This window comes from Haliotis cracherodii, unplaced genomic scaffold (assembly GCF_022045235.1).
Source record: "Haliotis cracherodii isolate W230 unplaced genomic scaffold, xgHalCrac1.p SCAF_18, whole genome shotgun sequence".
NCBI lineage: Eukaryota > Metazoa > Mollusca > Gastropoda > Lepetellida > Haliotidae > Haliotis > Haliotis cracherodii.
Window position 1 is genome coordinate 18201862 of NW_027266273.1, and position 123307 is coordinate 18325168.

The following is a 123307-nucleotide window of genomic DNA, read 5'->3' on the forward strand; positions in this document are numbered from 1 at the left end:
CTGAAATAGTTTTAAAAAGCAGAATTTACCCTACCTCACTCACAAGTTGTTTCTTTGTGAAAACACCAAATTCTACCCTTACCGTTATCAATGTTCTCGTGTGTGAACTAGATGTCAGGCGTTTCCCATATGTGTTAGAGGTCTAACTGTATATACGTTACAGTAACATGAGCTACGGTTTGAGCATTTAGGTCAACTTCAGGTACTACAAACAATTCTATCCCATTATCAGGAAACGTACATCACTTTCGTACTTGGGTACTATTCGCTGTTGGATTCTATACATTGCTACAGCAACATCGGGTTAGGTATGTTATGGTGTGTTCTGTGAGAAATGTTTTTCAATTGTTATGCTTCTTACCAACACAGAAAACGAATTTAGATGCGAACAGAATTAACCTTCGTAAGACTGGATATTCTGTTTGACCTCTTACTAGCTCTAGTGTGTTATTAAACGCATTGTTGTGTGCATAAGATCGAGAGAGTAATCTTCACACCAAAACATAACTGGAATACTAGTACTTGTTTGACATTGTTGACTTTATTCACGACAAATACAGACATTGTGTTTGGAAAGCTTAAGGTAGCCTCTGAACAGTGTTAAGGTGGTTGTTGTAAGTGTTTTGCACAATACTGAACATAATGGGTACAAGACTCGTTATCATGCTTTCTGTGCTATATAATATATCACTACCCTGTTTGTAGAAACAGAATTGTAACGCTCCATCTTCAGACATGGTTGGTAGTTCATATATTATATTCAATACATACATAATACATGAGCATCTATTTGCACCAAGGTGCATCGTCATTCACCTCAACGTCAATCTCACAGAGAGCATTTAACTTCCCATTTACGCCATAGGCACCCCATATGCCCAAAACAAACATTTTGCCATAAATCTGACCAGTTGCATTCTCCATTGTGGGGTTCCAGTTGCTGTAGGACCAAAGAGGCTGTCCGTTTGTCCAGCGCCATGCAACATCGATGTTAGCACGTTCCAGACCGATCCACACAGTTCTGTCTGTAGACATGAAAACAGTCGTGCTGTGAATTTGTGATTTAATGCCCATATTGTGTTGTAGATATAAAGGAACATGCATGAAATCCATGCCATGGTACCAGGTAACCATTGAATGAATTAATGCAAATCGCCCACCTTAGAAATCGTACACTCATACCACATAGAAAAATATTGTAAGATTTTGTTTTTCGCTACAGTCAGCAACATCATAACGAACAAGGTCTACTTGGTAATTACATTTGTGACACACGTGCACCTTGTAGATTAACATGACGTGACATAATAAGTCAAAACATGAGCACGTGTCACGAGGGTATTGACAACCATTCTCTGTGAAAGAAAACAACGTGCGTCAGGATTGTCCCATTGAGTTCCGTCTGTATATTAAATAACAGCGCACTGAGCACTTATGCACAGGGAATGCAGCACTATACACACTGCATATATTATCATCATCAAAACTTAAAGATTACATTTTTTTTAAATGAAGCAAAGAGGGTTTGTGTGATCCTGGCACGGTCAGGCAGGCTCGTCATCAGCTCAGGGCTGACAGCGATGGGACTTCTTCCAGCGTTGTGTTGTCAAACCCACCCAGAACTTTTCGGAGAATGTGAAGACTCCCCAACACTACAGCTTTCTGCATTACCCAGATTGTCAGAAGGGCTGTATTCATGGTAGCAAACCCGGGTACTCTCACAATGTCAGTCATGACAGATTGGGGGGTACCAAACCTAAGGCAATGAGAACAATGGGGAGTCGGGCAACGTGGTACTTGGGATGCAAGCGTGACATTTCGAAAGCAAGGTCCGCATATTTGCCATGTTTTTCCTCAATTTTGTCAATCACATTAGTGTCAAAGGGGACAGAATTCAAGTCAATGATATAAATGATTTCATTGGATATTTCAAGGACAAGAGCTGGTTTTTGACCTGGAGACGTCTAAGTCTGTAAATCGGACTATTCCAAAGAATTTTGTATTGATCATTTTCCATGACGCATTCTACATATTCTGGGTCGAACCATGGGTGGACCTCTGTGTCAAAACCACAAGCATGGCGAAGACGGTAATAAAATGATCGAGCAACTCTATCATGTCGTTTAAGATACTGTGTTTGTGCCAAAGCTGGGCATCCACCGAGAATGTGGCAGTCTCATTAAAATCATATCTTAATCTGCATTTCATATTTATATTTTGATGCAAAATCACACATTGACGGTTTCGAGTAGGAAGTGACTGGTCCTGAGCAGCAAACAGAAAGCCTTCTGTTTCACCTTTCAGGCTAGACGACTTCATCCAAGCAAAGGACTCTGCAGGATTGCTGATCTTCTCAACACAATGCACATTAACTCGATGCAGTGGTCTTGATAGCCTCTCCTTAAGTCTGGGCCGACTTGATATTGCACTTCGCTTAGTGGACAATCATTTCTGTACCGTCCAGCAGAACAGAACCATCAACAAAATCAACACCGATATAGAGATCAGGTATAATTTAGAGTTGCACTTACCGTTTGCAACAATCGAAGCTTGTTTGTTGTCCTCCTCAGATCTTATGAAGGCGAGATGTCCTGAGTTCTGCAGACACAATATCTTGGCGTCTGGAAAACGCATGCTTGAAGATGTATGCCCTCTGAGACACTGGTTTGTGAAACGACTGTAGATGTAGGTGGGGGGACAAGCACCTGGAAGAAGACAGTCGGCACTGACTGACTGTATATCGGTGAAACCCCATATAGTTTATAAACACTAGATTAATTAGTTTCATTCATTTAAGTAAGGCACATATTTGTATTTTAGACGCATTTTAGACACACAATGCATTGCTAATATATTGTTACGAATGGTATGTTTCATTTATTGAATGGCTGAACGGCAATACGAGTTAACAAAGTCCAGACATTTCATACTGATTATCATGGGTCTGTCATTTGCGTGTGCGCCAGATGCCTAAAATGATGAAAATCCTTTATTGGAACATAAATGTACGTTTTAACTTCGGGAGACATTAGAATTCGGTATGTTCTTTTAACAGTCCTTTTTAACAGTATGTCCTTGTTTTTAGTCTAGACTTGATAAACTATCTTAGAAAGTTTGCTGAATTGAAAAGTGCAGGTTCTGTTCATGAGAATCATGATCTAATAATCAGGATTACATCTGAACTCTTACAATCATTTTGATGAGCCTCTTTGTGTCTGAGGAGATAATGCTTAAAATTTTCCAAAATTGAAGAACACGTCTTCATTTTTTGCTAAAAATGATAGAATTGTTGTTTCTTATAATAAGACGATTCTCAAATATTTTCAGTGTTACATTATTCTTTTCACATTTTACTGGCATGAACAAATCTGAAACCAAAGTTGCTGCAGATCACCATATCAATGGCTAACATTCCTGGACCTTGCGGTTTCTTGGCAGGATATTTTCACAAAGTGTCGCTAATATTTCTTCAGCGGGAGTGCAAGTGAAGACGTTAACTAACGGACGGATTGAAGGAGAGAGGACGGATAACACACTTAAACCTTTTGCATATTTGATAGAACGCATCTGTGGGAGGTCACTTAAACTTGTCGTATATCTGATGAAGTGTTACTAAGTTGAATCATAAGCTACAATTTCTATAGAGAAATTAAATCAAGCGTGTTTATGTCTCGTATGCAGAAGGTAACAACAACCACCTGTCATCCTGTATCAACAGGGTGTTGCAAAGGCTACTTCGGGCATTCAGAAAACATGCTAGACTGTGTTTTTGATGAACGCGATGATGACAATAGAAGTTTAAAAAGTCATATTAAAGCTTCAGCCCATTTTCAATGGTTTAAAAAATACCCTCCATGTATCTTTCCCTTGTTGATTAAGACCAACATAGACCACAGGTGTTCATTCAGATACTGCGTTTCAAGGCCACGTGAAGAGGACAGGGAGAAATGAGAGGTAGAAATGAAATGAGTTATTAAAAAAGTACTTTCAGTGACGTAGTTTAGCTTCATCTTTTTTTCCAACAATTTGATGTGAACGTTTCAGTAGAAAATGTTAACAATTGTGAAGTAAAAGAATACAATTTGGAAGATAACACACTTACTGTTTCTCAGAGAATAGTATTGAACACCACTCCGACCCTGGAGCTGGTGACTTGCAACGTACACAAACTTCTCCAGGTAGCACTCATGAGTGTTGATGTCATAAAAGAATGAGGAGCAGTTTGGATGGTTTCCACAGGCGTGTGCGCATCCTTCTTTGAGGGTTACACCAGGCAAGATTGGGCCAATGTTAGCCACGATGTACCCAGTGAAGAACAAGGAGAATGTGAACATGGTGGCGTCATGTGCAGCAACGACTTAAGGTTCTCATATGCTGTGGCCTAAGTAGTAAAGTACACCACACAGCTTGATATTGACTATATTTGTGTTTACATTAACGAGATAAATGCCGTTTTCGCTGAGAGTCCATTTAACTTCATATCGGAAATAGGATGTTTGAAAGCAAACATCAGGCAAAGTGAAAAATAGATGTCTCAATTGATCAAGAGTTAAGTGTATTTTTTATTGTTATATATTACCCAGGCAACATGGCAACATCCATGTTTTTACCTTTTTATATCTACAAACCATATCAACTTTCAGCAATAGTTAATGAACTACTGGATCATTTGCTTTTTTTGTTGATAATGGAGATTGGTTATGCTCAGGCGTTGACGTTTTTTAAATTTACTGGGTCGATGTTTCTATATGGTGGTGTATATGTGGTTCCCACGAGGATGCCTACTTGTTGCCTATAATTCGTGCACCAAGATTTTACATAGATGTTATCAGCTTGTTTTCTCAGTAAACATAAGATGACATTAGTTTTTGGATAGGTTGTCCTGATCATTGAAGATAGATGGCGCAAATGCAAACAAATCCTTTGAGTGTTTAAGAATCAACATGGTCTTAATTACACTAACCTTCTGTGAATATTGACAGATCCGTTCCTTGATTGCAATATGGATTATTGTTAATGCAGGAGACACGGTTCTCTTTTTGTACAGACTTCTCTGGACTTTAGAAATCCAGGCCAACCGCTGATAGTACTGATGCGTGGTTTCAGCGATTTCCTTTCTCAGTTACATTCTGGCCATATATGTGACATTATCAGATTTGTCACTTTTACCAAGTTCTATGATCAAACAATAACGTTGTGTTGCCAACATGTAATGTTCTTGTTATTTGAAGCCTTGTTAGTAACTACACGCAGCTACAAACTTACATGTATCGTTAAGTTTATTCCAATTCTGTTTCCTATTTTTCAGTTTGTGTATTCTACCAATGAAAACAGCATGCACTGACACACTCAGAAAGACATTGGCCAACAGGCTGGTGGCACTTTAATGGGTCTTGGTAGCAATATATAATGGTAACACCATGAGAAGCCTCTGCACTGATAACATTGCTACGTATAGGGGTGTTGTCTCAATAGAAACACAGCTCAAGATCCACATTTTCCATGATTCTGAACACAGTATCAGTGAAGCAATCCACACCTAATATAGTTGGGTTCAGGCAGTCAGAGAGTTCCAGATGATATTAAGGCATCACAGGGGCACTAAGATATTATGTCAAGTCACACACACGTCAGGCAACGGGCATCCATGTTGTCCTAGGACCCTGTAGAAATTCTTGAGGCATGGCTTCTTGAGGCATGGTATCCGTTTCGCAATCTATTAAAGCAAGGGAATCCAGGGTCCACCTACACAGAACAATCTCAGCGCTACAATTATTGTAACTCCTTACGATCGCGATCTTAGGCTTCGGCTACAATCACCATCCTCTTGCCCAACGCAGTTGTAGGCTGAGGTCATTGTAAGCTACAATCGAAATTTACAATAACTATTGAGTCGATAGCTAAAAGTATCAATCTCAACTGACTCAATGCTGAAAGAAGTTTGAAACAACTACTCAAGAGATAAATAAAAACGTAAGTTGTCTGAAAGCGATTACTAACGCCCGTGTCTTTTTGGATAACTCAAGGGCGGGTTATCTTAGTTAATACTCTAGATGGGAGTGGTTTCCCTTTGTATACGCCGTATAAGTTGAAGAGCAAAACCATACATTTTATATCTAAAATCGAGTGGGACGAGGGGCGAACGGTTAATATATATTATTTTTTCAAAATATACTATTCACCAAATAAGAAATGCATTTGTTAAGGCAATTGAATCTTGTGTTAAATAACACAAAATAAGATAAATGTAATTATTACCCATATATATATTGGCTTCTCTCTCACAACTTCGGTCAGGAGGTTTCGAATTTACACTGAATTTATACTGAATGCCCAGAGTATTTCAGGGAGATGAAACAGCCTAGTGGAGTCACAAAGTGTGAAGTCTTTTCATTGGATCCACGAGATACGGCTGAAATAGTTTTAAAAAGCAGAATTTACCCTACCTCACTCACAAGTTGTTTCTTTGTGAAATTCTACCCTTACCGTTATCAATGTTCTCGTGTGTGAACTAGATGTCAGGCGTTTCCCATATGTGTTAGAGGTCTAACTGTATATACGTTACAGTAACATGAGCTACGGTTTGAGCATTTAGGTCAACTTCAGGTACTACAAACAATTCTATCCCATTATCAGGAAACGTACATCACTTTCGTACTTGGGTACTATTCGCTGTTGGATTCTATACATTGCTACAGCAACATCGGGTTAGGTATGTTATGGTGTGTTCTGTGAGAAATGTTTTTCAATTGTTATGCTTCTTACCAACACAGAAAACGAATTTAGATGCGAACAGAATTAACCTTCGTAAGACTGGATATTCTGTTTGACCTCTTACTAGCTCTAGTGTGTTATTAAACGCATTGTTGTGTGCATAAGATCGAGAGAGTAATCTTCACACCAAAACATAACTGGAATACTAGTACTTGTTTGACATTGTTGACTTTATTCACGACAAATACAGACATTGTGTTTGGAAAGCTTAAGGTAGCCTCTGAACAGTGTTAAGGTGGTTGTTGTAAGTGTTTTGCACAATACTGAACATAATGGGTACAAGACTCGTTATCATGCTTTCTGTGCTATATAATATATCACTACCCTGTTTGTAGAAACAGAATTGTAACGCTCCATCTTCAGACATGGTTGGTAGTTCATATATTATATTCAATACATACATAATACATGAGCATCTATTTGCACCAAGGTGCATCGTCATTCACCTCAACGTCAATCTCACAGAGAGCATTTAACTTCCCATTTACGCCATAGGCACCCCATATGCCCAAAACAAACATTTTGCCATAAATCTGACCAGTTGCATTCTCCATTGTGGGGTTCCAGTTGCTGTAGGACCAAAGAGGCTGTCCGTTTGTCCAGCGCCATGCAACATCGATGTTAGCACGTTCCAGACCGATCCACACAGTTCTGTCTGTAGACATGAAAACAGTCGTGCTGTGAATTTGTGATTTAATGCCCATATTGTGTTGTAGATATAAAGGAACATGCATGGAATCCATGCCATGGTACCAGGTAACCATTGAATGAATTAATGCAAATCGCCCACCTTAGAAATCGTACACTCATACCACATAGAAAAATTTTGTAAGATTTTGTTTTTCGCCACAGTCAGCAACATCATAACGAACAAGGTCTACTTGGTAATTACATTTGTGACACACGTGCACCTTGTAGATTAACATGACGTGACATAATAAGTCAAAACATGAGCACGTGTCACGAGGGTATTGACAACCATTCTCTGTGAAAGAAAACAACGTGCGTCAGGATTGTCCCATTGAGTTCCGTCTGTATATTAAATAACAGCGCACTGAGCACTTATGCACAGGGAATGCAGCACTATACAACTGCATATATTATCATCATCAAAACTTACAGATTAAATTTTTTTTAAATGAAGCAAAGAGGGTTTGGGTGATCCTGGCACGGCCAGGCAGGCTCGTCATCAGCTCAGGGCTGACAGCGATGGGACTTCTTCCAGCGTTGTGTTGTCAAACCCACCCAGAACTTTTCGGAGAATGTGAAGACTCCCCAACACTACAGCTTTCTGCATTACCCAGATTGTCAGAAGGGCTGTATTCATGGTAGCAAACCTGGGTACTCTCACAATGTCAGTCATGACAGATTGGGGGGTACCAAACCTAAGGCAACGAGAACAATGGGGAGTCGGGCAACGTGGTACTTTGGATGCAAGCGGGACATTTCGAAAGCAAGGTCCGCATATTTGCCATGTTTTTCCTCAATTTTGTCAATCACATCAGTGTCAAAGGGGACAGAATTCAAGTCAATGATATAAATGATTTCATTGGATATTTCAAGGACAAGAGCTGGTTTTTGACCTGGAGACGTCTAAGTCTGTAAATCGGACTATTCCAAAGAATTTTGTATTGATCATTTTCCATGACGCATTCTACATATTCTGGGTCGAACCATGGGTGGACCTCTGTGTCAAAACCACAAGCATGGCGAAGACGGTAATAAAATGATCGAGCAACTCCATCATGTCGTTTAAGATACTGTGTTTGTGCCAAAGCTGGGCATCCACCGAGAATGTGGCAGTCTCATTAAAATCATATCTTAATCTGCATTTCATATTTATATTTTGATGCAAAATCACACATTGACGGTTTCGAGTAGGAAGTGACTGGTCCTGAGCAGCAAACAGAAAGCCTTCTGTTTCACCTTTCAGGCTAGACGACTTCATCCAAGCAAAGGACTCTGCAGGATTGCTGATCTTCTCAACACAATGCACATTAACTCGATGCAGTGGTCTTGATAGCCTCTCCTTAAGTCTGGGCCGACTTGATATTGCACTTCGCTTAGTGGACAATCATTTCTGTACCGTCCAGCAGAACAGAACCATCAACAAAATCAACACCGATATAGAGATCAGGTATAATTTAGAGTTGCACTTACCGTTTGCAACAATCGAAGCTTGTTTGTTGTCCTCCTCAGATCTTAAGAAGGCGAGATGTCCTGAGTTCTGCAGACACAGTATCTTGGCGTCTGGAAAACGCATGCTTGAAGATGTATGCCCTCTGAGACACTGGTTTGTGAAACGACTGTAGATGTAGGTGGGGGGACAAGCACCTGGAAGAAGACAGTCGGCACTGACTGACTGTATATCGGTGAAACCCCATATAGTTTATAAACACTAGATTAATTAGTTTCATTCATTTAAGTAAGGCACATATTTGTATTTTAGACGCATTTTAGACACACAATGCATTGCTAATATATTGTTACGAATGGTATGTTTCATTTATTGAATGGCTGAACGGCAATACGAGTTAACAAAGTCCAGACATTTCATACTGATTATCATGGGTCTGTCATTTGCGTGTGCGCCAGATGCCTAAAATGATGAAAATCCTTTATTGGAACATAAATGTACGTTTTAACTTCGGGAGACATTAGAATTCGGTATGTTCTTTTAACAGTCCTTTTTAACAGTATGTCCTTGTTTTTAGTCTAGACTTGATAAACTATCTTAGAAAGTTTGCTGAATTGAAAAGTGCAGGTTCTGTTCATGAGAATCATGATCTAATAATCAGGATTACATCTGAACTCTTACAATCATTTTGATGAGCCTCTTTGTGTCTGAGGAGATAATGCTTAAAATTTTCCAAAATTAAAGAACACGTCTTCATTTTTTGCTAAAAATGATAGAATTGTTGTTTCTTATAATAAGACGATTCTCAAATATTTTCAATGTTACATTATTCTTTTCACATTTTACTGGCATGAACAAATCTGAAACCAAAGCTGCTGCAGATCACCATATCAATGGCAAACATTCCTGGACCTTGCGGTTTCTTGGCAGGATATTTTCACAAAGTGTCGCTAATATTTCTTCAGCGGGAGTGCAAGTGAAGACGTTAACTAACGGACGGATTGAAGGAGAGAGGACGGATAACACACTTAAATCTTTTGCATATTTGATAGAACACATCTGTGGGAGGTCACTTAAACTTGTCGTATATCTGATGAAGTGTTACTAAGTTGAATCATAAGCTACAATTTCTATAGAGAAATTAAATCAAGCGTGTTTATGTCTCGTATCCAGAAGGTAACAACAACCACCTGTCATCCTGTATCAACAGGGTGTTGCAAAGGCTACTTCGGGCATTCAGAAAACATGCTAGACTGTGTTTTTGATGAACGCGATAATGACAATAGAAGTTTAAAAAGTCATATTAAAGCTTCAGCCCATTTTCAATGGTTTAAAAAAATACCCTCCATGTATCTTTCCCTTGTTGATTAAGACCAACATAGACCACAGGTGTTCATTCAGATACTGCGTTTCAAGGCCACGTGAAGAGGACAGGGAGAAATGAGAGGTAGAAATGAAATGAGTTATTAAAAAAGTACTTTCAGTGACGTAGTTTAGCTTCATCTTTTTTTCCAACAATTTGATGTGAACGTTTCAGTAGAAAATGTTAACAATTGTGAAGTAAAAGAATACAATTTGGATGATAACACACTTACTGTTTCTCAGAGAATAGTATTGAACACCACTCCGACCCTGGAGCTGGTGACTTGCAACGTACACAAACTTCTCCAGGTAGCACTCATGAGTGTTGATGTCATAAAAGAATGAGGAGCAGTTTGGATGGTTTCCACAGGCGTGTGCGCATCCTTCTTTGAGGGTGACACCAGGCAAGATTGGGCCAACGTTAGCCACGATGTACCCAGTGAAGAACAAGGAGAATGTGAACATGGTGGCGTCATGTGCAGCAACGACTTAAGGTTCTCATATGCTGTGGCCTAAGTAGTAAAGTACATCACACAGCTTGATATTGACTATATTTGTGTTTACATTAACGAGATAAATGCCGTTTTCGCTGAGAGTCCATTTAACTTCATATCGGAAATAGAATGTTTGAAAGCAAACATCAGGCAAAGTGAAAAATAGACGTCTCAATTGATCAAGAGTTAAGTGTATTTTTTATTGTTATATATTACCCAGGGAACATGGCAACATCCATGTTTTTACCTTTTTATATCTACAAACCATATCAACTTTCAGCAATAGTTAATGAACTACTGGATCATTTGCTTTTTTTGTTGATAATGGAGATGGGTTATGCTCAGGCGTTGACGTTTTCTAAATTTACTGGGTTGATGTTTCTATATGGTGGTGTATATATGGTTCCCACGAGGATGCCTACTGCTTGCATTTTTGTCTTGCACCAAGATTTTACATAGATGTTATCAGCTTGTTTTCTCAGTAAACATAACCTGACATTAGTTTTTGGATAGGTTGTCCTGATCATTGAAGATAGATGGCGCAAATGCAACCAAATCCTTTGAGTGTTTAAGAATCAACATGGTATTCATTACACTTACCTTCTGTGAATATTGACAGAGCCGTTCCTTGATTGCAATATGGATTATTGTTAATGCGGGAGACACGGTTCTCTTTTTGTACAGACTTCTATGGACTTTAGAAATCCAGGCCAACCGCTGATAGTACTGATGCGTGGTTTCAGCGATTTCCTTTCTCAGTTACATTCTGGCCATATATGTGACATTATCAGATTTGTCACTTTTACCAAATTCTATGATCAAACAATAATGTTGTGTTGCCAACATGTAATGTTCTTGTTATTTGAAGTCTTGTTAGTAACTACACGCAGCTACAAACTTTCATGTATCGTTAAGTTTATTCCAATTCTGTTTCCTATTTTTCAGTTTGTGTATTCTACCAATGAAAACAGCATGCACTGACACACTCAGAAAGACATTGGCCAACAGGCTGGTGGCACTTTAATGGGTCTTGGTAGCAATATATAATGGTAACACCATGAGAAGCCTCTGCACTGATAACATTGCTACGTATAGGGGTGTTGTCTCAATAGAAACACAGCTCAAGATCCACATTTTCCATGATTCTGAACACAGTATCAGTGAAGCAATCCACACCTAATATAGTTGGGTTCAGGCAGTCAGAGAGTTCCAGATGATGTTAATGCATCACACGTGCACTAAGATGATAGTTCAGGCAACACACACGTCAGGCAACGGGCATCCATGTTGTCCTAGGACCCTGTAGAAATTCTTAAGGCATGGCTTCTTGAGGCATGGTATCAGTTTCGCAATCTATTAAAGCAAGGGAATCCGGGGCAATCTTAGCGCTACAACTATTGTAACTCCTTACGATCGCGATCTTAGGCTTCGGCTACAATCATCACCCTCTTGCACAACGCAGTTGTAGGCTGAGATCATTGTAAGCTACAATCGAAATTTACAATTGGTCAGGACCAATCTTTACTCACTAAGATCGTTGTCGTTCCTGAATAAACTTGACTAAATGGCGTGCAAGATATGGTCTGTTTCATACAAATGACCTTCTTTACGTTCAAATATTGCCTCATTATTTTGTTAAACTGTATGATTCGAATCGACACTTCAGCAAAACGAAGAATGCACCACAGATTTAACGAAAGAAATACCGTTAATTACGATAGTGAACCACATAACTATTGAGTCGATAGCTAAAAGTATCAATCTCAAGCAAGCAAATACTAACGCCTGTGACCTTTTGGATAACTCAAGGGCAGGTAATCTTAGTTAATACTCTATATGGGAGTGGTTTCCCTTTGTATACGCCGTATAAGTTGAAGAGCAAAACCATACATTTTTATATCTAAAATCGAGTGGGACGAGGGGCGAACGGTTATGATATATGATTTTTTTTAATTATACTATTCACCAAACAAGAAATGCATTTGTTAAGACATTTGAATCTTGCGTAAAATAACATTTAAGTAGCAAAATTATAATTCACAAAAAAAGATAAATGTTATTATCACCCATATAGTTTATATATATTGGCTACTCTCTCACAACTTCGGTCAGGAGGTTTCGAATTTACACTGAATTTATACTGAATGTATTTCAGGGAGATGAAACAGCCAAGTGGAGTCACAAAGTGTGAAGCCTTTTCATTGGATCCACGAGATACGGCTGAAATAGTTTTAAAAAGCAGAATTTACCCTACCTCACTCACAAGTTGTTTCTTTGTGGAAACACCAAATTCTACCCTTACCGTTATCAATGTTCCCGTGTGTGAACTAGATATCAGGCGTTTCCCATATGTGTTAGAGGTCTAACTGTATATAAGTTACCGTACAGTAACATGAGCTACGGTTTGAACATTTAGGTCAACTTCAGGTACTTCAAACAATTGTATCCCATTATCAGGGAACGTACATCACTTTCGCACTTGGGTTCTATTCGCTGTTGAATTCTATACATTGCTACAGTAACATCGGGTTAGGTACACTAAGGTGTGTTCTGTGAGAAATGTTTTTCAATTGTTATGCTTCTTACCAACACAGAAAACGTATTTAGATGTGTACAGAAGTAAACCTTCGTAAGACTAGATATTCTGTTTGACCTCTTACTAGCTCTAGTGTGTTATCAAACGCATTGTTGTGTGCATAAGATCGAGAGAGTAATCTTCACACCAAAACGTAACTGGAATACTAGTACTTGTTTGACATTGTTGACTTTATTCACGACAAATACAGACACTGTGTTTGGAAAGCACAAGGTAGCCTCTGAACAGTGTTAAGGTGGTTGTTGTAAGTGTTTTGCACAATACTGAACATAATGGGTACAAGACTCGTTATCACGCTTTCTGTGCTATATGATATATCACTACCCTGTTTGTAGAAACAGAATTGTAACGCTCCATCTTCAGACATGGTTGGTAGTTCATATATCATATTCAATACATACATAATACATGAACATCTATATATCTTAACATCAAAGTACATAGTCATTCACCTCAACGTCAATCTCACAGAGAGCATTTAACCTCCCATTTACGCCATAGGCACCCCATATGCCCAAAACAAACATTTTGCCATAAATCTGATCAGTTGCATTCTGCATTGTGGGATTCCAGTTGCTGTAGGACCAAAGAGCCTGTCCGTTTGTCCAGCGCCATGCAACATCGATGTTAGCACGTTCCAGACCGATCCATACAGTTCTGTCTGTAGACATAAAAACAATCGTGCTGTGAATTTGTGATTTAATGCCCATGTTGTGTTGTACATAGAAAGGAACATGCTTCTGAAATCCATGCTCTGATAACAGGTAACCATTGAATGATGTGAATTATGTGAATATTGGTAATTACATTAGTGACTCTCGTGCACCTTGTAGATTAACATGACGTGACATAATGAGTCAAAACATGAGCACGTGTCACGAGGGTATTGACAACCATTCTCTGTGAAAGAAAAACAACGTGCCTCAGGCTTGTCCCATTGAGTCTCGTCTGTATTCTAAATATCAGCGCACTGAGCACTTATGCACAGGGAATGCTGTACTATACACCTGCATATATTATTATCATCATAACTTACAGATTTTTTTTTTTTTAAATGAAGCAAAGAGGGTTTGGGTGATCCTGGCACAGTCACGCAGGTAAGGCTCATCAACAGCTCAGGGCCCTTGCCCCATCTACACGCAGCCCAGACAGCGAATGGGACTTCTTCCAGCGTTGTGTTGTCAAACCCACCCAGAACTTTTCGGAGAATGTGAAGACTCCCAAAAGCTGCAGCCTTCTGCATTACCCAGATTGTCAGAAGGGCTGTATTCATGGTATCAAACCCGGGTACTCTCCCAATGTCAGTCAACAGATTGGGAGGTACCAAACCTAAGGCACCGAGAACAATGGGGAGTCGGGCAACGTGGTACTTGAGATGCAAGCGTGACATTTTAAAAGCGGGGTCCGCATATTTGCCATGTTTTTCCTCAATCTTGTCAATCACATTAGTGTCAAAGGGGACAGAAAATTCAATGATATAAATAATTTCATAATTCCATTGGATTTATCAAATAGAACAAGAGCAGGTTCTTGGCATGGATACGTCTGATGCTGTAAATGGACCTATTCCAAAGAATTTTGTATTGATCATTTTCCATGACGCACTCTACATATTCCGGGTCGTACCATGGGTGGACCTCTTTGTCAAAACCACAAGCATGGCGAAGACGGTAATAAAGTGATCGAGCCACACCATCATGTCGTATAATATACTGATTGTGCCAAAGCTGGGCATCCACTGACAATGTGTTGGACAGTCTCATTAAAATCATTACTTAATCTTACTAGGAAGTGACTGGTCCTGAAAAGCAAACAGAAAGCCGTCTGTTTCACTTTTCAGGCCAGATGACTTCATCTAAGCAAAGGACTCTGCAGGATTGCTGATCTTCGCAACACACTGCACATAAACTCGATGCAGTGGTCGTGATAGCCTCTCCTTTAAAAAAATGAGTCTGGGCCGACTTGATATGGCACTTCGCTTAGTGGACAATCATTTCTGTACCGTCCAGCAGAACAGAACCATCAACAAAATCAACACCGATATTGAGATCAGGTAATATTAAGAGTTGCACTTACCGGTTGCAACAATGGAAGCTTGTTTGTTGTCCTCCTCAGATCTTATGAAGGCGAGATGTCCTGAGTTCTCCATACACAGTATCTTGGCGTCTGGAAAACGCATGCTTGAAGATGTATGTCCTCTGAGACACTGGTTTGTGAAACGACTGTAGATGTAGGTGGCGGAACAAGCACCTGGAAGAAGACAGTTGGCACTGGCTCACTGTATATCGAAGAACCCCCAAATGTTTTGGACGCACTTTCTTTATGCGTATGAATCAGAATTTCTGCTAAGATTGGCAAAGTAAAAAGAAGGTAATTTGGCCAAGACGTTTTACGTAAGCTTCAGGTATATCAATGATCTGATATCGTTCAATAACCACCAAATAGCCAATTTTCTTCCACTGATTTACCCACCTGCACTAGACATAAAAGAGACCAGTGAGACTGCCTCATCTGTTTCATATTTAGATCTATTCATAAAGATTCAGAGTGACAAGATGACGTCAACTTTCCAACAGCCAATTTTCCCTTCATATCCAGCAATATTCCAGCAGCTCCAACCTTTGGTGTTTACACAACTTTTGAGATACAATCGAGTATGCTCTTTCTTCCAAGATTTCAAGGGGCGTCATAAGACTCATGCTCAGAAGTTATTTGATCAAGGTTTCAACATTCAACGCCTCAGTGAAACTTTCATAAAGTTTTGTGGTAGACATGTGGAGGACATTTACAAATTTGACGCATCAGTGACAAAAATGATGTCCGATGTAATTCCACATTTTGACTTGTACCATATGTCCCCTGTTTTTTTGTAAAAAAAATTCGGGTGAACAATTGACTTGCCTTTGCATGCGTTTTTGATGGGCGCAACCGGTGGGACAGGATGTGCTCACCTTTTCACGAACAGCTGGTATCATCACTATATGATAGTGATTCATGAACAAATGCTCATTATTTATTCGGAATCGAACAATGCTTTTAGGATGTCTATTGAATATGGGAAGGGTTTTGTTGCTTTTATTTTCATAAGTTTAGCTAAGCGACAATTCATTTAAAGAAAGCACATGACAAATAGTAGTTTAGACGCCGACACAATGAATGGTATGTTAAATATTTTTGAATGCCTGGAAAGGGCCAATACGATATAGGTTGAGAAGCCCGGGCGCGTTTACAAGTCCAGTCATTCAATAAGGATTTATATGCCATTTACGTATGCCCCAGATGCCCTCAACGATGAAAACCATTTCCTGGGACATACATTTTAAATTCGTGCAGTATTCGGTGCATTCTAAAACTTGTTTTAGTTTGGGCTGGCTTTATACCTCGTTTACATGCACAACATTCACTCATGTAAGTCGTTCTGCACCTGTGTAACTATACATTTGAGGGTATATGTAAATTTACTATGCGTTCACATGAAAATTAACTACGAATTAATATTAGAGTGTGTAAATAAAGTATGTAAAAAGTGTTGGGATTTCATGTTCACCAGCTTGTTCACGACGTTCAACATAAAAAGGTTGTTTTCCAATCAACGTTGAATGGGGAGAAACTGACCTTACAGCAATCTTTGCATGAAGCAACATTTTTTTACTCCTTCAAACCCAAACAGTCCGCCCAAATCTGGATGTCTACATAAAGGTTGATTCTGCTATATACTGAATAGCGCCAACTTCAGAATACAGAACGCCAAGGCTCGCTAAATACAATGTTTATTCCTGGATCACAAGAATCTGTCTACACAATAATAACGTTGATGTTCTCCCCTGGCCCTCCAGATCCCCGGATTTGGACCCGATAGAGTGAGTGAGTGAGTTGGGTTTAACGCCGCTTTTAACAGTATTCCAGTTATATCGCGGCGTGTCAGCTTAATGTGGTAGGAAAGCCCGAAGTGATGCAGGTCTCAGACGTTTACCACTTCGGTGAAACCCACGAGCACGGGTATGGTGCTGACAAACCTAGAAACATAATTGTGGCGAACCGGGATTCGAACCCACAATCATAGGTTTCTGGCGTGCCCAAGGGACGCAACTCTGCACAGCGAATCGCGGCGCCCTAGACGACTGGGCCACCCGTGCCCCGGACCCGATAGAACACCTGTGTGATGAATTGGATAAACGGCTACGCCGACGTCAACCACAACCCCAGATATTGCAGCATTTGCCTTTTGCGTTGCAGGCCGAGTGTTCTACCATTCACCAGGATGTGATTCGCATGTTCGTCTCTTCCATGAGCAGTGGATGTCAGGCCGCTATCGATTTCAAAGGGGGATATACGCGTTATTGATGGTAGCTAACCTTAACCATGGCCATTTCCTATGTACCGATAATTGAGAAGACTACAATCACCAACTGTTCTCTCCAAAACATTTTGTGTCAATATCTCGTACGGTTCCTCGTATTAATGTATTTTCCTACCTCACACAAATCTGGTTTTGCGTTTCTTTTTTAGAAGAATATATATATCTAATATATATATATATATATGTGTGTGTGTGTGTGTGTGTGTACATACATACATACATACATACATACATACATACATACATACATACATACATACATACATACATACATACATACATACATACATACATACATACATACATACATACATACATACATACATACATACATGTACTCTTAAAAAAAGAAACGCAAAGACAGATAATACTATTAATTAATTTTATTAGCCGCCCATGCATTTTTGAAATCCCCCGTTTTTCTGTGTTTTGTTATATATAGTCTATATCGATATTGACAGCCAATTAGTTTAACTAGATAAATGTCTGCGACCATGTTTTCACTGAGCGTTCATTTGACTTTATTTCCGACAAACAACGTTTGCAAAGATTTGGGAAATGTAAAATTAGTCAAAGTGAAACAGATGATGTATCAATTGATCAAGATCTCCGTGTATTTTATTATTGCTCCACATTATCCAGGCAACATGACACCCTTCATGTTTTCACATTTTTAATGGCAACAAACCATCTCTATTTCCATCAGTAGATAAAGAGCTTTCATGTTTTGGGTACAATAAACGTTTCACCAAGATTCAACATTGCAGTGTTGCCATATGATATTCATATAGCGCTTCGAATGGGGTTTATGCTAGATTAATGATTATTCTCTGCCGTTAATGTTTTACAGTTACATTATCCATAAATCACTGCTTAAGTATGTTGTATTCTGCGCGAACCGATAACGTTAGTACACATTTCTTTATTTCTTTAACGACTCAATTCAACTTGGGCGTAGAAGCTAAATAGAGACCACAATGAGCACTTCATTTGTTTAAACTTGAAGACCTAAATCGCCATCCATAGCATTATATTATTTTGACATTTATGTCCGGAACGACAGGCACAGGTGGTCTATATGTTTTGATTAGCAAAATATGCTGTGATGTTAATGCGAATGAATGTTTCAATTTATAATAATTTGAAGATAATGAAAATGTGACTTTCATTACAAAAGTGAGTGAGTGCGTGAATAAAAACTTAAAGTCACATCGGCAGTATTTAAGCCATAACAAACTGAGCTATCACAGTTATACATTGAAAACTAGCTTCGAAACTTAAACAAAATATCACTATCCATAACTATAATTTATAAAAACGTACTGTAGATCATCAGGGACCATGGGACCTACAATGCCTCTGCTACAGGATGATTTACACCATTCCTCAAGATGCCATCGATTGTTGCTAGAATATTGCTTAAAGCGGCGTAAAATCATACTTACTCCCTATTCTATCTTGAAATCTTAGAGATATCGATGTTATTCATTTCAAGTATCGATCTTCAGCATATGTTTGTCTCTCCGATCAATGTTCTTGGTTGAACATTCATCAATCTTTCACGTTTTATTCCTAGCTTATTCCTGGTTCTGAAAACTCAGTTGAGAGATTGTTTCCTTTTGTAGGACAAAAGTTCTGTGCAATCCGCCATAGTACCGGGTGGCAGATTGTTTGTGGTGGAGACTTGGCCAACTTGACAGTTGACAACATGTCTCCGGCATAAAATTACAAGACTTTATATTTGAATACAAGAAATTGATGGCCTTTAGACCTTTACCCGCTAACGCATCTTGGCATATAGAGAAGTACAAAAATCATTTACCACTTCTAACTTATTACTACTTACACACTACGTTTCCCATTACGCAAGAGACATCTTTTACAAGAAACCATTACTATTTGCTTATAATCCCACATGTAGTGTATGTAGGGTTTCCATAGAAGTACTCGTGTAAACTGCAGTCTCCCTCATCAGCACCCCAACCTCTTCATATTTGTGGTACTGGTACAAGGGATTGAGAAGTTAGAGGGAGCAAGACTGACAGTGCTGTTCCCCCACCCACGAAGAAGGTATACATAAAGTCTGAGGGAGACTGATGCGTCTGAAGGAGAAGTTGTGACATTCGGCTGAAGACTTCTTGAATTTTTGGATGCAATTTCACATATTGATAAAACTGGGTTGAGCAATAATACGTATTTTGGTTCTGTCATTTGGGTAGGAATGTAAAAACAGGTATACAGGTAAAAATTACGAGTGCACTCAACCTTACCTAATCCCGATATTAGCCGTCTGACAATAATGAGGTTACCGTTCAAGTGGGTGAATTATTGTATTTTATCTAGTTCTAATAATCAAAAAATATTTGATATCATAATTCCTAAACAGTGAAGTGAGCGATAAAAATAGAAGCGACAATTTTTTTAACGATTCCGACTATACCGTGAGCATGTGCTTGTTGGACATTTCCAAATTTAACGCATCACTGACAAAAATTATGTTCGATGCAATTCCGGATTCTCGTCTCAGCCTGTGTTTCGCGGTTACGTGGTAGTTCTAGTTGATCTAATATAGCCTCATGTTCAAATTCTGGTGCCATTTCTTCAATTCCCATATTCATATCCTCTAACAAAACAGCAGTACTCACAAGATTACTTGTGCCAGCATTAAAATCATCCACCAGGATTACATTTTCTGTGTCTGATAGTGATAGCACTGATACTTCTATGTTGGTAAACATATCATTGTGAGCATATCTAGAGCCTACTGTGGGAGATAAACGATACCTAACATGATATCCTCAACGACACGAAACACGATCTTTTGATAGCTGAAACCACATCATTCAGACGTTTGGGAGGTTTGTGAGATTAATGTATGAAGTGGACTTATCCTTCACTGTCAAACCAACTCCACCTGAACGTCTACTCGCTCCTATTTTGGATAAACAATTTATGACCATTAATTTCGAAAACGTCAAATTTGTCCGTTTTCGTTTCCTGGAATCCTATGATGTTATGAATTTTAAGTAGTACGCCTTCTAAGTCTACATACATTTATACTTAATCAGCTCAGTGGGTTACTCTTACAGTCTTCCTTTGTACTTGGATGATGAATGTTTCTATTTTCATCCGGGTATCAAAAAGGTAGATACATGATACAGTATCATAGTTACCTTTCATAATATCTACAGTATTTCCTTGTAAAGTGTCATTATTACGAGATGGATCTGCAGGGGAGGCAGAAGTAAAACTAGTTGAAATTACACTCTCTGGAAATGTAGTTTACTCACAGGTATATTATCTACGGGTGGCCTTCATTTTCCATAAGCATACACGATACCATATTTACCTGAATGTCAGTCAACGTCACGATGATTCTCAATTGCGGGAAATGTCCTTCAGGGTAGGTCATTGACTTTATCGAGACAAAACTGCAACTGCCTGGTGAGTTTTCTATGACTTGCCTATTTTACTCAACAACGTTACGGACGCTACCTTGTGGGACACTTTGAGCATAACTATACCACTTTGAGCATAACTATACCACTTTGAGCATAACTATACCACTTTGAGCATAACTATACCACTTTGAGCATAACTATACCACTTTGAGCATGAATAAACCACTAAGTGGAACCAAAATGCATCTCCAAACATGGTACAGATTGTAATTTAAACACAACATTAAGCAAATTTCCCCTCCATCACACCTCGTGAAGATGCTATGTTTCCAGGTATTATCATACTCTTTAAGTATTCGAAATGAATATGAAACTGAATGTAATGCAATCCAATTTACTAAAATGGCTAACATTACTTCTATCGTGTTCTCAAAGCGTACATTGAATATTTGTTGTATTGTTACTTGTTTGAGAGTTCTATGTTAATTTGTTGTACTGAAATTCACAAAGGTACAATCATTAACAAATATATTGAGTGTTTCTGAACATGAATCAGGTAAATCTTCAAGGACGTGATAATTAATATATTTACCTATCGTACCACTGTCGTGCACACAACCTGGAGCAGCATGTATTTCCTGAATGGTATGAATTCAATATAAACAATAATCTTCTTTTGCCTACTTTTAATCTAATTTCTGAACATTCACGACTTTGGTGTTGAATGTGACCTCCACTGGCAAAAATCACACTTTGATAACGGAGCGGAAAGCTTACAAACTCATTCGGAAACAAATTCCCTTTGTAATGATTGATTTATTTGTTCACCTCTTATATCGAATAATTCCCTTTTCAAGGGAAACTCAGACTAAAACTTATTCTAGTTCTTCCCTAAAGTGTGGCAAAGTTGAAATGGTGACAACGTTGAGGCTGCGACGTTCCCAGTTAAGCTACCGGTCTAGTTGCCACTTTAGCTGTTGAGTGTCTTCTAAACGTCATTTAAACAGCAAACTGCCGCTACAGCTCACATAAGCTTTTTGTGGAAAGTTACTTTACATCAGGAAGGCCTTGCACTTGAAAGGAAGAATAAGCAAAAGAAATCAGAGGGTTACATAACGACTTATATAACTAGTTATGAAGAGAGCCACAATTGCGTGTTCGGTGTGACTACCTCGATACGACTGGCCGTCACAGCAGTGTTTAACGTGTGTACGCGCGCTTGCGTGCCTGCCTGTCTGCTCGCTTTTGTGTGTGAGGTGGACCTTTTGGACCTTTTGGCTACTCTTTCACAACTTCGGTCAAGAGGTCTCGAATTTACACTGAATTTATACGGTATGCCGAGAATGTTTCAGGGAGAAACACCCTAGTCGAGTCACTTCCACGGCCCTGATTTGATTCCCCACGTTGGCACAAAGTGAGTAGCCTTATTTTGGGTCCCCCCGAGATACTGCGGAAATAGTTCAAAAAGTGGAATTTACCCTATCTCACTCACAAGCAAAGTTGTTACTGTGTAGAAGTACCACATTCTACCCTTCCGTAACCAATGTTCTCTGTGAACTAGATGTCAGGCGCTCCCCATATGTGTTAGTTGTTGTATATAAGTTACAGTAACATGAGTTACGGTGTGAACATTTTGGTAAAATAAAGGTTCGACAAACAGTTCTATCCCATTATCATGAAACGTACATCACTTTCGTACTTTGAAGGCTGTTGGGTTCTATACATTGCTACGGAAACATCGGGTTAGGTACGCTGTGGTGTGTTCTGTGAGAAATATATTTATCAATATTTATGCTTTCAACCAACATACAAACCGTATTTAGATGTGTACAGAATTAACCCTCGTAAAACTGAATATTCTCCCTGGCCCCTTACTTGCTCTAGTGTGTTATAGAATTAAGCATATCTGTTATGAGCATTAGATCTAGAGATTAATGTTTCCATCAAAACATAACTGGAATACTAGTAGTTGTTTATCATTGTTAACTTTATTATGTTTGGGAACTTTCAGGTAACCTCTGAGCAGTGTTAACAAACTGAGTGATTGTGATCCCTGGGGTCGTCCGGCCAGTGCAGATGGAAAGTTCGAGACTTGTGATCATGCCTCCTGTACTATATGTGTACTCCTGTACACTGCTTCTTTGTTTGTAGATACAGAATTGTAACGTTCCATCTTCAGTCATGGTAAGTAGTTCATACATTATAATCAATGAATACATGAACATCTATTCATCTTAACACCAAAGATCATAGTCATTCACCTCAATGTCAATCTCACAGAGAGCATTTAACTTCTTGTGTACGCCATAGGCACCCCATTTGCCAGAAACAAACATCCTGCCATAAACCTGTTCAGTTGCATTCTGCATTGCGGGATACCAGTTGGTGTGGGATCCAAGAGTCTGTCCGTTTGTCCAGCGCCAAGCAACATCGATGTTAGCACGTTCGAGGCCGATCCATACAGTCCTGTCTGTAGGTAGGAAAACAGTCGTTCTGTTTATTTGTGATATCATACCCGTACTTGATTGTACATAGGAAGGAACATGCTTATGAAATCCAGGTGATGAGAACAAGTAACAATTGGATAATCAAAACGACTTTCTACCCATAGCTTGTCCATATGTGTAACACCTAAACATGTTCTTATACGATGTGACTTATGACTATACTTGCTGCAAAATGTAATTGTGCTTCATATAAAGTGGTGTAAATGTTATTTTATTGAAAATAACAAGATAACATGGCAGTACAGCAATGTTATGTTACAAAGCGTGCAACACGTGGGTGGACATTATCATGCTGCAGCAAGACGGTCAAGCCCTGCATTTTCACAAAGGGAAGAACATGATCACGAACGATGTCGTTCCTGTAGGGTGCGCGATTCAAATTGCCACCAACACTGGTGAGTTGTGTTCTCACATGAGTTGTGATTACACCTAATACCACTACACTTTCAACCAGAACTGACGACGTTGAGTAAAGCAAGCGTTGCTATAACGTTCACCATGCACGACCATCTTCGCTCCTGAAACTTCTGATGATATCTGCACCAAGCTCGGGCTGCTGACGTGGAAGCAAAATTGGGTGTATCTTTGGACGTCGGGGCTGCATGTGCTCCCTCAACCGGTTGCGTACAGTTCAGACACTGATTGGTCTCAAGCCAGGAATTGTCCGAGCTGTTAATGTGTCAGTTTGGTATCAATTCCGTAGTTGCAACAACCGCATATGGTTGCCTTTTTCACGTGACTTTTCACGTGGACGACAAGCCCATGGCAAGTAGTCATGCCCTGCTGTAGATGACGTCACCAAAGAGACGATATTGTGTTTCAATAAACATTACATTGTCAGGCAACTTCTTGTTGTGCCATTCCTGTTTGCAGCATACCAACGTCGCATAGACGTTGATTTTCAGCATGGCATGGCATTGTGTAAGCGTCATTTACAGTTAAACAAAAGTGTATTATGATCATCTGACATCTAAACAATCATCATTGTGTGTGTATAATGCTCCAAACATACACACAAACATCCAAATTGTGCGTCCTGCATGAACATGCACCTGCATATTGTGAATTTCGACCTTAAACGTCGAGGAGATGTCTTCATGAATATGAATTGAAATTTGCATTACTTAATTTCGGAATACATGTATTTTTCAGGGTACTTTATATGAAGCACAGTTACTCTTTCCTTAAGTATATATTTTAGCCATTCCCTCTTTAAATACGGACACTAAGTAGTGCTACACTTGTGATAACTCCTCTGTTTGCCAAAATTGTAATTTTTGACATTGTTTCTGTGAAGGGGCAGGGATAGAGGGGTGGATGGATAGTAGTGGATAGCATGAGGAAGAGAGAGAGATGGAAGAAAGGGATGGAGATGGGGTGAGTGACAGAGAAAGCGATGCCGAAGATTGAACCACGTATGTATATCACATATATCAGGTGGTATTAAGAGTTCCACTTACCATTTGCAACAATGGAAGCTTGTTTGTTGTCCTCCTTAGATCTTATAAAGGCGAGATGTCCTGAGTTCTCCATACACAGTATCTTGGCGTCTGGAAAACTCATGCTTGAAGATGTATGCTCCCTGAGACACTGATTTGTGAAACGAGTGTAGATGTATGTGGCAGGACAAGCACCTGGAAGAAGACAGTTGGCACTGGCTGACTGTATATCGGTGAAACCCCATATGCTTTGGGAACACTTATCATTAGTTTAGCTAAGCGATAATTCATTTAAAGAAAGCACATGAGAAATAATATTTTAGACACATTAGGCACACCATGAAATACGAGAATACTGTGATGAATAGTATGTTACATTTATTGAATGGTTGGAGGAGGGCAAAACAGAATACTTACGTTGAGGAGCGGAGACGAGTTAAAAAGCCAATTCAATAAGGATTTATATCGTGGGTCTGCCATTAACGTGTACGCAAGATGCCCTCAACGATAAAAACCCTTTCCTGGGATATAAGTTTTAACTTTGCGAGATAAAGAAGAATTTGGTACATACTAAGACTTGATTTTATTTTTTACTGAGTAAAACAATCTTATACCTCGTTCACATGCACAATATTTACTCATGTAAGACTATACTTATGTGTAATAATGTGTCTTCACTCTGCGTTCACTTGAATATTAACTAATGTGTGTAAATAGTTTATATAATAGTGTAAGGCACACATATTCAGCAGTCTGTTTACGACTTTCAACATGAAAATGTTGTTTTCCAATAAAAGTCGTGTTGATTGACCTTACATATATCTCTTCATGAAGCAACATGTGTTTGATTTAATCTGTTCACAAATCCTTTACTCCTTGAAACCCAAACAATGTCCGCCCAACTCTGGATGTCTACATAAAGGTTGATTCGGCTTTATACTGAATAGCGCCAGACTTCAGTAACTTCAGAATACAGAACTGTCCACAATTTGTTTAGTGTTTAGTGTCAACAGATATAATAATAAGACCATCTTCTGACGTTGGCATAAACGTTCACATTACAATATATACATACATACAGTGCAAATTTACATTTACATTTCCACCTGCTCCAGACATGAATGGCATTCAATGGCAGTATAAAATGTGAGAGCAGTTGAAATGACAATAACAAGAATAATAATCACCTCGCAGCCTCCGAGATAGCTTTGGCAGGACCCCAGTACGAAAAGGGATCTTCACACGAAAGCTGGTCTTGACTGGATTTCGAACAGCTTGTTTAGGAAAAAGTCGAATGGATCCTTAAGAGTATGTATTGACCCGAGTCAAACAATAAACAAGTCAGTCGAAGTTTACCCAATACCAACTGTTGAATAGCTTCTCCAAAAGTTGAATAAAGCACGGTTTTTTTCAAATGTGGATGTTCACAAAGGATTCACCAACATTGTGCTGGACGAACAGTCATCGTTCTCAACAACCATGCACACACCATTAGGCATATACAGGCGGTTGCGGATGCCTATTGGCATGTCCAACGGGCCTGAATAGTACCAGAGGCGACAACATGAAATTTTGGAGGGGTTGGAGGGTGTCATAAACAAGCCAGATGACATTCTTATATACGGATCAGGAGACAAAGAAAAAGAAGCACCGCCGTCATACAGCTGAAATATTGCTGAATGCGGCGTTAACCACTAAAAAACAAGATAAAAAGGCTGAAGCCAACACTGTCAAGAATCTTTCGCGGTTCATGCTCAGGTGCCGTGAAGTCAATTTGAAGCTTAACCCAAAACAGTTTACATTCAAAGTGAAGCAGGTTGTGTGGATGGGACATTCGATAAACAGCAAGGGTATTACCCAACATCCTGATAGGGCGAAGGCCATTGCGAGTATGACGACGTGGACAGAATGAAAGGGGTACAACGTTTCTAAGGAATGTGCAACTATCTACCATGATGACCAGTCAGTTGCATTGACAAGCTCAACACTATCCTAGTCAAGGGTCAACTGGGCTCCCATCAAAAAGGAGTGTCTCGCAATCAAAGCTGCAAGTTCTACCAGTATATTTATGGAAAGAATTATCTCAGAATTCACAGTGACCATCAGCCGCTAGAAAATATGTTAAGCAACCAAAAACAAAGTGTCCCGGCTTTTGCAGTGAATGATGCTTCATCCGCAACCATATAACTTCACTGTTGTCTTATAAGAAAGGAAAATACACATACTTGGCGGATACATTGTCGAGGGCAGTGTTGGGAAATCCACAAGATGTTTGAACCAGAGCACATATTCGGGGTTGAAATTCTGCCTGAAGTTAGATCAGAGCTACAAACAACTTTATTGGAATCTCCAGAAATGCTACCGGAAACCCGTGAGAAAATTTGCATTGCATCAAGGACGGATCCACTGATGGACTCGTTATGCGATATGTTGTCCAACGAGTGCCCTTGTGACAAGTCACATGTACCGACACGTTTTCATCACTACTTTGGTTTTCGGGATGAGCTGTCGCTGTACAACGGTTAGTATAGAAGGGACACAAAGTTGTCATCCCTTGAGGCATACAAAAGGAGATGTATTGGCCCAGGATTCAAAGAGCCATTGAGGACTTGTGTAGAAGCAGTTCAGTGTGTGCCTCTTTCAACTCGACACTGCCAAAAGAGCAAATGTTGTCACAAGAAATACCTGATGTGGTGTGGCAGATAGTATCACAAGATCTGTTCAAACATGATGGGACCCGTGAACATCCGGGGTAGAATACGTTTCAGCAACCCTTGTTTGCCGTGAAAGGCGACTATGCTTGTCGTAGGAGGCGACTAACGTGATCGGGAGGTCAGGCTCGCTGACTTGGTTGATGCATGTCATCGATCCCAATTGCGTGGATCGATGCTCATGATATTAATTACTGGATTATCTGGTCCAGACTCGATTATTTACAGGCCGCCGTCATATAGCTGGAATACTGCTGAGTGCGGCGTTAAACAACAAACCAACCAACCAGCCGAATCAAACATGATGGACGTCGGTATGCTGTGACTGTGGGCCATTAGAGTGACTGGTTTGAAGATGATCTCACAGATCAGGACACCTCAGCAAAACACATTATATCAATAACAAAAGCCCATATCGCCCGATACAGCATTCCTTGGTGTGTGAATTCGAACTAGTCACCTCACCCTGTATAAGCCACCGGAAAAGCTGAAGCCTGGCCTAAGAAATATTAATACAGTGTAGCCTGTTTGAGGGCTTACTGAAACACTCATGACACAATACGTCCCTCCAGTGCCGGAAGAACTGGCCAGCAGACGTCTGAAGGCAAAGATGCAGATCACAAAACCACCACTTAAGAACAACACCTTTGAAGCAAGGGGACTGTGTGTACACGAAGCTAAATGAAATGCAAGGAGCTATAGGCAGATATTGAACAAGTGTACACCTAGGTCGTATGTGGTGGATTCAGGAGGCAAACACATACGATGCGTATCAAATACTCACTAGACCGGTGGCCCACCTACGTATGGTTCACCAGCGTATGATGAACATCATCAGAGTGACACGATGGTCAGGCGTAGTTGGCATCGTGTGAGCAGCCAGCCGTTTCAGATACGTTGCCACTGCCTGTGGAGATGACAAGGACACATGTTGTCTCTCCACATGCCGAGCCTATTGTGGTGTAGCACCAGCTGACCACCACGTCAGGCTGTGTTGTCAAGAAACCAGAAAGACTGGACTGCTGATTGAGACGGTGAGTGATCTCATAAATGAGATTACCTCAATTTGGAAATTTGGTTTAATTAACCATTTAGCTAAAACACGTTTTTTTCTTTAATCTAGGCCAAAGCATCACCATCAAAAATTTTGCTTCAACCAGGTAAATTATCAAAATTTTATTGACATCGGCCTTTGTTTGTAATATTTGGCGAATTCGACAAGTTCAGACTTTTTTAGTTCAGCGACTTGTTCCATAAAAGGTTGGCTAACACACTCCTCTACACTAAACAGCAAAGTGATTGTTGGCTTCACACAATATCAAACAATGATATGTTTATTCAAAAATTTAGTGTGAAAGCAACAGCCTACTGGGTTTACAAATCAATTTAAATTACTGAACAGCAATTACATGGACAGTATACACTAGGTAGGTAGTACAATTTTTAATGGCAGCATTTATATGTGAGTTTAGGGAAAAGGACAATGAGAAAAATAGAAACAGTACCGAAGCTTCCGAGATAGGCCTAGGCTGGACACCAGGGTGAAGATTTATCTTCAGACAACAACTGGTCTTGATGTAATGTGAGATGAAATGTGAGATGACTTGCACGCGCATGCTCCTCTTATATAGTCTTGACCAGTCTAGTGTCACTTGAACATCACAGAATATTCCACATGTTTCTCTGACGCTTGACATCCATCCATGCTTTTCCGGAAGTTTTATTATAATTCGAGCATCGAAATATAATAACTTCCTCACCACTGCTTGCATTTAATAGTCCTCCATTCCTGACAACTAACCATTGTCTAAATACAATGCAAGAAATTTCTGCTGAATCGCAACAGAAACAATGTAATACAGATACAATTATTGCTTAACAATAGATTATACTGCCACGTGACAATATGCATATGCGTTCACTTGACACTCATGTATGTATAGTTACACAAGTATGCAGATATACACACATATGTATAGGGTTAAAATTAGAAAGCTTTGTGTGTGCTGAATTGAAAGTGCAGGTGTTGTTCATGAAATTCATGATCTGATATACAAGAATACATCGCGAGTGGCACACCTCCTTCCAAAACATAGATTTCTGAGTGTGTTTGTACCTAAGGAGATAACGTTTTAATAAACTGAACCGCAAAAGAAACGTCAACCCAAGTAACATTTCATGGGAAGTTGTCATTAAAATATCTGGGTACCACATGCAAAGATTGGCAAGAAATCAGCGACACAGAGCCCTTGTACGATTGCAAGCTAGACAAACCGCCGGGCAAGTAGCCAATGCATTTCAAGTCCACGTAAGGACCACATACAGGCTCCAGCAACGGTACTAGATCACCAATACTACAGATGACCGACCACGTAGTGGAAGACCAAGGGTCACCACCATTCAGATGCTGCGTTTCAAGAGACAAGGGAGAAATCATAGGTAGATATGAGAAGCCTTATCAAGAAAGAATTTTCAGCCCTGGCAATAATGACAATAGTGTGGCTTCAAATTCCTGAGACGTTATAAAAGAAAATTATAATAATTATGAATTAAAAGAAAAAATATCTTGGAAGGTAAATCACTTACTGTTCTTCAGAGCATAGTATTGAACACCACTCCGACCCTGGAGCTGGTGACTGGCAACATACACATACTTCTCCAGGTAGCACTCATGAGTGATGACGTCATAGAAGAATGAGGAGCAGTTTGCACAGTTCAAACATGCTTGTGCACATTCTGGTTTGTTGGTGAACCCAGGCAGGAACGGGCCCAGATTGGCTGCAATGTACCCAGTGAAGAACAAGGAGAATGTGAACATGGTGGTGTCCTGTGTTGCAACGACTCAACGTCCTTTTATACTGATAGTCTAAGTGATAAAGTACGTCACACAGCTTGATATCGACTAATTTGTTTATCCATTCTGTGACCGTCCATTTAAATGTATATACGAAATACGAAGTTGACAAAGATTTTGGAAAGCCAGAGTAAAACAGAGATGATGTTTCAGTTGATCACGATTTCTGTGCATGTATTATTGTTATATATTATCCAAGCAACATAACAACGTTCATGTTTTCACTTTTTACAGCTGCATTAATGGCTTACATGATCAATAAACCAATGCTTAATTATACTGAATTCTCAAACTAGATACAATAAAAACACATTAAATTGCCTTTTAACGACTACTTTGAACCTCAAATTGGAACACAAATAGAAACCAAAATGAATACTTCGATTACTTAAATTTGAGGACTTAAAGCATTATATTATTCTGTCACTTATGTCAACCACAGACACATATGGTTAGTTGGTGCAGATGATGCTATATCTGTTGTGATGGCAGGGGTGATGTGTGTCTATCTATTATTACAGTCAGTTTATTACAATGTCAGGATATAAAAGGAAACTATTTTCATCACAAAAGAGCCAGGATGCACTTCAACAGCACATCATCAGTCGACTGCACAAATGAGTCACACACAAGGTGATACCTTCTACATTATATGTCATGTATGTTGTTTTATGTTGAAATCTTTTAGGCATTATTCACTTCAATTATCGATCATTCAGTATGTTTTTCTAACCAAATGATAATATTTGTTGAAAATTCATATATCTCTCATGGTTCATACCTGGTTCTCGGTGTTGTTGTAAAGAAAAACCATGCTGTGCAATCCGTCCTAAACTGCTGGTGGCAGATTTCGTATGATAAAGACCGGGCCAACGTTGTGAACAACTGATAATCCAAGCCATGGATTTGGACATAGTTTGATATACCTACATGTACAGTTACATATCCTTCGATATCCTTCTTCCTGTCCACAAACAATTCATTAATTCAATAGTGTGTTTTTAAGTAATGTGGATGCCTTATTCATATATGGTTCTTAGGTAAAAGAGGTTATAAAATATCGAGACATAATAATATGTACAAGTAATTCTAGTAGACCATTTGCAAATATATGACAATTTCAACTGATGTTACTGTTTTTGTTGAAAGGTAAATTCTAAAATAAGATATAATCATCAGCATCCCTCATCAAATTGTATGGATGTCTAACAGAATGGGGGACACGGGTGGCCCAGTCGTCTAAGGCGCCACAATTCGCTGTGCAGTGTTTTTTTGCATCCCTTGGGAACGCCAGATACCTAAGATCATGTGTAGGAATCCCAGTTCGCCTCGATTATGTTTCAAGGTTTGACAGCACCATATTTGTGCTCTTGGGTTTCACGAAAGTGGTGAACGTCTGTATCTTGTATCACTCACTCTGATGGATAATATAAAATGTCAAAACTTCGCAACAGAACATGAACTGAAACAGATTGCTAATCAGATGAGGGGCGCGTGCAAATACATGAGGGAAAATTTGGGACATATGTGGTGTGGACATGAAACGATATGCACTAAGTAAATGGTAATATCGGAATCACAATCTTGCACACCATTTTAAACAATTGTGTTTCAAATAGACAGTTATTGTAGAAATTTACCACGTTGGTGAATCACGGATATGGTCAAACTAAGGATGATCATCAGGAAATATGAACACCTTTCCATAATCATAAGAACTCTCTGCTCATCGTCTTATTGCCCATGTCTATGAATCCCTATAATTTGGTGTTAATACCAGGTGTTCGCGAAGAGGTGTCGACCATAAAACGTTTTGGAAGCTTTATGAAGGCCTTGAATGTTGTAACAATGTTTAAGCCACTTTTGAGCAAGAGTCGTATGGCGCTCTTTGAAATTTCCGTAGAAAGAGTTTGTTCGATCGTACCTAAAATTGTGAAATGTAGACACCAAAGGCTAAAGTTGATGAAACATTGTTCGGCATTAAGGGACAGTCTTGTGGGAAGTTTTTTGTCACTGTAAATATGTATACATAGATCTAAATATGCCTCGCCCAAGCTCAACAATATTTCAATCTGGAAATAAACTTGATTTTGAATGGAAGCTTGAGTAATATCCTATAATTATTTCCCATCATTGATGAAACAAGACCAGGAAATATCCTTTTTTGAAATTCAATAGAGATTTGAATGCTGTAACGATGAAACCCCTATTGAGCGAGAGCAAGAAATGTAAACACCAAAGACTGGAGCCGCTAAAATATTATTCGAAATATAGGGACAGTTGACTACTGTCAAGTTGAAGTCATCCTTCTTGTCATACAGTTTTCTTGAGATTTTGTTGTCACTGGAACTTTATGCATAAATATAAATATGAAATTGGCTTCTTTCATTTCTAGTTCAGGTAGGTCAAATCTGTTGACGGGAAATGTCAATTTGACCGTTATTGAACGATATCAGGTCATCGAAATAGCTGTACGTGAAGCTGAAGTTCTTGTCAAAATTGCCCTTCGAATCATATGCATAAGGTGAGGTGAGGTGAAAGGGAGTTTAACGTCGCGTCAAAGATCATTGCACTTATATAACGACGTGCGTGCACGTGTGTGTGTGTGCTCTCCGGGCGGACGCTCTACCACTAAACTACGGAGGCGGTCCACAGGTAAGTAAGAATAAGCAAAAAAAATCACAAAATATCTACAGTCACATAACGATATATGCATACTTAGCTATGAAGATAGCCCCAAATGCATGTTCATTGTGACTACAACGGCACAACCGGCAGCCACGGCAGCATTTAGCAAGTCATTTACACCTAATTTATACCGAGAATATTTCAAGGAGATAAAACACCCAAGTAGAGGCATACCGAAGGTCGTTATTTGATTCACCACATTGGCACAAAGTGTAAAACCTATAAATGGGGTCCCCGAGATACGGCTGGAATAGTACAAAAAGCGGAATTAATCTACCTCTCTCGCTAGAATAAGCACCAGACTGATTCTACGCTTACCGTAAGCAACCGTCCCCGCTGTGAACTAGATGTCAGGCATTCCCGATATGTTTTGGAGGTCTAACTGCATTTAACATGAGTTAGGCTAGAACATTTTGGTATTTCAGGTACTACAAAGAGTTCCACCCCATTATCATGATACACACATCACTTCAGTTCTCTGCAGGTTGTTGGATTCTATACATTGGTAACCGCCTCCGTGGTCTAGAGGTAGAGCGGAAGGTCCGGAGTCTGATCCCCGGCCCCGTCATACCAAAAGACGTTAAAAGATGCTACTTGTTGTTACCCTGTCTGGCGCTCGGCATTAAGGGGCTAAAACAAGGACTGGTCGGCTGGGAGTCAGTATACTGTGTCTGAGTGGGATATTCATGTTAAACTGCGGCCTGGTATCTCAGTGGGCTAGCACTATAAATCGGCATCAGTCCGGACTAGTACAAGCAGCCACACACACACACACGTACATGCACGTCGCTATATACGTGCAATAATCTTGGAAGCGACGTTAAACCCCATTTCACCTCACCTCACCTCACCTCACCACACCTCACCTATACATTGGTACAGCAACATCGGAGTAGGTACGCTGTAGTGTATTTTGAAGAAATATGGTCTTCATTTGTTATGCTTTTAACCAACATAAAAACGTATTTAGATGTTTACAGAATTAACTGTCGTAAGTCTGAATGTTCCGCTGGCCTCATACCAACTCTTGTGTGTCATGTAATGACAAAATGTATCTGTTGTGTATATTTGGCTTTCATATGAAGTCGACCCGTGAAGATTCCGGGGTAGAATAGGTCTTCAGCAACCTTTTCTTGCCGTAAAAGGTGACTATGCTTGTCGTAAAAGGCGACTAACGGGGTCGGGAGGTCAGGCTCACTGACTTGGTTGCTGCATGTCATCGATCCCAATTGCGTGGATCGATGCTCATGATGTTAATCACTGGATTATCTGGTCCAGACTCGATTATTTGCAGGCCGCCGTCATATAGCTGGAATATTGCTGAGTGCGGTGTTAAACAACAAACCAACCAACCAACCAATCATATGAAATCATAACTGGAACAGGTGTTGTTTTTCGTAACATTGTCGACTTTATTTACCACAAATACAGATACAATATTTGGAATGTCTTAGGTAGCGTCTGAACAGTGTTAAAGTCTTCTGTATCATATGTATCACTGTCGTGTCTGTAGAAACAGAATTGTAACGCTCCATCTTCAGTGAGGGTAAGTAGTTCAATACATATATTTATAAAATACATGAACATCTATATATCCTAACACCAAAGAGTGAGTGAGTTGGGTTTAACGCCGCTTTTAACAGTATTCCAGTTATATCACGGCGTGCCAGCTAAATGTTGGAGGAAAGCCCGAATGATGCAGGTCTCAGACGTTTACCATTTCGATGAAACCCACGAGCACGGTTATGGTGCTGACAAACACAATTGCGGCGAACCGGGATTCGAACCCACAATCACGCAGTTCTGCACAACGAATCGCGGCGACTTAGACGACTGGGCCACCCGTGCCCCCTAACACCAAAGACCTTAGTCCTTCTTCTCAATGTCAAGCTCACAGAGAGAACGTAGTTTCAACCCGATGGCCGACGAACCCCACCTGCGACTGGGAAACAACCTTACATAATTCCGACCACTTGAATTTCTGAGGTTCGGATTCCAGTTGCTGTAGGGCCCAAGGGGCTGTCCGTTTGTCCAGTGCCAGCCACCACTGCTGTCGTCACGTTTGAGGCCGATCCATACAGGATTGTCTGTAAATATGAAAATAGTTGTGCTATTAATGTGTGATGTCACAACTGTATTTTATTCTACACAGAAAGAATACAAAACGACCTCCCGTGTCACACCAATCTTATTAAAGAAATAAATAGTTCTGGTTCCTGACAAGCGAAAACGAATCCGATACCAGAACTAGTTACAATTTTTTCAGAAAATTGGTATTACAAGGAAGCGAGTGGTGCACTTTATTTATTACTTGCCGTTTACAACTTTTGAAAACCTCATTTGATCAAACTATGGCAATTGCCGTCATAAGCTAGTCAAGCGCGTTAATATTTAACTTTCGTATGCAAATAGGCAGATATCTGCACGATCCTTTATTCATTATCAAATTGAGGTTAACATTATACTGAAACTTCAAACACATTAACAATTGGCCCGTATTATTGTAATACCATGAGAAGGCATTATATACCTTAAAAATTCAGCGCTGCAGATTTGTAAACACGTCACAAAACATTATGATGTAATTTGTGACATTTCCTGCCACCTACGTCGGCGAAACAATGTCTTCTGACGTCAGTCAAGCAACAGTTTATCGAGTGTGCATATGAGCTCCACTTAGTGATTCGTCATCTCTACACGTAATGTCATTAAATACGCCCAGTTGAGAGTTTTCAATATTTGTCTGTGAAAACAAGTTCCGGCAGTACATTAGCCCGCGCTTTGGTATAAAACAATGTGTCATACAGCTGTATGTTTAATCAACGGGTGATCACTTCACGGATGAGTAATTCATGAAAGAAATATGCAAGTGAACTCCATAAAATGACAACTGGTAACCATTGGATTGGGTTAGTTAGGGGTAGAGTGAGTTGGATTTTAACAATATTCCATCAATATCACGTCGGGGGACGCCAGAAATGGGTTTCTAACATTATACCCATTACACCCTTATAATCGAACACGTGCCTTCAGCATGACTATCGAACGCTTTAACCACTAGGCTACCCCTCCGCTCCAAAACGTGGTAGAGGTAAGAAGAGATAAACAAGGCTTACTTTGGACTTAACTTGCGAAAACCCCTCTGGGATTACGAAATTGTAAAGTTTGACATTGTTGCTGAGATGGAAAGAGAGAAGGGTCAGGATGTGAGGGAGTGATGGACGGAGGGTAGACGGACTGGTTGGGAGAGCAATGGAAAATAGAGACGGGGAGAAAGATGAAAAAGGAGGGGCAGAGGGACTGAGTGAGAGAGATGGCAACAGATGGAAAGAGAGTGAGGCAGACATGACACAAAGGGAGTGCGGGATAGATGGAAGAAAGTAATGGACAGAGAGGGAGGGTGATGGCGGAGTGTGATCGAGAAAGAGTGAGGAGAGATTAAAATAACAGATAGAGAGAGTGAGATAGAAAAAAGTGGGTGAGTGAGTGAGAAGAAAGATGGTGAGAGTTTGAAGATGGATGGATGGATAGAGTGAGAGAGATGGGAACAATAGAAATAGTGAGTGGGAGAAAGAGTGATTAATCGAGAGAGTGTTCCGGGAGATAGAAGAAAGAGGTGGTGAGAGAGAGAGAGAGAGAGAGAGAGAGAGAGAGAGAGAGAGCAATGAGATGAGAGTGAGAGAAGCAAAAGATTGATGGAAGAAAGAGGTGGATAGTGAGTGAGGGATGAAAGGGATGGAAGAAAGAGATAGAGGGAAAGTGGTTGGGATTGAGAGACGGAAGAAAAAGATGGACATGGAGAGAGATAGGGGGTGAGTGAGAGATATGGAAGAAAGAGATGAGTGGACGAGAGATGCACGTTTTGACATTGTATCAGGTAGTATATCACGATTTGCACTTACTGTTTGCAACAATGGATGCTTGTTTGTTCTTCTTCTCAGACATGATGAAGGCGAGATGCCCCGAGTCATCCACACACAGAGTTCTGGCATCTGGGAAAGGGAGTGTCGAGTTACACAGTCTGAGACACTGGTTTGTGAAACGACAGTAGATGTAGGCGTCGGGACAAGCACCTGGAATAAGACAAATGGCACTGTCTGACTGTATATTGGTGAAAGAAAACATATGATTTTGACAATTCTTTCAATGTTTCATTGTCTTATATAAGCGATTCTTTATTTATTAAAGAAATCACTTGACAAATCGTGTTTTAGACACATTAGACACACACTGTAATACGAAAATATGCTTCTGAATGGCATGTTACACTTATTTATAGGCTGGACGAGGGCAATATGATATATGTTGAAGGGCGGGGATTTAGTTTCATATATATTCAGTACAATGTGTCAAAATTGAAAGCAAATGCCATCTGAAGAAAACACTATGTGAAATGTTGGACTTACTCATTGATAACATCTATGTAAAATGTGGGGGTAAGATATCTAGGCATCCCCATGGACACCAAAGTCAAAACAAAGTATTTTGGCTTGGTTTATCTCAAGTTAAGTTTCAGGTATATGGATGATCTGATATCGTTCAAAAACCATCAAATAGCCAATGTCGACTCATATTCCACTGCATACTTATACTTATTCAACCTTATACTTATTACTAAGTATCGTTATTATCATTTTTATAAATAACTTACAGGATAAGAGACACGGGCATGTGGAAGGTAATGCTTTCTACATTATCAGCTGGGTATGTGATTCTATGTTACATCTTAGAGATGTTATAAATTCATTTCAAATATCGATCTTCAGCATATGTTTGTCTCTCCTATCAATGTTCTTGGTTGAACATTCATCAATCTTTCACGGTTTATTCCTAGCTTATTCCTGGTTCTGAAAACTCAGTTGAGAGATTGTTGCCTTTTGTAGGACAATAATGTTTTGCAATCCACCATAAGCACCGGGTGGCAGATTATTTGTGGTGGAGACTTGGTCAACTTTGTGACAGTTCATGACAACTTAACAAGCCATGGATTTTGACATTTACCTAATCTTCACGTCAGTCTATTTTCCCGTATATGTCCTTGTTCCTGTCAACCAACAATCATCCATTCATTCACTTCAGCGTACTTGTATGTAAGATTGATGTGATATTTATATACTTGTTTGGTAGGTAAAGAATTGCGTACGAGATTATCAAATTTCGAAATTAAACACTGTGTCAACAAAGTACATTTAACTTTAATTGACCATTTACAAATATATGACAATAATTATCACAACTGATGGATGGGAAATGCAGAACCGGATAAAACTGTTCAATGAGGAGTATATTTCTTTTTTATTTAGTTCTAATAATTTTAAAAATATAGGATATGTTAATTCCTCAACAGAGAATGAACTGAAACAGTTTACCAAGTCCTAACGGACCATTGCTCTTTGAGTACGAAATCAACGTCTTTAAATATATCCCTTATGATGTACGCAAAATGGCAGCATTGTATGGTTACTGCATGCTGCATCAGCTGTAAAGTGAGCGATTGAAATGAACGACAAAACGTTTGAACGATTCCGACTATATCCTGAGTATGTGTTTTGATGGACATTTCCAAACTTGATGCATCACTGACAAAAATGATGTCCGATGCAATTCCGTATTTTGACTTGTACCATATGTTCTCGTGTTTTGGAGGGGAAAGATTGACTTTTGTTTGTGTTTTTGACGGGTGCCAAGGGTGGAGCAGGATACGATCAATATATAATTTTTTAATTTAAAGTTTACACAATATACGGCTTTTCAATTGGACGAGAGGTCAGTCACATGACCGCGAAACTGACGTTCATAATTGTATAAACGATATAATTTGGCGTTCATAAGTTTTTCACGAGACCGTGTTCTTGAAATGACATAAACACTGACGGACTACTTCCCCATTCCTGGGGAAACCCCTCGGAATTCATTAGCACGAATACATACAGAAGCGTTCTTTCTAATCATTTAGCCCCATTGATCTTAAACTCAGCGTTTCAGTATACATTGAGCAACGTCAGAGTGTTTGACTGCATGATCGTTTACGAATATCCTCGCTAAGACCGAACCTATAGTGAAGAAAACGAAGAAATGCACATCCAAACTATCGAAGTATCGACTCGATCCGTATCTAGGCCGACAGTGACAGTCTACAGCAATCCATGAATTTACCTCAGTGTCAAATTAACACATGTTTTATCCCCTTTCAATGATCGACCAGTTGATCAATGATGACTAAAACATGTAACCGCGACAGGTTCTTTAACAACTTCCGAAATCTCTTCCGACATGTTTATCATGTCGGCCATTTTGACGTCTTGTACTTGATGTAAATGTATTACGACGCGCTGTCATTGTGATAACATTGTTCTTAACATACATTTCTCATCTAATGAGGATATTATTTGAATACATTTGTTGTAAAGAAACTACTAAAGTTGTTCCTGTAGAGCATGTTGAGCATACATACGTTCGTGTCACCTCTCGTTTTGAGGAACTATTTTATTCCGAACTGGACAACTGAAATGTACATGGGCCTATGACCCCCCATACATGAGTAAAACATTCAACTCAACAATAACCACTTTGTTTGATTTGCAATAAACATTATATTAATAAAAACGACAAAACCATCTCCAAAATGATTCGATATATATCAACACCCCTACTCAACAATATCATTAAAATCAGATCTTAGTTTTCGCTACCTCTAAACAAAGATCTGAGGACATCCCATTGCCTGTCATGTCAGAACGTCCTTTCATCTGACCAATCAGAGCATCGTTTAGCAGATCATAAAAGTGACAGTTGGAATGTGATTTTTTTATTGGCAATATAGACCATCTATTAGCCATTCCAGAATGTTCTTTTGTTCAGTCTTTAATCTTTTAATTGAGTATATGTCGAAATATGATTCGAAGCGTAGTCGCCAGTTTGAAACTCGTGCCGTAAAGCTCGATTAAGCTGCTTCTGAATGGATATTGCTGACTTCCTGTTAGTTATTCCATTGGTCGGTCAAAGTTCGCGAAAGTTCGGTCTGACGTGACCCGTAATGGGATGTCCTCAGATCTTTGTTTAGCGGTAGCGTGAACTAAGATCTGATTTTAATGAGATTGTCCTACTCAACATCTCAGACAGCCTTCGTGCTTGCTGTGGACGCATGGTCGTCCCACATACCATTGCGTGACATGAACATATATATTTGTCTTTCACCATCAAGCTTCCCCGAATCCAGTTGGTGGACATCCTAAGAGGCTCCCCATTTAACCAGTGCCAACCAGAAGCGTTGACACTGCGTAGGAGGCAGACCCATACAGGAGTGTCTGTTGACATCAAAACAGATATTAATTTGCTTATAAAAACGGAGATCATGTTGATGCGTCTCAGCTATGTACCACTGTACAACAACGATGTCTGATGCAGACTTGGAGAATCATACGCCTGGTGACTATGACTTTGCGTTTAGAAATGCCATATAAATTTGCTTAGTCGACATAATTGCTTGAATGCCCTCTGTCTTGTCAGCCAGAATTCTGGGTAATGAATTATTCTTAGCGTAGAATTATTAAACTCGTCTTAACTGTAGTTAGTTTATTGTGTAATCCATCATAATTGTGCGAGTGGTTTATAGGTATAACCCTTTGCTTCACCATCACTCGTAACAATATATGAAAGGAACTGGGATCTGTACCGTTATATCAATGAAGTTTCACATCATTTAGCAGTTGGACACCCCCATCACTGAGTTGGATGAGTTTGGTTCAGCTCCACTTTAAACAGTAATTCAGTCTTATCCCATGAAATCAGGGAGGACATCATAAAGTAATGCAAGTCTTATATTATTTTCACTAATATTTTACCTTTTATGCCTAATGAAATCTGTTTGGGCGGATAATCGAGATTGGTTATTCTCTGACGCTGACGTTTTATTATTATATTTATTACTTTAGCGAAACTCACGAGCACAGTATTGTGCTGACAAATATAGACATATTATCAGGGCGAATCTTGGATGAGAACCCCCGATCATAGGTTTCTGGTACGCCAAAGGGACGCATTCTCTAGAACGAATAGCGGCGCCTTAGGCGACTGTCTCTGTTGATCCTAAATAAGAAGTTTGCAATGTGTGATGTTCAAAAGTTGCATTGTTGAGCCATTACGATCATTGCCCAACACCGTTACCAATTATATCATAAAATCTAATTCCATAATAACTTAACCATTGTGATTTAAAACATTATTTGTGAAATAAATTAGTTCAGCGTTTTTATCACAATTTCTTTGACCTATAACCCCTACAATGTTGGTTGTCATACTGATTTCCAAGAAATGACTTGGTTAAGTCTAAGCCTAGGAAATATGCCACCGGTTGCGATGAAGGGTAATTACATCAATTAGAAGACAAACCTACTGTGGATTGAAATTTGATGTAGTCCCATTGTGGAGTAGATACATTTTATTTCAATTTGGAACCGAGCGCTTTCTTCGTGTTCTCATGAATAAAGTTTTTTTAAAAACAATTTTGATAGTGTTTGGTGGTTATTGTTTTGGGGCCAATATTTTACTTTCATTATCGTTTGTTTCAATGAGGAAAATGCCCCGAACTGTTTCATAAACGGTATCATTTGTCTGCAAAAAATATGCCTTCGTTAAGTCTTGTAATCTCATCGAAGCAGTCAGGGTTGCGGCCTACATCTAGAACGTCAAAATCGTCGCCAAGAACATCCGATTTCAACCAAATTTCCTCCATTGGACGCTCAGCTTCTGTAAGAAACCCAGCGTCTAACAGTGGAAATATCGATACGGTATACAATTCTTATCGGTGATCGCCGGTCATTATTTTATAGATCGATATGTAGGCTCTCGATGTATTCATACGCACGTATTTTGTGTGAAAAAGCTTAATATATTTTGTTATGTGACAGTGTATTTTATTGTTAAACAAAGGTTGTAAACGTTTTTCATTATTTCTGTTGAGATTCCGTAAACGTTCATTGCATTGTGTGTGGACAATGATTAGTTGTAAGGAATGTAGTACTATGTATTGTAAGCAGTTGTGAGGAAGTTATTATTTTCAGATGCTCGAATTATCTGTAAACTTCCGGTATAGCATGGATGGATATCAAGCGTAAAAGAAGCACGTGGAATATTTTGTAATATTTAAAATAAGTATTATGACTTATAATTGGATTAGAATGTACAAATGGGATGACAATACAGCAGAACTCACTTCTACGAACATCGCCAAACTAGGTCGTGGGGTCATTAATATTCTTTTATAGAACAAATTCTCGGAAAGTTTGAGGCTTGTATCATGTCCGAGATTAATTTAAGCGTAGACATATTTTCAGGCTTATATCGCCACCAAAACTTATGATTATATTGATGTGTTTTACTGTAAAATGTAGAATGAGTGGTATTGCCTCTGTAAATTTAATTTGAAGTAGATCTAAGTTTCTTGCTTTGTAAATATTTTTGCAAAACTAGTGTGGTCAGCGATGATGACGTTATTCAAACTTCAAAGACTTTGGGTGCCTTTCGTGGAATTAACGTCACACTAAATAATTTATAAAGATATTTCCCAACAATATTACAAAATGAGAATAATATATAATGTCACATACCCATGCAAAGTAATGACAAATGTGAGCCCACTAGCCCAAATGACAAGTCAACCCAATGAAGCCCAGCGATTTACAAATCTGGGCCCATCTGTTTCGATCACTATAAGACGGGAACAATGTGATTCCAAATTTTAGAAAAAAGGTTATAAGTAAGCCAAGCTAATGAAGCTTAGCAATTTATAAATGTGGTCCCTCCTGTTGCAATCATTATGGCGGAAGAACGTCTTCTCACTAGGCGATATACAAATGTGGGCCCACTTGTTTCGATCACCATATATGACGGGAACAATGTGGGCCCACATTTGAGAAAATGATTATCAATATTTAAGTAGAATTTCGCGATTAATAAATGTGGTGCCTCCTGATGCAATCAGTTTGACGGAAGAACGTCTACCCACATTTAGGAATTGATTATCAGAACTAATTAAACAACATAACGAAGCTAGGCGATATACAAAGGTGGGCCCACTTGTTTCGATCACCATATATGACAGGAAAAATGTGGGCCCACATTTTAGAAAATGGTTATCAGCACTAAACCTATCTAAGAAAATGTACGGATGGAACCATAAATATATAATGCATTCAAACATTTAATTAAGAATACGTTTTACTTTAGGGATAAGCTGGCCATTTAATAGCTGGACCAACAACGTACAACGTGACTGACGCCACTTCTCGAAAATACGAAAACAACGGAGATAGCTCCCGTTTGAAACTAGAGTGACCTCCCTTTCCCAATATGAACCATTGATAATGCGGTTTCGCCATAAATTTAAAAAAACGTGGCTACTCGCATTAATTCATGATGCATTTTGGGCAAGGGGTAGGCAATAATTTGGCTCTCCATTTCAAGATATACAGCATTTGAGAATAATGCCAAGAGGACGGATCTCTTCATGTATGTGCGTCTTCATACACGGTTTTATAAATCTTATGAGCGATTTCTAATGACAGGAATACATAATGACAAAATACCCCCAATGTCTTTGAAACCCATTGAAGAACGATTTAGTCTGGGTATCACTAATAGTCGCATACCTGGTCAGAATGTATCATCTTAAGGACAAGCTGCAGGCCATGTTAATGTTATGAATACTAATGTTCACACCAATTTGTCTTTCTAATATCAGTTGTCAAAGAGCAAGGTTTTCAGAAGCGTTCACATTATGGAAAGGTTCCATCAGACTAAGAAAAAACTTGATTAGGATAAGTGATACGTTGATAAGGTTATTAGTTTGTCTAAGTAAGGAAGAGATTTTTGGAAGAACAACTTCTTTCTTACAATTAAGTGCAACGTTTCGGTCTAGTGGTAGAGCGTCCGCCGGGAGAGCGGAAGGTCCGGGGTTCGATCCCCGGCCGCGTCATACCAAAAGACGTTAAAAGATGGTACTTGTCGTGGAACCTGCACCGAAACATCGCTCTTAATTGCAATAAAGAAGTTGTTCATCCATGAATCATAGCCTTACTTAGTACTCCAACTTCTAAATGCCTATGAAAGAAGTTATTCTAGTTTGTCAGTCTTAATTTAATCCAATGCCATCTATCTTTTCAGATATAGAATATTCTCCTCCATATCAAAACAAGAAAATAATTTGATGAGAGATAAACCTACCGCTGGTCAGTATGTAGTAATGAACACCGGTCCGATCTTGAAGCTGATCACTGGAAACATACACATACTTTTCCAGGTAGCACCCTTGAGTGTCGATGTCATAGAAGAATGACGAGCAGTTTGGGTGGTCCACACAGGCTACAGCGCATTCTGTTCTGAGGGTGACACCAAAAAGGAACGGACCAATGTTGGCTGCTATGTACCCAGTAAGGAGCAAGGAGAATGTGAACATTTTGTCCTTAATAATGACACATCAACGCCGATGATTGAATTCTTGGAGGTATGTACATAAACTGCCAGGTAGTTCTGATTCTTCTAGCGTATATATCATATTTCAGAACATGCTTTTATTGTGCTCAGACCTACCAGGTATTTCATTTTCTTTATAGATCAGAGATGCTTTATACCAACGTCTTTGTTTGGTCTCCGGGCAACAATCAAACCAGTAGGTTTATTTCAAGTTTTAAACAACAAAAACACATATTTAAGATTATCCTGTATGCCTTGTATGTGATATCCCTTAAACGATTACACAAAGGGCGCCACAGTGGCGTCGCAGACTAATTTGAATGGAGTGGCAGCAAGGATAGAGAACTCGCTGATAAAAATAACATCGTTTAGTGCAAAGGTTAGATGAGAAAATGATAAGGGCCCCATTCAACGCGATCGTATCGCAAGGACAGTCATAAGTCTATACTAAACTATATGAGTTTAGCACTGCGACAGCATTGTGGAACGGACCATTCTTCTATAATCACAATTGTCTTCCTTCGGTATACTGTATCTGAGACAAGTATATGAGTAAATGAGGTCAATTGTATATTAAGTGCTGACAAGTTACTATTTGGTGTTGCTAACATGTGACTATTCGCCTGTTAGACTTATCTCACGTTGTGTGAGTTCAACTAACTTGTATCTGCCTACATAAAGCTTTACTGCTGTCGCTTGGTTTATTGCTCAGTGTTAATATATCCTTATACTTCAGTTTGGTTTATCATGGCATGAGCCTTAATGCAATAGGTCTGACTACATTAAACTACGTTTATTACGTTTATTATAGCGAACTGACGGATATAACGAACTGTTGTTTTGTCCCATCCATTTCCTGCATATAGGCTGTATTTGTACCTGTAACGAACTACGGTTATAACGAACTAAAATTAATAGTCCCTTTTAGTTCGTTATAACCGTAGTTTACTATATATATTTTTCGACTTCCAACGTGTGAATATCGCGTCTCCTCGCTGTACATTCACAAACAATCACTCTGATCTCATCGGAAGATAAAGATAAAGGAGCGGTTCTTATCGAGTGAGTAAATCCACAATCTGCTTTGTTATATTGTCCGTCACATTCTTTTTTGTGATATGGAGCGTCAAATTGAAGAGATTTTTACATTGGAAACTTTGAAACTGATAGTGCAAGTTTTGTTGAAACTGCCATGGCTGACTGCAATCTCATTCAAATTGGAGAAACTACACCAGTGAGAAATAAAAGATCGCTTTCACCCTCGATTGGTCCACGAGAGGTAAAGACATTAAGACAGTCACACACATCTCTCGCGGAGCAGACGGACAGACAACTTTATACTGCGGGTTCTTCAGACCATTGAAAGTTCATTTGACAACAGACTGGGGGACATGGAAGCAAAGTTGACGGAAAATGTGAAAGCTGAAATACGCACAAATACCTCCCTCGAAGACGTGAATTAATGCATGAAAACCGAAGTAAGCGAACTTTCTGACCGCGTAAGAAGCTGGAAATTGGGCGCCAGCGCTCAGACACACGTAATGACGAGACCTCACATTCACGCAACTTGAACATTGTTAATGACATCATTAGAGACGGTGACGTTTGTGTTGAAGATGCTGTGAGAAACGAACCTACGAATCCTTGTTTCCCGGTTGTTATACCTGCCTCTTGTAAGCAAGTAGACGATAAACAGTGTATTCTGTGATCCAAACAACAAAATTAGGGGAACAACAAGGTTGTTCATTTCTCAAGTGATAAACCAAAACAGCAGCGTATGTATGAAGCCAATCTGTGAGCCGTAGTTGGTTGGTTGGTTTGTTGTTTAACGCCGCACTCAGCAATATTCCAGCTATATGACGGCGGTCTGTAAATAATCGAGTCTGGACCAGACAATCCAGTGATTAATGTCATGATCATCGATCCACGCAATTGGGATCGATGACATGCATCAACCAAGTCAGCGAGCCTGACCACCCGATCCCGTAGGTCGCCTCTTACGACAAGCATAGTTGCCTTTTACGGCAAGCATGGGTTGCTGAAAACCTTTTCTACCCCGGATCTTCACGGGTCGCGAGCCGTAGTACAATCGCGTAGTAAAATGCCACGTGGATATTCAGCAGACCGTGTTTGTAGGGAGCCAGGGCAGTCGGGAAGCCGAAGATGAACCAATAACGGTAGATGGCAAGAAATAGAAGCCAATCAGGAGCCGCTACGTCCCCATCAGGTAGTCGGCGGGTGCTTGAATGTGAAAGGTTCGGCGCAGGATATCACTACGTTACTACGACAGTTGTGAACGAAGAACAGCGAAAGTGACCTAATCGGCATTACGGAAACGATGTGGTGGTGATGTAAAAGAAATCGATGGTTACAAATGATCTGGACACAATCGGACAAACTCGCACGTACGTGCACCCCATTGGTCTGGGGGTCTGATTACGAATGAAGTTGTTGACTTTTGTGACATATCCGTCAAAGATAAGTGTAACGAAGATGCTTTATGGCTTAAGTTAGAAAAAAAGATAGGGTGTCAACGGTACTAAGACTTTTTAATTAGTGCAAATATGTGTATTCAACTATGCTTAATGGCCGTAGAACGAGTGTTTATGAATTTACATATGTATCAAATGTTATTAACTGTGGCAGATTATTGTACAGTATCACGTGGTCATTTTTTTACAGTAATGATATTAAGGCGATGCGCTCAAGTATTTTATTTCAACACCCAGGCTGTGTAAGGAGGATTGATAGAGCAGACATTTTAAAAGTGGATCATTCTGTGCTATCATGGTCTTTGAACCATGATGAAGTCAAGAGATAAGACCTGAAGAGGAACAAGTATTCACCGAAACTGTTTTAACACGAAACACCCAGTCGATTTAATGAAATCGTAAAAAAATATATATAGCAATATTGAAAAAACACTTCCAGTTCAAACCGTTGATAATGTTATGTACGACAGCGAAAAGGAAACCTGGCAAAATCACCTGTTGCAAGATATGTCGGCGAGTGGTACAGGAGAAAACAAGCTACGGACATAAACATTATTGAGAGTTGTAATGTCAGAGAACATATATTACACGTCCTATACCACGACGTCATTGAACAGCTCTTTTTAAGTTCAGTTGTGGCTTAGCACCCTTATGCATTCAAACTGGCGGATATGAGAATGTCCCAGCCCAACTTAGAACCTGATTTAATTGTATTAAGGAAATTTAGGATGAAATGCATGTTTTAACGGAATGTCCCGTGTATAATGCTGCTAGAGAAGTGCTTTTTAATGTATGCTCTGTTAAGATACCGGGTTTTGAAAATATGACAAACCAAGAAAAAAATGTGTTCCTTCTTGACAAGCCTATTCGTAACGTTTCGCATTGCCTGGACCTGCGATGACATATTAAATAAACGAGACATATGTCATACAAATAATTTACGATGTGCTATGTATTATGTGTAATGTGTTTTAGCATAGTCAAATGAACATTGTGACCGTCTCTCATAAATACCTGAGCGATTGGTCATGGGTATTTTGCAATATGTTCAAAACATGTATATTTTATTGTATATTATAATATATCTGCTTTATACAGTAAAGTACGGTTATAACGAACACGCTTATAACGAACTGACGGATAAAACGAACTTACTTTTTTGTCCCGACTATTTGCTGTAGTTATGCTGAATATATGCATATAACGAACCACGGTTACAACGAACTAAAATTAGTGGTCCCTTTGAGTTCGTTATAACCGTAGTTTACTGTATGTCTGTCTGTCTATCTGTCTGTCTACTGGGGAGTGTGGAAAGAGTATGCTGTACGTGAAGCATGTCCGTTTATGTGTAGCCATTATAAAACCACATTATATGCTCGGAGCTAAGGAGTGACAAACCTTTTGTTTTCTGTTTGAATTACAATAGGTACATATTATACATCTGCAGTGTATGGTGTTGCCTGAAGGGCCGTTATATCACTGGCAGTTTGCACAAACGTGTGTTTCCATATTAACTGGGGATTTTATCTTATGATATTACTTTTGTGGTGTATATGTTAGTGTTGATGTTTAATAAAGAGTTCATGCATTACACATACATACAGCCAGTCCCATACCTTATTGTCAATTACGAGTCTTTTGGTGAAGCGTTAATGAAGCGTTGCCGGCGCAATCGTAAGTTTATGACTGTTACATGGGTCAACCGATTGCGCCTAATTTCGAACAATAGTAAATTCCTCTCTTGTTGTGAGACTTCATTGGATAAGGAGTATACAATTACATATGTTTTTTTCCACTAGCTTAATTCAATTTTATCTGCTTGACAGACTGTTACTGACTGTTGTAAAGTACAATTCTATCAGTGATCCGCTTGTCGTAAGAGGTTACTAACGGGATTGGGTGGTCAGATTCGCTGACTGGATTAATGCATGTAATCGTATCCAATTTGTGTGGATCGATGCTCATGATGTCAATCACTGGATTGTAGGGTCCAGACTCGATTATTTACAAACCGCCGTCACATATCTGGAATAGTGCTGAAACGAACAAAACATTCCCCCACTCTCTCATTCAAATATCCTTGTTTCACTTTGGCTACACGCATTATTTAAGATATAGTTTGCCCTTCTATATAGTTATGCTTATGCTTACATTCACATGGATGTGTGTTGTTTTCGACATACAACGTATTGGAAGCAATGTTTTTCGTATGTTTCCTGGGAAACATCAATACCAACAGCAATTAAGCATTGACCAAGCACTTCAAAATAGCTTCTTTAAAAGAAGCAGCAAGGCAGAGTACACTGCAGAATAATAGTCATTTTCCTTGTGTTACTAAGTGGTCCATCCCATCATGTCGGCTACAATAGATTAATTGGAATACATGTGTACACAGACTAAACATGATGTAAAGCAAACAAAGGCAGGAAGAAGTCCACCAAGGTTGCAGCACGTGTCCACTTACAATGTTACCTGAATAATGTATTTGTTTACGATGGGGGAAAATATTACAGATTAAAATGGTAAAATGATGATATAAGACTATGAAAGTGGGTATGCTAAATAACAGGATATAAGCAGCGGTGTGCATCATAGAGACATGCAGTAGAAAAAGTTTGAAAACAATTAAAAAAACAGAATTGAAAATGTCTTCGGTTTTCTTTCTTTAATGATAAATGAAAACATCCACAACGTCCAGTCCTATGGACATGAATAAATGCTGTTTATCGTTGGTCATATGGTGGCTTGTATTTTCGCTAGTATTCATGCATGATGTCGGGCGCTTTTTTTTGTCGCTTTGACAGAAACAACTTATACTGTGCGAAATGCGAGAACAGTTTGTGTAAAAAGTTGTTGCAATTGAGAGAAAGTGTCCTGAAAGTAGACAACGATATTGGACAAAATACAGAATTTATGATGAAGATGCGACAGAACAAGATATATAGAAATCGCGAGGGGGGGTCAACTCCTATTGAGCTTGGCACCGAAAACCATGTGTACTCCGAGCTCATAGCCATGCGGTTCCATAAGATAGGTATCTCAGGGCAGCACTCGCAAGTATCAATGTTATTATTTCTCACACAAATACAAGAAAAACTGAAAAAGCATCAATCCCAACTCTCAAATGTAGTAACATGCGACTATTCTTGTTGTAACGGGATCGGGTGGTCAGGCTCGCTGACTTGGTTGATGCATGTCATCGCATACCAATTGCTCCTGATATCAGTCACTGGATTGTCTGGTCCAGACTCCATTATTTACAGACCGAAAATTGCCGAGTGCGGCGTTAAACAAACCAACAAACAAACAGTCAATGTAATGATGCTACCAATGCCAAAGCGTTGAAAGTGTTCTCTGGACATATATGAATGTGGAGAAAATGAACGAATGAAATAATCGGTAATCACAGGAAATCACAGGTCTCTGCTGACAGACATGAACATCGCGAGTGCTCAGAGACTTAGAAAGCCAGGATTCCCAAGACACATGGTAAAACCAAAGCCTGGGTGGGTTAGCGTTCCCGGACGGCAGTGATCAGTGAATTAGAGATACCATGAAAGTCAAATCAAAGCCCGTAAAGAAGCAATATGGAGTATGTGAGGATTATCCGATTGTTTTTCCACAAGGAGATGGAACATGTTTTCCGAGATACGATAATGGTGGGAAAGGGAAAGAAGGCCAAGTCTGGCCACCATATTCTTGTATTGAAAATATTTTGTTATTATGATTTGCAAACATTAGAAATATATATATTTCTCGTGAATTTAGAAAATGTAAAGTTTGTAACGTAAACCATATCGAAAATGAATATCACTTTTTGTTAATTTGACCAGCTTATAGCCATCTTAGGCAAAGTTATGCCAATGCTGTAAGAACACAAATACTCCAAAATGTATAATGTGCAAATTTGTTAAAACTGCTCTTGTTAGAAAGCAAAGAAATTTGTATTATATCTTATACTGTTTGAATCTCAATTGCATTTCGTCTGTACAAAAAGGCTCGTGGCCTACAAGTACTGAAATAAAAGTGAAAACAGTCAAAATACGGCCCGCGACTGCTTGCTCTGAACTAGGGATTTTACCTTGTTAGACGCTTCGGTTGCAGACGACCTCTTTTCCGGCAGCGCTCGGCCACTTGCATCTCGTATTCGTCAACACTCGCCCCTTTCCGTAACCTGCAAGAAGACGCTATTCGGCTTGTCCCGGGATAACACGAGTTGGTCACGAATGTTGCATCTCGGCCACGGCTGCCCGAACACACTTCCAACGGAAACCTAATGTCTCCGGTGGAAGTTGAGATCGTCTCACAATAGAGCTACTAAACTGTAGCTGTGTGTTAAAGGGGCACGGGTGGCCCAGTCGTCTTAGGAGCCGCCATTTGCTGTGCAGAGTTGCGTCCCTTCGGACACGCCGGAAACATATGATTGTGGGTTCGTATCCCGATTCGCCCCGATTAGGTTTCTAGGTTTGTCAGCACCATACCCGTGCTCATGGGTTTCACCGAAGTGGTAAACGTCTGATACCTGCATCACTTTGGGCTTTCCTCCCACATTAAGCTGACACGCCGCGATATAACTGTGTTAAAGCCAACTCACTAACTCACTCACACTGTGAGCATACAGAATACATTCATAGACACATCTGTGAGACACGTGTATAAAACGTGGATGCAATTGGAGATATTTTCAGTGAGTGAGAGAGTTGGTTTCAACAGAAGAAGAAACTGCAGCAGAATACGTATAAGTATGAGGTGAAGATTGAATAGGAACTAATTTTTTTGCTTCCAAAAGAGAGATATTGTTGGTGTACATAATTTTGAGGATTTGCCACTGATGTTCAAATTTTGGGCAGGATTTTGATTATGCCAAATGTGGTCCATCACAATTGGATTTTATTTGTGTACTCGGGGCTCTCATGAGCACCACTGCGAAGAATACAGACAGGACTGTGAGTGCAGGTCTTGGCACCATGGCCAAACTGTTGACATTTAAAACATCGGAATGGGTTAGGTATATATACCTCCACACCGATGTTACAGTACCCTGCTTTAATTGGTTTGGGGAGAGTAGAGAGTCTGAAAGTAAACAGGTAGGTATTTGTTTTGATAATATTGTTGTCTTGTTTTCAACGCCTTGATTTGTTAATGCTGCTGTAATATCTCCTTCTGTCATGTCAGACAGACGCTTTGCTCGATCTCGAACAAATCCTCGACAGGGGTTCAGAGATTTGTGCACTGAAACAACAACCTTGGTGTTGCACATTCCACAAGAAGTGAACCATTTTCTAACTTCTCCCCATGCACTCTGAATGCCCTTGGAGACAGCAAAAGGATTGAGTTTGAGAAGGTTTCTATCAGTAGATGAGATAACTATGAACCTAGGCCAAGAATTAGCAACATCTGGAGAGACATGTTCATCAGACGACAAAGAGTCCACATGACGACGTATATTTGTTTTCAGTGAACAGAAGTTTGGTTTTGAGACATAGTGTGTTAATAGAATTCGAGGTCACTGAGCGAAATTTCAACGTTTTCATCGACGGCATTGCCAGGTGATGCCATGGCGAACACTAGTAACATATCAAAACCTATACAGATACGGTGTTCGTCTGCAAGTCAACTCTCTACTCTGACGTCACGTCACTGCTCATTAACTCTCGGTAGTTTCCGGAATACAAGTAGGATATAAAGTCCATGTCACAAATATTGGCTATAGGCCTTTCCCCTTTAAAAGACGGGTTTTTATAAGCTTAAAAATGATTTAATCCAATATTTATAGTAACAGCTGTTGAAATTATTGTTCACGAGGAATGTCCATGTATTGATGTTAATGATATTGATCATTTTGAAACTCAAACTCAATTTTGTATTGAAAAAAATCAATATGGCAAAGAAGCTCGGGTGGTCCAATCGTCTATGAGACCGACCAATCGATTTTATCTAAACAAATACTTTGCCTCAGATATATCTTGAAAAAAATAATTATGCTTCAGACTGTTAAAAAATACAGAAATCGTCTGCCAAATAAATTACACTGTGGCAAGGTGTCTCACAAATATTCGCAGAGTTGCATCCCCTTGGCACGCCAGAAACATCGCGCATGCTCATGTTTCTAGGTTTTTAAGCAACATGTGCGTGCTCGTGGGTTTCACCAAGGAGGGAAAGGTCTGAGACTTGCATCACTTGGGGCTTTCCTCCCACTTTAAGCTGACACACCTTGATATTACTGGAATACTATTCAAAATGGCGTTAAACCCCACTCACTCACTCAATCATTCATACCAGTCTAGCCAATTATGAGAAGAGTCAGTGCATGAATGCCAGTTTTGGACCAGTTGATGGCCACCTGCGCAATGGTCGCACTGGCACGGTTTAGTTGCTGCTTAATCTGACCACATCATGCAGACTTTGAGTAGACCAATAAGTAGACTGTTCGGTACATCACAGTTCACAACCGAAAATGTGTTTATTACATGGGTCATTTTTTTTATTTCAGGCAGCCAGGTGACCTTGAATTATGACCATGCAGAGATTTTCTGAGGTATCGTATCATAATGCCTTTCGATTTTCTGTATATAGCTACACGTACCTGTTGAAATCGTGATGCTCTTATTAACGTTATGAACTGACATATCATTTCGCTCTTGGGAGAGGACCCTGGGATCGATAATTAATTAAGTTCTCCAGATGTTTCACTTTGTACATATAAATACATCAACTCAGGAGGTTCTCCACACTGAAGACCTATATTTCAGTTATATTGTGACACGTAAAAATCAGATTTAATTATTTTAGTTATGGTGGTATTTAGACAAGTTCCTGAATGTATTATTCTTTTAATGCATTTAATGTATTGCATAAATAGCATAGATTTTTACAATTTAGCTTTTGAAGATCCATTCCACGGAACGGATAACCAGGCGTTTGTTAGGTATTTAGAATTTATTCTTAAGTGAAAATACTGTAAATTCACATCGCCACAGAGGTTAATGTTGTACGAGATCTCATTTACCGTTTCTGATTGTCGTGCTAACAAGGTCGCAAAAGGTTTAGTAATCCTTAGTTGGTGTGTAATCTATCTGTAACTTGTAACTTTGTGTATGCTTGACAGTAATGCATGGGCTACATGTAGGTTATCGCTCTAACATCACATAAAGTCACATACATCACACTAAGTCACATACATCACACTAAGTCACGTATATCACATTACGTCACATTCATCACATTTAGTCACACAAAGCCACATTAAGTCACACTAAGTCACATACATCACACTAAGTCACGTATATCACATTACGTCACATTCATCACATTTAGTCACACAAAGCCACATTAAGTCAAACTAAGTCACGTACATCACATTACGTCACATTCATCACATTTAGTCACACAGAGTAACATTAAGTCATTCTAAGTCACATTTAGTCATATAAAAACATAAAGTCATATACATCACATATACAAATTAAGTCAGATTAAGTCACATTAAGCCAAATCCAGTACAATTAGGTCACAAACAGCACACAAAGTCACATACAGCACTTTTAGTCACACTCAGTCACATTAAGTCACCTTAAGTCACACAAGTTCCTGAATGTATTATTCTTTTAATGCATTTAATGTATTGCATAAATAGCATAGATTTTTACAATTTAGCTTTTGAAGATCCATTCCACGGAACGGATAACCAGGCGTTTGTTAGGTATTTAGAATTTATTCTTAAGTGAAAATACTGTAAATTCACATCGCCACAGAGGTTAATGTTGTACGAGATCTCATTTACCGTTTCTGATTGTCGTGCTAACAAGGTCGCAAAAGGTTTAGTAATCCTTAGTTGGTGTGTAATCTATCTGTAACTTGTAACTTTGTGTATGCTTGACAGTAATGCATGGGCTACATGTAGGTTATCGCTCTAACATCACATAAAGTCACATACATCACACTAAGTCACGTATATCCCATTACGTCACATACATCACATTAAGTCACATTGATGTTGACTTGTTGTTTACTGTTATTTTAGCCAGCATTGCTTCGAATTCCATATATATAGATATATCATATCTGTGAAGCAGTACAGAGCGAGTATCGGATGTTTTTTTTCTTCTCATCCACCTTGGACACAGATACTCAATGACGTGATTTGTGGAATTTTGTTGCAAGATCCACCGGCGAAACAATGCATGGGACGTCAGCCTGCCAACGGGGTTGCTGGGGTCATTGAGTATGCATAAGCTGCTCTCAGTGATCTATCATCTCCTCGCGCAATGTCGTTGAATAAGCCAATTGATGTTGAGAGTTTTCAATGTTTGTTAGTGTAACTTAAGCACGCGCTTTGGTATTACACAATGTGTAATACAGCTGTATGTTTATTAAACAGGTGATCACTTCACGGGCATGTAATAAATTTGATTTTACTTTATTTAAGTTGTAATAACAGTAATAATTCTTGGATTTACGACAATTCTTTTGAATAAAAGATTATATATGAATTCAAATTTGTGTTGTATATTTTAATAATGCAAATTAATTTATGTAAAGTACGGCAGACCCTCTTTTCTGATAATTTTGCCATCACAGTATTCCCTTTTCTGGAATATGGATCCGTGCTCATTCTATCTTGGATCCTGTCAATAGTTTCTCCTGCTATCACATACCTAAATACTGGCAGTTACATGAAGTCCAATATTCTGGAAGTGTGAATTTAGAAATTTAGAATTCCAAACTAAGTGACCTTGGCAAACAGATTAGGATAAACCTTATATCATTAACTAATAATTTCATTAAATTCTGAGTTAATTTAGGATGGCATAGATATGTTAAAACTTTTGCAGAGAGAAAGCTTACAGACATTTGCTGCAGATTTGGGGCGGAGCAGTTCTAGATCTATCCCTGTTGACCAAAGGTTCCAGACGCCCAAATGAAATATATGTTACGAATCATTTATCATATAATAAAATATGTAGCAGTGAGGGGAAAGATCTACTGCTTTGATTTTATCAACTATTCTTTTTTTTTTAATTCATTAAAAAGACCCACTGACTCTATGCCTTTCAGGTTATATTGGTTTTACTTTGAGCACCAGATGTACAACATGGGCAATGTGACTGTTGACAATCTATTTATAGATATCCACATGATTTGCAACTTGTGCTTATGGTTTTCACACAATTACGATGGAAAGTAAGTTTCCCCGCCCTCGGATTGTTGAGTAGTAGTGTTGAATTCCCTTTTGTGTTTTCAGTTGGTGAAACAAGTTAAAAGGTAACAATGGGTATTCTTTTGGAAACTGTTTATCCCCACTGCACGGCAGAATTGTTTTACACAGATCAGTAAACTCATGTATGTTAGAAAGTGTGTTTTTATTAAAGGTCTCTTTGAATTTTTCAAACGAAAGAAAAAGTCCAGTTTGATCTGTTTGGCCATTGATAGTTTACCGCTTTTTCTTTCCAATACTTATACAAGATATATTTATTATCTATTTGATTGTTATCGTTTTACCAAATTCCCTGTGAAAGAATACCAAAATCGCAATTTTCTTTCACTTTCATGGGTTTCTTAAAAAAATATTTGCGGGCATTTTATGCCTCCATTTTTATTTTTACATACAATTAAACTTCATTTATTTCATCTGGTTTATTTCCCCAAATGAACTTGAAGTATCGCTTTTGAAACTGAACTATAACACAGTCAGGTGGGTATTGCTGAAAACAATTGATTGAGTTCTGGTAGAATGAAAGATTTTAATATTTTCCTTTGCTCAAAACTTAATTCAACTAATATGTAGCGTTATAAAAATATTTCGCCTAAGGGTGAGAATATTTTCTTCAGCTCAAAACTCATGTTTTTCTTTTGCAAAAAAATAAAGGTGTGTGCATCATGACACAATTGATCTAATTTGTGGCGTTATTGAAATATTAAGCCCAAAGGCGAGAATATTTTTCTTTGCTTAAATCTCATGTTTTTCTTTTACAAATACATAAAGGTCCGCTACAAGCATCATGACACATGATTCAACTAATTTTAAGTTAATTCAACTAATTTGTGGCGTTATTGAAATAGTACGCCCATGTTTTGGTCGAGGCCACAGAACGAATGAACCCGGCCTGCCGCATCTTTGGTCTTGTGTATTGTAGTAAAATTTTAACGGCCTACGCTTTCAGTTAATTTTACGTACCATATACCTTCCATTGATCACACTGGGTAATTAAGTGACACTGGGTGTGCAATATATAGGTACACATGTGCGTATTTTAAAGTAAAAGACCGATTCGTTTTTCATTGCATAACGTCTGGCTGAATATCTCACATTCTAACGAAATCTCGAAATAATTACTAGTATTTCTTATATGGGGTATCGAACTGACCAATGGGAAATATGTTTGAAGCCGATGGAGGAAAACTTGAGTGAATATTGTGACACGAAAGCAACTTTTAAATGCATTGCCACTTTTGGTATTAATAAGAGAAACAGTCCATAAAAAACAACAGCCTTCTTATGTTAATTCCAATATTCTCACTAGTACGTTGCATCTAATTACAGCGTCGGCCTTATTTACAGATAAGTCCACAATACACCACGTGTGAATAAACAGCTATGCGGGTGGTGGTGTGGGCAAATACCTAGCCTGTACATATATTTTTGTAGATACATGTATTACATATTTTCGTTAATTGTGGATATATTAAGCACAAAGAAACAAAATGTTTATGAAAGATGCCTTGATAAATTCAACAAGAACGAATCTTGTATTTTCTCCGCGATCTTGAAGTGTATCATCGTTTAATGGGTAATTCAATAAAAGTAAAACCGGTAGTATGTAGTTAATTGAACCAGACTACACAAAAAATCCGGTATAAAAAATTGGATATATGTTATTGGAAAATGTTGGTGGCCTGATATTCGACAAAGGGTGCGTCAAAACGCAGCCATTGTCGATTTGCCATGCTTTGAACAGCATTGTTTTCACACTTGTTCACAAATGTCAGTAAAGCAAAATGCACATGCAAGTTTTGGCATTCGTAAGTCTTGGTAGTGGCTATAAAAAGGCAAGCATAAGCCAATAATATGTCGCTCAATTGTCAATATTTTTCAAGTTCGAAAATGCCGAAACTCAGCGCTGCCTATCAGAATATCGCAATAGGACGTATCCAAAGAGGGGAATTCGAATCTTCTGTTGCACGCCTCTTCAACGTCCACCACAGCACCAGTTGCCGCCTTTAGGTACATACAGTTCAATTCTACTGCAGACCGTCCGAGAACCGGCCAAACAAGAGTTCAGTCGACTGTTCCACCTACGTCACCGTAATGCCACAGCTACGGAGACCGCAGGACGCATCCCTGATTTGAGGAGGATATCAGACCAGACTGTCAGGAACCATCTTCGCGAGGCTGGAATCCGACCCAGAAGACCAGTTATCGTCCCTGTTTGGCAACAGATCCATCGACATCGACACTTGCGTTGGTTCCATACCTTACAACCTTGGAATTTGAGAAACAGGAGACTAGTGTGGTTTATCGATGAATCACGATTTCTTCTTCACCGGCGAGATGCGTTTTGCCTTACATTGTGTACGTGAATTTGACAATTTCGGTGGCGGTACTATCATGGTGAACGGGGCCATATCCTACACCACGAGATCTGACTTGGTTGTGGTTCAAGGAAATTTGCAGCAAATCGCGACATGAATCAAATTCTTCAACCTCACCTTCGCCAATTATTGACCGCCAGATGAAGCTGTTTCAACAGAACAACGCTCCACCGCATACAGCTCGTGTCAAGGTAGCCTACCTCCACAATGCCGACATCAACGGCTTGCCCTGGCCGTCGAGATCTCCAGATCTCAACCCAATCGAACACCTCTGGGATGAACGCTCTCAGAAGACGCCGCAGACACCCCTACAACTGACCAACACGTTACAAGCAAAATGGCGCAGAATTCCGCAGGACAGAATTCGTACACTTATCCAGTCAGCGCCGAGCAGATGCAGAGCCGGGTCTGACACCGGGGCGGTCGCACGAGATACTGAGTTCAGCGTAACCTTGTGGCCTTATGTGACATGACGATGAATAGTTTTCAATGCCTTTGTACACCGACAACATGTGACTATCGAGCACCAAAATTGCATATTTGTATCTTTTATATTAAATTAAATATATCGACTTTATTAGGTACAATGAATTTACTGAACATCTACCTATGCGTTTCTATTTTTTTAAACTGTGTATGTTTGGAGGCGATATCAAAGGAGCCGCCCAACAGACAGTTTTGTCCGCTTCACGTGAGCTATCATCCCACTCTCTTGCTTTCGTGTCACAATATTCACTCAAATTTTCCTCAGTCGGCTTCAAAAATATTTCCCATTGGTCAATTCGACACCTCATATAAGAAATCATTATTTCGAGATTTCATTAGAATGTGAGATATTCAGCCAGACGTTGTGAAATGAAAGACGAATCGGTTTCTTTCTTTAAAATACGCGCATGTGTACCTGTATATCGCATACCATAATTAATTAATCACTGAATTACCCAGTGTGATCAATGGAAGGTACATGGAACGTAAAATCCACTTAAACCAAACCAAAGATGCTGCAGACCGGGTTCTTCCGTTCTGCGGCCTCGTCTTTGTATGTCATAAACAATGTAACGAATAGAAATGTAACAACGAGACATAAAATAGGAAATGAACCAAGTAAACTTAAATGTTGTGGATGATAATGCCAATGAATTGGAGTACACTCGCATGAATTCGGATGATAAACTATAAATATATGTTTTGAGGTGAGGCTGGGTTCATAAAAGATCGTGACGATATGTACAAAAGGTAAAACTTTTTAAATAGTAATGTAATGACATAATTGAAAGTATGTTTCACATGATACAATATACTTTGCACACAAGTAGTTAATGTTTCAAAGAGACCGACCACAACATGGGCGAAATAGTTTAATAACGCCACAAAATAGTTGAATTACGTGAAAATTAGTTGAATCATGTGTCATGATGCTTGTAGACATACCTTGATGAATTTGCAAATGAAAAACATGAGTTTTGAGCAAAGGAAAATATTCTCGCCCATTGGCCAATCCTTTTCACCCATGGGCGAAATATTTTGACAACGCCACAAATTAGTTGAATTAAGTTAAAATGAGTTGAATCATGTGTCATGATGCTTGTAGACACAACTTTATGCATTTGCAAAAGAAAAAACATGGGTTTTGAGCAAAGGTAACTATTCTCGTCCATGGGCCACATAATTTAAATTTTGAGTTTTCGAAAGATTTTGTTTTACATTTTTTATTCCCTTTTCTTTAATGTACCCATGGGAAGAGCATGTTCAGTGTTCGAAGTACCTTTGGCAGAGACTGGCCACAGCATGGAGAGTTTCTGGACAAATGGGTTTCCAAAATTTAAATGGGTCGTGTTATATTCTTTTTGCATGTAAAGAATATAACGTTTTAGGGGCAAATGATATTTTGTGCATCGATCTACATAATTGGGATACAATAACATTCATCAACCAGGTCAGCAATCTTGACTAACCGATCTCGTTGGTCGGCTCTTACGACTAGCATCGGATGCTGAAGACCAATTCTAAATCGGATCTTCACGATTTTTGAACATAAGTACTGAGGTTCACTGTAGTTTCTGTAGACCTAAGGAAAAAGAAATTGTGCAGTACAGTTACATTGGCAGTCACTTTTTATTCAAACGTGAACAATATTAGATTGGAATTCTTTTTTGATACTTGGAAACATTCCATTAAATATTCTGGGTTTAGCTTGGGTGTCTTGTTAAAGACAAGATATGTTTTCGATCATTGCTTCAAAACAGCCGATATTGTTCTGTGAAAGGAAACGAAAAATAAGAAAAGCCTTGGAATAGCGAGAAAATATTCCGTTAAGCAAACTATCCGCCGAGTCAATTTGTACCAACCAATGAGTACCATACACTCTTCAAAAAAAGAAACGCACAGGTAGATTATTAGTAAATTCATTGTACCTAATAAAGTCGATATATTTGATTTAATATCATACATACAAATATGAAATTTTGGAGCTCGATTTATATACCGGATGTTTTGCGTCGTCAGGTTCAATGAACAACATACTATCTGTGCGTTTCTTTTTTTGAAAAGTGTAAATAATACAATTATGCGTGATGCCCGGACAATGCTGATACTATCAATCATTCGATGGATATCAGGCCATATAGCTTTACGGTGTTAAGAAAACAACTACTCTACTGAGATTAGACAAACATGATTTCACGCCATATTAACTTTGAAAAATAAATTGAAATAACATTGGAAAAAGAAAAGTGAGCCTCGGGTTTTATAAGAACAAATGTTCACTGGGCATGATGGATGTAGTAAAGAATGAGCTGTGAAAACAATACACACAATTATCATCTGTAACGTATTCTTTGTAATACATAAATGTGAATATGAAAACATGATTTTGCCAAGATAGATCAAAGTAATACTATAACATCTTTTACATACATGTTTCCCCTGTGAAAAAAATGAAAACACATCTTTTACAGCTGGCATTTATTTTTGTGATTTACAATTACATTTCATGATTTGATAGGCAACACATACTTGAGTTCGCTATCATCACATAAGAACAATCTAATCAACGCCCTGCTCATACTGATTTATTGATGTGTCACACATTCAGCGAATGAAGCACACAAGATAATTACTGAAGTTGATTTTTCATATAATTTCGTACTTGGCTATTGTAACATTAATATTAATCTATGCATTTGATTTGTATAATATCATGAGGTAAGGTATTTAGTGAAATAAACTAAGGGTGAAGTTCGTGCCACCAATCCTTTCTTAAAACAATGTGTATGACTTAACACAGTCACATCAATTTAATTCTGTTGAATACCATCTTATAAGGTGCCTCCACACACTAGTTTGCTCATGTCAAGCACCATATCCGTCAGCATGCGTGGGGGTACGTGCACAGAGGTAGCAAACTTGTTGTTACTATACCAACTGCTGTATAGTTTACCACCCCAAACAGCCAACTGTTTCATGTGACTATTTCTGTGTTGTTTATACTTGTGAGGGAAGAGTTCAATCAACCCTGTTCCAGGAACCTGGAACAACGTGAGTGCTAACCCCGCACCGTGTACACCGATCAAAATATCCGTTTCCGTGATCAGTTGTATTTGTTCTCTGATGGTCAAAGTCTCCAACGCTACGGCTTGTACAGGAGTTTCAGGAAATGTGTTTTTCAGCGCCTGAATGAGTTCATCAGAATTATTAAACTGTCTCTCTATTATGCCCCTGACGTTTCGTGGATGGGCTATGTAGTTTTTTCTCAACACAACAGTTATCCTAATCCTGTCACAAGCTAGTTTCCTGCCCAGAAAGCCTCCTGCACGATCAGAGACATCATAACGGAAATCGTCGATGTAAGGAATAGATTTGGCTTTGCGCAAAATGGGCACCCGTTTCAACCCGGGAACAAGGACAAACTGCTCCAGGAGCGTTGTTTTCTTCAACCATCCCACTCTGACGACCTTCTTGAACAGCAGTTCCCACAATCCGTCTAGGGCAGTAGCTGGATGGGCGTCAAGGATGAGAATTGTGGTCTCGGCAGCAGTTCTGTTCATTTCCCGGGTATTCAGATATGCGTTGTACAACTCTATCACGGTCCAGTACATATTTGCATAGTCGATACGAACAATTCCAACAGTTAGTCCCTCTAAACTCTCCATATATTCCATCTCTGTTTTATTGGACACTGTGATTACGTTTGTCACATCATTCACAGATGCCTGATGAGGACGGTTTTCCATGTGTCTCATCAGATCAGGCGTTCCTCTGCATAGTGTTCTCAAAACGCCAAGTTCAAAGTTTAAAAATTCCGTACTTTCATCTTGATATTCAACTTCAGTGATGTTCTCGCCTCCTCTTCTGGTTCCAAAAGCTCTGGAAGGATCTAAAACCATGTCCTCTAACTTCATACCACCAGACGGCAAATGCCCAATGCTCTTTGAACATTCTCGTTCATGCCCATTTCTGTTCAACAACAATCGTTTAGTGCCAAAGAAAACCCGGCTTCCTGCGTTTGTTATTGCTACGAGGAGATAGGATAGCGCAATGATATAAATGATGATTTTCAATCGCGACCTTAGTTTTCTTGTACGCCTGAATGACATATTATAATACATATCAGCTATATTTTAAACAAAAAACGCCAATAACGGATTGCGTCCTAAAAAGTACTCTTAACCAGCTTGAAACAGATTAAGATTTAAATAATCATTTTCTAATGTCTACAATGATTGCTGATTAAACATATACATGTACATGATGATGATTAATGTCGTATGATTTTTAGTTGAGTACCTGTGAGTATACTTTCGAAACCAACCACTACTCAATAACAAATAATATCACACGTAGGTTGTTGTTGATGAGCGACGTGAAACGTGAATGCAACTGCAAGTTTTGTTCACAAATCTAGAACTTCGACACAGTACAAAAGGACGTTAAGTGTGTTCCCTCACATGAGATCTGTATCAACATTTGTGATGAGAGTGAAGGTGCAGCAAATTCAGGGCCTTTGTTCTCTGTAACAAATTTCACAAATCTGTTTAGAAAGAAAGGAGGTTATCCTAATTTATTCAAACAATTATTTTGCAGTTATATCAGCATCAGTTTGGTCTATACTGGTGTACTATTTCGCATACTGAGATAACATCAAATGACAAATCATGGTTATCGGTCCTTCACCTCGATCTGAGTTTAATGAAAATTTTGTACCTGTTTTTACAATTTCTGCCCAATCGAACTAAATGTAAATGATGCACATGGAAATTATTCAAGCACCCCCTATGTGTGTGTGTGTGTGTGTGTGTGTGTGTGTGTGTGTGTGTGTGTGTGTGTGTGTGTGTGTGTGTGTGTGTGTGGTTTGTCAAATTGCTTTAAATATGAACATTGTTAAGGTAACATACAGCTACACATTATGCTACATATTACTAATACCGTTTTGTGATGCTGTAGTTTGGAACGACAATTGGACGTCCCCAAATGAAACGATGCGTGTTTGAGCATCGCTGGCGACACATATTTACGGACAATTTGTTGAAAACATTCACCTGAATATTTGAAACATTGGTTCAAGGTAATGTATAATTGACAAACAACTGCCCATTCCTGAAGAATAATGGAGCGTTTAAACAATAAGACGACGTCGCAGGTGTGTGTTAATTTCATTGCGCGAATAGCAGTTTCTACAGTGTTGTATTTGAGTCAAAATGGGAACCATAATAACGACGGATCTGGGAAGTTGTAAGATCGGGTATAAATGACCATTGTTATGCGAAAACGCTCATTGTAATCTCATAAAGACAAATGAAATTCCTTGAACTCAGCAGCGAGTGTAACCGCCACGTGTTATTGACGGGCGGTTGCTTAATTAATTTCTAAATGGATACAAATTTGAAACGTGTTTAATTGTTTTGCTTTGCTCCATGGTTATAAGAATTTAGATACTGAATATTACAGCCGAAATTATAGCATACGTTGGGTGACTTGGATACCAAATTTACCAATGAAATCCTCCGGAATAACATATTTAAAGATTAACGTTCGGTGTTTTACAATGAATGTAGACGCCTCTTGCAAAATGTCTATGGAAAATTGAGTTTTAAAATCTATTTGATATATCAACTCACCTTTTGTATTTCAACATATACAATGCAGATTTAGTCGTCTGACATAACACCTCTTCATTGTCCCTTTTACCATCATGCGTAAACGTACATGTCTTTCTTTACAGATCAACCAATGTTTAAAACGCGTGGTGTGAACCACTGTCATGATAAAAGGCTGATCAATGAATAATTATGCATTTATACATAAAAGGACAACACATACCTGTAAAATGTAAAAATGATAACACAGTGGACAGAATGGCAGAGGTAGATTGCGACGACTGTTCTCGGCTGCTGTTAAATGCGTCGACACATGCGGAACCGCGACATATGGTGTCATCCGTAGCTGTACATCATGGTTGTTCAGTATTTCGTTTCAGCAAAAGATCAATACTACATATACATGCGATATCACTGTATGATAATTATCTTTATATTGTCTGAGCTCTTTTAACCAGGATAGATATTTTTACAGCGTTACCTCTGATTATATTTCTGTATTTGTAGGATTGTACTACGACGTGTCTTGATGGAAGTATTACAGTGCATATTTTTCATTATACTTTTTTATATGTTTCACAAAATAACTTAACCTGGGAAATTTGACCATCATCTAAAACTGTAAATAAAATCAACACTTGTTAGGCAATACGGAAACTGTTCTGTTACCACCTGTTTGTGTAGTCAACTTTGATAGCATATGGCAGATAACATAGACGGAAATTACAACATCAAAGTAATTGTTAATGTGATACGAGTAGAGTTGTTGGGGTATATAACTCCTTGGGTGTTGGCCCTCGGCACACTTGCTTGAATGAACTCAAAAAACCTCACAGCTCTCTCCTCTCTTGTTTAGGCAAGAAAATATTTAAATATTCCTATTTTATGACTAAAGTTCTCATTTCATTGATATTATTATCTGGAAAATGTTAGAGTTGAATCAGTACTGCCGTATTGTAACGCTCAGTCTACTATGTACACGTTCTAAATGACTGCCCATTATATATTATTTATCGTTTAACACTCAGACACTGTCCAGTGAAGTGTAATGCGTCGTGGGCTCCTCCAGTTTATGTGTCATTAATACGCGACAACAATAGTTCCCTCCTGTATTTCGACATCCATGATTAAATACCCCATCAATGTATATCATCATCTGTTCAACGTGGCAGTTGCATATACAATCTATAGTTTCGTGTAGTAGCGTAACGAACATGTAGCTTAGTCACAAAACGGTTCCTATACTATATGATATATGTATGTGTGTTTGAATCATGGGTAATTAGTTGTTTTATATTGGTCACATTTATTTTTACCAGCATTGTTTCGAATTCTACATTTTCCATCAGTTGCGTGATCTTTTAGCACAGCAGATTTACCACTCAGCATATGGCAATGATGTTTTGCGGTAAAGCATCGATAGTTATGTACTCTGACTATGGAATATATGTATTTTATGAAAACAAAACAAATCCAGATTAATATAAAAGCAAAACTCTGACCCGTGAAGATCCGGGTACGAATTGGTCAAATGTCATGAACTTATATTCTCCCAAATAACATCGAGTTGATTTAAATAATGCAAAAAAGTCTTAATCAACGATATATCGATTGAGTTATAAGTGATGACCTTTATATATTTTAGGGGATCGATTTGTCGGAACTATCAGAAGACACAAACAAATACCCACTTAAACACTTTATAGTTACAATATACATAACTTGTTCAACAAGCTTGGCAGTTGACCAATTCTGTCAAAATAAAGACAACATATTCTGTGCTATATCTGTGTTATGTATATGAAAAACAAGACAAATATGCAATAATGTACTCACTACACGGGAAAATGTTTTTTTTATTTTGGTGAGCATACATGAAAGCAATTACATCTTCTGCATATGTATCATGTTAAACAATAAATGAAATCGTATCGTCTGATGTTAGTGTTTAGTTTTGCAATATATCATTACACTTCCTTGTGAACAACCTACACCTTTGGAGAGTACTGATTAACTATCACACTTCCAATCAATGCAGCACACAGAACACACATGTCGATGTTGACCGACCTATTTGTTTCTTTAATTTCACGTCTGTTGAGATTTATTGCTCTCTAGAACATTTATTTTTCGTACAGTTATTTTAACTGGTAGATTATTTTCGAATGTAGCGAATGAGCAAAATATTGACTGGGGTGATGTTCATACCAGTAAACCTGTATAGAAAATAAACTGTGCGACACAAAGGGAACATCACAGCTTTGATTCTTTCAAATATCATATGTAATAGAGTTTTTCACAGATTCTTAACCCCATGCCAAACACCATATCCGTCAAGACTCGTGGGGGTACGTGCACAGAGGTGGTAAACTTTTTGTTGCTATACCAACTACTGTATAGTTTACCACCCCAAACAGCCAACTGTTCCATGTGACTATTTCTGTGTTGTTTATACTTGTGAGGGAAGAGTTCAATTAACCCTGTTCCAGGAACCTGGAACAACGTGAGTGCTAACCCTGCACCGTGTACACCGATCAAAATATCCGTTTCCGTGATCAGTTGTATTTGTTCTCTGATGGTCAAAGTCTCCAACGCTACGGCTTGTACAGGAGTTTCAGGAAATGTGTTTTTCAGCGCCTGAATGAGTTCATCAGAATTATTAAACTGTCTCTCTATTATGCCCCTGACGTTTCGTGGATGGGCTATGTAGTTTTTTCTCAACACAACAGTTATCCTAATCCTGTCACAAGCTAGTTTCCTGCCCAGAAAGCCTCCTGCACGATCAGAGACATCATAACGGAAATCGTCGATGTAAGGAATAGATTTGGCTTTGCGCAAAATGGGCACCCGTTTCAACTCGGGAACAAGGACAAACTGCTCAAGGAGCGTTGTTTTCTTCAACCATCCCACTCTGGCGACCTTCTTGAACAGCAGTTCCCACAATCCGTCTAGGGCAGTAGCTGGATGGGCGTCAAGGATGAGAATGGTGGTCTCGGCAGCAGTTCTGTTCATTTCCCGGGTATTCAGATATGCGTTGTACAGCTCTATCACGGTCCAGTACATATTTGCATAGTCGATACGAACAATTCCAACAGTTAGTCCCTCTAAACTCTCCATATATTCCATCTCTGTTTTATTGGACACTGTGATTACGTTTGTCACATCATTCACAGATGCCTGATGAGGACGGTTTTCCAAGTGTCTCATCAGACCAGGCGTTCCTCTGCATAGTGTTCTCAAAACGCCAAGTTCAAAATTGAAAAATTCCGTACTTTCATCTTGATATTCAACTTCAGTGATGTTCTCGCCTCCTCTTCTTGTTCCAAAAGCTCTGGAAGGATCTAAAACCATGTCCTCTAACTTCATACCACCAGATGGCAAATACCCCATGATCTTTGAACATGCTCGTTCATGCCCATTTCTGTTCAACAACAATCGTTTAGTGCCAAAGAAAACCCGGCTTCCTGCGTTTGTTATTGCTTCGAGGAGATAGGATATCGCAATGATATAAATGATGATATCCAACGGCGACCGAAGTCTGGGTAACTGGAATGTTAACATATTTATCAACTGTATTGAACTGAAACGCCACTAACTGATTGTCTACTAAACTCTAGCCTTACCGAGTTTGAAATAGATTGTTCATGACAGATAATACTATTCTGTGTATAGCTATTGTAACTGAAATGAAGATATTGTGAAGGCGATCAGTAAAATATTGATAACACTGCATGTCAGTATGCTGAAGACGTATGGATGTGTTGTATACAAGGGTTTGGTAAGCCTGTTCCTTTCCCGACAGGAGGCACGTAACCACGTTTGTGAGAGGAGGTGTCGATTTAACTTGGGAGACTCTCTTTTCTGTAAAAAAAACATAATCCAATAGTCCTATTAGTTCCTAGTTTTATTCAAATAATTAAAATACATTAGATGACTAATTATCATATGACATTACGTTGTGGTGATGAATCAGAAAAGCTTCTGATGACCCCTTTATCTAGATATTACATTTTCTGCCCAAGATGATAGAATACTCTCTATTAATGACACTCAATGTAAACGATTATGCAATATATCCAAATCTGAAACTTGTTATTATTTTATGGTTCTTTGCTCAATGGTTAATTGTCCTGGGATTAGATAGGGCAATCCACTATTGTCATCCAATATACAGTATATATCCGGTGCTATATAACGTTTACATGGAGTTCCACATCAACTGGCATTTACGTTTTTAATGAAAATTGTTTGAGTTGTACAGCAGGACATGTTTAGCCTTTTTGAGAAAAAACCTGTTGCCTTCACTGAATCAGCGATCCTTTGATTCATTTTTTAACTATTTCATCTGTTATTCCCCTAGGAATCTGCTTCAGGAAACATTCGAGACTCGTTATTCTCTGGCGTTCACTCAAAACTACAGGCTATATAAACTAACTTTCTTTGTATTTGGGCACAGACATGGTCATCTAAGATAAATCCTCTTGAATGACTCCTCATACCATTGTAAGTAAAGGAAAGAGGAGCGATTTGTACATAAATGGAAAAATCTTACCTGTTATCTGTAAACTGTGAAGTGAAAACACACGAACGGAAGAGGAAATCGTCATATTTTGGTGAGACAATTGTTCCCTATACAACGGTAGAGGGTTAAAACTGATACGTTCGCAACCACGAAATATGTTGTCATCTGCAGCTGTGCCCAATGGCTGATAAAATATTGTTTTAACATTGTACAGATTGTTCTAGCCTTGATGGAGCAAACGAAATATGTGCTGACATACTTATTTTAATGTATTAATGTACGTTCTGATATGTTTGTGTGTCAATGGTTAGATTTATTTGAGGTACATGTGATCGGTGACGTGGGATGCGTTTGTTGCTGGAATGACACATGTGTACAGTCGGAATTGAACAATGAACTCTGCATACAGTCGAGAATTCTTATGATTATAGGAATGTTCTGTCGTTTATATGAAGAAATTGTATATTTTTGAACAAGTTATGTTCTCATTTGGGTTTTAATGTTTATAGATTATATTAGTACGATACATTCATTGTATCATTGTACGATACATGGTACATTTCCTAGCGTGTATATGTAGGGTTGATGATAGGTGGTAAAAGTGCATGTTTCCTTCAAACAAACAGGCAAACTTTAAAAAGATTACAGGGGCAGTACCAGGTTATGGTATATATATATAATCAACAATTGATCAATCAGCTACAATCTGTTGAGGTAAGAACAATGTCACATGAACATTTGATAGCTTTGGACCTAAGACTGAACAGGAGAAGTAGAATAATGTTAATAATGTTAACATGTGGGGAATACATTTGAACCGAACGGGGAGTGATCTGAGCCTTGAGTGAGTGTTCTGGCCTCGGTGTCCCCGTGCTTTAACTATACTACTCAAAATTTGATAAGGATCACTAGGTGATATGTGTGTAAGTTACCACAAACATAACAAAAGACATGACTCTGACTCAGAAACGTGTTTAATCATGTTATGAATGAAAATTCATGAGCGGCATGAACTTGTATCAATATGGAATGTTTGAAATCTGCAAACACCAAAAGGCATTTCATTAAAAAATGTTAACAGCAAACAAGAGAAAGAATTACATAGTTATGAGGGATAGTCCATCATTACACTTAGTCGATGAAGTGTCAATATCGAGTATGACCTCCCCTTGCATCAATGACGGCCTGACAACGTCGAGATATGCTGTCAATAGGCACCCGGATGTTCCCAATGGGAAGGTTGTTCCACTCTTCCACGAGGGCATGTCCGAGCTCTGCCAAAGTCGTGGGTTGTGCTCTACGGCGTGAAAGGGCAACCTGCAGCATGTTCCAGACATGTTCAATCGGGTTCAAGTCCGGCGAGCGCGCTGGCCAATCCATGCGGACAATTGTCTCCTGCTCAAGGTACTGCTCAACCACCCTGGCGCGATGAGGACGGGCGTTATCATCCATCAGGATGACCTCAGGGCCAACAGCCCCAGCATAGGGTCTGACGTACACATCGAGGATCTCATCCCGGTACCTCACCCCCGTCATTGTTCCTCTCTCCAGGACATGAAGATCTGTCCTTCCATCTCTGTTGATTCCACCCCAGACCATGATGGAACCACCACCATAACGGTCATGTTCACTGATGTTGGCATCATGGAAATGTTCACGTTGTCGTCGCCACACCCGCTGCCTCCTGCCTGGACTCATCGGTGAACAGAACTGGAACCCAATCGTTCCGTGTCCAAGTGACATGATCTTCAGCCCGTTCCAATCGCTCCCGCCGGTGTCGAACAGTCAGGGGGATTCAGACACATGCCCTTCTCGAGTAGAGACCTGCATTGTGAAGACGATTCCGTATCGTCTGAGTGGACACATTCACCCCCGAGGCGTTCAGGAGGTCGTTACGTAGGCTGGTTGCTGTCCAGAAGGGATGACATCGTGCCTGAAGAGCCACAAAATGATCTTGGCGTTGGGTTGTCGACCTCTGACGACCACCCCCATGTCGGTGTGCTGCTGTACCAAAATTTTGCTGTCGGGACCAGGCCCTGCTTACAACGCTCTGGCTGACGTTTAGTGCATTGGCGACGTCGCGTTGAGAATAGCCAGCATCAAGCATTCCAATACATCTGCCCAGTTGTTCTGTCGTCAGGCGACGCCTTACACGTTGAGGGGGCATTGCGTAGATAAACGTAGTGTAAACACTCATTTGAGTTTACAGTTTCAGAATGAATCAGACACCGTTGCCTGATTGGAAATCGTGCAATGGTAGCAAAAGCATGAACTGTTATGTGAAACGCATTTCCCATGGCATGAAATGCACGTGCACGTGTGTTGGAGACGTTTTTGATTTCACCTGAACACAATATTGCCAGTTATGCAGTTATTTTGTTTTTTATTAAGAAACATATATACGATCCTTATCAAATTTTGAGTAGTATATAATAGCTCAGGGCAAAACTATACTTTATTACACTACACAGTGGGTGGAGCCAACATCATTTCTGATCTAGACTGTATGCATGCATTTCAGTAAAGAGGCTAGATGATAGGTGAAGTGAAGATCTTCTCCAGTATGTGAAGTTCGTTAGTAAATATTGTCATTGTGATATATGTAGTTTAATGCAATATGTTAAGTATTGATTTCATTTTGCGATGTCATGTGGATACAAACACACATGCAGGGATGTAAAGCTGTTTCTTTGATATAGTTGCTAAATTGAATAACTAATATATATATATATTGAAGTCACCCCTGTCATACAGTCCTGTGGAGAGTATTTTGTCACTCTGAATCTCTATGCATAGGACTTGAAACAGATGAGGCGGTCTCACTGTTCTCCTTTATTTTTAGTTCAGATGGGTAAGTCAGTGGAAGGGAATTGGCTATTTGATTGTTATTGAACGATATCTGATCATCGATACACCTGAAGCTTAAGTTAAACTACCTGGCCACATTACCTTGGTTTGACTTTGCCAACCCGAGCAGAAATTATAACACATCATGACGATGTGGTCTGACTCATACACTGAATAAACAGAAACTAGACTTGTTAAGTAGGTTTGTAAATTTCACTTTCAAATATATCCGTCAACTTCTAAGTACTGCCTATCAAACAAATCACTATATTGTGGTTCATAACGTTTTAGAAGGTTATATCGATTTTGAAAGAATATTTATCTAGGTATCCTGTTTATATTTGCTTCAAATATTAATTAACGCATTATCGTGCTCTTTGCCGAAATAAAGCATAAGATGTCAGTTTAACTCCTTTAGTAAAATCCCAAGTTAGTAAATAAGGATATGGATAAACAGCTTCTATATTACAATTCGGAACGCGTTTCGGTCTAGGTTCTGACACCTTTATCAAGCAAGTGATGTTCAGAGTATGATTGACAAGCATATACACAGGTATGAGGCAGTATTTTTACATTTGAGTAGATTGGTATGTAGTTACAATGGATTGGGGAAGCCTGTTATGTACACAAGACGGGTAATACGAGGTAAACATCTTGACAGGTAGTATCAACAAAAGAATTATGACTGATTGGAGTTTTTGATGAGCTGATGGTGCCGAGGAGGTATGTAATCTATACACGTACACGGATAATCCAAAATTAGTACTTTATGAACACTTAATTTGTTCTAATTGGCAAACGTTTCTAAGGCATCCAACAAAACAAGGCCAAACAATACGGCATTTATGGAAAAAAACCGCATATGCAATGACGATGTTTGGCATGTTGCCTGGTTATTGTGTACCCACAACATGAAGCTGGAATTAAAAACAAGTACTCGGAAATAGCATGTATATAAGGATATACCTTCCTGCCAGATCTACTTTTGAGACAATCATTTACTAAAGCAACTCAGGATAATACTACAAACGCGCGGTAGCACTTTCAAACCTTATAACAGTCTGTGTACCTCATTATTCGCCTAAATTAATTAATATATTAATTAATTTATTACAGAGACGTTAAACAGATATTACAACGCACACCATGTTCACATTCTCCTTGCTCTTCACTGGGTACATTGCAGCCAATTTGAATCCGTTCCTGTCTGGGGTCACCCTCAGACCAGGATGTGCACACGCCTGTCTGGACCATGCAAACTGCTCCTCGTTCTTCTACGACAGCAACAGTGGGGATTGCTACCTTGAGAAGTATGTGTATGTGGCCAGTGACCAGCTCCTGGGTCGGGAAGGTATTCAATACTATTCCCAGCTGAACAGTAAGTTGGTAATCTTTCAAAAATTGTTTATGATTGTTCGGTTTACAGTAGCCGTACGTTTCAAGTCTGTGACGACATTGACCCTGTAAATACCGCGGCAAGAAAACACTTATTGGCCTCAACTACAATCAGAAGTGAAATTTTGCTCTTCGATGATGCTGTCAGTGTTTTAATTATTAATTACGCGCGTCTCTCAAAATCTGAAAGCCAAAGTATTCTTCATCAGTTGATAATTACAATACTGATATACTTCCACAGAGTCGCCACAGGAATCCGCGATCACAACTGTTACACTGTTGCTTTGATCATAATACATAGAACTGTTTTTAGCACATACGCAAAATATTTTATAACTGTCTTCTCATCTCATGAACTGCTACATTTCCCAACATTGCACTGTCTGAGATCTGTGTCCTTTTTCTCCAGATGTCTCTTAGGACGTAACTATTTATTGAAAACTATTCTGTATGGTTATGTGTCTTGTCCCAGGTGCTTGCCCCGCCACCTACATCTACAGTCGTTATACCAACCAGTGTCTCCGGCTATATAGGTCGCCACTCATGCGTTTCCGAGACGCCCAGCCAAAGTGTGGAGAGGACTCGGGACACATCGCCTTCATCAAGTCTGAGGATGACAACATCCAAGCATCAATTGTTGCAAACGGTATGAGAAACCTATCATATCACCTCGGATATATGATTGATATCGATATCATTTGATGATCTTGCTGACTGAGTGTCACCATGGTCCGTCAGTATGAATATTTGCCCATGTTATCAAATCACTCGTACAAGTACTAAAAGAAATTATCATATACCTATCAATGATAAGAGGCATTTTGCATGAGCGGTAGCGACAACATTGTGACGGTCATATCACACCAACTAAAAAAAGTTAATTGTCTCTCGTAGTAATCAGATATACTTTGAAAGTCAGCTTCCTGTAGGAGAGAAATACTATTAGTTATACAGCATCAACAGAGGTTTATAAACACAGAGAGTTTTAATCGTCGACAGAATAGGAACCTGCAACCACTTTTTTGTAGTTACGTTGACAACTGTGCTATGGAGCCTATTGTCGTCACAAGTGTAAATTTTCATAGTCACAATTAACCGAGTTTGGTTAAATTGCACATTTTATGTTAATATTGTTCCAAGTTCCTTGTAAGTCCTGGTGGTATATGTGTTATGCAAGTGCATGTGTATCTTATTTGCACATCTAATTTCAACATACATAACACATTTTACCCATTGTTGACCCATTGCCTTATGATTTGTGCTATATTTAAACATGCTTAAATTGTAAACATGTATTAACTTTTAGCATGTTTTAAATTCGAAACATGTTTAAATGTGTTATTTTCTGAACATGTTTCGATTATGCGGATGATGTGTTTAGGTTGTGTTGGGCTGTGAGGCGATAGCTCACTTCATGTGGTTATGCCTAAATGCCTTTAGAGAGAACACACCAAATGTGTATTCCGTTTAGGATTTAAACACATTCCTAATCATGTTTAGATCGAAACATGTTTTGTCTGTATTTATATTTTGAACACACTTTTACAGTAAACATTTTACAACTTTAGGTTATGGTATATGATGAAAGGTTATTATTTATGTCAGTTTTCATATCGTACCCCACATCAACTGGGCGATATGGGGGTCAAGGGTTGATTTGGGGTATGATATGAAAACTGGCATTTAGCATTTAACTAAAACATTTATCCATGACATAAGCTTATGACATAAAAACATGTATGTCATACCCCAATGACATAAGTATGCAAATTAGATAACCGGAAGTGGATTTTTTTTCGCCGGTGCACGTGAGTAAGCGTTTACAAACAACATGGATACCTTTGATGTTGAAGACAATGTTTAAATAGATCAAAGGGGAAGTGCTACAGTGATATCCGTGTTGACAAATGGATATTACAGGTTACAGGTTGATGGTACCGAATTTGAATTTGACTGTCATGAAGGCAGATTATCAAAACTTCCCTGTGGCCAAAGTTTCATCATCGAAACGCCATCGTCGAGCACGGCTAAGCAGACGACGAACACAAAGCCGAAAGATGCCCAAGGAAGATTTGTGGCTGTTGAGGATGGCATGGTCGATGGTGTGATCCTAGACAATCAAAACAAAAACACAGCCAAGAAAACTTTGTACGATTTGAAACTGTTCGATAACTGTCCAAAATGAATTTCGCCAAATGCACGAAATCCCCGCCAAACGAACTAGACACACTTCTCCGCAAGTTTTTCATTAGTGTTCGAAAAACAAATGGGGAAAATTATGAACCAAACAGACTCACGGGTTTTCAGAGCAGCATCGAGAGATCATTAAAACGAAGAGGGTATGGCTATTCACTCACGTCATCTTTAGAATTTTCACGATCATGGGAAGTATTAAAGGGGAGAAAAAATGCTATAAAGAAAGAAGGGCAACTTACCTAGGAGAGCCGACCCGATTGGTGATGAAGAGATCGATTCCCTGTGGCAGTCCGAATCCATTGGAATCAGTAATCCAATGAACATAATATACTGTCTTTGGCTCTACAACACAATCCATTTCGGGTTAAGAGGTGTCAATGATCACTACAACATGTGTTGGGGGGACATCACATTGCATGTTGATGGAGATGATCACGAATATCTTGAACTGTCCATGAGACAAGAAAAGAATAGGTCCGGTGATGTGGGCTAATGTTGCTGATCCCTCTCGGTGCCCTGTGCAGGTGTATAAGCTGTATGCCTCCACGCGTCCACTCGACTTCTGTCGAGATGGCGATCCCTTTTACATCGGCACACACACTTTAGGTATGCCTAAACTTGGCGATCAGTGGTTTATCCGCTATCATATTGGGAAAAACAAACTTTCCTCTCTCATGTAAAACATGTGCGATGCCGCAAGTCTCCAAACATCGAAACGACTCACAAATCACTCTGCGCGCAAACACCTTGTGCAAAAGTTGAATGACAATAATGTTCCGCCAATCAAATAATGCAGATAACTGGCCACAAAAACATCCATTCTGTGAACAAGTACTGTCATATTAATCCTGACCAGCACAAGCAAATATCCAACATCATTTCACAAAATACTCCATCCAACACCGTGACATCCCAGCTTGTTGATGAAACTCCCGTCATGCAGAGCGGCCCCTCGCGTAATGTCCAAATCGACAGTAGACAACACAGTCAGCGGTCTCAAATAATAAATGTTTCTGGTGTTGTCAACGCTATGTTTGCTGGCAACATTACTGGTGGAAACATAACGATTAATCTTGTTAAACCTCCAAGCCCGGTCCCACTCAAAAGACGCCGGATTGTCATCGAAAGTGATAGTGACACCGACTAATGCATCTACTCTGACCTCTCAGCCGCGAGACATTCTTCAAGTGAGAGAGCGGTTTGATTTGAAACTATATATTATAAGTAAAGTTACACCAGAGATATAATCAGATTACACAGAATCGTTGTTGTTACCGTTATTAAAGTTACAATTATTCTGCAAAAGTCTGTTCAAGTATTTTGTTTAAAATAATCCGAGGAACTTTTTTTCTCAGCGAAGGAATATGCCATAAAGGAGTTAAGAGGTTGTTTATTTTGGTTTACACGGCTATGGTAAACATGTATCACTACGCACAATCTATACGTAAGTTTTCGACAAGTTGCTGATGTTAATTATTCCTTTAAAGGGAAGCAAAAATGTGAAAATGATAAATAGAATTCATCACTCGTGTTTTTTAATATGGGTAATATCAACCTCGTCCCGTTAATCGGTATTTGCCTCGCCAAAGGCTCGGCAAATACCGATTAACTAAGACTCGGTTGATATTTCCCATATCAAAAAACACTCGTGATGAATCTTCTATATAATAACCTTTAGTCGTTGCCTGTAGGTAACAACAACATCTATCTACATTTTTTCTCTGTCTGTGATATTGATGTACGATTCCTGTGGCTATTTATTACCTATAAGGGCAAACATATCGGGGTTCATAAAAATCACGTGTGGGCTCGCGTTATATCACGTCATGGGACAACAGCGTATTGTTTCCGTCATCCGGACGGCATTGTTAACATCATTTGAATCTTATTAAAACGTGAGGTCGGAGTGGCGTCACACAAGAAACGACGTCATAGCTGAAGATTGTGGACGTGTGGTTCCACTGGTGTTGCGACTTGCTGTCCTAAATGGTAAACACTAAAATTCGTCTCTGTATGTAGATTTCTTCTTCGGTAATAAATAGAACATTATATGAGTGTTCATATCATACCATGTTTTCGACACAGGTGTCGTATACATAGTATGACATGAACACTCATATAATATCCTCTATATATGGAGACCCTCTTTCATTCACACCATCCACTGGCTACCAGTTGCCATATCATGGCAGTCATCAGCATGTTTCTTTCCTATGTGCAGTGCAGTTGTACAGTCATCATATCACACAAAAGTAACACAGCTATTTTCATATCAACAGACAATCATGTATGGATCGGCCTCGGACGTGAAGACATCAATGCTGGTTGGCGCTGGACAAACGGGCATTCTCTTGGGCCATACAACAACTGGAGCCCGGGACTAGAAAATTCAAGTGACCAGATTTATGCCAGGATGTTTTCTGATGGAATGTGGGGTGGTTCAGGCATCGCTATGGAGTTAAGTGCTCTCTGTGAGATTGACGTTGAGGTGGAGGACACTGCTCTTTGGTGTGAGGATAAATAGATTTGCATGTATTATATACCCAGCAAATATCATGACAAGATGTATTATTGTGGATCAGAACTTTTTTTATGTTATATACACATAACGTTCCAGGAACTCTTTGTGACCCTTCAAAAACATGAACATGAACTGCTAACCCTAGTAGAAGATGGAGTGTTACAATTTCGTTTGAACGGGCATGTCAGGAGATTTAAAATACAGAAGGCGTGGTAAGAAGTCTCGTACTCAACACCTGCGCTGGCTTGGCGATCCTAGGGATACTTAACAGAACCTGCATTCTTTCGTGCTTTAATTACGCACACACCTAAACACTTCTGTGTTGAAGAACTGCATAATCACTGAACAACACATTTCTTACAAACCACAGCACCTACAGGGGTTATCCTGATGTTGTTGGAGCAATGTATAAAGACGTCCGCTAGCAGGTTACACTCAACTGACTCTTTTGACTTTTGTGGGAAAAGGGTACAAAAGCCATTATTTTGTCAAGAGCTAGGATTTATAATTTGTCAATAAACTGCCAGCCCAAGCTATTCGACGCTATAGTAACGCCAATCTTAACATACGGATCAGAAATATGAGGATTTGAAAACTTAAACATTATTGAAAACATCCACTTAACGTTCATAAGAAAAATATTATCTCTTAGGAAAAGAACCCCATATATATGCTATGCAGTAAAATAGGAAGAAAGTCTATATATATATATATATATATATATATATATATAGAGAGAGAGAGAGAGAGAGAGAGAGAGAGAGAGAGAGAGAGAGAGAGAGAACTCTGACCGATGACTCTCATCGATTAAAAGCAGATTCTACAAGACAATTAAGGAAAATACTTTGAGGTTTATTTACAATATTTATCTAACAAATGTAAACCTTGTTTAGTTCAATTAAGACTTTCTTGTCACCGTCTACAGGTAGATGGTAGATGGTAGCACATTCCTCTCGAGGAAAGAAAATGTACATTCTGTCCATCAAATGATACTGCAGATGAATACAATCATTTGTTTAACTGTGTGTATTTTAATGATTCAATAAGTTTTTTCTGTCCTTATTACGTTAATCAACAATCAGTTTTGAAAATGACCAAGTTATTTCAATGTAAAAACATATCTACTCTGATGATACTTTCTCATTTGTCGCCACATTTACATTTAAATTGAACTATTGTATATTGTGCTGCCATGTAATACATTTATTTTCCGACCTGATTATGCTATATTCATAGCCTTGGGTGAATAAAGGTCTGCTCTGTTCTGACATGTGTTCGATATTTTCATGACCAACACAATTGCAATAGAACAGTTGCGCAAACGTCCTTTTCACGTCACAAGCATCCTTCCGAGGCAAGTGAGGTAGCTGACTGTAAAAAAACAGTTTCCACCCTTGCCGAACTGGGTTGGATTTTCTGGGCTCGATCGTAGTGCCACCGATGGCTATTACGAGTCATGTCCCTTCTATGTCCCTCCTCAGACCAATCATACTCCACCTCTCATGGCACTTGCTTCGAGACGAGTCACGATGATGTGGTCGATAATCAAAATCTGTGAGTGAGTTTGGTTTTACGCCGCTTTTAGCAATATTCCCGCAATAGCACGGCGGGGTACACCAGAAATGGGCTTGTAATATAAAGGCACCTTGATTAAAAACATGAAATGATTTGGAAAATATCTGTTGACACCGAGTTGGCGGTACACATGCTTTGCAAAGCCTGCATTCGATCGAAATCTACACGGCAGTTTACGAACCGGATGTCGATTTCGCAATTTTCGCGATTTTGATTTTGATTGGACTATATATTATATTCGCTTGTTTGAACTGTTTGAACTGTTCAGCTATCCTGCCTTTGACACATGACTTCAAAGAAAATTATATTTAGTAATCGATGTTTCTTACATCATTATGTAGCCAGGATGATGTACAATACTATGGCCGAGAAAAAAGTGTGAAAATGTAGACCTAGCGCTGTTGCGCTAAATTAAAAGTATGCATTTTGAGGTTTGTATAAGTAACAGCGCTAAGGAGGAGGCGTGGCTTAATTACAGGTGCAGAATATACCTGATCGTTACATGAGTTGTTGGGAGAACTTAGTTGTATACCCACTCTTCAAAAACGAAACGCACAGGTAGATTTTTAGTAAATTTATTGTACCTAATAAAGTCGATATATTTAATTCAATATCATAGATACAAATATGAAATTTTGGAGTTTTTGTCCATGTTCATTGTCTTGTCACACAAGGCCACAAGGTTGCGCGGAACTCAGTATCTCGTGTGACCACCCCGGGCAGCAATCACGGCTCTCCCCGGCACTGACTTTCTATGGTATCTGACCGAGTGAAAGCGAGGTCAGATGCGATAGAAAGTTCACGAGTTTCGTAAAAATGACATCTAACGAGAATGAGTGTGGTATTTTATTTATTACCCATGTCAAAATATGTATTTAAATGTAAATATATAAAAACTTTCTTTCGTTGACAGATGAAACTGAAACCGGTTGCAAATCTGGTTGCGCATGAATATTGAAACGATTATACGAATTGAATCAACAAGACATTAACTATCACATAGTTTGATAAGACCGGTGCTTCAATGAGATTTATGGCATATTTAGATTTAACAAACAGAAATTAGTGAATTTTTAGATTTAAACATATCAATATGATTGTGTGTTGTCACAGCTCTGTGACTAGTTATCTGGGTATATATTCTGTTCATATTTGATTCAAATATTGTCTAGATTTGTCTAATCATGCTCTATAGTGAAGAACGAATCAGTGAATTGAAGTAAATATCACCCCTCAATTAGTTCTATTTGACAAAATTTTCTAACAAAAACACAACGCTCAGGGACACGACATTTATAAATACACCAATATTCACGAAAGTGTCAATTCTGTATGAAAGTGGAACCACGATGTTTGCTTGGTTGCCTGGTTACTGAGTTGACAAAACATGAAGCTAGCGTAAAGTAGAGGTCTCCGAAAAAGCATGTAAATAATGACACGCCTTCCTCTACGTGTGAGCAAATCATTCACTAAGCTAACCCAGGATAATACACACATATGTTAGGTAGTACTAACAAACCTTAGTAATAGACTGTGTACTTTGATCATCAGCGTATATAGGGACGTTGAATAGTTATTACAAAGTACACAATGTTCACATTGTCCTTGTTCGTCACTGGATATATCGCACTCAACCTTGGTCCGTTTATGTCTGGGGTCACCCACAAACCAGAATGCACAGTAGCCTGTGTGTACTATGCAAACTGCCCCTCATTCTTTTACGACATCAACACACAGGAGTGCTACCTGGAGAAGTATGTGTATGTCATCAGTAGCCAGCTCCAGGGCCGGATAGGTACTCAGTCCTATTCACTGTTGAACAGTAAGACGATGTTCTTTCTAAATCGTTATGCATTTCACTTCGGGAGAGGGAATTATATTTTTCATTATGGAAATTGTTATGTCGCTTTTATATACATTGCTTTCAATTGATCAAACGTCAGCTGGAAGTATTGAAGACGGATAGTAAATAACACGAGAATAAACTCATATTTACTAGTATTGCACCCATAACTATTCATGTTATCTAACAAGTTTGCAAGTCTTTTTCTCTACAATATGTAAGAGAGTATTTCAAATAGTTTCATCATTATTGACCAAAAGACGTCAAAAGATGGTACAAGTACTTGTCGGCTCGGGGTCAGTATACTGTGTCTGAGTGGGGTGTTCATGTTAAACTGCGGCATGGTATCTCAGTGGGCTAGCACTGTAAATCGGCATCAGTCCGGACTAGTACAAGCAGCTTTACACACGTGCATGCAGGTCGCTATATAAGACATTAGTGCAATAATCTTGAACGCGACTTTAAACCCCATTTCATCATTATTATTGAAACTGCATATCAACCAAGTGTTAATTTGACAATCACATCTTTCCATGGCTTATGTAACATCGGAACGTCGATAAGATGCGTGTATATTACCGAAACTGTGTTGTCAATTGCCCGAACAAGGCTATCAAAACTATGGTCTATCGTTTACTTTAGGCGTCCAAGTCTACATTGACCCTGTAAATACGGCGGAAAGAAAATACTTACTGGCCTCCCAAAACATCAAAAGTGAAACTTTGCTATCAGATTCATTTTTTTCATGCAATCTTTATCTGTTCATTAAAATAATGAACGAAATATCTTCGTTCAGTGTCGTCATTGGATACTTTTTTTCTCACCGCCTCCGTGGTTTTGTTGTAGAGCGTCCGCCCGGAGAGCGGAAGTTCCGGGGTTCGATCCCTGGCCGCGTCATACCAAAAGACGTTAAAAGATGGTACTTGTTGTTACCCTGTCTTGCGCTCGGCATTAAGGGGCTAAAACAAGGACTGGTCGGCTCGGAGTCAGTATACTGTGTCTGAGCGGGGTATTCATGTTAAACTGCGGCATGGTATCTCATTGAGCTAGTACTATAAATCGGCATCAGTCCGGACTAGTACAAGCAGCCAACACACACACACACACACACACACACACACACATACATGCACGTCGCTATATAAGTGCAATTATCTTGGAAGCGACGTTAAACCCCATTTCACCTGACCTCACCTCTCTCTTAGGACGTAACTATTTATTGAAAAACAATCTGTGTGGTTGTGTGTCTTGTCTCTCCTCATGAACTGCTACATGTCCCAACATTGCACTGTCTGAGATCTGTGTCCTTTTTCTCCAGATGTCTCTTAGGATGTAACTATTTATTGAAAAAAACAATCTGTATTGTTATGTGTCTTGTCCTAGGTGTTTGCCCCGCCACCTACATCTACAGTCATTATACCAACCAGAGGGCTCGGGACACATCCCTTCACCAGGCATCAATTGTTGCAAACGGTAAGATAAACTCGTCATATCACCTCGGATACATATATGAGACTCAAAACGGAAACGATGTCAAATGTGCATCTCTCTCTCACTCATTCACCCTACATCACTTTCTTCTATCTTAAGCTTTCCTTCATCCCATCTGCCTTCGGAGGGTGCAAGTACTATCCTTGTATGTCGACCGACCTTAATGAAGTGGGTATCGATGCCAGTTGGATGATCATGCTCATTAAGTGTATCCTGACAGTATGGATCTTTGCCCATGTTATTAAATCACTCGAACCTGAAGATATTGTTGACTGCATGGAACAACAAAATATACTTACATCATTCGTCACTGTGATATGGGTGTATAATTGCTATTGCTCCATGTAGAGCCTCTCGTTCATGTACATTTCTATGTTCAATCCAGTCCTGAAAACGTAGGTGACGGTTTTCTACAGACACTGGTGTTTTCATCGACCTTGAACGTGATGATGTCGGTATTGGTTGGCACTGGACAGATGGACAGTCCCTTGGTCCCGACAGCAACTGGAATGATTGGTGTCAACTTCAACAGATTGAATTTATGGCAGGCTGTTAACTACAGGCATATGGGGTAGTGGAAGCATCGGTACCAAGAGATTTGATGTTGAGGTTTAAGATAATGTTCTTTGGTGTAAGAATTTGTAAATTGACATGCATTGCATCTATTGAATAAAACGTATAAACTGTGTGATGTGGCATTAAATGTTATAATGTATACGTTGAAACTGTATTTATTATGAATGAGGCAAATTGATTGAAGCGCCTGTAGAATATTTTGAATCTCTGTCTTCACTCCCGCAACTGTGAGTAGCTCCTGTGTCTTTGACACAGAGTTACCTCCCTTTAGAAGTCGTTGTTGACGCTGGGACAATCTGGAAACGTCACTGGACACATTGTTCCAGACACGTCATCAATGTTCGAGGCATAGGCCTCTGGAAGGCTGTACCCGAAGGCTGTACCTGTACCAAAGGCGATTCGATGGCTGTCAACTCAATTGCTCATCACAAACACCGACATTTCTGTTTCCATAACACTGAGTCCTGGACTCAAGTCGGACCTCGTGCTTCGTTGAAACTATTCAACACTGACTTTAGGGCCCGTACACTGACTTTAGGGCATGTACACTGGCGTCAGGATATGTAACTAATATTGTTCACTACTGCTGCCACACATTGTTTACCATTGTACCATACATTTGATCCATTATGTTGTCCTATTTTATTTTAAACCCCCTCTTGTGTATTTCAATATAATTGTTACTTGTGCATTGTTCTTGTGTGGTTATTTACTGATTTCCCAATCTACTACTGTAGTTACGGATTTCTGGGTTGACCTTTGACACATTTGTGCAGTGTTCCATCAGGAATGACAACGTCAAACAGACGGTCTCTTGCGTTTCAGTTTGGGAGTGGGACTGTCATGGTATGGGGCGGCGTCACAACTCATGTTCTACCCTCTGTGCAACTCACTCACCCGCCCACCCACTCACTCACTCACTGATATGAAGCACAGTTTCTTTTGTCCGCTAGCATGATGCATTATGAGTCATAATATTTTAGAGGCGCTTCGTTTTCTACTCCGTAAGACAGCAAATTGGGTTTAACAGCACACTCGGCAATAGTCCAGCTGTATGAAGACGGTCTGTAAAGAAGTCAGGACCAGAAAATCAAGTGATTGAAATCATCAGTATCGATCTACGAATTTGGGATGCTGCATCAAGCTGTGTAAGCTTGTTGTGGAATGAAATCCGAACATGACACACGCCACATGTTACCACTTGGTGGAATCAAGAACGTTTGTGATATTGACTAACCAAAGAGCATAAGCAGGGATAATCTCGGACTCGAACCCACAATCAGCGAATCCTGCGAAGCAGTTGTACAAAAACATTGCGGTCCCTGAGGCAACTGGGCTACCTATACCACAATTTCTAGACTCGATGATATGCATGCCGCCGGAATACTGGTTTGATATTGTTGAATGCGACCATGAAATGCCAACATATTGTTATGGCTGCAGCCTCATTGTATGTTGATGTGTGATGTATGGCATATTGTAGACGAATCTGTGCCTCAGGATTACGAACGAACACAACCTCCGTCCCCTCACATTTCACTGTCTACATATAAAACGTCAATACCAGAGAAAAACCAGTCTCGATTATCCGCCGAAACAGATACCATTGGGCGTTTTATGGCAAAATAGTGGTGAAAAGTATCCTCACAAACACATGATTGGCTGGAGTTGAATGTGGAGTCGGACATGTGCACATTTAGTGGTTTACAAAGTGTTTCAATTTATTATTGAAAATTATCGCAGCATGAAAGCCTTTTTATGGAACTGATGTAAATAAAATCTGAACTAAAAATATGGTATGAACAATCGATACGTTATCCACTGACGTTATACACGTTTAGCCTGTGGAAAGTATGGCATCAGTGTCTGTTGATTGGTTGGTTGGTTTGTTGTTTTTAACGCCGCACTCAGCACTATGCTAGCCATATGACGGTGGTCTGTAAATAATCGAGTGTGGACGAGACAATCCAGTGATTAATATCCTGCCGACTGGACTCCATTTCCGTAACTCATCGAGATTCCTGGTGAGATTAGGTGAGGCGGTGGATTAGTCGAGTGGTTAAAGCGTTCGCTCGTTAGGCCGAAGACTAGGGTTCGATTCTCCACATGAGTACAATGTGTGATGCCCATTTCTGGTGTCCGCCGCCGTGATATTGCTGGGATATTGCGTAAAACCATGCTCACTCACTCACTCACTCACTCAATCATTTACTCACTCACTCACTCACTCACTCAAGGCCGGATCCACCATTTTTAAAAGGGAAGGGTCCAAAATAACAAAAGCCTCGCTCAAATAAGTTCACTGCCAACAACATGCCACAAGGTGTATGCTTTATCTGGTCATCTTTCCTGTTGGGATTCCTGGTTACAACATGTCCCCAGTAACCTATGCGGGTCGCATGACGCGACCAAATGAATCGGCGTAAAACAACACGTTGACGCTGGCATACTCTTACACAAGTAGATAACTTGTATTTAATAACATGGTTAAATTTGAAGCTTGAATGCTTTGTCCAGGAGTAAATTGCTCAAATAGACAGGGATGTGGGTACGGATGGGGACATTTGTTTCCATCCAGTAACAGATTTTGACCGAAGACATCTGCCTCGCATGCAGTTATGATAGCCCGAAGCGAGAGACATCCGCACCCTTGCAGTGTGCGCCCTGGTTTTGAAAGTTATCTCCCTTTGACTGTAGGCCAGACATGAACATCACCACGAAATGCCCAGGGGGTCGGGGGTCATGATAAATACGAGGTATGGAATGCTCCGACGTAAGGGAAATATAGACCAAATAGTTTCAGCTAATGTTCTTGTGCATTTGATAAAACTTTTCCAATGACTTTATTGATAAAACACATATTACAAATGGTTTTAAACGCCCTGCAAATGGAGTGCAGCAAAGTGGACATATTGTAAGGTTACACAAGGAGGGAGGGAAAGAGAGAGAGAGAGAGATAGATAGAGACAGGGAGAGAGAGAGAGAGAGAGTAATGTGTATTTTTGTGTGACATGTATTAACATATAATATGTAACATATCATCATACATTTTTTGCCTATTTTACAGTAGCTCAGGCACGTGTCAGTGAAACCGTATGATGTTTCTAAAAAATATATTAGGCGCTTGAGTGATTTGGGATGTTCGGAAATTAAAATTAATGCCCCATCACAGATTACGTCAATTGATGTCTTGAAGCATCTTCCTCACGTGCACATGATGCGTATGCACGGAAGCACCTGCATGCGCTTACTTCGTGACCCGACAAAAACTGACTCCCATGGAGGCAAGGGAAGTTAGCGAACATGCTGGTTCGACGGGCCATCGTCACATCCAGGGCTACATTCCTTCAAGCAGTATTTCATTTGCGGCGCGTGTGATTGTTAAAACAATCGGGCCATTGTTTTCTTGTGATAACTCTATCCAAGGCACTGCGACCGATGCCAAACGTGGATGAGTTTTTATCTAAATCGACTTTAGCGACAGATCTCACGACAAAAACACGCCAGCATTGTTCACCACATGCGATATTGTGAAGATCTACAAACTGTTTCTTTCAATTCTTGACATTTCCAGGTGCTATCTTGATTAATACATTAACCATCAATACACACAACCTTCCACGAAACCCGTGAAGATCCGGGTTGGAATAGGGCTTCAGCAAACCATGCTTGCCGTAACATGCGATAATGTTTGTCGTGAGAGGTGACTAAAGAGTGCGGCGTTAAACAACAAAGAAACAAAACAAAACCTTCCTTCGTTAAAATGTTTGCATGCTTTGTCAGAATCGTTTTGTGTTAATTGAAAGACAAAACTGTATGATATCCTTGTAAAACGAAAGCAATAAAATGTCAATATAGGTTATGTATTGCTGAATGGCTTTTCTGTCGGTACGTTTGTTGTTTAACTTCCTGCGATTACCAGAAAATCAGGGCCAGACAACCCATTGGTTGACATCTTGAGCTTTCATCTACGCAATGGGGATACATACATACATACATACATACATACATACATATTTTATTCGGTATTTTAGGCCACATGGCCATTGTACAGTTGACATTTTCAGTTTCATTTGTTTAGTCACGTGATATACATGATATATAAAAACTATCTGACAAAGAATATATGTTTCAACAATATGGCTAATAACCGTATAACAGCAGAGTTCTTGGATTCTATAAGACTGGTCATTAACATCTTGTTTTTGTGCCTATTGTTAAACTTCGGAATATACTTTTCTCTAAGATGTTCATACTTATCACATACTAATAAAACATGAAATTCATCCTCACAGATACCCATTTCAACGTCCCTTTTTCACATCTACGTCTAAAATTTACACAATTTACTAAATTGTGTAATGACACTCTGAATTTACATAATTCCCTAACAAGCGATTTATCATCTAACATACATATATACTTCCCTGGTTCTATAGCAGACTTGATATCCTTGTAATTGCTCAGGAATCGAGAAGAAGATAGTATTATACTGTCATGCCAGTTTTGACTATACATATCCTGTAACCTTTGTTTAAAAGAGTATAAGAACCAATTTGTAACCCCTACATCTTGGGATAGCCACATGAAAATAATAAATATGACATTGGACACCCAATTCGTTTTGCCTTTGTCATCAAGAGCTTTCAGTAGTTTAAAATATTGGTAATGATATCTTTGCGGCTCCATCCTCAGTAATGTTAACCAATATTTTGTCATTCGAAGTTGAAGTCGAAGTCCTGTTTCACCTAAAATAGCATATTTTCCAGCCATTACAAAGCGCTTAAAGTAGGAAGCATGTACTTTTTCAATAGCGTCATTATATTTATATAGCAAGATTGGCGCGATTTTGCCGTCAAATATAGTACACGCTGTAGAAAAGGATACATGTATATTTTGCTTGAAAAAGGTATAGATAGGTTAATTGTTTTTGATGCTTGCGATGCTAAATGTTTGCACGCAACTGACCATGATAGTATAGATGATTGCGTCAGGCTAAATATTTATAGTATGTAACAATTTTTAAGGCGATAATACTATATGTCCATTTTTCATTTTTGGCAATGATACCTCCATTTCTAAAAGCAATTACATTTGTTTTTGACAAATTAACTTCCAATCCCATCTACTGCAAAAAGAATGTAATACATTCAATTGTTTCTGTAGACCATTAACAGAGTATGAAAACATTTGTAATATCATCAGCAAATAGAAGTAACATTAAATCTCTAATATCTTGTGTGACAAACACACCATGATGACATTCGTTATATATTTCTGTCACGAGCTCATTAATGAAAACAATGAATAAAACTGGACTTAATATACATCCCTGGCGTACACCACTAGATGTTAAGAAGCACTGTGTCCTACCAGATTGTCTTTACCGATGAATATATATATTTTTTAGAACTAGAAACAATTTCCCATCAGATCATTTGGTAAGAAGAAATATAAAAAAAATTCTCTATCCACATAATCGAAAGCTTTTTTTAAATCTAAAAATGCACAAAAAACGGTGATACTTTGACAAGTCAGTGTGTCTGACCACCCGAGTTAGTCGCCTCTTACGACAAGCATGGGTTGCTAACGATCAATTCTAACCCGGATCTTCACAGGCTAAATGGCTTTTCTAATACAACATCTTACCGCGGTGTCAATTTAGTAATAGTATACATTTTATTACTATATAAAAAAAAAATGATAAGGGATATTTATTTGCAACTTATTTAGGTCGATGCCACAGTGTCTCCTTCGTGTGGTTGTGCTCAGCCAGGATGCGGAGATATTCTCCAACAGATCTTCCACTTTTTGACATGCTTGTCCTGGGTGTGTTTAACGATGTTTCTGTTGAAGACATGTCCACCAAGGAGTATCTGAACCTGTGCTGTACGCCCCGTAACAGAGCCATGCTGATGTCGTAAGTCATCCCTAATTGTTCCTTTGTGGGTTACAATCCACTTCCACTTGCTAGTGATTTCGCAGGCAATTCTCAAATGTGTAGATGTCTTCTTTATATGGTACCTGTAAAATGTTCACCCAAATGAGTTTGTTTATTAACATTTAAAAAGGAAATATACGTATAAAAAAGATTTATTTCCTTATTGCATTGACCTCAATCAAATAGGAAATAAGAAAGGCTTATAAACATGCTTCAAACACGTATGATTCTAATAATAATTTCAACCACACACTACATGTATCTATAGCATAAGTCACAATGTAGGTCCAAATCAGTTTATTGTTTAAATTTTAAGAAGAAAATTAAAACATTGTCGACACATGATACATAGATCAAACCACAAATGAGATAGAAGTGCATTAATTTCGGACACACTCTGCTCACCCCAGAATATTAATATTAGTCCACTATAGCTATATTTGTTGTCTTAATTAATACACTACTGTCTTACAACTGACTGTCTGACAACTATCTCTGCCACATGGTAGATAACCGTGTTTTTGTGCATCTCCATTTTGTCAAAATCAATAAATGTTAATAATTTATCGATATCAATATTTCATATTTAGTTGTAAAAACAGTAAATAATTATTATATCTGAACATAGAATGTGTCGATAATTCATGTCGTGGCATATACGAATAATGACAAAGTAAGTACTTATACTAGTTTTGTTATAAACTTTTCAAGTTGCTTGTATTATTATGTTTATACTGAATTATCATAGTTCTTTTCAGCAGAAACAGGTATATTTTTGGATTTAACATAAGTACATCTTTCTTCTAATGAACACGTTTGCAGGATAGCTGTCGAGGGAACGTTCACTGTAAAAAAGAAATAAGCCATATACATTTTATTATATTTGAGTTCACTATATATAGGTTTTAGAGGTTCTGTAAATATTATTTTCTCTATTGGATTCTAAATATTCAAATTCTCCACCAGTGAACATGTAAGACTGCTTGTACATAGCTTTGCATTTAGAGTGATGTTGTTCCCAGGTACCAACCCTCAGTACTATGGAAGAATACTGTGGGAAGAATACTGTGGGAAGAATACTGTGCCAGCTCACGATTTGCATAAACGTGTAACAGAGCACATGTTTTAATCAGAACCATTGCTGTACAGGCAAAATTGAAACATGTGACAATAGGACAAAGGCATTGCAGGCCCAACTGGATATAAAGCCAGGCCTTGTTATCATGCCTCCACTATTACTGTCTCCTTCACAATAATTCCCTGACTGTTTATGCCTCTAATCTAAACCCCTCACACTCTGCAACCTCTTTGATTCCGCTATCAAACACTGAGATTTTAATTCAACAAATAATTTAGTTCCACCGTCCATGCTTCAGCAGCGACGAAATCCCTATAAATTAAGACTGTTTCGTCACCGCGACATCGCCATGGTAGGGATCTAAGGCGCTGAGGCAGTCTGTAGAAACTAATACAGTTTTATCTAAATTAACTGAGGATATCAGTGTGCTGGTATCAGCGACAAGGCGCTCTCATCTTCTAACAAGGGTCAAATTAATCTACAGTTTGCCAGTCGAGGGTGAAAGCTGTTTTAATGATGTATGTAGGGCTGTTATATTCTTTTATGGTTAACAAGAAGTTAATACGCTACCGCCGAGGAAGCGACCTGTCGTCATTTACTGTTAGTAGAGATTTATCTTGCTTATAGGCCGCTGTATCACCAGTGTACGAGTAGGACATTCAAGACGGGAGGTCATTGATAAAGTGTAAACAACCTCGTTATATCTCGTAGTAGGATATGGCAAACTGTGTTCTCTTTTATAAAGAGGAGTAGGTGTACTAAGTTCAAAATAAACATACATGTAATTCTATTAATCACCATACGTAAAATAATTAAGGATACAACAATATATATCATTTCCTTTTTTGAATAGTATCAACCCGACTTTTATGAGTGATATTCTTTGTCTGTGTTTTCTCGCATTTTGTGAGTATTCAAATAAGAAGATATGACCTAATATTGGAACTTTACTGTGAATAAGGACGGCTATCATTACATCACTGTGCATAATTATAGGGCAATATTATTCCATCTGTAAGTGTCATATTTCCTGCAATACGAAACACAATGAAAGTAACACCTCAATGCCCGAAGCAAACACTGGCATGCATTGATAATATCAATATACGTTATGAATACATAGTATCTTATTAATCTAAGCATATTGTTGCACGTGGTTCTGTGCACAACGCACACGTAACAGCTAGGTGAAATTAAGCAACGCGGTTATTACTGGGTCACGGGGGTGGTCGGGTAGCCCGGGCTCGATTACCGACAGGGGTACAATGTGTGAAGCCCATTTCTGGTGTCCCCAGCCGTGATATTGCTGGAATATTGCAAAATGCGGCGTAAAACCTTACTCATTCACTCACTACTTGGTAGCGGGGAGTAGTTGGATGGGTGAGAGTATTTGGCAGCTTGACTCCTGAGAGTTTCTAGGGTTTCGGTCCTGCCCCACACTGAACACATGTAGACATGTGGTGTCTCCTTAGGCAGGTCATCTTGTTCAAAATATGCCTCTGTTCACCCAGCAGTGAATAGGAGGAGATGGTGATGTGACTGTTAACCTCCTAGCGCCTCACATGCAGCTTTGGTTGTATATTTCCCAGGGAGCCGAGAATGAAAATCAAGTGCACACTGATCAACCGACAGGGGTGATGATAATAATGCGCTTTGACCATAAACTCTAGCATGGAAATAGGGCAATGCAAATATACCATTATTAGGTTATTTTATTATATATACGCCTTCGCAGAACAGCTGTATTGTAATTGCAGCTCATAAATATAAGCATACTATATATACACCTACAAAGCACAGTTATGTTTGATTTCAAATTGCATGTCATAACTCAAACATGCATATCACAATAAATTGCATCTCATAAATCTATAAATATAACATTTACAGGACCACACTTTAATAATTTTGTATCAAACAAACCCGTTTCAGAATATTTTTTATCTTACCTATGTATGTATATCATCATAGGAAATTTCTACTAAAAAGCCGAGTCCCTTGTATGATACCGACTATATCACAAGCACGTGTAAATAGTCACTACCAAATAATGATGGCACCAAGCGTTCGCCCTATAATTATGCATAGCGATGTAATAATAACCGTCTTGCCCCGCCCGTGTCCCCCGTCACAAATTAAACACATGCAAAGGCAGGTCAATTAACTGAATAAACTTTCTGTCAGGAAATCCTGGTTTCTGGATAGAACATCGACACCAGGAATCAAACTCTATATGTTTGAAATTGGTTTACGGTTGTGGTTAAGGGAAGGTTCTCGAATTGCTCCCTTTCTTTTTGTTTTAACCCAACACTTTTTTATCTTGAAAATGTTTACCAAAAGGCATTGTCTTTTTCAATTAAAAGTAGAGAGGTAGTATTTCAGTGTATAATATCAAATAGATACTAGCATGTCAAATCCATGTGAGTGGGAACTGGCTATGCGGTGAGCCATGCAATCTACTGCTGCTCAAAGATCTGTTTTCCAAGCTGTTGTTCTGTGGGGATTCCGGGTGACTTGGGAACAGAATCACTCTGATAGACTCCTAGCAACTTATACTGGTCGTAGGAGGAGTACGAAATAGATCGGGAGGTCAGGCTCGATGACTTGGTTAATCGCGTGTCATCGTACCCCGACGGCGTGGATCGTTGCTCACAATATCGATCACTTTCCAAACTTGATTATTTAAAAACCGCCGTTAGTTGTTGAAATAGTGTTAAATGTGGTGTTAAACATATAAAAAAAGATAGCTATTATGATCGAATCCCGGTTCGCCCCGGCTAGGTTTCTTGGTGTGTCAGCACCATACCCGTATTCGTGGGTTTCACCAGAGTGGTTAACATCTGAGACCTGCATCTCTTCGGGCTTCCCTCCCACATTAAGCTGACAAAACGAGATATAACGGGAATACTGCTAAAAGCTGCGTTAAAACCCTACTCTCTCACTCGCTGTTATGATCATTAATAATGCAAAAATATGTGATGCAGAGTTAATTGATACAGTGAAGTTTAACACCTGGTGAAGGTGGAACGTCCCCGTGAAGGACCGGAGTAGAAAGGGTCTTCAGCAACCCATTTTTGCCTTAAAAGGTCACTAAGCTTGTCATAAGAGGCGACTAACGGGATCCGGTGGTCAGGCCCGCTGGCTTGGTTGATGCATGTCATCATATTCCAATTGTGTGGATCGATGCTCATGATGTCAATCGCTGGATTTTCTGGTCCGGACACGATTATTTACAGACCGCCGTCATGTAGCTGGATTATTGCTGGGTGCGGCGTTAGACAACAAACAAACAAACAAACGAAGGTAGACCGTCCCTGCGTTATCTGCATCAGCAGATGAGTACGCTACACGTCATTAATTTCAGCTATGTATGGACATACATCTGCCACGATCTATCAGTGGTGTACCAGGATGTTTAACGTGCAAGAAACTAGATAAACATACATAATCAGCTGTGATATGAAGTCATATCCACAAGAAGCTAGTAGAGATATAAGTTAAACCGACTCAGCAATCCTCTACCCCCGGGCTCACAACACCTCACTCCCGTGGGTACCGAAATCACGTCAGTGCTAAGTACCTACAGCGCCACCTAGCGGGATCAATCGCAATATGGCGTCATTAATTAATGATTGACATTTGTGGACGTAGATGCAATCTGATTGGTCGGCTAGAGCATCTGAAGAGACGGGACACGAAGAGAGCTCGCATCTTCCCACGGATGCTGGTGTCATTAGGACAGGTAATCGCTTGTAATTATGATGGGATTAGTTAATTGATCTGTGCTAGGTGTACACGGAGACTAACAGTCCCTACAGGGTATTGTTCCAGGAGGAGACAAGATGATCACTGGTTATTAATCGGTTTGTGTTTTAAGGTGTGATTCAGCATTTTGTGACTACTCGGAAATACCTGTCTGATGACATTGCATGGTGGTAACAGTCTATTACAATATAAACTATGTGAAATATATATAACAATAATGATGTATATGTACATGTTACATCATTGTTAGAAAGAAGCACTACACGTGCGTTTGCTACACATACCTGACATATATGGCAGTATGAACATGTTAATTAAAAGTGAAAGATGGATATTGTTTTAAAGATTTTACAAAATCGATATAAAATTGTCTATTAGTGCATATGAAGCAGCACATAGTGACATTTTGGAAATATTAGACAGTATCATTTGTGATTTTCAATGTATCGCTACCATATATTCATGATGAATGTGGTCAATATAAATATAGGGCATTAAAAGGTGGAAACAATGTATTACGTAAAAGGAACAAAACATATACACATTTCCATAATAAGATAGTTCTACTGAAAGCAGAGTCCATTGTACGATTCCGACTATGACAGGAACATATGTTCATATATCAAATAGTGGTGTTCGCCAAAAGGCGAGCGTATCCTGCTCCACCCATCACAAACACATGCAAAGAAAAGTTAATTATTCACCTGAGAGGGGCGGTCGGGTAGCCTAGTGGTTAAAGCGTTCGCTCGTCAAGCCGAGGACCCGGGTTCGATTCCCGACATGGGTAAAATGTGTGAAGCCCGTTTCTGATGTCCCCCGCCATGATATTGCTGGAATATTGCTAAAAGCGGCATAAAACCAAACTCACTCACACTCACTCAATTTGTATTTAATAGCCACAAAACAACCATTTTCCCGCTCACTCACTCACTATTCACCTGAGACAACACTTTTGAAAGCTTAACTGGTGCAATGAGTGTTGTAACTTTGGTACAAAAAGAAAGCACGTAAAAGACTTTGGTGCGAGAGTCGTATGACGCTCTTTGAAATCTTCAAAGAAAGAGCATGTTCGATTGTTCCTCAAAAGTTGTAACATATGGACCGCATGTATAAACCCGATATATCAACTTCTCGATGTAGAGTAAGCGTACACAAAATGTTATCTAATGTTAACTTGTATCCATGCATAAAACCTGTCGCTTCATACTAAACTGTAAACTTTATGTTGGAGGGGATCGCATTACGAGCATTTCACACACAAACAGAAACACAAATAAACATTGAACAACAAAGTGATACATGAAAAGAGAACTCGCCTTATTTCCATGAAGCACAAAACGATATGTCAACAGCAATATTTGTTTGGAAAAGCAAGCCTCTTACATCTTATTTTGTTTTCCACCAAAAACACAAAACAACTCTGAGTCTGTAAAATTCATTCGTGATACTTTGCAATTCAAACGGCCCATAATTTAAAAAATACCCTAAAACTACAAAACTATCCGCTTTGGCGCAATTTCTACTTTTTGACAAACCAACATTGTATAATATCGGAAGAAATACCAGGGTTGTACGCCCGTGTGTTCTGACACGGTACAAAAAACATTTTACACTTATACATTTGAATACGTGCATGTTATATCATAAATGTGAGCAACGTATGGTAAGCACAAGAAGGGATAAACCTAACTATTTGGAAAAAAACATCAGTCGATCAAAACGGAGTTTCATTTTCAAACGCATTCCCGATTTCCTCTGCAGCATGCACAAGTAACAAATCTGGTATTCATCCAAGGGGCACAAAACCGAAGCCATAAACAAGCAATGGATATACAGTCATCGCTGTACTTCCGTGATGCTACATATGACGGTCCAGATCACGTGACTATGTGTTTTGGGGGTGACAGAGGCACGTGGCCGGGGGCACTTTCACTTTCACTAATCATTATCCACGTTAATTTATCATTTCCGCCTCCAGCAGAACTAGGCCTGTGAAGCCCAGTGCTGGTTACTTTGTTCGCCTAAAACAAGTGATTTGTAACCCACAATTGAAGCTGATCTATTGTCAGCAGGTGTTTTATTGATCTCTTTGATGAGCCGACAGGTGAGATGTAGTGATGTCATTGTAGTACTGATTAAAGTAAATTATGCCATCAACAAACCAACTATCTCATCGTAAATAGAAGTTTGACATACATTGCAAAGGTTATACATTTTAGATTGAGACGTGTTAATGAAGGATTCATAAGTATGCCCTCTCATGTGTTTGTATGTGTTAAGATATACGAGAGGCAGATGAGAAAGATAAATTGTGTATATAAATATATTACCTTTGATGATGCATATGAACATATCACACCCTTCATCAAGCTAGTATGCAAGGTGTATTATCTTGTAAAGTAAATGAAGCGTTTCAGCCTCTCTCACAGACCCAATAGCATATGTTTGATAAAACATACACACATTCCACTCTCATGTCTTCACAGTTCTAGTATACGTAGCCTAACTCACCCCTTTCTGCAAATCTCAATTAAGAGACTAGGGGTTAGTGTTGCTTCATGTAAATTGGGTGGGTGGCGGGTGCTGCCTGTAGAGCGGGTCATACTAACCCTTTTGGGAACACCTGGTGTCATAAATGATTTTTAGTTATCCATTCATATAAGTTTCACCGCTATATTGCCTTTACTCATGGAGACCGGTTCTTCTCTGGCGTTGACGATTTATATTTAAGGAATTAATTTTAACCTTATACATAACTTTATTTATGTGATTATATGTTAGTCTAAATGTGGATTGTTACTTTGTTGTTTTCATCAATGACAGAACTAATTTGGCAGATGGCAGCATCATCAGACTACACTGTGAACAGAGGTACAGAGGCAGTACAGTGCATACAATATTGCTATGATATAGTTTGTGTCGTGCAAGTTTCCACAGCATCTTGATGGCCTGTTTATTCATATTATATAATTTGTGTAGCGCAAGTTTCCACAGCATCTTGATGGCCTGTTTATTCATAGTATATAATTTGTGTAGCGCAAGTTTCCACAGCATCTTGATAGCCTGTTTATTCATAGTATATAATTTGTGTAGCGCAAGTTTCCACAGCATCTTGATGGCCTGTTTATTCATAGTATATAATTTGTGTAGCGCAAGTTTCCACAGCATCTTGATGGCCTGTTTATTCATAGTATATAATTTGTGTAGCGCAAGTTTCCACAGCATCTTGACGGCCTGTTTATTCACAGTATATAATTTGTGTAGCGCAAGTTTCCACAGCATCTTGATGGCCTGTTTATTCATAGTATATAATTTGTGTAGCGCAAGTTTCCACAGCATCTTGATGGCCTGTTTATTCATAGTATATAATTTGTGTAGCGCAAGTTTCCACAGCATCTTGATGGTCTGTTTATTCATATTGTAAACGTACCAGTCTTTCTGTCATTTCTGTTTTGTCAATTTGTAATAAAACATAAATGTGATATTATTTTTATCTGACGTCGGAGCTTTAAAGGATAGAAAATGTTTGTTTTTTGTCTTCATAAATCAGGTATCTGACCGGGAAATTTAAAATAATAGACACGACGTCTATGAAGCTGACAACTAAACTTCACTTCAGAAATAGTCTCTAACACAGATCCTGAAAAAGGAATATCCGCAAACTCCCTAACAACTAATCAATACTTCAGTGAGTCTTGATTTATTCAATATTAGGAGTTTCTCTGCATTCCCTTCTATTAAAATTCAAAAGACAATTTAAAACCAAAATAGCTTTAGATATTTTCATTACAGAGACCACATGTGAATTTATATATTTGAGAGAATTTCGGCCCTGGGCAATCTTTCGTTTACTCTCATTAAATTTCAAATTATATATAGTAAAAGCAGTGTCGACCATTCGATCGAAAACGTCAGATATTTAAATCTACAACACTTGTAAACACACATAATGAACTAATACTTAAGTGTTTTAAAACTGGTGTCACGGCTCCTTTAATCAGATCCTATCTAAGCATGTCTATTATGTAAGCAATCATTAGTCTAGCCGAGGTAACAACGTGTCAACTCTCGCTTCTAACAGAAACCTTAACTCGTTCATTTGGAGAAGAAAAGCAAACATTTTGGATAGTCATGGCAATTTATTCCAGATTACGATTCCCGACATGTTGTTCATTTCATGTCCCCGTAATTATATGTGAAGGTCTTTTCAACTGGCCTTGTCTCCCTTTAATGTTTTGCACGTGCATTTGTTTTGTTCCGGAACGTCACCTACAGGCGCTCGGCGTGTGCTAGACCAATCAACCAACTTGCAATAATTCAAATGACTTCGGAATAGTTTTAATTTGTGTTTTCTTTTGGAAAATGATGTTTGTTTATCAAACATGCGTTGACAGCGGGATCCATGTTTAACCACAACTACAATTTCAGCCTTCATTTCAACTAGGGAATCTTAGTTTCGAAACCCAGCTGTTCCTACCGAGCAATTATTTCCTGTTTAACCCAATTGAATTACCAGTATGTGTTGTTGTTGAAACGTATATAAATTGTTGAAGTTGGGGTGATTTCTTATTTAGTATGATATCTTCGTTTACGTGAAACAGATCATAACTCATTCATGTTCACTTTAACTTAGGGCAGACACAGAAGAATGTGTTTACGTTGACGTCTAACGTGTATTAAGGTATACGTATCGTGAAAAATACATGCATGTCAGTATACAGATTGATGGAAATTTGATGGAATGGAGATAAAAATATACATAGATGCAAATACATGTATAGATGATGACACATGAACATGTAGATGGAAGAAAGGTAAATGGATTGAGGATGTCCGACGCAATTTCCTATATTTTTAGGTAAACAATTGACCTGCCTTTGCATGTGTGTGTGATGGGTACCGCTAATGGGACAGAAAACCATCGCATTTTCGCGGGAAAATGGTTGTTTTGTGGCTATTGTATACAAATTGAGTGAGTGTGAGTGAGTTTGGTTTTACGCCGCTTTTATAAATATTCAGCAATATCACGGCGGGGGACACCATAAATGGGCTTCACACATTGTACCCATGTCGGGAATCGAACCCGAGTCTTCGACGTGACGAGCGAACGCTTTAACCACTAGGCTACCCGGCCGCCCTAAACAAATTGATGGATAATGGATACCGATGATTGTAAGTATAGATGGATGGATGGATGGACGGATGGATGGATGGATAGATAGATAGATAGATAGATTCTGGGATTGATGAATAAATGATTACAGTGAAATGATGGATTGGTGGATGGATGGATGGATGGATGGATGGATGATATATAGATGAACGCATGTGTATATGAGTGTTGTAAGCAAGAAAGTTCAAAAGACAAATAGCTTGCAGTGAATGGATTATTAGAAAAGGAGAAGGATTACGTGCAATGACATCAACGATTTTGACAGAGTGTCATTTCTCAAATTTCATGAAGTTCATTCTAACCTAACATGTTAATTTTTTTTTAAATTTTGAAATGGATAATGTTTTAAAACATGACTACTTCAATTACAAGTGTCAATGGAACACGTCTAAAAGTGTTTCCCCTAATAAAACATCCGTTCTCTGAATGTCATAGAATACCAGCGGGACAAAAAAAACGTCCCCCGGGGACCCACTGACGCTCAGTCATTCCCGCCAAGTCGTATTTGTCCACCTGTCACGCTTGCACAGCACCGTGACGTCAACATAACGTCCTCGTCACGGGTCACGCGGTTCGACGAGACGGGGCTATGTTTCCTTTGAACCACGTGGTGTGTTTTAAGATGCATGAACGCGAACTGTGTTTGAACTAAACTGGAACAGTATGGCGTCCTTCTGACGTAGCACGCCCCTGCGCCATGTTCACGTGGCGGTGTGTTTTGGTTTGTGTCAGATCATAAATTTGAAAGTGTATCCGATGAACATGTACAGCTGCCGTATAAGTGTTCTTGTATGTGTACATTATCGCATATGTGTGAATATGTGCATGAGTGTGCATGATGCACACATGCCAACGCGTGTCTTTGGTTGATGCCAATAGATTGTAGAATTAAAAAAATACATTTCCGGAAGTTTAGAACAGCCCTTTCTCGATTCGTCGTAGCTCAAATGATTTATTTATTGAAACATGCAGATATGAAGGTAGAGAAAATAGACTTTGTAGAATTTGCAAAAATGTGTATTGAAAATTAATATTACCTTTTATGTGTATTTTGGATTTAAGAGCAAAATTCCACAATCCAAACGTTAACACATTTTGTGACGATGGTACATAAACTATCAGAATGTTATTTGTGTTTAGTTATTATGCTAGGAAACAAAGAAAGTGTATGAGTTTGGAACACCCACAAAATTGTGTACTAATTGATATGGTGGTATTTTGCTATAGTGTTACACAGTTTTGTGCTATCGATTCATGGTGTCATTGTCTTGAGGTGATGGTATTGGGATATGGTTGTATAGCGTTTGTTGTGTGTTATTGTGTTTGTGCTATGCTGTTATGGTGCTTTGGTATTATGGCATATTTTGAAGTGATTGTGTTGAGGTGTTGGGATGGTATGACATTATTACACACTACTCAACATTTGCTAAGGACCAAAATTATCTTTAGCCAAAGGTGTGGTCCTTAGGAAATGTTGAATCGTATATGATGTTATCTGGATATGGGTTATTGTGTTTACGCTCTGATTATGACGCCGGCCCAAAATCAATTACAGTAGAACACGGATATAACGAACATGGATATAGCGAAAAAACGGATAGAACGAACTGTTAAAAAATCCCCGATTTATCTCCTATATAATATCACATAAAATTTACGTACATAACGAACTCTCTACAGCGAACTAACGGATACAGCGAACTGATATATGATCACTGACAAGCCCATCTATCACTAATTAGTGATAGTACATATCTAAACCACGTTGGACATACATGTATTCACAGTATATACCAAACCCTGGTTTGCGTGAACATTCTGAATTTGCAGCGTCGGGCCAATGGAGCAGTATTAACACATGTGCAGAGCGGATATAACTTGGTAATGGTACTTCTTGTGGGGTTTATGTCAATGCTTATTCTTCCCCTGGAGATGCACAACGGAACATCGCATCATTGCCAGTGCAAGGTACACCAACCGTGGCTAAATAGCCCCCTGTGCTGTAAACTCCTAGAGGTGTTCTTGCTTCAATGGAATATGGCTTTGTTGACTCTCTAAATGGTTTCGTTGAATGGTAGTTGGCAATGTTTTCAACTCTGGTTGGTGGGAATTGCTGATAATTCAAATTTATTCATTTACTGCCACTGAAATCTTAACGAGGTGATGGTTTCCCCAGGGAGGTATTGTATAACGTTCTATATCCTGTTTCCGCTTGTCGTGGAAAGAAATACAATAAAAATACAACGCATTATTTTGTAAAAATCCGTTTGTGTCACTTTGCAAAAATGTTTTTGTTCAAGCGGAAACCTTGAAATATCAGTTAACTTAAGGAAAATGAATGCAGTTTTATACACATGATTCGATATCTCCCTATGGATGACATACGGGGATGTACGGAATACAGGCAGATATACGTATGCAGAGAGAGATATTTTCACAGATATTTAGGTATCTCTGTACACTTGGTTGATTACGTGTCATCGTACCCCGCCGACGTGGATTCCTTTTCATGATATCAATCACTGCTTTGTCGGGTAAAGATTCGGATATTTACAGCCTGTCGTCATATGGCTGGAATATTGTTGAGTACGGCGTTAATCAAAATACAAGCTAACAAACCTGCATCTGGTATCACAACTTACAGCTTCCTACCCCTGTATTACCCTCAGATATAGGTAGATGTGGTGAGGTGAAATAGGGTTTAAAGTCGCGTTCATTATCATTACACGTATTGAGCGTATAGAGTGACTGTGTATAAACAGCTATTTCACCTGATATATCGGTAATTCTAAAAGTATTAATATAGACATATATTTCCCGTGCTATATACAAATTTATGTAGATAACTCGATAGGAATAGAGAAGTATTTCCCCTGACATATAGGTCATTATAACAGTATTATTATATTATAGACAGATATTTCTCGTGCCATAAAGATAACTATAAGTACAGAAAGATATTTCCCCTGATATATGGAGGTTTTTCGAATAGTATTAACATAGACAGATATTTCCCGTGCTATATACAATGTAGATAACTCGATAAGTAAAGAGACGTATTTCCCCTGAAATATAGGTCATTATAACATTATTATCATAGACAGATATTTCCCGTGCCATAAAGATAACTATAAGTACAGAGAGGTATTTCCCCTGATATATGGAGGTTTTTCTAAAAGTATTTATATGGACATATAGTCCCCGTGCTATATAGATAACTTTATAAGTAAAGAGAGGTATTTACCCTAATATATAATAGGTAATTCTAACAGTATTGATATGGACAGATATTCCCCGAGCTATAAACAATGTAGATAACGCGATAAGTATAGAGAGGTATTTCCTTTGCATATGGTAACTCTGTAAATAGAGACATCCATTTCCCTTGATGTATTTTGACTTTACCATATGTTCCCGTGTTTTTTTTCCAGGTGAACAATTGACCTGTCTTTGCGTGTGTTTGTGGCGGGTACCATCGGTGGGTTCGGATACCTTTACATTTACGCGGACACCCGGTATCATCACTGTTTGATAGTGATTCATGTGATTTCTCTTTATACAGGTATTCCCCCGATATATAGTCACTCTATAAACATACGTACAGGTTGCACAACATTAACATTAGTCACAGAGAAATAAGACATAAACAATAAGTACTCCCAATAGAAATAACTGTATTGACGTTATGCGATACACAAGCGACGAAATATCACAACCTTGTTGTCCAAATCTGTTTATAAAGGCCAGAAAGATATGTACACTACTTTGTCTTTTCCCTTTATTTGATATGCACTGTTTAGTTACAGATCAAGGCGTTTTACTACCGGATGATGCTATTCCGGGATTATACCACTTTTCACTTAATAGGATGAAGTGGATTATATCGTCATACACAAATATTTACCTGCCTTAAAAACAAAAACCATTGCCATGTTTTGTTGTTGACATCCTAGAAGCTGATTCAATCACTGTTGATACATACATCTGGCTACAGTCTCGCTGAGATGATTAAACGTAATTTTCTCTGCATCCTTGTAATATAATGGTACCCAATGCAACAGGCTTGTTGTTAGTAACAGTATTTTTTATGAAGATGTATCTACATAGTTCATGGCTGCTGGCATGTTTGCCGATTATCATCTCAAACATAGTGATTTCTACTTGCGTAAATATATTTTCATTTTACTATTGCGAACATAAATATTGTCCAATCAAAAAAACAACGACTAATGTCACATTTTAAGTTGTCAAGATCAAGCCGCCATTGTCTCAGTAGGAAATATAGATATAGAGAAAGCACAACAAACTCCTAAACCTACGAATGTATACATTCCAGCAATTACCAGCATTTATTTCTGAAGAAGGGGTGGTGTTTCTCTCGTCACTAAAGCAACAACACTCCGATTCCAAATGGACAACACTCAGATTCCATGACGAATTGTGCAGAAAACACGCACAGTAAGCACTACATGCATGATAATGTATATAGACATATTATCTTTGTTGGTGTAGCAGATGACATATTGATAAAGTAGTCCTCGGTGCCAATGGTCGGTGACATGACTTTACCAGATGAGTACAGACCAAGACAAAATATGTTTATTTTTCCTTCCCAAAACGAGAAACACAAAAACGGTCCATAAAATGCACCTTATATTTGTATCATATCATGGACAATTTGAAAGGTTTTTATTGTTGTGGCTTTTAACAACTGGCAATAGACCCATTCCCTCAGAAGTCTTCAATCAATGGTCTTTTTGTGTGGAAGCTCTTTATGGGTGAAGGTAATATTCAACGCCATGTTTCCTGCAAGTATCATGCCATATGTCTGTTTCATGGTGGAGAGGGCACGCTGCTTGATGAGGATTATATTTGGGAACTTGCTCATGCTTTGCAGCACAGTGTAAGACAAGTGCCCCGTGCATACTCAAGTATGTTTCACTTATCGCTTTCCTCCTATGAGGTGGCTGAAAAGTTCTTTGACTCCCTACGAATGATGTTTTGATTGTTTTTTGTTTGACGCCGCACTCAGCAATATTTCCAGCTATATGGCGGTGGTAAGTAAATAATCGAGACTGGACCAGACAATCCAGTGTTTGACATCTTGAGCATCGATTGATGCGATTGGGATGCGATGACAAGTCAGCAAGCCTGACAATCGGAACCCGTTTACGAGCTAAACCTCGTAGTTATCTTTACGACAAGCCTTGGTCTCAGCACGCTGGGTTCGAAGACTCTGATCAGAAACGCTCCAGGTTCACCATTTCTCGTTGGAAGGTACATTAAGAAGCAGACCAAGCTGGTTCTTTTAACGAATTGTAACTATGGATAAGTCCTGGGTTTACCACTATTAAAAAGAGACTAAAAAGTAACCAAAGCAGTGGAAACCTTCAAGAAGAAGAAGACGGCAAAGTTTGTTTCATCAGTTATTAAAAGGAATCTTATTTTGGTGGAAAATGCCCCGAAAGGACAGACCATTAACGGCCAATTTTACACGGATCTGCTTATGCCACTGCGTGAAAATATCAACCGTGTGGAAGGGGGCACGGGTGGCCCAGTCGTCTAAGGCGCCGCGATTCGCTGTGCAGAGTTGCGTCCCTTGGGCACGCCAGAAACCTATGATTGTGGGTTCGAATCCCGGTTCGCCCCGATTATGTTTCTAGGTTTGTCAGAACCATACCCGTGCTCGCGGGTTTCACCGAAGTGGTAAACGTCTAAGGCCTGCATCACTTCGGGCTTTCCTCCCACATTAAGCTGACACGCCGTGATATAACTGGAATACTGTTAAAAGCGGCGTTAAACCCAAATCACTCACTCACTCAACCGTGTTGAAAACTCACTAAAGATGTGTTGTTCCACCTGGACACTGAACCTGTGCATTGCTGCAACGCATGACTGTGGCCTTAAACTCACTGCATATCCTCCATTCTCACCAGATTTGGCACCGTCAGACTTCCAACTCTCCCCAAACTCGAAGAAAGAACTGTCTGGCAAGCATTATGCAAAATTAATGAAGATGACCTTACTTGCTTTGTGGGGACGCTTTACACCACTAGGAAGAAGGTGTCTTCACCAGTAGGATCTAGGCACGCTGGCATCGTTGGCAGAAATATGTGGACCTCGGAAGGGATTATGTTGAACAATAATTACCAACCAACTCCATCAACGCAGTCTATCACAGATAGGCTGAGAACAGTCCACCCCTCGTACATTCAGCTGACATGGCGTGAGGTAACTGAAACATACAGATAAAACCAGAACTCAATCACTCACTCACTTAATTGCTTTCTCCTATCAGATACCAGTGCACTATCACAAATGAATATTTTGGACTAATATACGACGAGCCTAGTCTGAAAAGAGAAGCAGATTGTATATGCAGTTCTTCGTGAGTGAAGTCAACTCACGCACTCTTATCCTACTACGAAATATCCGGAATTCGCTACTCACACTGTATTCTGGGCAATGTGGCCCGAAATACGAATAGGTTGACACTTGTCACTATTCTCAATAAAATTATTTTAGGATAATTATGTGGTTCTTTGTAAATCATAATGATCCCTGTCAGTGATAACCCAAAACAGGTATTATGACATGGAAAAGTAGAAAATTCATTACATTTGCGTTGTACGACCTACGGAGTGCTGCTTTCCCAGTTCAAACCTATGTATCTGAAAAGAACCAAAACATCTTTCCAAAATCCTTTGCTTGAACTTTTATCATTGCATTGATACGAGACGTGTGACGGCACATGCACGCATGCTTTATGGTGTGGTGCTCAGCTACCTCTTCCAGCTAAGGCCTCCAATTTAACGCATAATTTAAGGTGGAAGCGATGGAGTGATGCCTCCTATGCTTGATCCTTATCAAACATGAATTGGGCTTAGTTGCTATTCCGAGCGTGGAAGATTAACATTGGATATATGACTGATGAAAATCTTTAACGCTTGAGAGTTTTAGAATATGCTTTGAAACTTGGAGCGAAATATATCATCTTTTTTATATGATTCACATAAGGAATGCATTGCTTATCTATATATGTTAACACAGGGATTGGTTTTATCGATATGTTATCTTTAACTGGCTATTTCGAAGCTGATTATCAATAAAAACAGAGGTGACAATGGTTTGAACTTATTTATACTCATAAAAATTCGACGTTTTAGTCCAAGTGTCAAGCAAATAATCGTCTTCACCGGTTACTTGTTTCACAGAGTTGTTGCTGATAGAAGAAATGTTCTGTCAATGAACAGATCAATGTTTATAAGTTGATTTTCTTTCAGTTAGGATTTGGTTGGTTTGTTGTTTGACGCCGCATTCAGCAATATTCCAGCTATATGACGGCGGTCTGTAAATATTCAGTGGGATCGATGACATGCATCAACCAAGTCAGCGAGCCTGTCCACCCGATCCCGTTAGTCGCCTTCTACGACAAGCATAGTCGCTTTTTACGGCACGAATGGGTTGCTGAAGACCTATTCTACACCGAATCTTCACGGGTCCTTTCATTTGGGAGGCCGGATATAACAGTATATAACATCAGTGGAATCTGTCGAAACTGAGCTTAAGTGTGACCATGAATTAAGTTCGGTTTAGACAGCACTCCGATTCTAGAGTTGAGTTATTGAGTCATTTGCGAATATAACATATTTCACAAACGAACGTGGCAACCATCTTCAATAGGCCCAGGAACAGATCAACACTACAATATGGTTATCAGATAGGACAGATCCAATGCAGTATAAGATAACTCAACTTCATTGATAATCTGTTTTAAAATCACTCAGCATGACGCAAGCCTTGCAGCCAGGACGCTCAGAGTTGTTTTATATTCTCTAAACCTTGAAAAATAAACAGGAAGAACGTATACATGATTGTATCTGGATGGTGGGGAGAGGTTATGTCAACTTGTTTATGGAACATTGTCGTTACACGCACTGCCTGATGGGAAACACAGAGACACAGGGGTCGCCGTCAGTATATGAGGGACAGTTTACATGATCGAAAATCATGATGGCAACTTCTGTACAGTTGACCTACAATTTTCGATGTAAAATGTGAAACTTTATATGATTTATAGAGCGTACTGTATATATCCAACATAGCATATTTGTAGACAAATATACATATATCTGTCAAAAGCAGTCGTGTTTATAGCATAAACGGTAATTCAACACTCGATATTGTTTTCTCGGCATTTCTGAAGTAACCTTACACTGCACTGTTTGTAGTCATTGGCGTACGTAAAGAAATGCTATTGCTTTTGCTTAGTGTTTGCGGGTGATGCTTTTTGGATACATGTACTGCGGGTTTATATATTTAACTTAAGTATGAAGAGTTTTTTTCTTTTAAAGCAGTCTGCATGGAAGAACACAATCTGTCATGTTAGAACCCTGTGGTGCACATCCTTCTAGTTTTGGGTTCATGCTAAACAGTTGTTGTTGTTGTCTACGTCCATAAATGAGGCGTCCTCATCAAAAATAAAATAAGTTTGATGTAACCTCTTCGATAGGCACGTCATATTGGATATGTCAATGAAGTTAAAACGTACTAAACTTTGTTCTTTCACCATTGTCAATAGCAATATCTAATTATTTAAACAGGGTTGCTTAAGAAATAACGAGAACTGGTCTACTAACAATAGACCCCCCACAAAGACTATACAAACTCTCGCCGTTTATTCCCCGAGCACGTGAGCTAGAATCCCCACGTGCACTATTGTACGGGAGTTTCGCGTGTCGTGAATTCTTGCAGCTTTGGGTCTTGAATTCCACCTCACAGGGCTCGCCACAAAAGTATGGTAGCCGAGAAGAAACGGAATTGGAATGACACTGAGGAGAAACGAAAAAAGAAGATTCAATTAACCCTCACTCCTTTGTCACTCTTAGCAGGCACGTGGTTCATATTGCGGGACATATTTCAAATATATTGTCGTTTTAATTTTGAGGAATAGAATCGTAGTTCACCTGCAAATTTTGGACTTATTGTTAAAATACTTTTATCATGCACATTGTCAGGATGCTAGAGGGCCGGTCGGGACACCTAGTGGTTAAAGCGTTGGCTCATCACGCCGAAGACCAGGGTTCGAATCTCGACATGGGTACAATGTGTGAACCCCATTTCTGGTGTCCCCCGCCATGATATTGGTGGAATATAGCTAAAAGCGGCGTAAAACCATACTAACTCACTCAGGATACTAGAATCACTAGCTTGCCAAAACATCAACAGTCAGAATGGTGACAAATAATTGCAAGAAGTATCAGCTATGGAGAATAATTAACAACAATATTATTGTAATATAAATATTACACTTTGAAATACTGAAAAAACACTTCATATAGGCTCTGAGGTGCTGAAAAATAAGGACGATTTAGGAGAAAAACACCATGGGTACCCAAGCAAATATCAGTAGAGAAATCAATATGGCTGCCGCTTAATCAGGATCCGATACTGCAAGTTGTCTGCCTTATCTCTGGTCTGTCACGTGGTTGTTTGATAGATGGCTAACGCGATTTATCAGGACACACGGACGGTAGAAGAGCGTCCGAGACGTCGTCTGACACGTTCATGTCGTGCAAAGCGTGCTTGTTACCTCCAGATTGATGTTCACACATTACCAACTAATTTGGGAGCCACCAGTTATCAATTTTACGATTACAAGATGGCGCTTCAGGAACTGTTACTCAGATTAACCAGAGATTAGGCGTATATGTTGGTTTCTTGTGCTAATAACCCCCATTTCGACACCAAGTGACAATATAAATTCATTGCCATTGAAGCTTGCCAAGACATCAATGGTGGACATCAACAAATTCATAAAACAAGTTCAAAGCTGCGTTACACCCAACTCACTCACTCATAAAATATGTTTTTGTATTTATGTTTGTCGTTGTAAACCTACACCAAAGGGAAGCGACGTGTAAATAGGGAGAATAGAACAGTCTTGTGTTTTAATCGGGGGGACACGGATGGTCAAGCGATTCGCTGTGCAGAGTTGCGTCAGGGGTTCGAATCCCGGTTCGCCTCGATTATTTTTCTAGGTTTGAAAGCACCATACCCGTGCTCGTGGGTTTCACCGAAGTGGTAAACGTGTAGGACCTGCATCACTTCGGGCTTTCCTCCCACATTAAGCTGACACACCGTGATATAACTGGAATACTGTTAAAAACGGCGTTAAACCTAACTCACTCACTCACTCTTGGATAATGCTGTAAGTTGGCTATCGCTGTGTGCCAACTACAGCCTCCGTGGAAGATATAGTCATTACATACACCTAGCTGCAATGAGTGCACGGCTCAGAGAACTGACATCAAGGCAAACAGCACTCGATGATAAATAGCTTCTTAACTGGTTCATCCAAAAAGAATGTATGTGTGCCAATGTTTTGTTGACAATGTGTGCTCTTCAACTGATGTCAGTATACCAATATCGATGTGTAAGGATTAAAGGCTGAAAAGGTTTTAAAGGCCCTTATAGTACACGAACGCTAATCAAGTTAAATTTACAAAATTCAAAAAATATAAAAGTAAAATAAACAATTAGAAGCAGAATTCATACAATAAGTATAATTATATATTTGGACACTTTTCGCATGATTGCCATGAATGATGCTTATATCGAAGACACCCTCCTGCAAATATTGTAAAGTTTAAATACATTGCATGGTGTCCTATCGGATGCCAGTACCAAATGACGAGAAATCTCCTTGTAACGTCACTATGAAATACAATGTCCACGTTAACACTCTTCCTGAACTGCACTAAACATGCACGTGTTAAAATGCCATTCACTCCTGGCAATTACCTCTACCTTAGTTCTACCACGTTTATCTTCCTGTCGAATAATGACCATGTGCTACAGTACTCAACACAAACTGAGCAAACATTAGTTTTCTCTGACAGACGGCGGTAAACATATAGGTCCCATGCATGCATGGCTTGGGGGTGAAGAGGGTGTACATAAATGATCCATACGGTTGCAAGAACAGCGCCAGTCAAAGAGCGGTACCAAGACCTGCGATCTCAAAGTTCTTCGGAGTTGACTGTCATATATATTCGGATTTATTACACTAATGGTTCCTCTAAGTTAACGATAATGGCGAAATATGTCGACTATCACGTGTGATGTTTGGAAAATGGTAAAACAGAAAAGGAACCTGTAGAATATCAGTAGCATGTGTAGTATACAGTCAACGCTACATCAAATTCAAATGGACCTTTTGAACCAGTTCAGATCAAATGTCACTATTCTTACAATGCACGTTAATTTCAACTGCACGGGATTATGTTCGTTGTCATCAATATTTCTCTTGGTTACACTCGGATTATAGCTGATTTAACGAATGTTCAGACCAAGACATATAACTGGAATAGGCCCAGCAATGTGTGACAGCGTCGTGAAACGGCGTTTTCTTCAGAAAAGCCAAAATTCTATTTTTATTGAAAGTGCATGTACATTTTTAAACAGGCTGTTCTGACCATAAGCTATACATGCATGCCACAGTGAATAAAATGGGGATCGATGTACTATTAATAAAAACAAAACGAGCTACCCTGAGGACATTATTAACGACCACGGCTGTTTTGTCAGACCCGTGATCGATCAATTGTGTGAGATGGTTATGATATAGCTATAATGTTGCTAAAAGTTATGATCCAACTCCTATGAAGTTGTGTTATTGGTGTGTTATTGATATAGTATAGTTTTGATAGCTAAGGCCGTGACATCGCTAATATTGCTATGATTTGCTGTGACAGAGAAATGATCAGGATAACCCTGAGCTGTAGCTGAGAAATATTTTAGATATAGCTGTTTTATTGCTGTTATATTTGCAAGCGACTAACCTCGACAAATCGTTTATCAAAAACATCAGAGACATCTGCTAATTATAACCGCCGAGTCCATTGTGCATTTTCGACTTTATACTAAACATATAAGGTGAATATATTCTGCACCGTCGATGGCATCCGTCACAAACACATACAAAAGACGAGTCAAATGTTCACCTAAAAACACGGGAATCTAGTACAAGTTAAAACAAGGAATTGCATGAGACATTATTTTCGTCACTGACGTTAAATTTGGAAATGTCCGCTAAATGTCTAACACGATTCACTGTCTCTTCAACTTGATCATATATTGTGTTAAAAGATTATATATTCACCTTTTCCATCTTGAAACATTATTGTCAATACATATAGAACTCAATGGTAAACGTCTTAAATATAAGCGATAAAATACATTTCCATAAGTATGGGAAATCTCTTCTCAAAGCAGAGTCCATTGTACAATTCCGACTTCCTAATGAGCATGTGTTAATGAATAACTATCAAATAGTGACGGCACCAGGTGTTAGAGACAAACACGGAGACCGTGTAGACGGACTGGTGCATATAAACTCATCGTGTACGAGTAACTTAACCTGCGGTGAACTAACTAACACGTCTTTATCTTGAATGTTTATTTTCACCTAATATAGATCCTCTGCTTCATATTTAACCTAGACGATTGTTTTAACATCAAACTAAAGATGCAACAATTTGCCGCTCCGAAGCTTGGCTGCAAACATCTCAATAAGTCGCCATTTTTTCAGGACTGTGATGCTTTTGGCAGACCATGAGTGTTTCATCTCAGCTTATTGTGGTGTAGTTCGAGGAAGAGTATAGGTGTGAGGGGAAGGTAAACACAGCAACTCGATATGATTACACGTGTGGCAGACTCGTTAATGGCATAGTCGGAAGTCTTGCCTGACTTCTGTGGGATTAGGGTGCTGCCGAAAAAGAGCGATGCCTACATCTCATTGTGCTAAATGAAAGCATCTCTCTAGAAACAGTGACACTACCTTCGCTCGCATAAACACATCATTTGTATCTGTCTCTGTGCCCATCAGTAACACATGAAACCAAATCGTAATGCGCGTTGTCCACTTAGTTGAACAGTTCTGAAACATCCTATACTCAACAGACAAACGACCAGTTGGTAGTGCCCTACTGAAGATGACTTCTTCCACTCATCATCAGCGAAAGGGGAACATTTTTCAAGAGCACAGCTACCAATACATTGTTAACAATGATGCTACTTTATTTTTCATAATGAATAGATGATAGAATGTGAGCCTTTGCTTCGTCTATTAATTTTACCCAAAATGACAACTACTCCCGCCCAGACTATGCTCTGAACATTGCCGTACCTGTTTCTAAGATAAAAGGAAATCAGATCATCAAGGCCGCCAGAGATTATCTGCCGGGACAGATTCCATTGGGCGTAAAATACAAAATATTGACAAACGTTATATGAATGGATCACTGAAAATCAGTGATGACAACGTTACTTTTGCATAATTCCAGTCTGCGTTCATACCCTAGTGTTTTCTTCTTCTAGGGACATGTGGTTTCACACAATCATTTGGAACATGTTTTGTTATCCTGGGACATTTCCATTGTTGGCGTTTGGTTTGGACATACTGACTAGACCTAGCCACCGACTTGGGTGTTAATGGGTGATAATTATACCGATACATCTCCACCACTGACGGGTAATTGAACTGGAGTTAACTCCCTTATTACTGGCGACAGATGGTGTAGTGGGCAGTTGGAGTCGATTAGGCTAAGGGGATTATCGGCTGTACACATGGCCTTTTACTAATCCATTTTGCTGATGAAGCAGAATTGTAAATGTGGGTGACTTTACCTACTGCAACAACGACATTCGTGATGAGGGCCACGTTGCACCCGTCTCCTTGCTTGCATGGTGGAACGCTGGCGACAGGCAGGGATGCTGCATTGATACGTATTGTACAAGTTGAACGTGTTGTACTTGTTTAACTTGCAATTATTGTAATTGTGGTACAAGTTGTGCATGTTTGACGAGATGTAATTGATGCATAATTTGTAATTGTTGTACAAGTTATACATGTTTGACGAGATGTACATGATGCATAATTGTAACTGTTGTACAAGTTGCGCATGTTTTACGAGATGTAATTGATGCATAATTTGTAGTTGTTGTACAAGTTGTGCATGTTTGACGAGATGTTATTGATGCAGAATTTGAAACTGTTTCGGAAGATGTCATTGTTGTACATGTTGTTATTGTTGTAATAGTTGTAGTTGTTGTGCCTTGTATAGCATTTGCAATTTGTAAATTGTTGACAGTGTTGTACAGATTAATTGAGTTGTGCTAATTGTAATGAGTTGTACTACACTGTATTGTGATGAACCAATTGTAATGAGTTGTACTACAATGCATTGTGATGCACCAATTGTAATGGATTGTACTACATCCATTAATTGTTTTACGTGTTACGTGTTGTATTAGTTGTAATGTTGCTATTGTTGTATATCTCAGCAGTTGGCTGTATTGCCGCTGCTATATGTGTTCTCCTCCCCATGACGTACAGACATTACTATCCTCCTGACGTAGTTTCCGAAACTTCTTCTGTCCATTTGGATACCTAATGTTACAGTCACTTTATTTGAAAGTAGTGTAATCACAGCGCGATAATCGGCGTATCCTTCTGTAAAACAAATCCATGATATGTGCAACTTATTTAATTTCATCATAAAGTCAGTGACTTGAATAATTCCTCAACATAAAAATGGTAACCGGAAAGCTATGTGTTATATCATAGCGGAATTCTTTTTATGTGATTTGTTATGTTTATTTATCTTTAGATACAGATCAAAGTGACAATCTAGCCCATAAATTCAGAACTAAATGCAACTCGTGAAAAACTATCTGGAAAGACCCGGAAAACGGTTTAATATCCCGTGATGAAATGTTGTCCTTTTTTCCCATGTCAGATATTGAATCGCTAATGTTTCTTTTTATCGCCAAAGTTTCTAAGACTATCAAAGAAAATTGGTTAAGTATACACGAAAAATAGTTTGTAAATCTCGTGAAGCGAAACGCGTAAAGGTGATGCAATTACTGATAACATTATGATTAGTTGCGCAACATATGGAATCTATCTTGCATGCGAGAATTTGGCGAGACAGCACGAGATGTGTTTCCTCTGTCGTCGGAGTGCGTGCGATAGGCATGTGATGGAACTCATTGGCTCACTGACGGCTCTCGACTCCATCATCACTATCTGTTTTTCGTATGACTGTACATAAGTCCTGTAAGTGATAGTTCAATATTTACACACGGCAACAAACACAGTGACAAGACATGATGGATAAGTGTACCATGTCTCTCTCTAGTCTGATGCTCTCACTAATACTCTTTCCATTTGTTGCTTTATTTCTCTTGCCCTGCTTTCTTTTTATTCATTGTCCTCCTTCTTTTCTATTTATTCCTGTGTACAGTCTTCTATCTTCTTCCCTTTCCTCATTACTTCCTCGTCCATCTCTCTCTCTCTTTCTATCTCTCTCTCTTCCTGTGTACAAAATGTCAGCTTTCTTCTTCCCTTTCCTCAATACTTCCTCGTCCATCTCTCTCTCTCTCTCTGTGTACAAAATGTCAGCTTTCTTCTTCCCTTTCCTCATTACTTTCTCGTCCATCTCTCTCTCTCTCTCTCTCTCTCTCTCTCTCTCTCTCTCCTCTCTTTCTATCTCTTTCTGTGTACAAAATGTCAGCTTTCTTCTTCCCTTTCCTCATTACTTCCTCGTCCATCTCCCTCACTTCCTGTGTACAAAATGTCAGCTTTCTTCTTCCCTTTCCTCAATACTTCCTCGTCCATCTCTCTCTCTCTCTCTCTCTCTCTCTCTTTCTGTGTACAAAATGTCAGCTTTCTTCTTCCCTTTCCTCATTACTTCCTCGTCAATCTCTCTCTCTCTCTCTCTCTCTCTCTCTCTCTCTCTCTCTCTCTCTCTCTCTCTCTCTCTCTCCTAGCTCTATCTCTCTCACTCACTCATTCCTTCATCGCTTTAGTCTACGCCTTTCCCCTTATTTCCCCTTGGTTTTTTTGTATTTTTCTCCCCCATCCTATCCCCCCTCCACTTATGTAATGACTTCTCGGGCGTTAGAGTGATGAACCAATTACATGATACACTTGTTATAGCTCCCAAGCCCACCTCCCGCTCCCTGTACACATGTTCTTCACACTTTAATTGCCAGTGTTATGGATCACTCCGAGTTTTTTAGCCTAGTTATTTTCAGCTAGCTCCTATTTCACTTTAGCGATGAACTTAGGTTATTCAACAATTTAGATGTAGTCAAACTGTGGAGGTCGGCGGGACATTATTGATACATTGTTGACATAATCCATTTCATGGAAAAGGGAAAAAACGATTTAACGAAAAAAAACTGTGTTCTTGAAGAATAATTGATAACTGATTTGTGTCCAGAGCTGTGTGATAAACATAAACAAGGTCTAGCGGCAAACGTGTGGTAAAAACATTGGTGTTACTGTTTGTTTGAAATAATACTTCATGAAGGAAAGTTTATTCGAAACAACGAAGTAGCACACATATAGAGGCAGGGAAGTGACATCCTTATTTTTAAAGCATATTGAGACTTGTATTGAGCTGAGCTCCATGGCAATGTTTCTGTAAGTATGGTATAGATATCTCTGACGCAAATCCCTGCAGTTGATTCATTGTCAAGTTTTGGCAAGTGTTAAACCGAGTATATTGGAGAGCAACGTATGTACATGTAATGTAAAATTGTATTGCGCTTTAGGGTAAACGACATTTGAGGCAAGTGAGTTTTATTGTAAGTATTTTCAGGGTGTTTATGCCTATTTTGACTGCCTAAATATTGCACAGCTAAAATTATTCTTAGTGCAGATGCTATAGTCTGATGACAATGATAATGAGATTTAATTTGACGATGAAAGCACTGGCAAAGTTATAGTACTTTATGGATTAAGTTTTTGTTTGATGTTTAACGCTGGCAGAATATATTTTAAATAAGGTGCCGAGTTAGTGTATAGCCAAAGCGAGGAAAAAACTAGTGAGTGTCTTATAAGTTTCAGGAATATTCCAGTTATATGACGGCGGTCTGTATATAATCGATTCTGGTTGATTTAATATAACGTTTTCATTTTGTTACCAGAAATTGTTATTATTCAATTCAATACGACTTCACATTTAGTTTTGTCTTAAGTTGTTATACGCGGTAGTAAGTCACCACGTACACTCAGTTTCACTAACTGACACCTCTCCCCTACGTATACGTGAAGGGGCGGTCGGGTAGCCGAGTGGTTAAAGCGTTAGCTCGTCACGCCGAAGACCAAGGTTCGATTCCCGACATGGGTACAATGTGTGAAGCCCATTTCCGGTGTCCCCCGCCGTGATATTGCTGGAATATTGCTGAAAGCGGCATAAAACCATACTCACTCACTCACTCACTCACTCACGTATACGTGACATACAAAAATAAAGACTTATGTAGTTATCAATATAGTCATCAAGAAGCTCCCCCTCGTAGCAGGTGACTCAGTGGAGCCGGTGGTCAGGCTCGGTGACTTGGTTAATTTCGTGTCATCGTACCCGGACGGCGTGGATCGTTTCGCACAATATCACTCACTGGATTGTCTGGTCCAGACTCTATCATGTACAGACCACTGGGATATTGGTGAGTGTTGTGTTAAACAACGTACGCACGCACGCACGCACGCACGCACGCACGCACGCACGCACGCACGCACAATGTGGAAATGTTTTTGTAAGGGCATCACCATCGTAATATGCACATATTCAGTCTACGCTCTGTAATCGTTTATGTAAAACTATGCGCCTATACATAGTTTTTTAAGAAAAGCGATAGCCCGTAAGATCACGAACCTATATAACCGTTATACAAGTCCGTGGTAAGACCTACCTGTAGCACTTACAAGTGTGTGTGGATGTCTTCTATACGTACTGGATGTCTCGTCATCTACTACATTAAGCAGATTCAGATGTGGCATGTTGTTAATGTGCATATATACCCGACAATTACCACACGTTTAAAATGACAAAAGTCGCTAATATAATCGTACTATTGGTAAATAAACGTGACAAAACCCTTTCCATGTTCAGTTTTTGTTGTTTGTTTGTTTGTTGTTTAACGCCGCACTCAGCAATATTCCAGCTATATGACGGCGGTCTGTAAAATAATCGAGTCTGGACCAGACAATCCAGTGATTGACATTATGAGCATCGATCCACGCAATTGGAATCGATGACATGCATCAACCAAGTCAGCGATCCTGACCACCCGATCCAGTTAGTCGCCTTTTACGACAAGCATAGTCGCCTTTTACGGCAAGTATGGGTTGCTGAAGACCTATTCTACCCCGGATCTTCACAGGTCCATATTCAGTAGAAATCTCTGCTAAAAGCAGAGTCGATTTACGATCGCGACTATGTCATGATCATGTGTTAATGAATCGACATCAAGTTGTGATGATACCAGGTGTTCGCGAAAAGGTGAGCGTATCCTGCACCATCGATGGCACCCGTCACAAACGCATGCAAAGGCAAGTCAACGTTTTACCTGAAAAAAACCACGTGAACATAACGTACAATTCAAAATAGGGAATTGCATCGGAAGGAAGTTCCCGCGGTGATTTCCCTGTGAAAATATGTCCGATCGATACAGTGCTTGCCTCAGAATTGAAGTGTATGGTACTCAGACTTCACTCCGAATGCACTGTGTGATACGCTTATTACACACCGCATACACTGCAGGATATACCGATAGATTAAACACCGACAGTAAATTAAAAATGAAGTCCAACTGAAGTCTAGAATGATTTGGTAAGTCTAGATTACCTCAGCTCTATGAATTAAGAATTGCTCTGGGCTCTATTTGGATTTTTATTTATTGTAAATAAGATATATGGGACAAAACGTAGTTTGCAGACAACATTGTATCTTACCATCGTTGTCGATGCCAGAGACCATGCGGATGGAGCTCCTTCAGACACCAATTATCAGAAAGTCCACCCCCCCCCCCCCCCAACCACCGCACCACCAACACTCCTCTCCCCTTACAGTAACTTCCCAATCCGACACACACACCAACCCACCCCCAACCCCCCCCCCCCCCCCCCCCCCACCACCCCACCCACCCCCACCCCACCCCCACCCCCCACCCCCTCTCGATAGGGTCATTTACAAATCTTCGTCCTTCGGTGCAGTTTGAGATTTATAGATCGGGTTCAGATATTTTCAGTAAGCCTGATTTCAATATTAGCTTCAACAACTTCTCCACCATCGACCATCGACCTCCCAACCCCACTTTACCCACCCCACCCCGCCCCTCACTGGCATCGTCTCATCGTCACCTTCAGCGCCCACAGGCTATAAACACGCGGTGTACGGCGCAGCCCTGCTGAATGCATTACACGCTCAAACTACCGGTCTCCCTGCTTAATAACCGCCAATATTCTAACCCGGTTTTTTTCATACTTAGCTAAATATTAGTTTAAAAATAAGCTGTTTTGAAGAACTTTTCGAACGCACATTTCCGTACGACTCAAAAAGGTTCGGAGAGTTTCCGCTTGAAACGTTCGAAAATATTATTTTAATATCAAGTTTGTGATCATTTAAGAACGTTTAGGGTTAATGGATTAAAGTGAGGTTTGTGATAAAATGATTAATCTCTGAGGGATACTCGTTTAGAGCGCGTTGAGTGTTATAAGATCATGAACAGCAATGCAAATATTTGTTTTATATTATTGAAAGTAATGAAAGAAATTGAAACTTACGCAAGGATAAGTTTTAATCTAATTCGTTGTCGGCCATGCACACCAGCTGATTCTACTTCAGTGGCGACGATAAAGTAACATGGAGGGAACGGGATAATGGGGGTTTAGGGGAAGAAAAACGGGAAATCGCTTGTAATTTCTGGGTAGGTGGCACAAGCAGATGACTTGCAAGTTTCATAGTTTTCAATTCGAGAACGTCGGTAAGGCTTTCATAATATTGTAAATAATAAAAGTTCTTTCGGAGTTTTACCTCTATTTCGTTCGCCCATATTTCAAAATCTGAAGCGAGTTGGTATGCTGCAGTTGACGGAAAAGTAAACATCATTTATTTTACGGTATGGTAAACAACGGAATGTCTGTGTTAAGACTCTCCTTGGTGTAAGAATACTGACAGAAAACATGCTGCGCTCGGATGACAAACTTATAGTTTTGCAAAATGAACATGGAGCGGATGTCACAAAGACGTCATAATTGTGACTATAAACATTCAAAACACTACTCAGATCCGCAAGTTTGTTATGTATTTAATATGACGGATAATTAATCATACATCATCACCATAGTGATGTGACTATGACTTAATGAAAGAGTATGTGTGGGACCAGATTGTGGAAGGTTCTTTGAAATGAATGGGGTTGAAAAAGGGTGGGTCATGATTGATAAATATGTACATGATGGGAGCAGATATGTAGGCTTAAATGTATGAGAGTGTTGGGGAATGTGTGTAATTGTGTAGCAGTAGTGGCATGCAGGTCTGTTGGTATATCTTTACAATTGTTCTATATTATTAATTTGCAAATGTTTTGTATGTATTTTATGCACGTGTTTTCTGGGCCAGATACGGTCCGATATAAATATCTTCGTGCCCATAATGTACACACTTGTAAACATATGCCTCTGTGGTATATAGTAATAGTAGAAGTAGTAGTAGTGTTTTCATTGTTATTGTTATTGGTATTGGGGCGGTTGGGGAGTCTAGTCTTTGAAGCGTTCGCTCGTCACACCGAATGCCCGGGTTCGATTCCCAACATGGGAACAATGTTTGAAGCCGATTTCAGGTGTCCCGTGCCTTGATATGGCTGGAATATTGCTAAAAGTGGCGTAAAACCATACTCATTCACGCGCTATTATTGTTATATTAATACCCATCCTTATTATAAAGGCATCATGGCCATCATTGTCTGGTACATATGTCAATGGTGGGTGAACAATTTCAAACATCATATTTTTTTTATATGCTGTGGTTAGTAATAATGTCATAATTATTAGGACTAACATTAGTGTTGCAATTGTTGTGGACTTTATCTTATTATATTTTTTATTATAAGTCATGGTAACTTCAGCAAAATAAATCGTAATCATAAGATAGTCAAACTCGCCAATGCCTTCCCCCATGTCAAATAACTTTAACCAGCAAGTACAAGACAAAAGGACGTCCTAAGTGGTGCGATTAACGCCTAATTATCTGTAAATGAGATGTACATAAATGCCAGGCGTAGGTAGATATGCTTGTCGCACCCACCGTAATCAGTGACACTATCTTAATACGGGAGGGGAGAAGTAATCACCCTGCCTCAGGCCTGTCTTCTACTTGACAACCAGGTCGGCAGCGAGGCGTTGGCGAAGCTACCCGTAATTATACGTATACTGGTTAGAACGTGTAATACTTGATAGTAATCGACTTAAATATAGGACGTATGTCAACCATTTCATAGGAACTACCCTTAACATGTAATTGCGCTATTGTAGCTGGAACTAACGTTCATTAGATTTGTCACTGACGTCTACCAAGAACTAAGAAAAACGAATCCTCTTACCTCTAACAACGAACATTCTCTGACGTTATAAATGTCGTTATATAATTTGGTGTCAGTAAATCTATAACTAGTACTATCTAAACACAATGTAAATGCAAATGTATATTTCCCATTTGGTTATAATAGTATTATAACAGTGGCAGATATTTCAAAATGCATTCATGGACGTTATTTTTAGTTCAATAGAATAGAATTAACACACCAAGTCAATACCTTTTCTAACCCTTTGTTGTTCACACTGAATGTGTTTACTTCAACGCAAGGCAATACTTTAATTTCCCTGTTAACTTTAAACGTTGTTTTCTAAATATAATTCTATACTCTTCTTGTGAATATACACGCTTGACGTTGTGTACAAAAACAGAAATGAGATAATTTTAGTTGACCCTGTACGTTCTTGTTATGTTCTTGATTTTTTGCAGTGAAATGGAAATTTGACTTCCACAAGCTCTTAATTAGCCCCGTGCTTTTTTAACACAAGTCGGGTTGTTGTTTTCGTGTGTAAACACAGAATACATGAAACGACAGAGAAAGCAATCAGACCTATCACGTGGTGTCTGTCGGAGATCTCAAGTTAAACAACGCTATCACGTCTCTTCTTCGCCCATATCACTCCGCTAACCAATTTACCTCCCTTGTAATTAACTCCGAGCGCCGAGCAGTAAAGACCTAAATCCGTCCCCTACACACAAACACACTGGAAACTAAATCTGTTTATGTGATATTTACAATGCAAATATATAACACGGCACTTAAACAACATAGTCGTTTAATCAAGATACAACCTGTTGAAGACTGCACATAAACAATGAACAATACCTTGACTTTTATCCAATACCTATCGTCGGTTAGACCGGCGTTTTATCATTCTAATGACGAATTAAATAATTGAGAATATCGCCATTTTATTTTCGTATAATTTGGCGGTTACCTTCACCTCAAATCTAGAAAATTGACGAATTCAGGAACGCATTAACTTTATTGCTACGCGAAAAGCACCATATGTATACAGTGCGCCATCCTGCCGACCACCATGGACATATTAACTGGACAATTACACTGTAATCTACAACTTGATCGGATAACCAAAGGGCGAGGGGGTATATTTCCTATCATTGTTTCCTATTATTTCACCTGGCGCATTTACGTCTGTCCGCAAAACAATAAAACCGTGAATCACCCTTTGTTCTCGAACAGAACTCTGCACCAAGCTTTTTCATTTGGTTCTGTCTATGTCACAGTTTAAAAAATATTAAAAAGGAAATTGAAACCTTACAACCTAGTGTTTGGGTCTGTTTCTAAGCCTTTTCTCCGTTTCAATATTTCGATATTTAGAATAGTGTTCCATGTTTTCCGGGAGACAAGAAAATAAATATCATTCGCAGTTGTGTTTCTCGAGTGCGTTTTAGTAGCTGTTTATTGCCAGTGCAATGGGCCTTATTGCATAGGCATGGAGAAAGGTAGCCATATGACAACGTAATTCCTGTTAAAGGTAGATGTTTACACGAGTACCTGCAACCTTCAAGACTTACACCACTTATTAGACTGGGAAGTATGTGCCGTAGCTAAATATAAAGTAGGAAGTTGAGTGAGTAAGCAAGAGTAGCATGCATCTGCATTGTACCATTCCGAGATGTATACACTCAAGGAGCGAAAATCTGTATAAATATATATACTTATAGCCGTTTGTGAAGTATATTTTCTGTTTTCAAATCATTTACATATGTCCCATTTGATATAGAAATGTGTGGTTTGTGTAAGTGTATGTTAAATTATGGAAGTTGTTCAAATGAATTTTGACACACGATACTGCACAAGAGACGATGCTAGGGAAAGCAACATTACTTTGATGGGTCGCAGTGCGTTTAATGAAAGGGATATCTAATGAATAGATCTAGTTCTGGAACATTCGGGAGAAACACTTTATGAAAACGTTTGCTTGAGATTTGAAAAA

General features: G+C 39.1%; 7 protein-coding genes across 7 annotated transcripts; 1 reads left to right on the forward strand and 6 right to left on the reverse strand.

Annotated features, from left to right (window-relative positions):
* Positions 1-786: 786 nt before the first annotated feature.
* On the reverse strand, positions 787-4334 carry LOC139466083 (lectin BRA-3-like). The gene is made up of 3 exons (XM_071248095.1): positions 4103-4334; positions 2532-2705; positions 787-1025 (listed from the first exon to the last, which is right to left on the reverse strand). Exons 1-3 carry the CDS (start codon positions 4332-4334, stop codon positions 787-789), a joined length of 645 nt encoding a protein of 214 aa, XP_071104196.1.
* A 2856-nt stretch (positions 4335-7190) lies between these two features.
* Positions 7191-10738, reverse strand: LOC139465520 (lectin BRA-3-like). Its single transcript, XM_071247239.1, has 3 exons — positions 10507-10738; positions 8935-9108; positions 7191-7429 (listed from the first exon to the last, which is right to left on the reverse strand). Exons 1-3 carry the CDS (start codon positions 10736-10738, stop codon positions 7191-7193), a joined length of 645 nt encoding a protein of 214 aa, XP_071103340.1.
* Positions 10739-23244: 12506 nt separating this feature from the next.
* Positions 23245-30599, reverse strand: LOC139465339 (lectin BRA-3-like). The gene is made up of 3 exons (XM_071247043.1): positions 30368-30599; positions 25092-25265; positions 23245-23594 (listed from the first exon to the last, which is right to left on the reverse strand). The coding sequence occupies exons 1-3, from the start codon at positions 30597-30599 to the stop codon at positions 23359-23361; spliced, it is 642 nt and encodes a 213-aa protein (XP_071103144.1). The 3' UTR covers positions 23245-23358.
* Positions 30600-35189: 4590 nt separating this feature from the next.
* On the reverse strand, positions 35190-44778 carry LOC139465521 (lactose-binding lectin l-2-like). The gene is made up of 3 exons (XM_071247240.1): positions 44547-44778; positions 37226-37396; positions 35190-35410 (listed from the first exon to the last, which is right to left on the reverse strand). The coding sequence occupies exons 1-3, from the start codon at positions 44776-44778 to the stop codon at positions 35190-35192; spliced, it is 624 nt and encodes a 207-aa protein (XP_071103341.1).
* Positions 44779-62196: 17418 nt separating this feature from the next.
* Positions 62197-63486, reverse strand: LOC139465966 (uncharacterized). Its single transcript, XM_071247988.1, has one exon. The coding sequence runs from the start codon at positions 63484-63486 to the stop codon at positions 62197-62199; it is 1290 nt and encodes a 429-aa protein (XP_071104089.1).
* A 3765-nt stretch (positions 63487-67251) lies between these two features.
* LOC139465522 (uncharacterized) lies at positions 67252-71032 on the reverse strand. The gene is made up of 2 exons (XM_071247241.1): positions 70916-71032; positions 67252-68520 (listed from the first exon to the last, which is right to left on the reverse strand). Exons 1-2 carry the CDS (start codon positions 71030-71032, stop codon positions 67252-67254), a joined length of 1386 nt encoding a protein of 461 aa, XP_071103342.1.
* Positions 71033-73489: 2457 nt separating this feature from the next.
* LOC139465523 (uncharacterized) lies at positions 73490-78458 on the forward strand. The gene is made up of 3 exons (XM_071247242.1): positions 73490-73721; positions 74211-74384; positions 78214-78458. The coding sequence occupies exons 1-3, from the start codon at positions 73490-73492 to the stop codon at positions 78456-78458; spliced, it is 651 nt and encodes a 216-aa protein (XP_071103343.1).
* Positions 78459-123307: the final 44849 nt, after the last annotated feature.

What these genes read in the sequence shown, in the direction of transcription:
- LOC139465520 (XM_071247239.1), bottom strand. Translation starts at nt 10,738, where the DNA reads ATGTTCACATTCTCCTTGTTCTTCACTGGGTACATCGTGGCTAACGTT. An exon ending in ATACTATTCTCTGAGAAACA is followed by an intron (nt 9,109 to 10,506) that starts GTAAGTGTGTTA and finishes GTCTTCTTCCAG; the next exon opens with GTGCTTGTCCCCCCACCTAC. An exon ending in AGCTTCGATTGTTGCAAACG is followed by an intron (nt 7,430 to 8,934) that starts GTAAGTGCAACT and finishes TCATGTCTACAG; the next exon opens with ACAGAACTGTGTGGATCGGT.
- LOC139465522 (XM_071247241.1), bottom strand. Translation starts at nt 71,032, where the DNA reads ATGACGGGGGTGAGGTACCGGGATGAGATCCTCGATGTGTACGTCAGA. An exon ending in CCCGTCCTCATCGCGCCAGG is followed by an intron (nt 68,521 to 70,915) that starts GTGGTTGAGCAG and finishes TTAACATTCCAG; the next exon opens with TTACCCAGACTTCGGTCGCC.
- LOC139465339 (XM_071247043.1), bottom strand. Translation starts at nt 30,599, where the DNA reads ATGTTCACATTCTCCTTGTTCTTCACTGGGTACATTGCAGCCAATCTG. An exon ending in ATACTATGCTCTGAAGAACA is followed by an intron (nt 25,266 to 30,367) that starts GTAAGTGATTTA and finishes GTCTTCTTCCAG; the next exon opens with GTGCTTGTCCTGCCACATAC. An exon ending in AGCTTCCATTGTTGCAAATG is followed by an intron (nt 23,595 to 25,091) that starts GTAAGTGGAACT and finishes TCCTACCTACAG; the next exon opens with ACAGGACTGTATGGATCGGC.
- LOC139465523 (XM_071247242.1), top strand. Translation starts at nt 73,490, where the DNA reads ATGTTCACATTCTCCTTGCTCTTCACTGGGTACATTGCAGCCAATTTG. An exon ending in ATACTATTCCCAGCTGAACA is followed by an intron (nt 73,722 to 74,210) that starts GTAAGTTGGTAA and finishes GTCTTGTCCCAG; the next exon opens with GTGCTTGCCCCGCCACCTAC. An exon ending in AGCATCAATTGTTGCAAACG is followed by an intron (nt 74,385 to 78,213) that starts GTATGAGAAACC and finishes TCATATCAACAG; the next exon opens with ACAATCATGTATGGATCGGC.
- LOC139465521 (XM_071247240.1), bottom strand. Translation starts at nt 44,778, where the DNA reads ATGTTCACATTCTCCTTGCTCCTTACTGGGTACATAGCAGCCAACATT. An exon ending in TTACTACATACTGACCAGCG is followed by an intron (nt 37,397 to 44,546) that starts GTAGGTTTATCT and finishes GTCTTATTCCAG; the next exon opens with GTGCTTGTCCCGACGCCTAC. An exon ending in AGCATCCATTGTTGCAAACA is followed by an intron (nt 35,411 to 37,225) that starts GTAAGTGCAAAT and finishes TCATATTTACAG; the next exon opens with ACAATCCTGTATGGATCGGC.
- LOC139465966 (XM_071247988.1), bottom strand. Translation starts at nt 63,486, where the DNA reads ATGTATTATAATATGTCATTCAGGCGTACAAGAAAACTAAGGTCGCGA.
- LOC139466083 (XM_071248095.1), bottom strand. Translation starts at nt 4,334, where the DNA reads ATGTTCACATTCTCCTTGTTCTTCACTGGGTACATCGTGGCTAACATT. An exon ending in ATACTATTCTCTGAGAAACA is followed by an intron (nt 2,706 to 4,102) that starts GTAAGTGTGTTA and finishes GTCTTCTTCCAG; the next exon opens with GTGCTTGTCCCCCCACCTAC. An exon ending in AGCTTCGATTGTTGCAAACG is followed by an intron (nt 1,026 to 2,531) that starts GTAAGTGCAACT and finishes TCATGTCTACAG; the next exon opens with ACAGAACTGTGTGGATCGGT.